This window comes from Sciurus vulgaris (assembly GCF_902686455.1).
Source record: "Sciurus vulgaris genome assembly, chromosome: 4".
In the NCBI taxonomy this organism is placed as follows: domain Eukaryota; kingdom Metazoa; phylum Chordata; class Mammalia; order Rodentia; family Sciuridae; genus Sciurus; species Sciurus vulgaris.
Genome location: NC_136464.1, coordinates 68,858,679 through 69,002,857, shown reverse-complemented (window position 1 = coordinate 69,002,857; position 144,179 = coordinate 68,858,679). Strand labels below are relative to the sequence as shown.

Sequence of the window (144,179 nt, the reverse complement as noted above, 5' to 3'; positions counted from 1 at the left end):
GCTGGGTATAAGATTCTTGGTTGGCATCCATTTTCTTTCAGGGCTTGAAAAATGTTGTTCCAGGCACTTCTAGCTTTTAGGGTCTGGATTGAAAAATCTGCTGATATCCGTATTGGTTTCCCCCTGAATGTAATTTGGTTGTTTTCTCTCACAGCCTTTAAAATTCTGTCTTTATTTTGTATGTTAGGTATTTTCATTATAATGTGCCTTGGTGTGGGTCTGTTGTAATTTTGTGTATTTGGAGTCCTATAAGCCTCTTGAACTTGATTTTCCATTTCATTCTTCAGATTTGGGAAATTTTCTGATATTATTTCATTGAATAGATTGTTCATTCCTTTGGTTTGTTTCTCTAAGCCTTCCTCAATCCTAATAATTCTTAAATTTGGCGTTTTCATGATATCCCATAGTTCTTGTAGATTCTGTTCATGATTTCTTACCATCTTCTCTGTTTGTTCAATTTTGTTTTCAAGGTTAAATATTTTGTCTTCAATGTCTGAGGTTCTGTCTTCCAGGTGTTCTATCCTACTGGATATGCTTTTTATGGAGTTCTTAAATTGGTTTATTGTTTCCTTCATGTCGAGGATTTCTGTTTGGTTTTTTTTTCAATATCTCTAACTCTTTATTGAAATGATCTTTTGCTTCCTGTATTTGCTCTTTTAACTGTCGATTGGTGCGATCATTCAATGCCTGCATTTGCTCTTTCATCTCATCGTTTGCTTCCCTGATCATTTTAATTATGTACAATCTGAACTCCTTTTCTGTCATTTCTTCTACCATGCAGTCATTGGGTTTTATTGATATAACATCTAGAGTTGTATGCAGCATTTTCTTTCCTTGTTTTCTCATATTGTTCAGGTATCAGTGGACCGCTGAGATATTGCAGATTTCCTTTATTGACTTACAATGTCCCTGAAGATTTCTATATATATCCCCTCTTAGCCTTCAGTAGGCTGAAGTCTTGGAGGAAGTTGATAATGCGGTGCTCCACAAGGAATCTGCCTCTCTAGGAGTGGTGGCCTTCAGGTGGGGTATAATCCCTGCTAGTGGGCAGAGGTGTCTCCACTTGTTGACCAATGGCCATCCAAAGGGGAACTAGGCTGTGGGCTGAGGCAAGGCCTGTTTGGGCCTGAGTCTCTGGTTTTACCGTCCTTGTGGGGAAACCTCACCTGGCAGGGAAGACTCACCCGGCGGGGAGATCTCGCTGGTCAGTTCCCTCCTAGAGGTTCCCCTCAATTTACAGCTACCGCCTGGGCTGGGCTGCCTTCCTCTCCAAAGTTCCCAGGGGCCCGGTCCTACCTCCTGAGCCTGGGAGCCTCACCTTTCACAGATGAATCTCCTTAGGCTGCCCCTCCTCAGAGAATCTGCCCACAGGCCTGGAACCGTCGCTCCGCCCCTAAGCCTGTCTCTGTGCGGCTCTTCCACCAAGAAGCCTCCTAGATCCTGGGACCCTGCTCTGCCCCTAATCGCCTGGCTATGCGGCCCCTCCTCTGAGCAGCCACCTGGGGCCCTGTACAATCGCTCTGATTCCCAGAGACCCGCCACACACCTCTTCCTCCAGACAGCCGCCCAGTATTCCGGTGCAGTCACTAGGAGTCCAAGCAACTCACTGCGTGCCTCCTCCTCCCACCGACCACCCGTAGCCCAGGGCAATCAATCACTCCGAGTCAAAATGACCCTCCCTGTTCCTCCTCCTCCTCCAGGTAACCCCCCGGGTGTTCAGGAGCAGTCACTCTGAGTGGCTCTGAATCCACGTGACCCGTTGCACGCGTCCTCTGGGCAGCCGCCCAGAGCTCTGGTGCGGCCACTGGAGACCAAGCGACCCACCACGCTTCTCCTCCAGGCAGCCCCCCTGTGTTCAGGAGTGGTCACTTTAAGTCCAAACAACTCACCACTCGCCTTCTCCTCTGAGCAGCCGCCTGGAGCTCCAATGCAGTCACTGCGAGTCCAAACGCCCTGCCACGCTCCTCCTCCTCCTCCTCCTACTCCTCCGGGCAGGCCCCGCATTTCAGAAGTGATCTGAGTCCAAACAGCTCGCCACGCAGCTTCTCCTCTGGCAACCGCCTGTAGCTCTGGTGCAGTCACTCCGAATCCAAGCGGCCACGTTCCTCCTCCTCCTCAGGGCAGGCCCCGGTGTCCTGAGTCCACACAGCTCTCCTCGCCGCTCCTCCCCTAGGCAGCCTCCGGAGCCCCAGTGATGGCTCCGAGTACCAGCGCTGTGCTGAGCGGCCTCCTCTCCGATGCTCCCAGTTGTCCGAGTTCTGTAAATGAACTTTCTCTTTGTAGAGTTGTAAAGTGACTAGTCCACAAAATATGGCGATAATCCCAATTAGATTGAAGAATTAGGACAACCAGTAACTTACAATTATTCCTTATGTAAACAATGTGAAGGCTGATGATGGCCTGAACTGAGATGGTGTCAGGATGCAGCACAATGTGCTTTGTTCCTGCACTAAGATAGACATTAAGGAGATTGGTATAGAAAGGGTAAGATGAACTGTATCCTAAGATAGAGTAATAAGGTTTCTGTGACTTTGAATCTAGGCTCGCTCTCCTTTTTTTCTGTGTATAGTATGATGTATCTTTTCTGTGATTCGAAATAAAATATTTTAGAATTCAGAATTCTTGTATCTCACTTACTGTTGAGCACTAGACATTTATTCCTTAGAACTCTGCCTCCTGTAGATTAAGGGTTTGGGAGACATTAAAATGCTATGGTACAGAAACAAAGTCTTGATGAGATCGAAACTTCTCAAATCAAGATCTATACAAGTTTCAGGGGAAGTAAATGAACAGGAACACAAATGAAAACATAAAACGTACATTAAAAATAGATGTTTACCCCAGAAGCTTGTGAGGCTAAGGCGGGAGGATCATGAGTTCAAAGCCAGCATCAACAACTTAGCAAGGCTCTAAGCAACTCAGTGAGACCCTGACTCTCAACAAAATAACTGTGGCTCAGTGGTTAAGCACCTCTGGTACAAATGTGTGTGTGTGTGTGTGTGTGTGTGTGTGTGTGTGTGTGTGTGTGTGTTTGGGGAGCAGCAGAATAAATAGAAAACGTTTAAGGACATTTCAGTAAAAGTACTTTTAGATACAGGAAGACAGAAATTTCACACGGAAGTAGAATGTGGTGAGAATAATTGTCAGCCCCACATCACCAATTTGGGTAATGAAAACAGAATGCTTCTGCTTTAATCTTCAACTGAAGCTATGATTTTATAGGCTCACACTAATTATATTTATGTAAAAGTAGTTATGGTGATATTCCTAGTAAGTAGGTTGATAGAAACTTTATCTATGGATGTGTTTCTCCTGAGATTTATAAAACCATTTGATGCCGTAGTTTAAATTTAAAATTGTACTCACAGTTTATCACTTTGTTGAGAATCAAACTTCATGGAAAGCCTGTAAAGGAAAATAGGACCTCTGTAACCAGTCAGGAGTAAGGACCCAGTATTCTTTATTAGTTCTTTACTTGTATCATTTAATGAGATTTACAGAACTCTCATGTATTACAAAATACACTTAGGAAGGCAATTTTAAAGAAGAATAGTTTGGTTTTTGAATCTTACTGATATTTAAAATCATGCAATAAAATGCAGAGAAGGGACTAAAATATGTGTTTATTAAGATGATTGGAGTTTTTAAGGTTTTATTTCTCTGTAATTTTATTTCTACCATTACTGCATGGCATCATCAATGAACTGAGCAAAGGGTATCATAGTGCTACCACAGAGGAATAATTCCCCTAGGGAATTTATGCCATCTTAAACCTAATTCAATAGGACATTAGCTCTTTGCTGAATCCCTAGAGTGGATCTGTTTCATGGAAAATGACAGGGCTATTGGTCTTCATAGTGATTTTTAGGATTTTCATTCAGTAGGGGTCCAGTACCAAAAGCCTTGTGCTTTACATAGGCTTCCTGAATTTACACTTTCAATTCCATTTTTACTATTAGCCTTTTAGTCCAAACTATCATCATCTCCCTCTTAGATTAGCCTAACTGGCACTTTAGCTACACTGCCTCTATGTGTGCCTCTCTGCAAACCACTAGTTACACAGTACCTGGAATGTCTCTTTCTTGCTTTAAACCACCAGTTGCTTCTTTCCATTGCATTTAGAAACAAATCCAGACTCCTTGTCCTTTTTTCCATTTTGCTCTACTATGTTTCAGTCATGTATTCCTTATTTTGGCCACATGGGCATGCGAGTCCTCTACCTTAGGAATTTTCCACTGGAATATTCTTCCTCTTATCTTCAGATGCCTGATTTTTTGTCATTTCTCAATTTAAAATGCAGATTCTCCTTAGAGATGGGTTCCCTAACTAACCTGCCTAAGGTGACTTTTATCATAGCTCACTCAGCACTTACATTTTCTGATAACTCTTTTTGTTGTGAATTTTAAATTTGCTTGTATAATTTTCAAATATAGTATCTGTATCTATCTATCTAGTTAGCTATAGTTTTTCTCCCCCTTGTCTGACTTCTACCTGTTCTCCCCAAAATATGAGCTCCATGGGACCAAGGATCTTGTCTGTCTTGTTCACTACTGTATCTGCAGCACCCAGAAAAAGCCGAGGAACAGAGTTGATGCTTCATAAATATTGAGTTTATGGATGGCTCAAACCATCAAATTTGACTTCCAGTGGGCTTGGAATACATTGTCAGCTCTCCTTTGTACTTCCTGTCTGATATTGGGCAAATTGCACAGCCTTACTAAGAACTATTTTGATGTTACTAAATGAAGACAATAATGATGCCTTTCTTTATGTTCATTATGAAAACAAAATCTCACAAAGTATCAAACCCACTACCTCTTTCTAACAAAAATTTTTAAAAACAATTTAAAAAATCATGGTGGTGGTTTTGGCTATTATTGATATCATATTCATCTCTGTTTTAGAAGCCAGAACATTCTAAAGACATCTGGATTAGTTTTATCCAGTAAAGATGCATGTGGCCTTAGAATACCAGGGATTTTTTTTTAATAAATTCTTTCTTCACAGAAAAAGTGAGAGGAAGTACAGATTTTTCATACAACTAATCTCCCCATACATCCACAACTTCCCTCCTATCAACATCCCCCAGAAGACTGGTGAATTTGTTACAATTGATAACCCTGCATTTGGCACATCATTATCAGCTGAAGTCCACAGTTTACAGTATGGTTCACTTTAGATTTCCATTAGGGTTCACCCATTTTATGGGTTTTGGCAAGTGTTTGATAGCATGCATCCACCATTGTAGTATCATATAGAATACTTTAATGCCACACAAATCCTTTGAGCATTGCCTACCAGGGATTTTTAAGTTAGAAACTGTGTTTCTTCATCATGGAGGCTAGACAGCATCTTAGTATAAATTTTATTCCGACATAGAAAACTTCAATAAGTAATTGAATTTGTTAATTAAAATAAGTGGGTAAGTAATGGAGTGAAGGAATGCATTAAAACATTCAGCTAACTCATGAATAAGGAGGTTTTTTCCAGACTAGGCTTAATCTGAATATATGGAGATCTAGAGACATTTTTTTAGAAACTGTTTTTTTAATAAATGTGTGGTTAGAAAGTTGCCATAGGTAGGAAGACATTCTACTATGTGAGTAGATATTTTCTCCATCATTCAGTGTAGTTTCAAAATGATTCTCACTCGGTTCAAGGGTGTGGAGCTATCTTTCTTTGCAAGACCACATAAAAGGCTATATGCTCCAGCTACACGATAGTGTGTCTAGAAGGGGGATAGGTTAGTGCATTGTGCAGTATGCATGCAAAAACATGGAACAAATAGATTTTATTCTAATGCAAAACATCTCTCTGACAATTATCAAGGGGGAAAAATTACCCTCTCATAATCAAATCTTTTGGTTGAATAATACAAATATAGTAAAATTGATATGCTTTGTAGGCTGCAATCACTTTTGCTTTAATTTGTCCATTACATTCAAAAGTTCTAAGATTTATATATTTAAAATACCACTAACAAGCTATGGATACAAATTTTGATTCAATATATATTGATACATATTTTCAGGAATCAGTATTTAGTCAAAGTAACATCAGTTTCTCTTAAGAGTTTGCTCATTTGGTGATTTGATCATGAAGCTATTTATTAAAAATAAATGGATAAAATTTACTAGGTCATATAGAACATCGTGTTATTTTAGGTGCCACTAAACATTTGTCAAAGTCCATAACATGAGCTAACTGTAATGTAAACCAAGAGTGAACCCTAACATATTTTAAGTGTGCCAGTATGTTGAAGTGTTAGGACTACCTTTTCTTCTACACATTACAAAACTTCTGGTCTCATTCCTAGGTCTTTGATCCATTTTGAGTAGATTTTCGTGCAGTGAGAGATAGGGACCTAATTTCTTTCTTCTACATATAAATATCCAATTCTCCTAGCACTATATATTAAAAAGGTTGTCATTTCTCCAACATATGTTTTTGGCATCTTTGTCTAGAATCAGATGACTATATCTATGAGGATTTGTTTTTATGTTTTCTCTTCTATTTTATTGGCCCTCATGTCTCTCACCCTGCACACACACACACACACACACACACACACACACACACACACACAAATCAACTCAAAATAGATCAAAAACCTAGGAATAGGTCAATACTCCAACCAAGAGGCACAGATAACAACTTCTCTCTGGGACTCCTAAAGCTCAGGAACTAATGCCAAGAGTTAATATATGGGACAGCATCAAATTAAGAAGCTTCTGTACAGCAAAGTAAACAATTAAGAATGTGAAGAGAAAACCTACAGAATGGGAGAAAATCTTTGCTAGCTACTCTTCTGACAGAGGATTGATATCCAGAATATGCAAAGCACTCAAAAAAATTATGCCAAAAAATAACCAGTTAATAAATGAACAAATCAACTAAACAGACACTTCTCAAAAGAAGAAATATAAATGGCCAACAAGTATATAAAAAATGTTCAACATCATTAGCACTTAGGGAAATGCAAATCAAAACTACAGTAGATTTTATCCTATTTCAGACCGAATGATAGACATCAAGAATGCAAACTGTCATAAATGCTGGAGAAGATGTAGAAAGAAAGAAACACTTTTACACTCTTGGTAGTTTTGCAAATTAGTACAACCACTATGGAAATCAGCATGGAAGCTCCTAAAAAGACTAGGAATGGAACCACCATAAGATCTAGTTATAGCATTCCTCAGTATTTATCCTAAAGAATTAAAGTCAGCATACTATAGCAATGTATGCACACCCATGCATGCCCATCAATAAATGAATGGATAAAGAAAATGTGTATATAGATACAATGGAGTTTTATTCAGCCATAAGGAAATATGAAACTGTGTCATTTGCAGGAACATGGATGGAATTTAAGACCATTATGTTAAGCAAAATAAGCCAAACTTAGAAGGTCAAGGGTCATTTATTTTCTCTCATATGTCAAAGCTAGAAAGGAAAAAGGTGGGGGGAGTCTCATGAAAATCAAAGGAATATCAGTAGAATAGAGGAAAGGGACCAGCCAAAGGAAGATGGAAAGGAAAGGAAAAATACTGGGGAGTGATACTGGCCAAATTATATTGTTACATTGTGTGCATGTACGAATATGCAACAATAAATCCCACCTTATGTACAGCTGTAATGCAACAATAAAACAATATGGAAAAAATTATATTTTATCACTTCAACATATGAATAATTTAGCATAGTTTTCCATAATGCTTGCAATAAGGTAATAATTTAACATAATTATCTATAATTATCTCAATTGTTACAAATTATTTCAAAACTTACAGGTAACATAATTCATAAGTTTCTTAACCACAAGAGACAATACATAGCATATAGAGAAAAGCTCTTTAAGTGAGGCAGATCTGTATTTTAGTTTTTATTCAACCAATAATAAGCTGAGTAATGCTCAGGAAGATTTCTTTGCCTCTAGGAGCTTTGCTCTTAACTTGTAAAAGTATGGTAATCAAATCTACCTTGAAAGGGCATTATGAGAATTATCCATGATATATTGGATAGACATATCTGACACAGTGTTTCCCAGCAAATTCATAGCTCTTATTATTATTACCCTGAGATATGACTTTTTCTGGATCTGTTAACACAAATTTGTCTAAGTTAGCAATATACTTTTCTATAATCCTTTTACTTTTAAAAGAATCTTCCAATTACTTCTTTGTCCCTCTCCTATTTAAATGTCATTTCCCCCCTAGCCAAGTAACATTTGGTTCCTGCTCCTCCCATATTTCTCATATCTAATTAACCAATCAGACCTATTCAATCAGTCAAAATGATGCTTCTTGCCACATTTACTTCTCTCCTTTTCCAATTGCACCATTCTTATTCAAGTACTCACTTCCTCTCATCTAGACTAATGTCATGCATACCATCCAAACTGCTGTTCTTCCACCCAGTGAATTCCAGACACCAATGTCAAATTAATCTTCTACAGTTCAGAGCAAGTTACTCTTCTGCTAAGAACCCTCAAAGGCTCCCCACTGCCAACAGAATGAATTCTTCCATTTATTTTCCTACCCTTCATGAAATGTCCTGAACTTTCTATTCCAATTTAGTTTCTCACAGCCTCCTGGAAGAATACCTCCAGGGCAAGTGGGTAAAAGATACTTTAGGAAATAATGACTAATGATTTCTGATCTGAATAATACCAGTTACTGACCATAAAAAGGAAGAAAGGTAGTCCAAAAGAATTTGTTAAATAATAAATTAATTCAATAAAAATATCACTTTATCAAATTACTCAATTGATTTTTTTTTTCTGGTTGATAAAGTACTAAATATGTTCATGGGAACCTGGACTACTTTAGCCAGTGTTAAATTTTCTTTTCAGTGTTGAGGATATTTACCTGCCTTGCTAAATACTATACGAGAGCATTTTCTTTGTTTGCTTACCTAGCACCTGAAATGATCACAGGGAACATATATTGAAAGTGCAGAGTTAAAAGGATCATTAAAACACATTGTTCCTATTTCACAAATGAGAAAGTTAAAGTTCACAGAGCAGCCATTAGAATTGCTCTAGACCACATTCACATGTAAGGGCACACAAAGTTGTGTTTAGTGTGTATACTAAACATAAAAGTTTATGTGCTATTTTTTTTTCTTGCTTTTTTGTGAAGATGTTTGGAATATTTGTTTGGAACTATTTCATATGTTTGTGAATCATTCTTGCTTTTCTTTAAAAATCAAATATACTTAAATAAGGTATAATAAAAATATTCACTATCTCAGGTAATCAAATTCAGACAAAGTATTGTTATAATAAATAAATGCTAACCAATATACCTCTCTTCCCAATAAAGAATGGTCTCCAAAATTCTTCAGTATCAAGGCTGTTCATAAAATATTTGCTGATTTTCTCTGTTTTAAGCCCAACTATACCCTATCTTTTCCCCAAAATTATAATCATTGATAGAACAGGGCATACATCCTGAAACCATTTTTTTAGCCAATGTAATTTGCAACATAGGGCTATACACTCAATAAATATGTTGTGAAAATAGTTCTTCTTATAATTCTCTTGGAATCTCAAGCATTTATATAATTATTCATATGCTAGAAATTGTCATTTCTTGAAAACTTGGAAATAAAAATGTAAGCAAAGTGTATAACTTACATTCATTTACACAAGATAGAAAATGAGGCAATTAAGAGCTCTCCTTCGGCTCTTAATTTCATGGTACATTTGATAAAAAATAGTAGCTTGTTTTGAGGTACCACTAGGACAGATAGGTTCTTTGCTGGGTCATGAAAATGATCAGGGAGCCCTAACATAGGGGAAAGAGATGTGAGCATGGTGGCCACTCTGCCTGGGCCTCGCTCTTACAACTAATGCATTACCTCACCAATGGGAAGGCAACCATGACCTTGTTAGGTTTTATAATAGAAAAGAGATGACTTAGTAAACATGTATTATTTTAGAAAGATAGAATATTTTGTCTGGTTCTCCACTAGGCAAACTCACTTTTGAAAATCTACAGGCATTAATCTGCCTAAAGAACTGTTCAAATGGATGAGTAGGTCCAATTGATCAAACAACTGCAAACCACTGTTCAGTCATCTTTTATTTTTAATTTAACTCATCCTAACATAAAATATAATTAAACAGGTATACCAAGTCTAGTGAATGATTCTACCAAAGGGTTATATGATAAGAATTTTTTGAGAACTGAAGGATTTTGTTAAAGGACTTAAGGATATCCTCAAAGGCTAAATCACTAGTATCTCATCTTACCACTACACTAAAGGATCACAAGTCTACTCTTGGTCATGACTTCATGCTGATTTGGGTCCAATCAATTTTTCCCTGGAAATTTACAACAGGCACCTAAGTCCCCCCATTCCCAACCCCCCATGCCAACCCCCACTTTTCTCTTATTTCCTTTCTGCATACTGCAGCTAGGATGATGTTTCTAAAGTGTTCCTCCCCTGCTTAAACTTTGCCATGATTTCCAATTGCCCCTGACTGAAAGTTCGTGGTTTAAAATCACTGCCAAACTTCTGTTCTTATCATTAATTAGTGGGATGGTCACACCTAGTTCTATGAAGCAATGATACATAGATACTTAAGTTTCTCAAGTTCCTATGGAAATGTTGGATAAACTGAATAAAAAATTTGCTTCAAAATATAAAACAATCAATATCACATTTACCAAATGTTTACTGACATTTCCACAAAATATGACAATTTGTATTATTCAATTGCTACTCAATACAATTCTCATGAACTGACCTATTAGATATTTAAAAGGGAATATAATTGCTGAATGCAAAGTAAAACTACCTAAGGATCTGAATACCTTAAAATAATCCTGATATCTTGCCACTCTCCCACTCACCCTCCATACTACCCCAACTCATCCTGACTCTTAATTCTAACCAAACCAAACTTCTTTTGGTACCTTCACATGTTGCACTATTTTTCCCTCTAGAGGTCTCATCTATGACATTTCTTCTCCCTGAATGACTCCTTTACATATTCCTCACCTATTAAGCTGGCCAATTCTTATTCTCAGTTCATTGTTTAGATGCCATTTCTCCAAGGAAGTCTTTTCCAACCGGTCCCATCTTAGCTCAGGTCTTCTACCCCACAGTACACAAAACTCTTCTGTATTGCTGAGTCTACATGATTGCACCTGGCCATGACACTTCTGGTCTTCCCCTCTGGAGCATAATTTCTGGATGAGCATAGACCATGTCACTCTTCTCCTGTTAACCACCAAGTCTCAGAGCCTGACACAAAGGCTGGCATTTAGTAATGAACATTTCTTAAGTGAATAGGTTTAATCCTCTACTCATTCAATCATAATTTCACTATTTGGGTACATCCACTTGCTACTCAATGCAGTTCTAATGAACTGACCTGTTAGATATTTTATATGGAAAATGGAGGCTAGGTACAATGTGAAATGAGACCTTCAAAGTAAAAGTACTTAGGGATCTAAATGTCTTAAAATAGCTCCAAAATTAAACTTCTTGTCAATACTTTTTTTTTTTAAACTGATAGTTTGGTTGATCTCTCTGGCCTCATCTCTATAGGAACATAGGCTGCTAAGTATAAGAATCTAATCCATTTCTCTTGCATTCAGTCTGTTTTCATTTGTCTTTAAAATATGCCCTAACTTACAGAAAATACTAATATTTAGGGTCTAAAACTTCCTTTATTTTGCATTTTTATATTAAATTGTTATCAGTACTGAGTACTTTTATGTCTATAAATCTTATTTTGCAAAGTCTTTGCAACTCATTCTACCATATTTCACAATAAAATATTTGATTACCATGAAAATACCAGTGACATTCTTCACAGAACTAGAAAAAATAGTCCTACAATTCAGATGGAAAAATAAAAGACCCAGAATATCCAAAGCAATCCTGAGCAATAAAAGCAAGCCTGAAAGTAAATACCAAACTTCAAATTACACTACAGAACTATCCTTATAAAAACAGCATGGTATTATCATTAAAACATAAATGAAAACCAATGGAATAGAGTAGAAGATACAGAGACAAATCCACACAGATAAAATCATCTGATCCTTGACAAAGGTGCCAAAAACATGCTGGAGAAAAGTCTTTTTAACAAATGGTGCTGGGAAAACTGGATATCCATATATAGAAGAATGAAACTAGATCCTTCTCTCTCACTCTGCACAAAAATCAACTCAAAGTATATTAAAGACCAAAGAACTAGAGCAGAAACACTGCAATTGCTAAGGAAAAAATTTGTAGGGCCAATACTGTCGCATACTGACACAGGCACTAACTTCCTTAAAAAGCCTCCTAAAATTCAAGAAATAAAGCGAAGAATCAACAAGTAAAATGGCATCAAATTATAAAGTTTCTATATAACAAAGGAGATAAGAACATGAAGAAACAGCTTGTGTTATGGGAGAAAATCTTTACTAACTACTCTTTGAACAGGGAATTAATATCCAGATTGTATAAAGAACTCAAAAAAACTAATATCCCAATCAATAAAAAGATCAAACATCTAAACAAATATTTTTCAAAAGAAGAAACATGAATAGCCAACAAATATATATAAAAAAATGTTCAATATCCTTAGCAATCTGGGAGCTGCAAACCAAAACTATACTGAGATTTCATCTTACTTCAGTTAAAAAGGCAATCGTCAAGAATACAAATCACAATAATTTCTGACCACACAGGGGAAAAGGCACACTTATACCTTGTTGGTGGGAATGTAAATTAGTACAACCACTTTGGTAAGGCGTATGGAGATTCCTCAGAAGACTAGGAATAGAATCACTATATGATCCAGCTATCCCACACTGAAGTATTTAACCACATAGTAATGCATTCATACCAATGCTTATAGCAGCACATTTCACAATAACCAAGTTATGGAACCAGCCTAGTGCCTGTCAACAGATGAATGGATAAAGAAAATGTGGTATATATACACAATGGAGTTTTACTCATTCACAAAGAAGAATGAAATTACATCATTTGCAAATAAATGGCGGAACTGGAGAACATCATGCTAAGTGAAATAAGACAGACTCAGAAAGTCAAGGGTTGCATGTTTTCTCTTATATGTGGAAACTAGACAGAGACAGGAAAAAGAAATATAAAAAGGCAGGTGGACGTAAAAGCTCACAAAAATAAAAGGAATACCAATAAAGTAGAGGAAAGAATCAAAAGGGACAGAGCAGGGGAGAACATGGGGAAGTACTGGGGAATAAAATCTACCAAATTATGCTTCATCTAGGTACAACTATACTACAATTGTAATGCACTAACTAAAATAATAACAATAATAGAAGAGAGATCAGTAGAATGAGTGGATGGTGTAGGGAGGAGAGAAGGGAAAGGGAAGTTACTGGGAAATGAGATTGATCAAATTATATTTGTGTATATATGAATATTACATAATGACATTCTATTATGAATAATTATAATGCACCAGTTTTAAAAAGAGTGGAAAAATTGGGAGGCTATGTAAATTAAATCATCTAAATCTTTAACAGAAAGGAATAACAGAATTATATCTCAAAGAGTTCTACCAGTAATCAGCTATGGGACCTGGGCGTGGTACATTACCTCACTGAGGCTCTTTGTCTTAGCCTAGGTTCTCTCAGAATCATACCCTGAGAAGTATTTATTTGGAAGACTATTTCAACAAACGCTGGAGGATGAGTGGAAAAGTAACAAAGGAATTTACCTAGGTAGAATTTGTAGTATAGGGGCACTCAAAAAACCTGGGGACAAGACCTGGCGGATAGGAGAGCCAGGGTATTTATACACTAACTTCCATCAGTTCTTGGCAGAAGGCTGTTTAAGGAGAACATAATCCTCACACACTTCTAACTGCTATCACATAGAGGCAGAGTAGCCTCCAATTGCTAGGAAAGGTTTTCAAGCAAGCAAATGCAGATGGTTCTGGTAAGTGGAAGTCCAATCTGCCTATAATTGTGACAGCCAATGGGCTATGTGCAGGTATAAACAGCATTTCTACACTCGGTTTCAAGACTCAGTCATAAAATGTGGGAAAAAACTATGCCTCAGGGTTGCTGTAAAAGATGTCACTGGAAATGAGATGGCCTCTAGGACCCATAAGTCAATGCCCTGTAACAGCTATTATCTTTCAGTTCCTGTCTGTGTAAATAGGTAAGCAAATACACATAGATCACATACATAATGTAACAGTAAAGTGTTGAACACATGAAGAAGTTTGGATATCTAAGAAAGAATAGTGTTATTCAAATTTGAGTTATTCTATTTTCATTTTATTTTTCTATTGTTAAGGGAAACCCAAGGAAATACGTAGAAAAATACACATCCCTGCTCATGGGTAAGTGCTACTTCAGCATAGACTTCAAAACAGTGAACACAGCTCAACAGAATATAGCCAACATAGCACAGAAACCATCTGGTCATTCATATTGAATTTAAAGAGAAGAGGAGAGAGCCTCCATATGATACAAGGACTTGTTTAAGGTCACACTGGAATTTTCTCTCATGGTACAGACTGGTTCCTGGTCCACTGTCCATCCCCCTATATAATTCAGCCTTCTCTCTTTTTTTTTTTTTTTTTCCCCCCAGGATTACAGAAGCAAAGCCTATGATTTCCTGTAATGAATATTTGCTTTAGCACTAACAGTCATTTCATATTTGCAGAATTGTGTTCCTAATTAACTTCTTATTTCCATCCAAGCTACAATTGAAGTTAACACTGATTTTCAGTCTGCTCATTTCACAAAGGACCAGGAAAATATCCTCACCAATGCCTACTGACAAAAATTGCATCCTGAAAGTAACACATACTCCCAAATTAAAATATATACTGAAATATGTATTAACCCAACAAACCAGGGTGCATTATCACTCAAATGAAGTATCACATGCACAGCTTTCTAATACTGTGTGTTTCTTAAATGGGACTTGAGCAAACAGCAGGTATTAAATAACCTTCTAAAACACTCTATCCATTCAGCATTTCCTGCAAATTTGCTTTAACAGTAGTGAGTAAAAGGAAAGGTAATCCAATTAAAACTCCTTTGTGATGTCTTTGAAGCTGCCTTCATCTAAGGAAAACATTTTTAGAGTGTGCACTGTGATATCCTTCTTTCAATGAGGGGTTAGCTCAGAAGAAATACTTATATTCACTCATTTTCTTAATAGGTAGTTAAACCTTGAAATAATAACAGAAGTATAAAACTTTTATCTGGACCTGACTTGAAGGAGGAATAATAGCAAAAAGAGCAAAATGCTTTTTGGGTTTGTTCAAAAACAAACTGATAATTACAACCTCTGTCTTATGTAAGTTATTTGGCTTATCTATGCTTTAGTTATTTTCATCTATAAAAATGAAGATAAAAGACCTACTTGTTGAGATGATGCCTCATTCACAGTAAGAATTAAATGAGATACTATTTGCATCACAGTGCATAGCATTGAGCAGGCATTGTCAATAAAAGTCATTTTTAAAACATCTTATCATTCTACTGTCATGTTAGGGATATTGTTAAACAATTCAGTCCTCAAGTCCTCTAGCTCTCTAGGAGAATGTAAATATATTTGCATAACTGATTAGGATACAAGCATTTTACAACTCTGAAAATTATTCAGGGGTCTTTGTTAGAGTCAATATTGACCCCCACCCCAAAGTCACATTCACCTGGAATCTCAGAACCTTATTTGGAAAAAGTGTTCTTGTTGATGTAATTAGGAACTTTGAGATGACGTCATCCTGGCCCTAAATTCAAAGACTGGTGTCCTTTTTAAGAAGAACAGAAGACAACACGGAGACAGAGAGAACAATGCTATGTGAAAACAGAGACAGATGTTAGAGCATCACATGAACCACCAAGGAATACTGAGGATTGCTGTCAGTCATAAGACAGCAGCAAGAGGCATGAAAGGATTCTTCCCAGAGCTTTCAAAGGGAGCTTGACCCTGTCAACACCTTGATATCCAACATCTAGTCTCAAGAACTGTGAGAGAATAAGTTTACATTGCTTTAAGCCACCAAGTTTATGGGAATTTGTTTTAACAGCCCTAGGAAACTAACACAGTATGATTATTTTCTACCTAATAGAGAAGAAAGCTCCAACAATTATGGTTTTGTTCCCCTATGAGACATAAACCAGTTTTGTCTGTATTTCAGCAATCTCATATCAGCATTCTTTTTTATTTCTACTGACTAACAACAGCAAGAAAGAAGATTTCTCCTATTCTTTTTTGAAACCCTTCTATCAGGGTATTGGTTCCCTTGTTGATGGATTAAATAAAAACTGGCATGTGCTTACATTCTGCAGGAAAATAATGATTTTACCTTTGTAAGAATTATGCTTTGTCAAAGCACTTATTGACGATAATAGATCATGATGGCGATGTTGTAGAAGGTGATGAGGGTGGAGAAGATTCATTGTTTTCTCATTGTGACAAGCCTTTGCAAGGGACTGGAGCAGTGACATTGCTCTGAGATTCTGGAGCCAACCAGTGCCTCAGCACAAAAGCCAGGCAAGGATGGGAACTCCTCCCCCTACCAGGAGTGCTGTGTAGAGTCAAGACAGAGTTGTGCAATGACCTAGAGTCTACCTCCAATTTTAGGAAAAGAATAACATAAAATGCTACTGGCAGCCTTTGCAAGAAACGTCTCTTAGAGTGGTAACTTCCCCACCGGCCTGTGCTCTCCACCTAATCAACATTACAGCCAACTGCTTACCCCTAAATCTGGAACAATCCAAGGAGCCTTCATGGAAGTCCAGCTGATTCTCCAGTGGGTTTTGTGTAAGATCATTTAATGTGAACAGTTTCTATCTATAGAGACACAGTGCTCTTTTAGGCAAATATTGATAGTCATAGATATAAATTTTAATACAGCTGGAGCTGCATTTTCTCCCTCTCAGAATATAGAATTTCAAAAACCATGATTTTATCATCCTAATCAATTGGGGAAATGACTCAATACCCAAAATCTCTAACAAAGAAATAAATTTTTCACTAAGGGAGAGTTGATATAGTTTTGTGAGACTCTTTATATTAGTTTTTTTTCCTAAAAGAAGACAAAAACAAATGAATAGAAATGGAAAATAATAAGCCAATCACTTTAACCTGTGTTCTTTCTGCCTCCAGAGCCACATCTTGCCAGGTAGTGATCAGTTTGGAAGGAGGTAGAGATGCAGCATGATAACCTGGAAGGAAAGGGATGAAGTCATTAGGGCTCTAATCAGCCACAGTGCTGGTCAGGGGGTGTCTCCCAGTCCATTCTACTGCCAGTGGTTTCCTTAACCCCCTTAAAAGCAATCTGTGCTGATTACCTAAGAAATGGGGATGTCCATCTTCCTCAGTTTCATTTATAACTAAATGGATGGTTTTCAGTGTTGATCACCCTGTGAAAAAGCCTGCAAAAAGCATTTTGTCCATTTCACAGCAATTAAGACTGGTAATTGCTCCAGGGCCATTTCCTCCCTCTTCATTTCTCACTAAGAGGCCAACAGCATAACCTCCCTGCCTGTGCCCTCTACCAACTCTCTGAGGGCTCAAAGCAGAGAAAGCAACACTCCAGGGACACGCTCCATTTTGACAGCAATTTTCTCACTTATGCTTCCCTAGCTGCAGACTAAATTACCCGTCAGATCAATAGACCCCAAATGACAGGCTCTATAGAAATCCTCCTTGGAGGTCTGGGATAGGGTGCAAGCAGCAGGGGGTGGGGGATTGTGCACTGAACAGAGCATCAGACACTCAGCTCCAAGTTTGCAAGGAACCTAAGCTTGGCATTTGCTGTACATCAGTGTGTTCTTGTCTAATCTATTTCAATATTATTTCTGCTTAGTCCTTGGGACAGAGAAGATGAGTAAATTCGTGCCAAAAGCACATGCATGTGTTTTGTTTGTTTGTTTGTTTTTTGTTGTTGATGTTCGTTTGTTTGTTTTTTGCAGTGCTGGGGATTGAACCCGGGGCCTTGTGCTTGCAAAGCAAGCATTCTACCAACTGAGCTATCTCTCCAGTCCCACACATGCATGTTTTAATTTAATAAAATTAAAGACAGTTTGAAAAATTACTGTAGATGTGAAAGGTAGACTATCAGATAGCCAAATAAAATGTTTATGAAGGATTTTTATTGGCAGAGAAATGCTCACAACATAATATTAAATGGACAAAATACAAAATGGACAGAATTCATTTTACATTGTGCTCAATATATATTGATAAGGAAATGTATCATGGTGTTAATAAAGGATCACATCTGGTCGATTTTATTTTCTTCTTTATATTTTTCTGAATTTTCCATAAAGAAAAAAACTATTCTATTATTATCCAGATAATTATCATAACATATATATGTATAATAGTTACAATAAAACTGTCTTAAGAGCTACATTCTTATGAAATGCCAAAGCACACAGTATATCTTTGTCCTCACTCTCTACCCAAACTAACAAGTTCAAACTAGTTCCCCAAAGACATTCTTTCCTTGAATGTTACCTATATAGAAAACTAGGTCACTTACAGAAGTACTGAAGAGAAAGAAGATAGGTTCTCTATCCTCAAAGAACCAAAAGAAAGCCTTTGACCATCAAGATGGGTACTTGAGAAATGATCATATCTCCTGCTGGATTTACAGCTTGCCTTGGACTTTATATCCAACCCTGGTGATTTAAAATCCTCCTTCAAAAGAGATTTTTCTCTCTGTGTAACTTCAGCTTTTAAAAGCATCATAAATGACAGGGAATCTCTCATCCCACTCCTACCTTTATTCCCAGGCTGTCCACAACTGCACATCAGTGACAGCTAAAATATTAGTCAATTAATATGCAAACACCATTCCTTGGTACCTCCTCAAGTGTGATCCACCAATCTTTTACAAGATATGTGCCTCAGATCCAGGACTAAGATTCCTGGATAAACTTTCCAGATTAATGTTTTTTGGGAACAACACAATTAAATAGTTTCCTTATTACAAGCCTTCTGAAATTTTTTAATATGCTAATATGCATTCCTAATATAGAGAATTGATATTTTCGACATTTCCACCAAAATATTTAACCACAGAAACTTATTCTCTTGAGACTTTAACGTTCCAAGGGACCAATTTTTGGGTACTCCTCTAAAGAGTTGAGTCAGTTTGTGAGGTGTCAAATGTTCTACCCTACTTGAACATTTAATTCAACATGTAGTCGTACTGATTCAGAATAAATCAAGCATCCTGGCCAACAGCATTTTGTTGAGTGGTTAGTTGTGGATATGGAAATGTCAGACAACAGACCAAGAAGAAGAAAATAAAAGCCTCTGCCTCTCTCATTGTTTTGTGTATACACAAGACACTCTTAGCGGTTGAAGTAAGACTGATCTTTCCGAGAAGGACCTTAGAGACCCCCACCTTGCATGAGCTTTTGAGTATCCCAGCATCTCTCCTCCCGCTCCACAAGAATCATGGCTAAATTGCTTTGAACTGAAAATTACTGATCACTCAAGAGAATCCCAGACTCAGGACTTTTGTTGGGCAAGTAGCATGTTTGGACCAAGTGAAGGAACTCAGTGCATTTAAAGCAGCTGCTTGACTTTCACTGATGGATGCACGTGGGAAGGTGGTCCAGTATTTCCAGAGAGTTTGGATGTTCAAAGACACTGTAAATATAGGTTGCATTAGTTTTATTGAGTATAATTCAATATACCATGCAATTCACCCCCTTAAAGTACATTCCTACAACATATTCACATAGATGTGCCATCACCACAATCAAATTTTATTGAAATTTTCCATTTTTTAAGTGTTAGTTCAAATGTATTTGAGATGAAGTGCAAGCCAAAAGTACATCAACTATCCATATTTAGCATGTGGCTATTAATTGATGACCCCTGGCATAAAGGAAAAATAAAAGAATCACCACCTGCTTTTAGCTCTTTCTGAAATTCTAACCAGTAGAGCTGAGCTGGGAAGCAAGAAAAGATAACTAATATTCTAATGAGAAATTTACTGTTTACCTAATTTAGGGCAATTTTATATATATAAAGGAGGAAACATGGGAATCTTCCAATTGTAAGGATTATCTATGAGGAATTTTAAAGTTGTAAAATACAACAACAAAAACTCATCTTTGTAGATGGGAACCAAGTGTGATTCATCTAGTATCTAGATAAGCCAGTTGTGAATTCTTATATAATTACTTAATATTTTGTGTCCAAAAGGTGGGATTATTTTCCTTTCACTAATGACCACCAACTATCTCTCAATAGAAATGGAAGACTATCTGGGACCAGATGAAAAGTTATACCTGAAAACTCTTATATGCCACAACCAGTTCCCTATAAATATTTTCAAATTAATGTATTCTAGGGTTGATTTCAAATTTATGAAAATGTTCCTTCTTCCCAATTTTTTATTAAACAGCACCTCAAAACTCTAAATGTTGCTAGGTCATTCCATCAACAAATACTTATTATATAAACATAGAATGCAAAAGAATGGTAAAGGTCTAGGAGATAGGCAGCAACACAAGTAGGGATAGGAACTGAATTAATCTCTTCTCATTGAACAGGCCAACAAATTGACTCACTGCAGTACAGGGAACTCTAAGATGAGGATCTTCCAGCTTAGCAGAGTCCTAAGAATATAGCCAAGTCAGAGGTCAGAACCAACTCAAAGTAACTACAGAAGCAGAGTTGATAACCTCTCTAGTCATGGCCAGGGTGACCATTAGCCTCCTAAGCGGTAGGACTATGATAGGGACTTTCTCAGACCAGTGGAAAGATAAGATGGCACCATCAGTATTAATGTGCACATTCCACAACTCTGTTTAACATTGTTGCTACTCTATACTATATATGATTACACAAATGGTAGGAATCTACTTCATGTACAACCATAGAAACAAAATGATGTACCCCATTTGTGTACAATGAATCAAAATGCAGTCTGTAAAAAATAAAAAATAAATAAATAGTTAAAAAAAGAAATAGAATGTCCAAAGTATATATTACCACATATGGGAAACAAAGAGTTGGCAAGTAAAAGAGGAACTAACAAAAGGTATATAAGGCAATGCCTCCTGCATTCAGTGCTCAGCTTTTGGATACAAATCCACTGGACTAGTGCTGACACTAGTAAATTCTGCTTTCTGCAGAATGCCCCAGTGCCCTATCTCTCTGTGTGAGAATCCCATAACAGGATTCTTTGACTTAACCTCCAACAGACATACACCTCCAAGATTCAAATCATTTTGACCCATTTCAGATTGGAAAAAATTAAAATTCAAATTTATCAATCCTGGCCTGATGGCATTCCAAGGCAAAATTAAAACCAAAACTGTGTGATAAGCTTGGGGTATTGGAAAGTGCAATGAACTGAATGCTTCTGTGCTTAAGTGATTAGAAAACCCTGGTAACTGGTGGGGCTGCAAATTAGTGCAGCCACTCTGGAAAGCAGTGTGGAGATTCCTTAGAAAACTTGGAATGGAACCACCATTTGACCCAGCTATCTCACTCCTTGGCATTTACCCAAAGAACTTAAAATCAGCATACTACAGAGATACAGCACATCAATGTTCATAGCTGCTCAATTCACAATAGCCAGACTGTGGAACCAACCTAGATGCCCTTCAATTGATGAGTGGATAAAGAAACTGTGGTATATATATACAATGGAATATTACTCAGCCATAAAGAATGATAAAATTATGGCATTTGCAGGCAAATGGATGAAATTGGAGAATATCATGCTAAGTGAGATAAGCCAATCTCAAAAAGCCAAAGGACGAATGATATCGCTAATAAGTGGAGGATGACACATAATGGGGGGGAGGGACGGGTTAGTGTTAGGGTTAGAGTTAGGGTTAGGGAGGGGGGCAAGTATGGAGGAAGGAAGTACTGTATAGAGGGTAAAGATGGGTGGGAGGGGTGGGGGGAAGGGAAAAAATAACAATGAATCAAACAACATTACTCTATGTAAATTTATGATTACACAAATGGTATGCCTTTATGCCATGTACAAACAGAGAAACAACATGTATCCCATTTGTTTACAATAAAAAAAAAAAAAAAGAAAAAGAAAATCCTGGTAAGAAAGAAAAGAGAAGAAAAAAAAAGGTGTTTTCATCTTAAGATATTTAACCATTAAGTCCAACAATAAGATAGTATCAAAAACATTGTGAAAGCAGAAACATCTGAATTCTATAATCTATTAATTTTAACATTAAAGTCAAGCTGATATCCTTTGCAAAATATGAGATTGGATTCCCAAATTGTACCTTACTCACATCATTGTCCACAAGGCAACAGAAGTAATCAATTTCCAAATGTCAAATACATTATTTCCTCCAATTAGGGAAAGAAAGTATTAAAAGAGCCAATCTCAATGGTCAAGTAAATATTTGTGCCATAAAAGAATTCTTAGTCATATCAGAGGATTTGTAAGAATTTGCCTTTTAAAATAAAGTTTTACGTACAAAAGAATCTTCTTAAATTTAAAGATTTCATTATCCTATAAAGATTGTATAATATACAAAGCGTATAATATATACATATATAAATATTCTACAAATTTATTTCTATAGTCATATATTTTTGCATCCTCTAGTTCTCTTTTTCCAGATATTTCCCACACATATTCCATGGCTAATGACATTGGAATTAAAAAGAGCAAAATTTCTCACTCATTTTTACTATTTAACTTTTCCTTTGAAAATTCCATATGCCTAACACAGGTACCCCAGTTGGTTTCTCAACCGGTACACTATCAGCTACCAGGAAATATGAACATGTGAGCCTGCATCTTTCTCCCCAGTGGAATTTACTTTCTTGCCCTCTCTCTTCATGACTTCCAAGTCCAAGCAACAGGAAGAAAACCAAGACTGAGGATTTGCCACACATGCAAGCAACACATGCTTCCAGTCATCAACATGCATCCTCCAGCCCCCATCATCAAAGTTGTTAACAACTCAGAGAAATCGAAGGGAAACTCCTAACCTGAAATAAGTGGAGACCCTTCTTTCTCCATGGCTTGGTATTTTGTGAGATGTCTCCTTTCTGACCATCTCACACTGGTCAGTCTCAAACTTAAGAGACAGAGTAACTAAAATTTTAATTTCATTTTATCCCCTAAGCCCTTTTCTTCTCCATGACACTCACTCTGACAGTTTAAAGAAAATAGGTTCTGTGCAAAATTCTTTCTAGGGTAAAATTATCCACAGTTCTTAACTAAAAAGTGAATTTTATGACAATGTCTGATCATAAAACTTCACCAAGTTTAAAACTGGCAGCAAAAAATACTTCTTGTGAGAAATACATCAGACAGCTCAATTGCTTCTGCCCTACAAATTTTTTGGTGTTCATTTATATTCAGGATGATTTCACTTGTCCGTTACACAGATATTTTGATCCTTAAGACCCAAAGCAGAGAAAAAGGAGACCTAGACTCATACATGTGCCTGACAAGTTCTGACATTTGTCCTTCAAGTGTCAATATCTGGCAAGTGTCTTTTCAAGAGCTACAGTTTTACTTTTGAATTGGTGTGATGAATTCATGATGTATTTCTCACGTTTTGAATTATTTCAATTATTTCCCTTTATTTTCTTTTAAACTTTTCTGAACAAATACATATGAATAGGAAAGCATTCATATTCATACAGCAAAATCTTTTTTTAATTTTATATATTTAAAGTGAACAACATCAAGCTTCCATACGTAGTGAAATGATTTCTACAGGCAAATTAACACATCCACTACATCACATCTACGTTTCTGTGTGTGTGTGCGTGTGTGTGTGTGTGTGAAAAGCATCTAACATCTATTCTTTTAGCAAATTTCCAGACGACACAGTTAACTCTCACATTCATGCTGTACATTAGGTCTCCAGATATATTAATCCTCTGTAACTATAACTTTGTGCTCTTTGACCTTCATTTCCTCCATTTTCCCACCCCAACCCTTACTTTCATTCCCAACCTGATAATGGCTATTCTACCCTGTTTCTCTGCATTGGTAGCTTGTTCTTATTCCACATGTAAGCAAGATCATGCAGTATTTGTCTTTGTCTGGCTTATTTCACTTAGCATAATGTCCTGTAGGTTCAGCCATGTTTTCTCATATTTTTTTTCTTTCTTAAGGTTGAATAATACTCCATTGTGTATAAACACACACACACACACACACACACACACTCACACACACCACATCACATTTTCTTTATCCATTCATCCATTGAAGGGCTTTTAGTTTGTTTCCATGTCTTGGCTATGGTAAATAATGCTGCATTCAACATGGGAATGCAGACACCTTTGCAATATGGTGATTTCATTGGTTATAAAAGCAGAAAAAGAATTCCTGGGTTATATGGAGTTACTGAAAGTCAGCAGAGAAACCAAGAGAGAAGACTTGAGGTATTTATTCTTTCACATGCGATCTGGGAGCATGCTAGAAATGCAGAATCACAGGTCCCATCCAACCTAGGCCTCCTGAATCAGAATCTGCACAGGGACAATTCCAATTGTGCTGATTCAAATGCACATTAAAGTATGAGAAGCACTGCTCTAAGCCATTTAATCCATATGTGCTCTTGGATCACAATGTGTAATTTTCATAATAATCAGTAAGGACCATGCATTAAGGTGTTTTTTACAATCATGATGCTGGATTACATAAAATCAGTTTTACAGTTGAAAGAAATTAGAAAATTTTAAGTCTTGATCTCTATTCATTTATGAAAAACAAAACTAAATCTTGATCCACAGAGGGCAAGTGATTTGCTGAGAGCCACTCAGCATTTTAGTTGTAAAGGAAAATAGGACACCAAGTCAGCTGATTCAATCTGGTACTACTTTTACCACAACACTGCTTCTCAACAAGCTTACCAAAGTGGGCACTTATAATAATTTTTAAAAGGCTAATATTGATCAGGCACTTACTATATCTCAATTTATTGCTTGTTCTATATGTATTTTCTCATTTAATCTTGACAATAAAAGCACAATACAAGTAAAACTAAGTCTTATTTTACAAATGGAAATACTGAAACCGAAACAGATTAAGGAGTCTAAGATCATATGTCTAGGAATGGTAGGTTCACTGTTTTAAGAGACAGTTTATTCCTCTGGCTACCATGTCATTAATCCCACAAGTATCCATTCTGCATTTGTCTTTAATCCACAACACCCAACATATTCACTAATAAAATTTATAATAATTTATTCTTAAGAAGTATGCTGTTTTACCAACAGGTAACACAGCCTCACTGCCTTCCACCCCCTTGTGACTCTTTCCAAGCATAAGCAACAGATCGTTTAAATTCAGGTAACTCAGTCCCGTGCAGAAATGCCTTTTGCATGAATCCATTACTTCACATTTCCAGGCAAAGGAGTCACTGCAGAATCACACAAGAGGTTCAGAGATTCAGCACAGAGTCATGACCTGTTTCACAAAGCAATGACTCTCATTTTCTTCACTTGTCATATGAATGAAAATGAACAATGTCTAGTTATATCAAATTCATTTTCTTGCAAATTCCACTTCATATTTATTTTAAGAATCAAATGAAACAGGCCAAAAAAAGTTCACATGAGGGAGGATAAGATAACTCCTGGGTCAGGGAGAGGGGACAAGGAGGATGTTCTCCTAAATCAGGTGGGTCAGAAGAACTCATTCCCATGAAGATGAAGATACGTGATCTCGTGGACTGTACCTAAAGGCAAAGAGTTGGCATCTGAACTAGATTGGCACCAACTCCCACCCCTTCATGAAGATTTGTCATACTCCCTGGTATTTTGATGAATGGCTCTGTTATCTACAAACTTCACATATCCCAAGTTTTGAGTATATTTATATAGGTTTTCATATATATTTTCACATATATATTCATATATATACATATATATTGATATATTTGTTCATACCTTTACCGTAACCCTGAACTTCCCCCAAATCTATTCCTAACTTTAACACTATGCCTAAACCTAAACCTACTAATAGAGAAAAACATATATTTATGTGAATATTCATATATATTTTGACATGTATATCTATATATTTACATATAAATACAAATTTATTCATGTATATTCATTAACACAATCATACCCCATCCTAAACCAAACCATAACCATTCACCTAACCCTAAACCCATCCATAAATGTAATCATATAGATTTGTATAGGTTTTCATATATGTGTTCACATACGTAACCATATATAGACATAAATATTCATACTTTAACCCCAACCCTAACCCTACTCCTAAATTTATACCTAAACTTAACATTAGCCATAAACTTAAAAATACTTACATATAATGCCAGATATATTTATAAAAATATTCATATATATTTTGACATCTATATTCATATATTTACATATATATTCATATAAATTCATATATATTCATTAATATATTCATACTATCTCTTTAAAACAAACTGTAACCATACTCCTAATCCTAAACCTATCCATATATGAAACCAAATATACTTGTATGGGTTGGCATATGTATTTTTATATATGTATTCATATATATTGATGTATGTGTTCATAAACTAACCCAAACCCTACCCTTCAGTAAACTTAGGGCTCAAAGTAACACTAAACCAAAACTAAATTATGTATAATACCATAAATATTAATATATATTTATATATTTTGACATATATTCATATATTCACATATATTTATATGTATATATGCACATACATATTTATTTTTATGTTCATACCCTATTTTAAAGCAACCCATAACTATACACCTAACCCTATAGGAACATCTATCCATATAGGTAGCCTTATATATTTATATAGATTTTCATATATAAAAATACATATATATTGTTATATATATTCATATCCTAGCCCTAACTCTAAGCTTAGTCCAAAACATAGTCCTAATCCTAAAAATAACCCTAACCATAAAAAATCATACATAAAATCATGTAATTCATATAATTCCATATATAATTTGATATAGATATATATATTAGGTATATAATATATAATTTGATGTATATAAAAATTTATGATTTCATATATACATATATGAATATTTATATAGTTTTAATATATACTTTCACATATATATTTATATATAGAGAGAGATATATATGTAATTACACTAACCCTGACCCTATTCCTAAATTTATGCCTAAACCTAACACTATACATAACCTAAACCTACTTATATACAACACCATATATAGTTATATGAATATTCATATGTATTTTGACATATTTTCGTACATGGGCATATATATTTATATTTATATATATTCCTACATTCTTATAGGAATATATATATGAATATATATGTCTAAAAATCAAACCATAACTGTACACCTAACCATAATCTATTCACATGTGAAACATCACAGATTTATGTTTTCATATTGATTTTCACATATATTCATACATATTCATATACTTATATGAATATATATGTTCATACCCTAACCCTAACCTAAACCCAACCCCTAAACCTCATCTTAAACCTAATGCTACCCATTAAACCTAATACATAAAATCAAATGTTTATATGAATATTAATATGTATTTGACATGTCTATTTATATATGTACATATAAATTCTTAGATATTCACATATATTCCTTAATACATTCACACCCTGTCTTCACACCACAACCATAAGCCTAATTCTAAACCTATTTATATGTGAAACCATATACATTTATATAGGTTTTCACATATAATTTTTTCATACATATTGTCATATATTTTGGAATACATGCTCATCCCCTAACCCTAACCCTACACTTAAAATTAAATCTGAATATAACACTACCCCAATAAACCTACTTTTATATAATTCCATATATATTTATTAATATGCATATTTATTTTGATATATATTCATATGTTCAAATATATATTTATACATATTTATAATAATTCATAATAATTCATTTGCATACTCAACCCTATCTTTAAACCAAAATGTCACTATACTTTTAACCCTAAACATATCTATAAGTGAAACCATATTATATATATATATGTGTGTGTGTGTGTGTGTGTGTGTGTATAGGTTTTCATATGCAGTTTACAAATATATTCATATATATTTATTTATATTAATATATATTAGTATACAAACCATAAAACTGTACCAACCCCTAAACTTTGTCCTAATCCTAACACTACCCATAAACTTGATCCAACTTATATAGAAACCCAGAAATACTTATATGAATATTCATATATTTTTACATGTATATTTACATATTCATATGTAAATTCATATATATTCATATATATTCATTAATGCATGATAACCTATGTGTAAACCAACCATAACCATACATCTACCCTTACACTTATCCATATGTGAAACCATAAAAAATTTATATAGTTTTTATATATATATTCACATATATATTCAAATATATGCATATATATTGACATATATGTTCATACCCAAACTCCAAAACTAACCCTACCCCTAAAAATAGTCCTAAACCTAACACTACTTGTAAACCTAATCTAACTCATATAGAAAACCATATATATTTATTTAAATGTTCATATATTTTTTGAGATGTATATTTATATACTCACATATAAATTCATATATTCATGTATATTAATTAATAGATTCATACCCAATTTTTAAACCAAATTATAACAGATAATTCTAAAACCATATATATTTATATAGGTTTTCATGTATTTTTAGGTATATTCATATACATTGAAATATGTGATCATTTATAAACTTAGCCCTAAACTTAACACTAAACCCTAAAATCTACTTATATGTAATACTATATATATTTTAGAAAATATTCATATATATTTTGACATATATATTTATATTCACATATATTTTATATATTCATATAAATTGTTATTTATTCATCTATATTTTCATACTCTATCTTTAAACCAAATTATAATTATACACCTAACAAAAACATAAATGAAGCCATTTATATTTGTTTTCATATATTTTTTCCATAGTGTGTGTGTGTGTATATATATATATATATATATATATATATAAAACCATAACCCTAACACTTCCCCTTAACCTGGTAATAATACTGACAAAACCCCAAAACCCATAAACTTGATCCCACTTATATAGAAAACCAGACATTTTTATGAATATTCATATGTATTTTGGCATGTTATATTTATATATTCCCAAATAAGTTCATATATACTAATATGTATTCATTAATACATTTATACCCTATTGGTAAACCAAACATAAACATACACTATCCTTAAGCCTATCCATACAGGTAGTCATATATATTTATATAGGTTTTCATATATATTTTCACATATGTATCCACATATATGCATATATATGAATATACATGTTTACATCCTACATAAACCTAACCCTACCACTAAACCTAGACCTAAACCTAACACTACCCATAACCTAAACCTACTTATATAGGATATATATATTTATGTGAATATTCATACCTATTTTGACATGTATATATATATATTCACAAATAAATTCACATATATTCATTTATATATTCATAACCTATATTTAAACCCAATGTAACCATTCACTGAACACTAATCTTATTCATATAAGAAACCATTTATATTTATGAGGTTTTCATACATATATATTTTGACATATATATTCATATGTATATTCTATATATTGATATATATACTCATATCTTAACCCTAATCCTACTCCTAAACTTAGGCCTGAACCTAACACTACTCCTAAAACTAAACCTTTGTAATACCGTATATATATTTACAAATACATATATTCATAAATATTCATAAGTATTTTGACATATATATTCATATATTCAATTTATATTTTATGTATTCATATATATTGATATTTATTAATTTTATGTTCATTTTCTTTAAACCAAATCATCTATTACAACCAGTCATAAACATAATCATAATAGAGGATTTACATAATTATATAGGCTTTCCTATATAATTTACATATATATTTTATATATATTCATACATATAGTTATATATGCTCATACCTTCATCCTAACACTAACCCTAACCCTTCTCCTAAACTTAGGCTTAAACCTAGTAATACCCCTAAACCTAAACCTAGTTATATATAATACTATTGTGACATATACAATTATACAATTACATATATATTCATATATATTCATTTATGTATTCATAGTCCACTGTTAAACCATTTTAACCATATACCTAACACTAAACCTATCTATGAAGCCATATATATTTATATAGCTTTTCATGTATATTTTTGCATATATATGTATTCTTTTATATTGATAGATATTTTCAGACCCTAAGCCTAAACGTAGCCCAACTCCTAAACCTAGTCCTAATCCTTGCACTACCAGTAAACCTAATTCTACTTAGATAGAAAACCTGATATATTTGTATGAATTTTGACATGTATACTCATATATGAACATAAATTCACATATATTCATGTATATTCATTAATACATTCATACCCTCTCTTTAAACAAAACCATATCCATACATCTAACCCTAACATATTCATATAGGAAGCCATATATATTTCTATAGGTTTTCCTACAGTTTTTCACATATATATTCATACATTTATGCTATATATATTGATACACATACTATACCCTAAGCCTAATCCTAACCTACTCCTAAACCTAATCCAATATATATAATACCATATATATTTATATGAATATTCATATGTATTTTGACATGTATTCTTATGTTTGCAATCTTATATGTTTATTTGTTCCTTATATACATGACAATAGAGTATGTTCTGACATATTATACATACATGGGGTATAACTTCCCATTTTTGTGATTGGCATGATGTGGCATTACACTGGGTGTGTATTCATATATGTATATAGGAATGATATGTCCAATTCATTCTACTGTTTTTCTATTCCCATTCCCCCATCCCTGGAGGAGGGTATTTATATGTACATATTATTTACATATATTTATTTATATATTCATGCCCTATATTTAAACCAAACCATAATCATACATCTAACAACAAACATCAATATATAAAGCCATATGTATTCTTATGTTTTCATATATATTTTCACAAGTATATTCATATATATTCATGCATATTGATATATATGTTCATACCTTTACTCTACCACTGAATCTAGTTTTAACCCTAATGCTACCTATTAAACCTAACTAATGTATACAATCAAATATGTTAACATGAATATCCATAAATATTTGACATATTTATATATACACATAAATTCTTATATATTCATATATATTCATTAATACATCAAGCTCTATCTTAAACCAAAATTGTAACCATACACCTAACCCTAAACCTATCCATATATGAAGCATAGTTTTTCATGTATATTCTCATTTATATATGCATGTATATATTCATCTATATTGATATATATTCTCATCCCCTAACTCAATCCCTAGCCCTACTCCTAAACTTAGGTCTAAACCTAACTCTACCACCAAACCTAAACCTAGTTATATACAAAAACATATAGATTTATATGAACACTCTTGTATTTTGACATGTATCTTTTAAATTCATATATATACATTAATATCATATCCATAACCATACACCTAATCCTAAACTTATCCTTATATAAAGCCATACATATTTATAAAGGTTTTCATACATATTTCTATATATATATTCATATGTATTGATGTATATGTTCATTCCCTAACCCAAACCCAACCCCTATTCCTAAGCTTACACCTAAACCCTAACATTATACTTATACCTAAACACATTTATATATAATACCATATACATTTATGTAAATATATACATATTTTAACATATATATTCACATATGTATTCATATATATATTCATTTACATATTCATACCCTGTCTTTAAACCAAATCATAGCAATACATCTAACCCTAAACCTATCCATATATGTAAATTTATATATTTCTAATGGTTTTCCTGTACATTTTCATATGTACATATTCATATACATCAATATATATCATTCATATCCAAACTCTAACCCTAAGCCTACCCCTAAATTTATTCCTAAAATTTTAACACTACCACTATACCTAAACCTTCTTATATAGAAAACCATATATATTTATAGGAATATTCATACATATTTTGATATGTATATTTTCACATATAAATTTATATATATTCATATACTATTTTTAAACCAAACTGTAAATATACACCTAAACCTATCCTTACATAAAACATAGATTTTTTTATTTTTTCTAATTATTTACACATGACAACAGAATGCATTTTGACACATCATACATAAATGGAGTATAACTTCTCATTATTCTGGTGGTACATGATGTAGAATCACACATCTAACAATAAACCAGTCATGTAATCATATATGTATATAAGATAATAATGTCCAATTCATTCTATTAACCTTCCTACCCCCATACCTCCTCCCCTCCCTCGCTCCACTCTGGCTAACCCAGAGTACCTCTAAAATCATATACATTTTCATAGATTTTCATATATTTTTTCACATATACTCATATATATATATTCATATATATGGATCTATATGTTCATATGCTAACCCTAACACTAAGCCTACTCCTAAACTTAGTCCTAAACCTAAAACTATTTCTAGTCGTAAAACAATTTTTGTATAGTCATCTATATTTATGAGTATTCATATATATTTTGACATTTACATTTATATATTCATTTATATATTATATATTCATATATATACACATACCCTATCTTTAAACCAAACCATAAATATATACCAACACTAAATGTATCCTTATGTGCAACCATATATATTTATACAGATTTTCAGATTTTCACATATATATTTTTTATGTTGATATATAAGCCATTTCCTAAACCTAACCCTAAGCCTACCCCTAAACTTAGTCCTAATCTTATTGCTATCCAAAAACTTAAACCTACTTAGTTAGAAAACCAGATATATGTATGTGAATATTCATATATATTTTGACATGCATATTTATATAGTCACATATAAATTCATATGTATTCACTTAAACATTTATAGCCTATGTTTAAACCCAACTGTAGCCATATACCTAACCCTAAACTTATATCTGAAACAAATTTATATAGATTTTCATACATTTTTTCACATATATTTTCAAATATATATTCATATATATTGATATATGTTTTCATATATTGATATATATGTCCATATCCTAATCCTAACCCTCCTCCTAAACTTAGTTTTAACCCTTAAAATTCCCTAATCTTAAAGCAATTCATATATAAACCACATGAATTTCCATGAATATTCATATTTATTTTGACATGTATTTATATATTCTTATATATTCATTTATGTATAAATATCCTATCTTTAAAGCAAACCATTTATGCAACCATATATAAAGATACAGTTGCCTTTAAAATTTTGAACAAGAAGGAAAAATACATTGCAGAACAATAATGTCTTGTAAAATGTTCTAGAATTCATCATAAACAATTTTGTGGTGTTTTAGGCAGTGTTTTCACTACTGTGACTAAAATACCTATCCAGGACAACTTTAGAAGAGGAACAGTTTATTTGGGGGCTCACATTTTCAGTACTTTCCATCCACAGAGAGCTGACTCCATTCCTCAGGACTTGAGGTGAGGCTGAATATCATGGCAGAAGAATATAGCAGAAGGAAGCAGGTCATTTAATGATCAGGAAGCAGAAAGACTTCACTCACCAAATACAAATATACAGCCATAGCCATGTCCCCAATGAATCACTACCTCTAGCCACATCCCACCTGCCTCCAGTTACCACTCAGTTAATCCCAGCAGGAATTAATTCACTGATTAGGTTAAGGCTATAACCCAATCATTTCTCCTCCAAACCTTCTTGCATTGCAAGCTTTTGGGGTATATCACATCTAAACCATAACATTCAGTCCCTGGCCCCAAAAACCCACATTCATCTGACAATGCAAAATACATTTAGTCTATTCCCAAGTGTCTCCATAGTCTCAACAGTTCTGAGATTGATCAAAGTTCAAGTCCACCCCTTGTCAACTTGGTATCCAAGTATGACTCTTTATATCACAGTTAAACTCCAAACAAAAACAATAACAAGGTCATCATTCCACCTAATATAACTACCCTTCATACAACTGAAGACACACTAGTTCTTTCCCTAGAATAGAAGGAAAAACAAAATCATTACTTTAAGTACTGATGTTGTCAATCAATACTACATTACATGATAAATAACAGGAGAGTAACAAAAATTTTCTCTTAATACATGTGTAAACATGCACACACATATTATTAATGGAATAGGCAAGAAATATCAATGGCAATTACAATCCTTGTTTCTGTAATGGTCACAAGGCCGTAGTTTGTATTTATGTCTACCTTCTTCTGCTACCAATTCTGTATTCCCTCTACTTCAACAAGCACCTCAGCACATCTTACCTCTTTACCTGGAGGTGTGATACACACCTTCATTTCTGAAGGATCTGAGACATTTGTCATTTTGCCTGGATTGGGTTGTTGTAGTTTACCATTGACCTTAATAAAAGGGCAGGGTACTACCAAGAGATGCCCTAAGGGATCTCCTGCACTCCAGGAGTATACTGACTTACCTGCCTTGTGGAGTAAGAGTTCAATGCCCCTTTGGTAATTTTGATGGATCAATCACTCCCACCAGCTTCCTAACTCCCTTCTTAGCCTGTTGACTCAGAGGCATGAGGAGCCCAAAGTGGCCAGAGGGAAGTCTTAACCTCCAGCTTAATGAAATCATTTTGGTATCTCCCGGCTGAAGCATTCTTCCTCCTGGAACTAAGACCTCCAGGTAGCAGAGCATAAGGTTGCAGGGACAGAAAACAAAAGCTTTCCTAGTGAGTTACTAAGGGTAATGGGGCACTAGATGTGGGGGAAACCACATATAAACCATAACATGTGGTTACATTACACAAAAATGGTGATGACTTTCACAATGATTATTTTTTTCTTATTGTAAACAAATGGGATACATGTTGTTTCTCTGTTTGTACATGGCATAAAGGCATACCATTTGTGCAATCATAAATTTACATAGAGTAATGTTGTTTGATTCATTGTTATTTTTTCCCTTCCCCCCACCCCTCCCACCCATCTTTACCCACTATACAGTACTTCCTTCCTCCATACTTGCCCCCCTCCCTAACCCTAACTCTAACCCTAACACTAACCCGTCCCTCCCCCCCATTATGTGTCATCCTCCACTTATTAGCGATATCATTCGTCCTTTGGCTTTTTGAGATTGGCTTATCTCACTTAGCATGATATTCTCCAATTTCATCCATTTGCCTGCAAATGCCATAATTTTATCATTCTTTATGGCTGAGTAATATTCCATTGTATATATATACCACAGCTTCTTTATCCACTCATCAATTGAAGGGCATCTAGGTTGGTTCCACAGTCTGGCTATTGTGAATTGAGCAGCTATGAACATTGATGTGGCTGTATCTCTGTAGTATGCTGATTTTAAGTCCTTTGAGTATAGGCCAAGGAGTGGGATAGCTGGGTCCAATGGAGGGTCCATTCCAAGTTTTCTAAGGAATCTCCACACTGCTTTCCAGAGTGGCTGCACTAATTTGCAGCCCCACCAGCAATGTATGAGTGTACCTTTCTCCCCACATCCTTGCCAACACCTGTTGTTGCTCGTATTCTTGATAATCGCCATTCTAATTGGGGAGAGATGGAATCTTAGGATGGTTTTGATTTGCATTTCTCTTATTACTAGAGATGTTGAACATTTTTCCATATGTTTGTTGATTGCTTGTAGATCTTCTTCTGTGAAGTGTCTATTCATTTACTTAGCCCATTTGTCCACTGGATTATTTGAATTCTTGAAGTAGAGTTTTTTGAGTTCTTTATAGATTCTGGAGATTAGTGCTCTATCTGAAGTATGATTGGCAAAGATTTTCTCCCACTCTGTAGGATTTTTCTTCGCATTGCTGATAGTTTCCTTTGCTGAGATAAAGATTTTAGTTTGAATCCATCCCAGTGGTTGATTCTAGCTTTTATTTCTTATGCTATGGGAGTCCTGTTAAGGAAGTCTGATCCTAGACCAACAAGGTGAAGATTTGGACCTACTTTTTCTTCTATAATCTGCAGGGTCTCTGGTCTGATTCCAAGATCCTCAATCCATTTTGAGTTTAGTTTCATGCAGGGTGAGAGATATGGGTTTACTTTCATTCTGTTGCATATGGATTTCCAATTCTCCCAGCACCATTTGTTGAAGAGGCTATCTTTTCTCCATTGCATATTTTTGGCCCCTTTGTCTAGTATGAGAAAATTGTATTTATTTGGGTTTGTGTGCATATCCTCTATTCTGTACCATTGATCTACCTTTCTATTTTGGTACCAATACCATGCCGTTTTTGTTACTATTGCTTTGTAGTAGAGTTGAAGATCTGGTATTGCAATACCCCCTGTTTCACTCTTCCTGCTAAGGATTGCTTTAGCTATTCTGGGTTTCTTATTCTTCCAGATGAATTTCATAATTGCTTGCTCTGTAAGGTACATCATTGGGATTTTAATTGGAATTGCATTGAATTTGTATAGCACTTTAGGTAGTATGGCCATTTTGACAATATTAATTCTTCCTATCCAAGAACATGGAAGATCTTTCCATCTTCTAAGGTGTTCTTTAATTTCTTTCTTTAGTGTTGTATAGTTCTCATTGTAGAGGTCTTTCACCTCTTTTGTGAGATTGATTCCCAAGTATTTTATTTTTTTCGAGGCTATTGTGAATGGGGTACTTTTCCTAATTTCTCCTTCTGAAGATTCATCACTTATGTATAAAAATGTGTTGGATTTATGGGCATTGATCTTGGAACCTGCTACTTTACTGAATTCACTTATGAGTTCTAAGAGTTTTCTGGTGGAATTTCCAGGTTCCTCTAAATATATAATCATGTCATCAGCGAACAGGGATAGTTTGAGTTCTTCTTTTCCAATTCGTATCCCTTTAATTTCTTTGGTTTGTCTAATTGCTCTGGCCAGAGTCTCAAGAACGATGTTGAATAGAAGTGGTAAAAGAGGGCATCCCTGCCTTGTTCCAGTTTTTAGGGGGAATGCTTTAAGTTTTTCACCATTTAGAATGATATTAGCCATGGGCTTAGCATAAATGGCCTTTACAATGTTAAGGAATGTTCCCACTATCCCTATTTTTTCTAGTGTTTTGAGCATGAAGGGGTGCTGTATTTTATCAAATGCTTTTTCTGCATCTATTGAAATAATCATGTGATTCTTGACTTTAAGTCTATTAATATGGTGAATTACATTTATTGATTTCCTGATGTTGAACCAACCTTGCATCCCTGAGATGAAAGTCACTTGATCATGGTGCACTATCTTTTTAATATGTTTTTGTATGCGATTTGCTAAAATTTTGTTGAGAATTTTTGCGTCGATGTTCATTAAGTATATTGGTCTGAAATTTTCTTTCCTTGATGAGTCTCTGTCTGGTTTAGGTATCAGTGTGATATTGGCTTCATAGAATGAGTTTGGGAGGGTTCCCTCCTCTTCTATTTTATGGAATACTTTGAGAAGTATTGGAATGAGCTCCTCTTTAAAGGTTTTGTAAAACTCGGCTGAGAACCCATCTGGTCCCGGACTTTTCTTTGTTGGTAGGCTTTTGATGACTTCTTCTATTTCAGTACTTGAAATTGGTCTATTTAAATTGTTTATGTCCTCCTCGTTCAGTTTAGGCAATTCATATGTCTCTAGAAACCTGTTGATGTCTTCGAGGTTTTCTGTTTTGTTGGAGTATAGATTTTCAAAATAGCTTCTAATTATGTTTTGTATTTCAATCCTGTCTGTTGTGAAATTTCCTTGCTCATTCCGAATTTTAGTGATTGGGTTTTCTCTCGTCTTCTCTTTGTTAGTGTGGCTAAAGGTTTATCAATTTTGCTTATTTTTTCGAAGAACCAACTATTTATTTTGTCAATTTTTTCGATTGTTTCTTTTGTTTCAATTTCATTGATTTCAGCTCTGAGTTTAACTATTTCCTGTCTTCTACTACTTTTGGTGCTGTTCTGTTCTTCTTTTTCTAGGACTTTGAGCTGTAGTGTTAGGTCGTTTATTTGCTGAGTTTTACTTCTTTTATTAAATGCGCTCCATGAAATAAATTTCCCTCTAAGTACTGCTTTCATAGTGTCCCAGAGATTTTGATATGATGTTTCTTTGTTCTCATTTACCTCTAAGAATTTTTTAATTTCCTTCCTAATATCTTCTCTTATCCATTCATCATATATTAGTATATTGTTTAATCTCCAGATGTTGGAATAGTTTCTGTGTTTTACTCTTTCATTTATTTCTAACTTCAATCCATTATGATCTGATAGACTACATGGTAGTGTCTCTATCTTCTTGTATTTGCTAACATTAGCTGAGGCATAATATATGGTCTATTTTAGAGAGGGATCCATGTGCTGCTGAGAAGAAAGTGTATTCGCTCTTGGTTGGATGGTATATTCTATAAATGTCCGTTAAGTCTAAATTATTGATTGTGTTATTGAGATCTATGGTTTCTTTGTTCAATTTTTGTCTGGAAGATCTGTCCAGTTGTGAGAGAGGTGTGTTAAAATCACCTAGTATTATTGTGTTATGGTCTATTTGGTTTCTGAAATTGAGAAGGATTTGTTTGACATACATGGATGAGCCACTGTTTGGGGCATAGATGTTTATGATTGTTATATCTTGCTGATTTATGCTTCCCTTAAGCAGTATGAAATGACCTTCTTTATCCCTTCTGACTAACTTAGGCTTGAGGTCCACATTATCTGAAATGAGGATGGATACTCCAGCTTTTTTGCTGAGTCCATGCGCATGGTATGTTTTTCCCCATCCTTTCACCTTTAGCCTATGGGTATCTTTTTCTATGAGGTGAGTCTCTTGCAGGCAACATATTGTTGGATCTTTCTTTTTAATCCAATCTGCCAGTCTATGTCTTTTGATTGATGAATTCAGGCCATTAACATTCAGGGTTATTATAGAGATATGATTTGCTTTCCCGGTCATTTGGTTCATTTTTTAAATTTTATTTATTTGTTTGTTTGACACAACTTGTTTCCTCCTTTATTTGACAATTCCTTTAGGATAATTCCTCCCTTTGCTTATTTGCTTCTTTGTTTTTCATCTCTTCCTCATGGAATATTTTGCTGAGAATGTTCTGTAATGCTGGCTTTCTTTTTGTAAATTCTTTTAGCTTTTGTTTATCATGGAAGGATTTTATTTCATCGTCAAATTTGAAGGTAAGTTTTGCTGGGTATAAGATTCTTGGTTGGCATCCATTTTCTTTCAGGGCTTGAAAAATGCTGTTCCAGGCCCTTCTAGCTTTTAGTGTCTGGATTGAAAAATCTGCTGATATCTGTATTGGTTTCCCCCTGAATGTAATTTGGTTCTTTTCTCTCACAGCCTTTAAAATTCTGTCTTTATTTTGTATGTTAGGTATTTTCATTATAATGTGCCTTGGTGTGGGTCTGTTGTAATTTTGTGTATTTGGAGTCCTATAAGCCTCTTGAACTTGATTTTCCATTTCATTCTTCAGATTTGGGAAATTTTCTGATATTATTTCATTGAATAAATTGTTCATTCCTTTGGCTTGTTTCTCTAAGCCTTCCTCAATCCCAATAATTCTTAAATTTGGCCTTTTCATGATATCCCATAGTTCTTGTAGATTCTGTTCATGATTTCTTACCATCTTCTCTGTTTGTTTAACTTTGTTTTCAAGGTTAAATATTTTGTCTTCAATATCTGACGTTCTGTCTTCCAGGTGTTCTATCCTATTGGATATGCTTTCTATGGAGTTCTTAATTTGGTTTATTGTTTCCTTCATGTCAATGATTTCTGTTTGGTTTTTTTTCAATATCTCTAACTCTTTATTGAAATGATCTTTTGCTTCCTGTATTTGCTCTTTTAATTGTCGGTTGGTGCGATCATTCAATGCCTGCATTTGCTCTTTCATCTCATCATTCAGTGCATGCATTTGCTCTTTCATCTCATCGTTTGCTTCTCTGATCATTTTAATTATGTACATTCTGAACTCCTTTTCTGTCATTTCTTCTGCCATGCTGTCATTGGGTTTTATTGATGTAACATCTAGATTTGTTTGCAGCATTTTCTTTCTTTGTTTTCTCATATTGTTCAGGTATCAGTGGACCGCTGAGATATTGCAGATTTCCTCTATTGACTTACAATGTCCCTGAAGATTTCTATATATATCCCCCCTTAGCCTTCAGTAGGCTGACGTCTTGGAGGAAGTTGATAATGCAGTGCTCCACAAGGAAGCTGCCTCTCTAGGAGTGGTGGCCTTCAGGTGGGGTATAATCCCTGTTAGTGGGCAGAGGTGCCTCCACTTGTTGACCAATGGTCATCCAAAGGGGAACTAGGCTGCGGGCTGAGGCAAGGCCTGTTTGGGCCTGAGTCTCTGGTTTTACCGTCCTTGTGGGGAAACCTCACCCGGCAGGGAAGACTCACCCGGTAGGGAGGTCTCGCTGGTCAGTTCCCTCCTAGAGGTTCCTCTCAATTTACAGCTACCGCCTGGGCTGGGCTGCCTTCCTCTCCAAAGTTCCCAGGGGCCCGGCCCTACCTCCTGGGCCTGGGAGCCTCACCCTTCGCAGATGAATCTCCTTAGGCTGCCCCTCCTCAGAGAATCTGCCCACAGGCCTGGAACCTTCGCTCCACCCTAAGCCTGTCTCTGTGCGGCTCTTCCACCAAGAAGCCTCCTAGATCCTGGGACCCTGCTCTGCACCTAATCGCCTGGCTATAGCGGCCCCTCCTCTGAGCAGCCACCTGGGGCCCCATACAATCGCTCTGAGTCCCAGAGACCCGCCACACGCCTCTTCCTCCAGACAGCCACCCAGTATTCCGGTGCGGTCACTCAGAGTCCAAGAAACTCACTGCGTGCCTCCACCTCCCACCGACCACCCGTAGCCCTGTGCAATCAATCACTCCGAGTCGAAGTGACCCTCCCCATTCCTCCTCCTTCTGCAGATAACCCCCCGGGTGTTCAGGAGCGGTCGCTCTGAGTGGCTCTGAATCCACGTGACCCGCTGCACGGGTCCTCTGGGCAACCGCCCGGAGCTCTGGTGCGGCCACTGGAGACCAAGCGACCCACCACACTTCTCCTCCAGGCAGCCCCCCTGTGTTTAGGAACTGTCACTTTAAGTCCAAACAACTCACCACTCGCCTTCTCCTCTGAGCAGCCGCCTGGAGCGCTAATGCAGTCACTGCGAGTCCAAACGACCCGCCGCGCTCCTCCTCCTCCTCCTCCTACTCCTCCGGGTTGGTCCCGGTGTTCAGAAGTGGTCTGAGTCCAAACAGCTCACCGCGCAGCTTCTCCTCTGGCAATCGCCTGTAGCTCTGGTGCAGTCACTCCGAATCCAAGCGGCCACGTTCCTCCTCCTCCTCCTCAGGGCAGGCCCCGGTGTTCTGAGTCCACACAGCTCTCCTCGCCACTCCTCCCCTGGGCAGCCGCCGGAGCCCCAGTGGTTGCTCAGAGTCCCAGCACTGTGCTGAGCGGCCTCCTCTCCGATGCTCCCAGTTGTCCGAGTTCACTGCTCCAGCGGGGGGAGGGGTGTCTCGCCAGCAGCTCTACTTCACAAAGTTCCCTGCGTTCCGGGACCACTGTCCCATCCAGGACGCCTTCCCAACGGGTGAGAGTCACCCGGCTGCTTTGAATTGGTCCCAAGTGTCTCAATATCTCATCTTTTGAATCCTGAGTCCTGGAGCAACATGAAATGCAGCCACCCTCTAGGCCGCCATCTTGAAACCTCTCTGATTATTTTTTAAATGCCTAAAAAAATAAAAGAACTAGAGAAATTCAGGAGAAAACAATCAGACTCATTGCATGAGATTGGACCTTTATGGCCCTATCTTTTTTCCCCAAAATTTCCTTCACTCAAAATGTGTTTTTAATATTAATATTTTAATCATAGCTTTAATATCAAATATGAATTCAGGCAAGTGGCTTAATGGGACTCATTTTATTCACCAATAAAGAAATGATTGGACCAGAAATCTCAGAGTCTCTTAAAATTGTAGATATGTAAGATTCTCTAAACTTTTTAGACAATTTTCTTATAGAGAGTGAAAAACTTCCCATATAAAAGATTTCCCAGTTGTTATCCTATGATGATAAACACATTGAAGCATGAAGAGATGACAGGGTCTCCCAAATTGTGTGCATTGTCCACTGTAGAATCAGGAATTTAACCCTACCACATATAAGTTCCCTCTAGAAAAATAGCACTTGCTCCCCTTGCTAGATATTAAAATGCCCCACGTGCCACCAAATGGTACTATTTGACCTTGGCTAATGCCACCTATTAATTCATGTTGCATTGGCCTGTTGGCTTCAAAAAACTGCACAAGGTTAATTGTGCAATGAATTGGTGACATTTACCTAAGAATCAAAATATGATGAGGCTACAGTTCAGGAAATAATACAGATGTCATAATTATAGCTATTCAGAAAAAAATTAAAAATTTTACAGCTGCGTTGCTTTGTCTACCCTATATGAAATCTTTATCCTAGACAACTGATGTCCTCAGATTAATGTCATTCAATCTTATTTCAATGGGTTGATGGTAGTTTACCTTCTTCAATAAAGTCCTGCCTAATCACACCTGTTGCCAGAAGGGCTAACTATGGGAAGTCACCAGAAGCCCTTTTACAGGTGGCAGGAAGCTACCTTGCTTTCAAAATGACAGAGAGGGTATCAGTTTTACTATGCATATACTTTGAAGTTCAGATAAGTAGACAGCTTAAATGCATTTCATAATGAATCTCTTACAAGAAACTATTTTAAAAATCTATAAATGAACTCTATGCTTAAGGTGCCAGACAAGCTACTGATGCCCCAAGAAAAACAAGACTTATTTTTAGGAAAAAAATTGATCATTATTTTTCTACCTTCTTGCCTCTGCACAAATAGTCCCTTATTAAGTAATCTTTCTCTCAGGGAGCTCTGAAAAGATCTGAAAAAATCCAATACTTGTCTTTTACTTCACTCCAAGAATAAACAAGCCTGTTGCTGGTCTAGTCTTAAGAACCATGTTCTTCTCCATCTTCAGGGCCCTGAGGCGACTCTAAGCTGAGTAGTCTTTGAAAGGCTTTCTTCAGGTCCTTCAAGGGTGAAAACATGAGTCACAAAAAGCAAGTCAATCTTTACAGGGGCTTCTATGAACCAATCACCTAATAAGCAAAATCACCTACCTCTTTCTGGCAGAATGTACAAATGCAATTTGCTAACCTGGACAGAAATAAAGTCCTTAACTTTATTTTTACCATTTGATAGAACAATAACAGCTCACATATTATGCATTCTCAATAAATAGTTGTAGGTGTATTGACTGGAGAATGTTTATTTACTCAATACCTACTATTTTTCTGGGACCAGAGAAAATAATTTTAAAAGATAAAACAGTCTAGGGCTTCAAGAAATTTACCATACTCCTGGAAAGAGCAGTGACATATTTACTATAATTGAAAATCAATATTAGAAAAACTATACTTTACAAGACTTGTATGATACACTTTAAATTCTTTGTGGAATTTAGAAAAGAAAAAAATAGGATAGGGTGGATATAGAAGGGTTTGTGGAAGAAGTTGATACTGATATATTATTTGTTTACGCAGGTAAGCAACATCCTTTCCATCAGGGTTTTCACAACTATGACCAAAAGAATTGACAAGAACAATTTTAGAGGAGGAAAAGTTTATTTGGGCTCACAGTTTCAGCAGTCTCAGTTCAAAGACATTCAACTCCATTAGCTCTGGGCCCAAGGTGAGAATGAACATCATGGCAGAAAGATATGGAGGAGGGAGGAGGAAAACAGCTTAGGACATGACACCAGGAAGCAGAGAGAAAAAGAGCGCTGGTCACCAGGGACAAAATACACACCCCAAAGGCACACCTCTAGTGACCTACCTTCTCCAGCCATACCCAACCTGCCTATTGTTACCACCCAGTTAACCCATTCAAGTGGATTAATGCACCAGTTAGGTTAAGGATCTCATAACTCAATCATTTTACCTCTAATCTTTCTTGCATTGTCTTACACTTGAGCTTTTGGGGGACACTTCATATCTAAACCATAACAAACTAATGCTAACAGATCTCCAAAAATCTTAGTGGTTTAGCAAACCCTCATCTCTTATTCACAGAAGTAATATCTGAGAGTGGCTTCAGTTCTGCTCAATGTGTTCTCTATCCAAGAACCCAGGCTAAGAGAAGCAGCCTTGTTTTAACCTGCTGTCAAAGGGAACCAAGGGAACAGTGAAACCACACAGTGCTCAGGAAGCTTCTGCTTGACCCTGGCACATGTTACTTTCACATCCCCTTGTCCAAGGGAAGTCATATGACTGAGCCAGCCATCTATGGAATAACAAGTATACTTCTAGTGGAAGGAGCACAGCAAATCATTTAGCAATCAGTGAGAAGATATAATCTTTTCAGAGGGAAAACAGCAAATAACAGAACAATATATTAGTGTACTATAGTGACACAATAATACAATCTACTAAGAGTTGTACCAAAAAGTATGTCTGGAACATGGTTTAGCAGAAAGAAGAATGGAGGATCACTCTACACATGGAAATGGCAGAAATATCTGAACCAAAGGATATATTCATATTTATTTTATTTGAGTCTTCTAAAAGCCCTCTAAAAATGTTCTAATAATTTACATTCCCACCAATAGTATATACAAAGATTTTTCCAAACCTATATGGTATCAACTGCTCAATGTTATATTTGTAGGGAGAAAAAAATGTGAACTTATGTCCTTCTTTACATTTTTCTGATTAAGAATTTTTTTCAAGTTTAATGGCTATATTTTCTATTCATATTCTTTAAAAACAAAAAAATTTTATTACAGGAAGATAATTTATATAACCAGTTAAAATTCATTATAATCTGCTCAGAGTCAGATTTAGGCATTGGCTACAGTGGTCAAGGCCATGCACTAAGTGAAATAACCCAACTTTAATTTTAAGAATAGCGGTGTGTGTGGTACATATCAAAATTCATTCTGTTTTCTTATTTGAAATAGTTTTAAATGTTATCCACATACTTGTTAGATGTGGGAAAACATCATCTTGGAGAAAGATCACAGATTTTAAAAATGTTGAATACTGACCATAAACATAGTATATTTGATCAGTGAAACGGGGATATATTCCCACCTTTTGGGTTACTAAAATAATGTGCTCCTTGATTAAAAATTACAAACCAGCCATATGTGGTGGTGCATGCCTGCAATCCCAGCAACTCAGGAGGCTGAAGCAGTCAGATTACAGGTTCAAGGCCAGCCTCTGAAATTTAGAGCCTGTCTCAAAATTTAAAAAAAAAAAAAAAAAAAAAAAAAAAATGGATGGGAATGTAGCTCAATGGGTTCAGTTCCCATTACCAAAAACAAAGTGCAAACCATTCTGCCTTGCTCCTCTCAACTCTCTTCCACATTCTTCTCTCTAGTCCAACATTTTCAAAACTGTGTCTCTTGGAATATTAAAAGTATGAAAGAAGAGTACAGTGAAATAAGCTTGAGAAGTACTATACACTGATCCTTCTCTTAAATCCACATGCTGGATGACCTTGGGCACATGACTCATGTTCTCTGGCTTTAGCTTCCACATGAATAAAATGGTGTGATAATAATAGTATTTAACATACAAGATTAAGACGATGGAACCTGTGAATACAAGCAAAGCACTTGGAATAATACCTGGCATATAAAGTAATTAATGTGTTTGTTATTATTATCATTTCATAAGTATTATCTACAAGGTTCTAAAAAATCTTGCAGCAAATAAACCTATTTAATATTATTTAACTCAGATTCTATCTCATTAATTTTTTCACTTACTCCATCTTGCCTTTGGGAAATGACATTCTTCCATTTTTATCTGAATCTTCACATAGAAAATGAGTATTAGTGGAGAACAAAGAGATCATGTCCAAGGTCAATACAAGAACCCATCTTATAATGTATGTGTAACCTGAAGTTTTCTCTCAAGTGTCAGTCCAAAAAAACAGCTCCTGCCTCTTCTGTACTGAATTTCACCAAAAACACTTGTCACATTCTGTCAAGTATTAGTTATCTCTGCTACCACGAAATAGAAAGGGAAAAAAAAAAAAACCACATGAGCTCCTATCTTCTCATTACCTGAAAAGATAACCTTTTCTTTCTTTTTTTTTTTTTTTTTTTTTTGATTAAAATATATTTTATTTCTGTGCACATTTGTGAATAGTTAATAACTCTTGCTGAAAGATTTCAAGTGGACCATTCTTCCCAGTGCCATTCTCTCAGTAGTAAATAGGACACAGATTTCTATGCTCCAAGGGCAAGATATGACTTCTTTTATTTAGAATCCAGGGCAGCATTAAGTCCAACATTTACTTTCTTAATATTAATAACTGTGAAATTTCTTTTATAGGACTTGGACTTGCCCCCTCTCCTGTTCTTGTGGTGCCTGTTTCATAAAAAGTAAGTATGCTCTGTCTTTAACCCAAAAAAAAAAAAAAAAAGAGAGAGAGAGAGAGAGAGAGAGAGAGAGTGTGTCCCAGGTACACCCCCAGAAGATGCATGAGACTGGTTCAGGTGCTTCTGTGAACCAAGAGGCCAGCCACTGCTTACCAGTGTGGGGCAACTAGACATCTACCTATTGGCAACTGTCCTATTACTTGGAGGTGATTGAGAACACTGAATATATTTTTCTTTTATCAGAAAACACTTGAAATATCCATTAAGAAATTTGAATTTATTAAAATTACTAAAGTCACTTTGGATAAGTGCATTTTAATCTAAATTTTATAGTAAATAAACAAGCAAGGAATATTAAATATTACAAATCAATCCAGAAAATATCTGCTTAATAACTATCAATATTCTTCAAAAGTAAACATGCCCTAAACTTGATGTTTGTCCAGGTTTAAAATCAAGGCTAGAACTAATGTATTGCTTTTCTATTGAAGCTGTAATAAATTTCCAAGAACTTGACAGCTTAAAACAATTGTACCTACTTATCTTTCATTCTGTAAGTTAGAAGCCCAACACACATCTTGCTGGGCAAAACCTGAGGTGTCAGCAGGATGCATCTCTTACTAGAGGCTCAAGGGAAGTTCCTGGCTCATTCAAATGGTTAACTGAATTGAGTTTCTTTCAGTAGTAGAACCTAGGACACAATTTTTTACTCACTCACTGGGAGCCCTCTTTCCAGTCCTTTCACGTGACCCTCTACATCTCAAAATTAGCAATAGAACATCTAAACCTTTCCATGCTAGAATCTGACCTCCTTTGCCTCTCATTTTTTCTTTCAAGGAAAAAAGGAGAATCATTTTTTCTTTCAAGGACTCATAATTATATTAGACCAACACAGATAATCCAGGATAATCTTCCTTTTTTAACAGATATTGCCTTAATTACATCTATAAAGTAACCTGTTCACAGGTTATAGAGATTGGGACACGGACATCTTAGGCAGAACAGGGCAAGTATTATTCATTCCACAGAAAATATTGTCACTTTCAAGGTGGATTGCTTTGCTCTTCACACACACACACATACACACACACACACACACACACAATTATGTCACCCTAGAAGCAAACCATAAAGTTTTGCTGATTTAGAAATCAATTTTCTTTATTTGCTTAGACTCAGTATCAATGAAAAAGGTGAGACCTTAACTGTTAGCCTCCCTTAATTAGCAGTTTTCTAATCACCCAGGCTGCCCCTACTCACGATAGCTTTAGTAGATGTGTATTATAGGTGGGTAGACTTTAGCCCACTGCAGAAGGTAATCTCCATTTCCCTCTTCATTAACTCTACTGGGAATCCTCCAATTCCATGTTGCTGAACTCCACCAAAATGCAGGTTCTTTTTCAAAGTCAGTAACATTCATATTCCTCCCATGCCTTCCTTCACTACTAGATAGAAGTAAGTAAGTATGATGATAACTTTTGTGTCTATCTTGTTCACCATGTCACCAGTGCCAGGCAGAGTGTCTGGTTCAAATTGGTATCCAGTGAATTTTCTAGGTGTTTTTTGTTGTTGTTGTTCTAATTAGTTCTACATGACAGTAGAATGCATTTTGATACATCATACATAAATGGAGTATAATTCTCATTCATCTGGTTGTACATGACATAGAGCTACACAGATCATGTAATCATATATGTAGGGTAATAATGTCTGATTCATTCTACTAGCATTCCTATCCCTTCCCCCCTCCCCTCCCTTCACTCCCCTCTGCCTAATCCAAAGTACCTCTATTTTCCCTAGCCACCCACCCCCATTGTGAATTATCATCCACATATCAGAGAAAACATTCAGCCTTTGGTTCTTTGGGATTGGCTTATTTTGTTTAGCATAATACTCTCCAGTTTCATTCATTTACTGGCAAATGCCATAATTTCATTTTTCCTTAAAACGGAGTAATATTCCATTGTGTACATATACCACAGTTTCTTTATCCATTCATCTGTTGAAGGGCACCTAGGTTAGTTCCATCATTTAACTATTGTGATTTTAGCTGCTATGCACATTGATGTGTCTGTGTCTGTCCAGCAAATTTTTATTGAGAAAAATAATAATTGAATGAACACAACAGTTTGAAGAAGAATTTGGATAGAACCAGTAAAAGTAAAGTGCAAATAAATTTCAAATTGGGACTCATTTCATACAGTAAATGAGCACCAAAAGATTTCAGTCAGAATCGTAACTCAATTAAAGATAAGAGTATAAACTTGTTTGGATAAAATATGCATTGCTGACATTTTAAACTTTTATTTCTACATCAACTCTGAGGTCATACCTATTCCAAAATATCCAAGTGCAAATCAGAGATTAAGTTTAATCAACTTAAACCTAAATGTTTAGGTTTAAACTAAAATACGCTATTATCTGAGTAGTCAGCAAATATTCCATTTTTGTCATACTATTGAGACATAATATGAAAAGGTTAGATTCAATTCCACTAAAAAATGTATTTTTTTGTGTATCACAGGTCCCAAAAGACCATCCCTGGGTTGGATAATTCCTTAGGAGAAGCCACAGGACTCAGCATAGAGTTGTACTCACGATTATGATCTATTACAGTCAAGATGCAAAGCAAAAGCAGGGGAAATATATGTAGGACTAAGTCCAGAGGAAACAAGTTTCCAAGCATCCTTTCCCAATAGAGCCACATGGATGTGCCAAACTCCCCTCAATTACTTGTGACAACACCAGGAAAACATTGTCTACCAAGAAAGCTCATTAGACACAGTGCCCAGGGTTTTGACTGGAGCTAGTTATCTAGCCACCCACCACTTACCATATAGCAAAGTTCCAGACTCCCAGAGGAAAGCAGGTGTTCAACATTAACCATGTTGTACAGTTTGGTCAGAGTCACCGAGCAGTTAGGGTGACAGGAAGCCTCCCAAAGTCTAGGTTCCCAAATGACAACCCAGGGTCAATGGGGACTGACCCAGACCTGTCAAAAAGGATAGTAGTCAGTCCTGCTGCATTAACTCTTTTCTACAGAACACTGAACTTTCCATAAATGTTTAGGATTGTCTGCCCTCACATACTGGACAATGCATGTTTTATTTTCCCATTGTTCCTCAAGATTTGAGAATACATATATTTTGAGAATGATAGCTGATGCTGCAAAATAAGCAGGAAAGCACCAAACAGAAATCTTTATGACAAAATTGGTTAGCATTATAACACTGATAAACTTTACATTGACTTATGAAAATAAATTTGTGTTACATCAAGAAAGATGAATATTATCATGACATTAATAGGTAATTCTGAAATATGTAGCCAATTTAATGTGAAAATGTTTTGTTTCAAGTTATATATTTGATGCTAGATGTTTGAGGAAACATTTAAGAAAATAAATACATTTTTAATATAAATGTATGAATAAGAGACTTCATGTAGAAAAAGCAGTCTAATTTTAGATTATGAAAGTTAAAATATTGAACAGATAACAAACCTTAAATACATTTAATTACACTGATATGATTTACTTTTTGCATATACTTTGTATGTAATGTTAGCATACAATCTACATATTTCATTACTGTTCTTCTTCCCTATACCTTCTTTTACACTACCTGTTTATTTGTATCACAAAATTAGAATTTATCACTCATAAAATCCTGGGCAGCATTTACCATTGTACTAGTTATGAAAAATGAAAAAATAAGTATATTGATGTTATTAGCAAGAGTAAAGGTGAGCATTTGATTATTTAAGAGAGCATTTTTAATTAATTTATTTAGCAAACACTAAGTGAATACTGTAAGTCAGAAGCTGTGTTAGGAACTAGAGAAAAATACTGAAAAAAGTACAGACCCTTCTTTGAAAGAACTAACCACCAATAAAGAGAATGGGCTTCTGAATAAATAAGTTCAGTAATTACGACGGTGCTTGAACAGCTTGTGTGCCATTGCCATAGCTCGGAGGGAAGAGAGGGACATCGCAACCAAGCAAGACCAGGCTTGGTAAAAGAGTCTCTGATGAGAAGCTTGCTGAGGAGACAGAGGAAGAAACAGTGGGCCACGAACATCCTCACGCTTTACCAACTTCCAGAAGGCAGGGCTGCCGTCCTGCTCTTCCACCCACCCCAGTGACAAGAGCCAGGATGTTTCCACTCCTTCCCAGCCTCACTGCTGGTACAGAGACCCGCTTGTCCCTGCTTCTAGCAGACCTTTCCACTTCCTCTTGAGTTCTCAAGCTTTTCTCCTTTGGTTATGCTCTCTACTGCACCATGAATTTCCCTCTCCACTGAATTGCTTCCTAGGAACTCAGAGAGGCTTCCATGTCTCCTATCTTTAAAAAGCTTACTTGGGGCTACCCTTCTTTCCCCTTCAACTACTAGTTTATTTCTAACTTACCTTTGTAGGAAAATCTCACAAGGGCCGGGGTAGAGTCAGTGTCTTCACTTCCACATCTCTTGTTGGCTGTTTTTCATTTTAATAAGATATTTCGAGGTTGGATTGTCTAGAGGGAAATGGGGGGGGGGGGGGAGATGGTGGCATGAGACAAACATCATTACCCTATGTACACGTATGATTACATGAATGGTGTGACTATATCGTGTACAACCAGAGAAATGAAAAGTCGTACCCCATTTGTGTACATGAGTCAAAATGCATTCTGTATAAATAAAAATTTTAAAAAATGAAAACTCTAGAAACTACTGCTTCGGCAACTACATGGCCCTACTTCCCAGACTTAAAATTATTTCAATCTTTTTCAAAATTTTTCAGCAACACTATATTAAAAAAAGAAAAAGATAGCCCCCATCAATTTCCTCACTTTTCTCCCCAAAGTAACCAATACTCCAAAGGAGGTGCAGACCTTCCACATGTATATCTTCATAAATTTACCTCATCTACAGTTCTTCTAGATGGACTGTTGTCCTTTGCTCATTAGTATGCAGTGTAGACTGTGTGAATGTTATTCAAAGAATAATATAATGTCCTTGATAGAGTGCTTTTCTCACTATGAATTGTTTACAAGATTTAGCATGTTAAGTACCATTTAGCTTGTTTTATCAGAGTAATAATTAATCTGCTATCTATTTCTAGACCAGAAACACATATGTATTACATATTTTGATGACCTATTTCTGGTTAACATATCAATTTGAAAGCTATAAATCTATACTTCTCTTAAAATCTATCATGAGTTAATCTTTCAATTAAGTTATCGCAGTATTCCCCCATTAATTAATTCCTGTTAAATAGCGGAATCTTCCATGAACATTACTCTTACTCACAGAGGCTGCTGTGTTAGCCAATAGTGGAGATACATTATAATAATAATATAACTACCATTTATCAAGTTCTATTAAATATTTTGCCTGAAACTATATACTTTACATATATTATTTCACTCAATCTTCATAATAATTATCTTGGATCCTTTAAAGTCTCATTTTCCAGAGACCTAACAGTTAAAATTACTTGCCTACTGTCACAACAGGTGAATGTCAGAATTGGAATTCCAGTGCAAATCTGTTTGACTCCTAATCCCAGAGATTAAACATTGTATTTCATGGTATTTTAATATGCATGCAAAGAATTGGGGGGAGTGGGAATGGAGGTTGAGTTGGTGGTGCTTTAACACTGAGCTATACTCCCAACACTTTTTTTTTAAAACTGTCTTGCTAGGTTGCTGAGAGCATCACTAAATTGCTGAGGCTGACCTTGTATTTGAGATCCTTCTGCCTCAGCCTCCCGAGTCACTGCAATTATAGGTGTGCACCATCACACATAGCAGAACACACACACACACACACAAAAAAAAAAAGTTTTAATCTGTAAATATATATCAATCCCTCCATACTGTAACATTATTTGTGTTAACACATTGCTGGCAAGTACAGATGACCAGTAAATATGAGATGGATAAATAAACTTTTAATATTTTTGTCCCTTGTGGTCTTATTCAGATTAATTCATTCATTAAATCATACATAGTCATGTTGAATGGCAAAGGGCTTAAAATTCCAGTCTGTTGAATTTGTTTCATATTCCTTTCAAGAGGTGAGAAAAGTGGAGGGAAAGAGGTAAATGGTAACATTGCATCCATTTTGCCACATTCATGGCAGTACATTATTTAGTTTTCTTCCCAGAAGCAGGATCAGTCACCATTATTTCAAAGAAAGAAACTTAAATGGGAAATCAGAGATGAGACTATTCCCATCTGATGTGACTGCTTCACTCCTTAAATTGAACCGAGATCCTTTTATACAGATAGTCCCAAAGCTCTTCTTATGAAAAGAAGGATGTGTATCTCCGTTAGAAAAGTCATCCCTATTCCTTCCTCTATGGCAAAAGTGAATTTTCTGGATATTTCATTTCAAAACCTGCAATCAATTTTGTTTAAACTTGCTTCCCGCAAATATGCCCAAATGCATTGCATTTACTGCTCTGAGACAAGAATATTGTTGTTACAGAAATGTTGTCTCTAACAAAATCGACATTTTCCCCCTGATAATTAATAGCTTTAGGCACAAGAAACAATAAAGAGTAATGTAATTCCTGAACCTTGGCAAGCAGTTGTTTCACTGGAGCATGATGAAGGAAAAACTAAGAGCTAGACTTATTCAGAGGGGACCCCTAACAATGAGCTACTACACCCCGGAGGAGAGTCCAAAGGCAAAAAGGGCACCACCAACCAACTCTCCCCTTACTGGGCAAAGTAAGAAAATGTGAGTGGTATACTGTTCTAGCAATAAAGAATGAGAATTGAAAAATGAGAACTGCCTTGGTGTATTTTGGTTGACTTGTAAACAACAAAAATATATTTCTCATAGTTCTTGAGACTGGAAAGTGAAAAACCAAGATGCAGCTGATTTGGTGTCTGGTGAGGGCCCACGTCCCATTGCAAAGGCGCAATCTTCACTATAACCTCACAGAAGGATCGAGGGGAGGGGTCTCTCTCTGGCCTCCTACATAAGCACACTCTCACGGGTTGTGAAAGTACCCAGAAACCACTTCAGACATGGGAACTCACACAAGAAACTTTAGCAGAAACAAAGCATCTGCTCTTAAGGGCAAAAGAGAGAGAGAAAGAGCAAGAGTGTAAGAGAGTAAGAGTGAAAGTGAGAAAGAAAAGAACAAATAGCAGGGGAATTACTCTTAAATAGTGAAAGCCCGTGGGCTAATTGGACCAATGTCTGACTAGAAAGTTAACTCTCTAGATTACAAAATGGTGTGTGGAGAGGGGGCAGAATCAGAGGAGAAATAGCTGCAGCCTTGTTCCTTACAGGTTGAATGTCCTCCTCAAAACCCATATTGAAATTTAATTGCCATCATAACAATATTAACAAGAACCTTTAAGAGGTGATTAGGCCATAAGGGTAGCAGTCTCATTAATGCCATTACAAAAAGGCAAGTTTGCATCCTCACCTCTCTCTGACCTTCTGCCTCTCTCCCTGTGAAGACTAAGCTTTTCTCTCCTATGGAGAACATAACATTCAAGGTACCATTTTGAAATCAGAATCACCAGACTTACTGGTATCATGATATCAAGTTTACCAGCCTCCAAATTATAAACCAATAAATCTGTGTTTTATAAATTATCCAGTCTGTGAGATTCTGTTATGGCAGCACAAATTGGAGTAAGCCACATTCTAAATCCCATGCATGAGGCCTGCACCTCATGGCTAAATCCCCTTCCAAGCCCTCACTGAATACCATCACCTTGGGAATTAGGATATTAAAATGTGAATTTCAGGAGGAAACAAAAATTCAAGACCATCAAAGACTATTTCCTTCAAGTCAATACTCTTTTTAAAGTGGATTCGGGGTTAGTAGTTAAAATCAGAAATAAACTAAAGATCTTATTTTCTTAAGATGCACAATTAGAAGTACAATTAAAGACAATTAGTGTTGATTCATGACACATGAAAAATCATGCCTAAAAATCATGTTCTTTTATTAAATAATAAACAATTGAAGAAATCACTGCCAAACTATCACAGGGTTATGATTAAATCCCTGGTGAGAAGAATGCAAAGATTAACCCAAAGAACCATTTTAAATCTTCCTACCTCTTCATCCTTCCTCTGGAAGCCATCTTACACAGACCTAGGTTTCTCTATCCCTCATCTTCTCACTTGACCTTTTTCCTCAGAAGACCGAGTGTACCTCATTCATCTACTTAGAATGGTGGTTTAGAAGACAGGTGCAAAAGCCAAGGCTTCCTGACTTGAATTCCACCTTAGTTTTGTGACTTGAAGGATTTACAACACTATGTTAGGATTGTTGCAAGGACTGAATGAGTTTCTTATGGAGACGAGTTTAGACTACTGTTTGGTACATTTGGACCCTACAAAAACAGGGGAGATCAGTGGAATAGAGGAAGTGATTTGAGGGGGAGTGGGAACGGTTGAGAAAGGGAATAAATACAGAATGAAATGGACAAAATTATGCTATGTACATAATATGAATATACCACAGTGAATCCACCATTATGTTTATCTATACAGCACCAATTAAAATAAATAAATAAATAGAGAACAGGAAAGGGAATAGGGAAGGCAACCAGGGAAGAAAAGAAGAAGCACTGGGAACTGAAATGGAGCAAATTGTAGTCCCCGTATGCATGCTTTATGTCAAAACAAACCCCAATATTATGTACAACTATAAGGCACTAATAAAAAAAAAATTTTTAAAGAAATAAATGACCAATGTCCAAGTTGAACATACATGAGACAGTAATCAACAGTGTCCACTGGAGATTATAAAACAAACTTTAACCTACAGAAGAAAATGTGAAACTAGGGGAATTTGAGCAAATCCTCAGAAGATTAAGGTCAAAGTTAATCTAATTTGGGATGGACATTCTGATATGCCAGGAGGTTTTGAGCAGTTCTGCCTCAGCAAACAGGAACTTTTCATTTCTTATATGACCCTTCTTCCTTCATCTGAAAAAAAGAGATGTACATAATAAACTGTCACCAAGAATACAGAGCTCCATGAAGTTTAGGCTGGTCTTTCCTTAGAGATGACTAATGTAAGTTAAAAGGATAGGTTTTTAAAATATTTACTTTTTGCACTGTTTCATGAGAATTTTTTTTCTTTTTTACTTCTTTGCAATATTCTGTTAAGCAAAAGAGGAAGGCTACTTTTTAGAGCATCGAATGAAGAATGGAGAGTTGTAACTCAATACCACAGTCATCTTGGATATAAAACAGGGAGTGAGGTCATCTCTAACCCCCAGGGAAGTAGTGACCAGGTTATGCAAAACTGAGACTAGAAGTAAAGGGGAAAAGGACAATGATAAGTTTGGCATTTTGAAAGAGTTTGGCATTTTGAAAGGCAAGAAAGATTATAATTCAAGAACTACCAGAGACCAAGGGTGGACACCATAGTGCGGGGCAAGCCAACCCACCCAACCCCCACACCGAGGTCGGACGCCATTGCTGAGCCTGCCTGCTTAACCCCTACTGCTGAGGGACACTGCACTTGCCTCTGTGCTGACTCAGCACACCCTCGCTGGTTCTGCCCAGCTTCTTTGGAGGCTGGTGCAGGCATTTTGAATTATTCCTGAGAGCGTGGCCATCATCATTGGAAGGGTGGCTCCCTTCCTGAGACACCTACAGGAGACTGGAGGCCCTTTGATGGGACTCAGGATTCAAGAAGAGGAGGTATTGAGAGACTCAGGACCAATTCAGAGCGGCCTGGTGAGTCTCTGCCACTGGGCAAGGCTCTTTGGACAGGGCAGTAGTCCCAGAATGCAGGGAACTTCGTGAAGTAGAGTTGCCCAGTGAGACTCCCCCGCTGGAGCCGTGAACCCAGTCAACCAAGATCATTGCAGAGGAGGACCGCCCAGCAAGAGGCTTCAGTGCAGAGCGAGGGTCCCAGGCCCTGGCGGCAGGACCAGACCACTGGCAGCTTCTTGGAGGAGAGCTGCCCAGCAAGACTTCCCCACTGGGTGAGTCTTCCCTGCTGGATGAGGCTTTCCAACCAGGAAAGTAGAACCAGAGACACAGGCCCAGACCAGCCATGACCCAGCCCACAGTCTAGTCCCCCTGTGGCACCATCAGTCAACAATTGGAGGCGCCTCTACCCACTAGCAGGGAATATACCCCACCTGAAGGCCACCACCCCTGGAGGGGCAGCTTCCTTTTGAAGCACTGCATTATCAAGTTCCTCCAAGACTTCAGGCTACTGAAGGCTAGAAGGTGGGTTATTGGAAATCTACAGGGACACTATAAGTCAATAGAGGAAATCTGAAATATCTCAGAATTTCACTACTAGAGGGGTAGATACATGAGCAATATAAGAAAACAAGGGAAGAAAAAGTCCCAAACAAACCTAATGCTACATCAATAATATCCAATGACAACATGGCAGAAGAAATGTCAGAAAGGGAGTTCAGAACGTACATAATTAAAATAATCAGAGAAGCAAATCAAAAGATGAAAGAGCAAATGCAGGCTTTGAATGAATGCACCAATCAACAGTTAAAAGAGCAAATATGGGAAGCAAAAGATCATTTTGATAGAGTTAGAGATACCAAAAAAAAAAAAAAAAAATCCTTGAAATGAAAGAAACAATAAACCAAATTAAAAACTCCATAGAAAGCATAACCAATAGGATAGAAAGAACACCTGGAAGACAGAACCTCAGACATTGAAGACAAAATATTTGATCTTGAAAACAAAGTTGAACAAACAGAGAAGATGGTAAGAAATCATGAACAGAATCTACAAGAATTAAGGGATATCATGAAAAGGCCAAATTTAAGAATTATTGGGATTGAGGAAGGCACAGAGAAACAAACCAAAGGAATGAACAATCTATTCAATGAAATAATATCAGAAAATTTCCCAAATCTAAAGAATGAAATGGAAAATCAAGTACAAGAGGCTTATAGGACTCCAAATACACAAAATTACAACAGACCCACACCAAGGCACAGAATTTTAAAGGCTGCTAGATAAAAAACTCAAATTACATTCAGGGGGAAGCCAATACAGATATCAGGAGATTTCTCAACCCAGACCCTAAAAGCTAGAAGGTCCTGGAACAACATTTTTCAACCTCTGAAAGAAAACAGATGCCAACCAAGAATCTTATACATAGCAAAACTTACCTTCAGATTTAACAACAAAATAAAATTCTTCCATGATAAATAAAAGCTAAAAATATTTACAAAAAGAAAACCGGCACTATAGAACATTCTCAGCAAAATATTCCATGAGGAAGAGATGAAAAACAATGATGCAAATCAGCAAAGGGAGGAACTACCCTAAAGGAATAGCCAAATAAAGGACAAATCAAGTCATGTCAAAAAAACAAAAATGAGCCAAAAGACTGGTAAAAATACAAATCATATCTCAATATGATACAAATCATATCTCAATAATAACCTTAAATGTAAATGGCCTGAACTTATCAATCAAACAACATAGACTGGAGGATTGGATTAAAAAGAAAGATCCTCGGGGAGATTCAAGATGGCGGACTAGAGGGTAGCTGCATTTCGTGTTGCTACAGGACTCAGGACTCAAGAAGAGGAGATATAGAGAGCCTTGGGACCAACTCAAAGCAGCCGGGCAAGAATCTCCCACTGGGCAGGCGCCCCGGACGGGGCAGGAGTCCTGGACGGGGCGGTAGCCCCAAAAGCAGGGATCTTTGCAAAGTAGAAGGCCGGCGAGGCACCCCTCCCCCCGCCGGAGCAGTGATCGCAGACAGCTGGGAGCATTGAAGAGGGGGCTGCCCAGAGGAGAAGGAGAAATACGGGCTCGGCACGTCGCTTGGAATTGGATCAGCTGCGCCAGGGCTCCGGGCGTTATCCGGAGGAGCAGCGTGGACCCAGGACTCAAGAAAAGGAGATATTGAGAGACTTGGGACCAACTCAAAGCACCCGGGTGAGTGTTTCCCACTGGGCAGGCGGATGGGGCGGTAGCCCCCGGACAGGGCGGTAACCCCGAAAGCAGGGATCTTTGCAAAGTAGAACTGCCGGCGAGGCGCCCCTCCCCCCGCCGGAGCAGTGACCGCAGACAGCTGGGAGCATTGGAGAGGTGGCTGTTCACCACAGCGCTTGGACTCGGCGCAACCCACCCGCCCCCCTGGGAGGCTGCCCAAACGAGAAGGTGCTTGGTGAGCTGTTTGGACTGAACGTGACCACCCCTGAACACAGGGGGCTGCCCAGAGGACAAGGAGAAATACGGGCTCGGCACGTCGCTTGGAATTGGAACAGCTGCGCCAGGGCTCTGGGCGGCTATCCGGTGGAACAGCGTGGTTACTGAAGACTAAGAGGGGCTATAATAGAAATCTTCAGGGATATTATAAGACAATAGAGGAAATCTGCAATATCACAGCGGTCAACTGATACCTGAACAATATGAGAAAACAAGGAAAGAAAATGCTGCAAACAAATCTAGAAGTTACATCAATGAAACCCAACGACAGCATGGCAGAAGAAATAACAGAAAGGGAGTTCAGAATGTACATAATTAAAATGCTCAGGGAAGCAAATGACGAGATGCAAGAGCAAATGCAGGCACTGAATGATCGCACCAATCGACAGTTAAAAGAGCAAATACAGGAAGCAAAAGATCACTTCAATAAAGAGTTAGAGATATTGAAAAAAAACCAAACAGAAATCCTTGAAATGAAGGAAACAATAAACCAAATTAAGAACTCCATAGAAAGCATAACCAATAGAATAGAACACCTGGAAGACAGAACATCAGACATTGAAGATAAAATATTTAACCTTGAAAACAAAGTTGAACAAACAGAGAAGATGGTAAGAAATCATGAACAGAATCTACAAGAACTATGGGATATCATGAAGAGGCGAAATTTGAGAATTATTGGAATTGAGGAAGGCTTAGAGAAACAGACCAAAGGAATGAACAATCTATTCAATGAAATACTATCAGAAAATTTCCCAAATCTGAAGAATGAAATGGAAGATCAAGTACAAGAGGCTTATAGGACTCCAAATATACAAAATTACAACAGACCCACACCAAGGCACATTATAATGAAAATGCCCAACATACAAAATAAAGACAGAATTTTAAAGGCCGCAAGACAGAGGAATCAAATTACATTCAGGGGGAAACCAATACGCATATCAGCAGATTTTTCAATCCAGACCCTAAAAGCTAGAAGGGCCTGGAACAACATTTTTCAAGCCCTGAAAGAAAATGGATGCCAACCAAGAATCTTATACCCAGCAAAACTTACCTTCAAATTTGACGATGAAATAAAATCCTTCCATGATAAACAAAAGCTAAAAGAATTTACAAAAAGAAAGCCAGCATTACAGAACATTCTCAGCAAAATATTCCATGGGGAACAGATGAAAAACAAAGAAACAAATCAGCAATGGGAGGAACCATCCTAAAGGAATTGTCAAATAAAGGAAGAACCAAGTTGTCTCAAAATAAATAAATAAATAAATAAATAAATAAATAAATAAATAAAATGAACCAAATGACCGGGAATACTAATCATATCTCAATAATAACCCTGAATATTAATGGCCTGAACTCATCAATCAAAAGACATAGACTGGCAGATTGGATCAAAAAGAAAGATCCAACAATATGTTGCCTGCAAGAGACTCACCTCGTAGAAAGAGATACACATAGACTAAAGGTGAAAGGATGGGGGAAAACATATCATGCACATGGACTCAGCAAAAAAGCTGGGGTATCCATCCTCATTTCAGATAAGGTGGACTTCAAGTCAAAACTAGTCAAAAGGGATAAAGAAGGACATTACATACTGCTTAAGGGAAGCATAAATCAGCAAGACATAACAATCATAAACATCTATGCCCCAAACAGTGGCTCATCCATGTATGTCAAACAAATGCTTCTCAATTTCAGAAACCAAATAGACCATAACACAATAATACTAGGTGATTTTAACACGCCGCTCTCACCACTGGACAGATCTTCCAGACAAAAATTGAACAAAGAAACCATAGATCTCAATAACACAATCAATAATTTAGACTTAACAGACATTTATAGAATATACCATCCAACCAAGAGCGAATACACTTTCTTCTCAGCAGCACATGGATCCTTCTCTAAAATAGACCATATATTATGCCACAAAGCTACTGTTAGCAAATACAAGAAGATAGAGACACTACCTTGTATTCTATCAGATCATAATGGTTTGAAGTTAGAAATAAATGAAAGAGTAAAAAACAGAAGCTACTCCAACACCTGGAGATTAAACAATATGCTATTACATGATGAATGGATAACAGAAGATATTAGGAAGGAAATTAAAAAATTCCTAGAGGTAAATAAGAACAAAGAAACATCATATCAAAATCTTTGAGACACTATGAAAGCAGTACTTAGAGGAAAATTTATTTCATGGAGCGCATTCAATAAAAGAAGTAAAAATCAACAAATAAACAACCTAACACTTCAGCTCAAAGCCCTAGAAAAAGAAGAACAGACCAACACCAAAAGTAGTAGAAGACAGGAAATAGTTAAACTCAGAGCTGAAATCAACGAAATTGAAACAAAAGAAACAATACAAAAAATTGACAAAATAAATAGTTGGTTCTTTGAAAAAATAAACAAAATTGATAAACCCTTAGCCACTCTAACAAAGAGAAGACGAGAGAAAACCCAAATCACCAAAATTCGGAATGAACAAGGAAATATCACAACAGACACGATTGAAATACAAAACATAATTAGAAGGTATTTTGAAAATCTATATTCTAACCAAATAGAAAATTTCGAAGACATCAACAGGTTTCTAGAGACATATGAATTGCCTAAATTGAACGAGGAGGACATACAAAATTTAAATAGATCAATTTCAAGTAATGAAGTAGAAGAGGTCATCAAAAGCCTACCAACAAAGAAAAGTCCAGGACCAGATGGGTTCTCAGCCGAGTTCTACAAAATCTTTAAAGAAGAGCTCATTCCAATACTTCTCAAAGTATTCCATGAAATAGAAGAGGAGGGTACCCTCCCAAACTCATTCTATGAAACCAAACCAATATTACCCTGATACCCAAGCCAGACAGAGATAAATCGAGGAAAGAAAATTTCAGACCGATATCATTAATGAACATTGACGCAAAAATTCTCAATAAAATTTTAGCAAATAGCATACAAAAATATATTAAAAAGATAGTGCACCACGATCAAGTGGGTTTTATCCCAGGGATGCAAGGTTGGTTCAACATCAGGAAATCAATAAATGTAATTCACCATATCAATAGACTTAAAGTCAAGAACCACATGATTATTTCAATAGATGCAGAAAAAGCATTTGATAAAATACAACACCCCTTCATGCTCAAAACACTAGAAAAAATAGGGATAGTGGGAACATTCCTTAACATTGTAAAGGCCATCTATGCTAAGCCCATGGCTAATATCATTCTAAACGGTGAAAAACTGAAAGCATTCCCCCTAAAAACTGGAACAAGACAGGGATGCCCTCTTTCACCACTCCTATTCAATATCGTTCTTGAGACTCTAGCCAGAGCAATTAGACAGACCAAGGAAATTAAAGGAATACGAATAGGAAAAGAAGAACTCAAACTATCCCTATTTGCGGATGATATGATTATATACTTAGAGGAACCAGGAAATTCCACCAGAAAACTGTTAGAACTCATAAGTGAATTCAGTAAAGTGGCAGGTTACAAGATCAATGCCCAAAAATCCAATGCATTTTTATACATAAGTGAGGAATCCTCAGAAAGAGAAATTATGAAAACTACCCCATTCACCATAGCATCGAAAAAAATAAAATACTTGGGAATCAATCTCACAAAAGAGGTAAAAGACCTCTACAATGAGAACTACAGAACACTAAAGAAAGAAATCGAAGAAAACCTTAGAAGATGGAAAGATCTCCCATGTTCTTGGATAGGCCGAATTAATATTGTCAAAATGGCCATACTACCAAAAGTGCTATACAGATTCAATGCAATCCCAATTAAAATCCCAATGACGTACCTTACAGAAATAGAGCAAGCAATCATGAAATTCATCTGGAAGAATAAGAAACCCAGAATAGCTAAAGCAATCCTTCGCAGGAAAAATGAAGTAGGGGGTATCGCAATACCCGAACTTCAACTTTATTACAAAGCAATAGTAACAAAGACGGCATGGTACTGGTACCAAAATAGACAGGTAGATCAATGGTACAGAATAGAGGACACAGACACAAACCCAAATAAATACAACTTTCTAATACTAGACAAAGGCGCCAAAAATATGCAATGGAGAAAAGATAGCCTCTTCAACAAATGGTGCTGGGAGAATTGGAAATCCATATGCAACAGAATGAAACTAAACCCATATCTCTCACCCTGCACAAAACTCAACTCAAAATGGATTAAGGACCTTGGAATCAGACCAGAGACTCTGCAGATTATAGAAGAAAAAGTAGGTCCCGATCTTCAACATGTCGGCCTAGGATCAGACTTCCTCAACAGGACTCCCATAGCACAAGAAATAAAAGCAAGAATCAATAACTGGGATAGATTCAAACTAAAAAGCTTTCTCTCAGCAAAGGAAACTATCAGTAATGTGAAGAAAGAGCCTACAGAGTGGGAGAATATCTTTGCCAATCATACTTCAGATAGAGCACTAATCTCCAGAATCTATAAAGAACTCAAAAAACTCTACACCAAGAATACAAATAATCCAATCGACAAATGGGCTAAGGAAATGAACAGACACTTCACAGAAGAAGATGTACAAGCAATCAATAAACATATGAAAAAATGTTCAACATCTCTAGTAATAAGAGAAATGCAAATCAAAACCACCCTAAGATTCCATCTCACCCCAATTAGAATGGCGATTATTAAAAATACAAGCAACAGGTGTTGGCGAGGATGTGGGGAGAAAGGTACACTCATACATTGCTGGTGGGGCTGCAAATTAGTGCAGCCACTCTGGAAAGCAGTGTGGAGATTCCTTAGAAAACTTGGAATGGACCCTCCATTGGACCCAGCTATCCCACTCCTTGGCCTATACCCAAAGGATCTAAAATCAGCATACTACAGAGATACAGCCACATCAATGTTCATAGCTGCTCAATTCACAATAGCCAGACTATGGAACCAACCTAGATGCCCTTCAATGGACGAGTGGATAAAGAAACTGTGGTATATATACACAATGGAATATTACTCAGCCATAAAGAATGACAAAATTATGGCATTTGCAGGCAAATGGATGAAATTGGAGAATATCATGCTAAGTGAGATAAGCCAATCTCAAAAAGACAAGGGACGAATGATATCGCTAATAAGTGGAGGATGACACATAATGGGGGGGAGGGAAGGGTTAGTGTTAGGGTTAGAGTTAGGGTTAGGGAGGGGGGCAAGTATGGAGGAAGAAAGTACTGTATAGAGGGTAAAGAGGGATGGGAGGGGTGGGGGGAAGGGGAAAAAATAACAGAATGAATCAAACAACATTATTGTATGTGGATTTATGATTACACAAATGGTATGCCTTTGCGCCATGTACAAACAGAGAAACAACATGTATCCCATTTATTTACAATAAAAAAAAAAAGAAAAAGAAAGATCCAACAATATGCTGCCTGCAAGAAACTCATCTCATAGAAAGAGATACCCACATACTAAAGGTGAAAGGATGGGGAAAAACATACCATGCACATGGACTCAGCAAAAAAGCTGGAGAATCCATCCTCATATCAGATAATGTAGACTTCAAACCAAAGTTAGTCAGAAGGGATAAAGAAGGACATTTCACACTGCTGAGGGGAAGCATAAATCAGCAAGACATAACAATCATAAATATCTATGCCCCAAACAGTGGCCCATCCATGTACGTCAAACAAATCCTTCTCAATTCCAGAAATAGAATAGAACACAACACAATAATACTAGATGGTTTTAACACACCTCTCTCACCACTGGAAAGATCTTCCAAACAAAAATTGAACAAAGAAACCATAGATCTCAATAACACAATCAATAATTTAGACTTAACGGAAATAAATAGAATATACCATCCAACCAAGAGTGAATACACTTTCTTCTCAGCAGCACATGGATCCATCTCTAAAATAGACCATATATTATGCCACAAAGCTAAAGTTAGCAAATACAAGAAGAGATACTACCTTGTATTCTATCAGATCATAATGGATTGAAATTAGAAATAAATGACAGAGTAAAAAAAGGAAAATACTCCAGCACCTGGAGATTAAATAATATGCTATTTAATGATGAATGGATAACATAACACATCAGAGGAGAAATTAAAAAATTCTGAGAGGAAAAGGAGAACAAAGGTACATCATATCAAAATCTCTGGGACACTATGAAAGCAGTACTTAGAGGAAAATTTATTTCATGGACCGCATTCAAAAAAAGAAGAAAAAAAATCAACAAATAAATGACCTAACACTACAGCTCAAAGCCCTAGAAAAAGAAGAACAGAGCAACACTAAAAGTAGTAGAAGACAGGACATAGTTAAAATCAGAGCTGAAATCAATGAAATTGAAACAAAAGAAACAATTCAAAAAATTGACAAAATAAATAGCTGGTTCTTTGAAAAAATAAACAAAATTGATAAACCCTTAGCCACACTAACAAAGAGGAGAAAGAAAACTCAAATTACTAAAATTCGGAATGAACAAGGAAATATCACAACAGACACAATTAAAATACAAAACATAATTAGAAGCTATTTTGAAAATCTATACTCCAACAAAATAGAAAATCTCGAAGACATCAACAGGTTACTAGAGACATATGAATTACCTAAACTGAACCAGGAGGACATACACAATTTAAATAGATCAATTTCAAGAAATGAAATAGAAGAAGACATCAAAAGCCTAAAACAAAGAAAAGTCCAGGACCAGATGAGTTCTCAGCCGAGTTCTATAAACCTTTAAAGAAGAGCTCATTCCAATACTCCTCAAAGTATTCCATGAAACAGAAGAGGAGGAAACCCTTCCAAACTCATTCTATGAAGCCAATATCACTCTGATACCTAAACCAGAAGAGACACATGGAGGAAAGAAAATTTCAGACCAGTATCCTTAATGAACATCGATGCAAAAATTCTCAACAAAATTTTAGAAAATCACATACAAAAATTTTAAGAAGATAGTGCACCAGGATCAACTGGGTTTTATCCCAGGGATGCAAGGTTGGTTCAACATCTGGAAATCAATAAATGTCATTCACCATATCAACAGACTTAAAGTCAAGAATCACATGATTATTTCAATAGATGCAGAAAAAGCATTTGATAAAATACATCACCCCTTCATGCTCAAAACACTAGAAAAAATAGGGATAGTGGGAATATTCCTTAACATTGTAAAAGCTAGCCCATGGCCAATATCATTCTAAATGGTGAAAAACTGAAAGCATTCCCCTAAAAACAGGAACAAGGCAGGGATGCCTTCTTTCACCACTTCTATTCAACATTGTCCTTGAAACTTTAGCCAGAGCAGTTAGACAGAACAAAGAAATTAAAGGGATACGAATAGGAAAAGAAGAACTCAAACTATTCCTATTTGCTGATGACATCATCATATATTTAGAGGAACCTGGAAATTCCACCAGAAAACTTTTAGAACTTATAAGTGAATCCAGTAAAGTAGCAGGATATAAGATCAATGCTCATAAATCTAATGCATTTTTATTCTTAAGTGATGAATCCTCAGAAAGAGAAGTTAGGAAAACTCCCCCATTCACAATAGCCTCCAAAAAACTAAAACTTGGGAATCGATCCAACAAAAGAGGTGAAAGACCTCTACAAAGAGAACTACGAACACTAAAGAAAGAAATTAAAGAAAACCTTAGAAGATGGAAAGATCTCCCATGTTCTTGGATAGGCAGAATTAATATTGTCAAAATGGCCATACTACCAAAAATGCTATACAGATTCAATGCAATTCCAATTAAAAGCCCAATGGCTCACCTCACAGAAATACAGCAAGCAATTATGAAATTCATCTGGAAGAATAAGAAACCCAGAATAGCTAAAGCAATCCTTAGCAGGAAGAATGAAACAGGGGGTTTCGCAATACCAGAACTTCAAATATACTACAAAGCAATAGTAACAAAAACAGCATGGTATTGGCACAAAAATACACAGGTAGATCAATGGTACAGAATAGAGGACACGGACACAATCCCTAATAAATAAAGTTTTATCATACTAGACAAAGGTGCCAAAAATATGCAATGGAGAAAAGATAGCCTCTTCAACAAATGGTGCTGGGAAAACTGGAAATCCATATGCAGCAGAATGAAAATAAACCCCTATCTCTTACCCTGCACAAAACTCAACTCAAAATGGATCAAGGACTTGGAATCAAACCAGAGACCCTGCATCTTATAGAAGAAAAAGTAGGTCCAAATATTCAACATGTCGGCTTAGTATCAGATTTTCTTGACATGACTCCCATAGCACAAGAAATAAAAGCAAAAATCAATAACTGGGATAGATTCAAACTAAAAAGCTTTCTCTCAGCAAAGGAAACTATCAGCAATGTGAAGAGAGAGCCTACAGAGTTGTGGAAAAATCTTTGCCACTCATACTTCAGATAGAGCGCTAATTTCCAGAATATATAAATAACTCAAAAAACTCTACACCAAGAATATAAATAATCCAATCAACAAAAGGGCTAAGGAAATGAATAGACACTTCACAGAAGAAGAGCTACAAGCAATCAACAGACATATGAAAAAATGTTCTACATCTCTAGTAATAAGAGAAATGCCAATCAAAACTACCCTAAGATTCCATCTCACCCCAATTAGAATGGCGATTATCAAGAACACAAGCAACAATAGCTGTTGGCGAGGATATGGGGGGAAAGGTACACTCATACATTGCTTGTGGGGTTACAGATTAGTGCAGTCACTCTGGAAAGCAGTGTGGAGATTCCTTAGAAAAGTAGGAATGGAACCAACATTTGACTCAGCTATCCCACTCCTTGTCCTATACCCAAAGGACATAAAATCAGCATACTACAGAGATACAGCCACATCAATGTTCATAGCTGCTCAATTCACAATGGCCAGATTGTGGAACCAACCTAGATGCCCCTCAATTGATGAATGGATAAAGAAACTGGGAGATATATATATATATATATATATATATATATATATATATGAATATTACTCAGCCGTAAAGAATAATAAAATTATGGCATTTACAGGCAAATGGTGAAATTGGAGAATATCATGCTAAGTGAGATAAACCAATCTCAAAAAACCAAAGGAGGAATGATCTCGCTGATAAGCGGATGATGACACATAATGGGGGGTGGGACGGAGGCAAGAATGGAGGAATGAGGGACTGAGTAGAGGGAAAAGAGGGGTTGGAGGGTTGGGGGAAGGAAAAAAATAACAGAATGAATCAAACACCATTACCCTATGTAAATGTATGATTACACAAATGGTAGGCCTTTACTTCATGTACAACCAGAGAAACAGGTTATACCCCATTTGTTTACAATAAAAATAAATAAAAAACAAAACAACAACAAAAAAAGAATAGAATGTACTCTGGAAACAAAATAAAATAAAATTGAAGTCATGTCAAAAAAAAAAACAAAACAAAAAAAGAACTACCAGAGCAGTGGAGTTCATAAACGATCACTAATAATATTAAAAAAAAAAAAAAAAAAAAAAACTCTTTTGACTAATGCCTCCTTTAGACTGCTAATTTACATGGAGAAAAATCTATTATTTAATTTAGGACCTGAAAAAAAGGAAGGGCTTTTCTGATATTTAATGAGAAATTTTACTAAAACATTTGTATTTTCTTTGTATTCCCAAGAAGAGAATGATGATAATGAAAACTAACATTAGTTATAACTTAATATCATATAATTCTCATAACATTTCCATGAGGTGATACTTATCCAAGTTTACCTGTGCTTCCAGTCAATCCAATCTACTACAATTTCTCTGTATGAATAAAAGAGAAATGCTTTTAAGAAACTGCTAAACTGGGTGTGGTGACACACACCTTCAATCCCAGCGGCTGGGAGGTTGAGGCAGGAGGATTGCACGTTTGTAGTTGGCCTCAGCAACTTAGCCAGACCGTAAGCAACTTAGTGAGACCCTTGGTCAAAATAAAAAGTATTTTTAAAAGGGCTGGGGGTGTAACTCAGTGGTTAAGCACTCTTGGATTACTCTGCTACCAAATCTCTGCTATCAAAAAGAAAAAAAAAAAAAAGAAAGAAAGAAAGAAAGAGAAAAGACTGCTAAGACTGTCAATACCCTGCTGCTCAACAGCATGAATACAGCAGTGGTGATGTCAACTTGCAACTCCACTTATTTCACAGAGAAATTCACCTTTCTACATTTGCTTTTCAATATTGTTAAGTACTGAATTGAGACCTTGATTACAAGAAGAACACGCACCATTAAAGGAAAGCATACTTTCCTCAATTCTGCCTTGTTGTAATCTCCCTGAGCATTGTAGGAAACTGGCTGTGAATATCAGGACTTCTATTTGTTTTCTATTGCTGTGTTTAAAAAGTACTACAAAAGTAACAGTTTAAAGCAAGAAAAAGTATTAGGTCCCATTTCCATATGTCAGAAATCCAGCACAATATGGCTGAATTCTCTGTTCAGGGTCTCACTTAGGGCTGCATTCCTTTCTGGAGATTCAAGATGAATTCACTTCCAAGCTTGTTCAAGTTGTTGATAGAAGTCAGTCCTTTGCAGTTCTAGAACTGATGTTCCTGTTTCCTTGCTGGTATGTGTGGGTCACTTCCAACTTCCAGAGGCTATCCACATTCCTCTTCTGTAGCCCTTTCCATCTTCAAAGCTAGCACCAGGGTGTCAAACCCTTCTTGGATTTCAAATCTCCCTGACTTCTTTAAAAGGACTGCATGACTAGATCAGGTTCACCTGGATGATATCCCTGCTTTGCAGTCAAATAAATTGGGGTTATAATTTCATCTGTAAAATTTATCCGCTGCAACCCCTAGAATAGCGTTTGATGGAATAGCCAGGGGATGGAAATCGGAGAAGGAGGAAGATTCAGGGAGACAGAAAGGAGCAGCTTTAGAATTTCATTTACCAAAGACCCTTTTGTAATTTTCCAAAGCTAAACTTCTTAGCAGCAAAATGCTGCTCTGTAGAATCTGGCCATTGTGTTAACAAGACTTTTACTAGAATATGTTTTCGGATTTCTTACCAAGGAGAGTTGTGGGCAAGGTCAGCAACTGTCCCACCCCATTCTTCAATGCATTCCTGCTCTTTCCCTATCTCTAAGCCACACACCTATGGCCTAGAAAGGAGGTTCTGCCTGGTGTGCATGTATTTTCTGAGAATCAAACAGGTATCCTAGGGAGTGGGCAGTAGGGAGCAGCAGTGGGCTGCAGCAGACACCTCATTGCAAAGCCCATCTCTACCTCAGCATTCCCTGCATATCAGAATCTCTTTTCCTTTAGTGTAATTTGGTGCCTCTTGTAGGATTTCTGCCTTCCCATCGCCTCACTTCCCGTTTTCCCCCAATATATATATATATATATATATATATTTATATTTATATATATTTATATATATATATATATATATTTTTTTTTTTTTTTTTTTTTTTTTTTTTTGCTCCTGAGTTAAGCATCAAGCTTTTTTGTTAACTATACAATTGCAAACTAATATCTGGGAAGAAAAACATCTTCCTGAGGACCCTCTTGCACTCTTCCTCCTTTCAGATTCTGTGCACACTGGCAATGACAGTGGATCTGTAGGTGGTTGAGAAGTGAAGGTTAGTTTACACATCAAAGGAAAATAAGATTCCAGGTGTCCTAGTACTTCTTGGACCTCATTGTTAAAACAGAACCTAAAAGAAGCAGGAATCTAAGCCTGCAGAAAGGATGGGGAAATAAATGAAAGAGGTGCTGAGAAAGCTAGCACTAGAAGTGGGAAATTCACAAGTGATGAGTCAAAGAGGAAGCAGTGATTTCCTTCCTTCTCCATCATTACTTTTCCATCCATACAGGGCCCAGCCCTGCACCAAGAAATGGGAACTAGGAAGGCAGACGGGAGTTCGTTTTTGGCCACATGAGATGAAAACCCCCATAGGAAGTGGGTGAGTGTTAGCACATCCTTTGCCCCGAGGTTCTTAGCATCCTGTTCGTAGCTAAAAGACACGTCCAGATCTGGAGTTACTGCCTGAGTCTGACCTTATTTAATCCAAGAGCAACTCAAAGCGTGCAAAGCAGGATCTGATAATAAGTTCCCAGTGTGGAGAACAAGTATTTTCTGAAGATTTATTTGTTATTTTTATTTTTAATTGATATATATTCACAGATGGACTCCTAATGCTTGGGTACTCATTTAAACATTCCCACTACAAATACAATAGGAGGAAAAGATTGGAAATCCGAACTCAGTCATATCCTGAGAAGAAAAATAAACCTACCGTTCAGTCAGGAAGGTATTCTACCTGTCGTTTCTAAGATTAATCCTGATGCACTAACACTAGAGCTCTAGAAGTCTTCGATCATCCCTTAAATTTAAAGGATCAAAAAATGGCAGGAGCCTTAGGCTTCCTGTAGCATCTTACCACATGATGAAATTCCATACTAGGTTTCAGCTGCCCAGAAAGACTTAACTCTTCCATAGAAGAAATTTTCACTGGGTATGGTGGCACATATCTGTGATCTCAGCAGCTCAGGAGTCTGAGACAGGAGGATCACAAATTCAAAGCCATCTTCAGCAACTTAGTGAGGCCCTGTCTCAAAAGTAAAATTAAACAGAAGGACTGGGAAAGTGCCTCAGTGGTTAGGCACCCCTGGGCTCAATCCCTGGTACTGGAACAAAAAAGAAAATTTCATTTGTTCCCTCTCTCTAACTTACATATAAGAAGCCAAAGATGTAAGCATTCTATCAACACCCAGCTCAGAAAGAAGAAAGTAACTTAATTATTTGTTATGTATAGAAGGCACTGCCTTGAAAATTTCCAAATTCTCTACATTATTTGATAAGGAATTTTAACACAATGGGTAAGGTCTTATTTTCCAAAAATAGTTCCATTAACATTTCCCATCTTACATGCTCCTCTGCAGTATTCCCTGGCCATGAGGTGAAGTCTAATTCCTTGTTCTCTGAATTTAGACTGGCCTTTCTGACTCTCTAATAGTCAATACAAGGCAATGAAGGCAATGCTGTGTGATTTTAAGGTTGTATCTAAAAAGTTTATAGAGCTTTCATCCACCCAATTTCTCCTGTAACACTAACTCTCTGGATGATCCTTCCCTTGAAGTATTCTCATAATACAACCACCATGCTGTGAAAATCCCAAGTCATATAAAGAGTCAATGTCAGGTATCCAGCTAGTAGACTCGCTGAGCTCAGCCTTCAAGTCTATCCAAGTGCCAAAACATATGAACACGGAAGCCTCCAAAACTAAACCAGTCCTCAGCCATTCAAATCTGCCTGGCAAAAACCCCAGACATTGTGGAGTAAAGGTAAATCAGGCCCACAGTGCCTTATATAAATTCCTGACCTTTCAAATTTTATATGGACTTTTTAAAAAATATTTTTATTAGTTGTTGATGGACCTTTATTTTATTTATTTATTTATATGTGGTGCTGAGAATCAAACCCAGTTCCTCACACATGCTAGGCAAATGCTCTACCACTGAGCCACTACCCCAGCCCTGGACTTTTTTTTTTTTTTTAATGATTGTTGTTTGGTAGCACTAAAACATGTTGTCATTCACTAGTTGGTAACCAGACAGGGAATAGATGCTTGATAGGCCTCAAGGAGGCTCCCCATAAAAACTGAGAAGAAGATGTTTTTGAAGCTGGAAAAGAGGGGCCTCATGTTATGAAGTGGTAGAAATTTAAGAAAACTGTCACCTGTAGTACTACAGAAAATACTTAATGAATTGATAGATCTGGCTAAGAAGATTTCCAGGCAAAATATCAAAAGGGTCTACTGATTTTTTTGAGCTACACATAAAAGAGGGATGCTAAAAATATTTTCTCTATTTTTGAGAAGAATTTAGAAATACTATAAAAAGGGGGCAGGTTGTTATGGGTTCAACTTAAGAACAGACCGATCACCACTGAGAAGTCCAAATTTGAGAGTCTTTATTAAGCCGGCCAGCTGACTATCTCACACAATGCCCCAAAAAGTGGCTATTGAGAGAACAGTGCCGACCACAAGGTAGTAGGAGTTCTTATACCAAAAATCACATTAATCATAAGTGTCTGTTGCTATGATTTGAAATTACACATTAACATCATGAGATCATTGACAGAGGGGGAAGTGGGTCAAAATGACCCTTACCTAGGTACAAACTAAAGAATGGTTGCTAACATCCACATAATCACTGTTTACATGGTACATTGTTTAGGAGCAATAGGGATCAAAAGAGAGCAATTTTTCTTTACATAGGAATTATCACTCTGCATTGTTAAACATCTCACACTAAGTAACTGATGATGGGCACAGAGGCAGGGTGTTCCCATGGGAGAAGCTTATTTCCTACATAACATGGAGTCTCAGAGCAAAATGGAGTCTGTTTAGTCATTTCCCTTAGAGTCTGGCCTATAACATTCTCATGGAGCCAGATCTGTCAGCCCATCACAAGGTCTTGCTGGATTCATCAATAAAACTGTTGCTTAATCCCAGTCTGTAGAATGCAAATGACTCAAGTCATTTGTGCAAAGGTTGGGCTGTATGATTCTTGCTAAGACCTCAGGAAGTGATGTCTGGAGTATCTCTTGATACAGCTGGAATAAAGACCTTCTAAGGAGTGTAAGGATGTTCCTGGGAAACAATAGGGGATTTAGAAACCTAAAGCTTGTCCCTTAACAGCCTCATAAGGATCACAAAATAGAGAAGGACATGACTTGAAGAAATTTGTGGTTTTGTTTTTTACCTGATGAAGTCAATTCCCATTAAGTCATAGAACCTACAAAAATTTTAAGAGATGTGTATCGATATAAGCACCACCCACTCAAACTTAAAGGGGCAAGGAAGAGATGTCTTTGTACCCTCAAACAATGGTGATTAGGAACCAGACTGAGAGAACTACTCAACTGCAAAGACAGCATAATTTTTACAGAAACTACAGAACAACTCAAAGGGTACAGTTAAGAGTCCAGGGATAGAAGCAAAGCCCACAGAGAATCAATACTGGAAAGCAAGATTAAGTCTGAATCAAGTAACTGGAGACACCTGGCTAGCTGAATTTCAGAATTGCTATAAATCAGTGATGTATATATGCTTCCAAGCCATTCCATCTTTTTATTTTTTTTTTATGTTTATAGACTGCATTTTGATTCATTGCACACAAATAGGGTACATCATTTCATTTCTATGGTTGTGCACGATGTAGATTCATACCATTCGTGTAATCATACATGTACATAGAGTAATGATGTCTGTCTCATTCCACCATTTTTCATACCCCCCTCCCTCTCATTTCCCTTTACGTGATCTAAAGTTCCTCCATTCTTCTCTCATCCCCCATACCCTCCCACCTGCATTATATATCATTATTCACTTACAGGGAAAACATTCAACCTTTGGACTTGAGGGATTGACTTATTTCACTTAGCACGCTATTCTCCAATTCAATTCATTTATCTGCAAATTCCTCATTATTCTTCTTTATGACTGAATAATATTCCACTGTGTATATATACCACAGATTTTTTATCCATTCATCTGTTGAAGGGCAACTAAGTTGGTTCCATAATCTAGCTATTGTGAATCGAGTTGCTATAAACATTGATGTGGCTGCATTACTGTAGTATGCTGTTCCATTTTCTCATAACTTTTTTGTTTGGTTTTGTTTTCTTTTGGTAGTCTTACCAAAACTGATACATAAAAAATAAAAATTATACAAATTAAGGAAGTAGTATCTAAAGTTCAATACATGTATACATTGTAGATTACTTAAATCAAACATATCGTCCTCCTCATACATCTATTAACACATTATGGAGAAAAATTTAAAGACCTTATTTCTCACTTTGGAAATGTACAGTACATTATTGTTATCTTCATCACCATACTGTGCAAGAGCACACCAGAAATTCTTGCTCCTATCTAACTGCAACTTAGTACCCAATGATCAACCTTTCCCCGCCCCCCATCCCCTGCTCTCCCCCTTGCCTAGTAACACCATTCTAGTCTCAACTTTTATGAAATCAACTTTCTTAGGTTCTACATATAAATGAGAACATGCAGTACTTGGTTATCTGTGCCTGTCTTAATTTTACTTAACAGTGATCTAAAGTTCCACCCATTTTGCCACAAATTATAGAATTTTGCTCTTTTTATGAATGAATACTATTCCATTGTGCATGTGATCCACATTTGGCTTACCATTCATGAACTGGTGGACACAGATTGTTTCTGTTTCTTGGCTACAGTGATTAGTGCTGCAGTGCAGATGTCTTTGACGTACAGATTTCCCTTCCTTTGGATATATACACAGTAGTGGAATTGCTGCATGGAATGGCAGTGTTCTTTTCACTTTTTGAGAAACTACCATACTATTTCCCATAAGGGGTGGACTAATTAACATTCTCACAAACCATGTGCAAGGGTTCCTTTTTTTCCATACCCTCACCAGCACTTGTTATCTCTAGTCTTTTGATAATAGCCATTGTTATTAGAGTGAGGCTACACTTCGTTGTGGTTTGGATTTGTGTTTTCCTAATGATTAGTGGTGCTGAGTACTTTTTCATGTACCTGTTGGTCACTTGTATGCCTTATTTTGAGAAATGTCTAATTAGATCTATTGCCCTTTTTTAAAATAGGGTCATTTTGGTTTTTACTATTGAGTTTTTTAAGTTCCTTATATATTCTGGATACCCAACCCCTTGCCAGATTCAAACACTTCACATTTTTCTCCCATTCATCTCTTCACTCTGTGGATGATTTGCTTTTATGTGAAGATGCTTTTTAGTTTGATGTAATTCCATTTGTTGTTGTTTGGCTTTACATTCTATGTCACTGGAGTCTTATAAAAAAAATCCTTGCCCATTCCAACATCTTGAAACATTCCTCTGTTTTCTTCCACTTGTTCCTTAGTTTGGGGTCTTATATTTAAGCCTTTAATCTATTTTGAGCAGATTTTTTACACTGGCAAGAGGTAGGGATCTAGTTTCCAGTTGTGTATGGATATTTAATTTTTCCAGCACCATTTAATGAAAAGACTGTCCTTTCTTCCAGTGTGTTCTTAGCACCTTTGTTGAAAATCAGTTGGCAGCAGATGTGTGGGTTACTTCTAATCTCTCTGTTCCATTGGTTTTTATGTCTGTTTTTATGCGAATACCATGCTGTTTTGACTACTACAGCTTTGTAGAAATCGATACTATAGGTGGGATAATGACTCCTGCTTTGTTCTTTTTGCTCAGGATGGTTTTGGCTCTGCAGGGTTTTTGTGGTACTATATAAATTTTAGAATTGCCTTTACTAGTTCTGTGTAGAAAACCATTGGTATTTTGATAGGGATTGAATTGAATCTGTCAATTGCTTTGGAAAGTGTGGAAATTTTAACAATATTGATTCTTTCAATCCATAAATACAATATGTTTTTCTCCACTTTTCATGTTCTGCTCAACTTCTTTCATCAATGTTTTATGATTTTCACCGTAGAGATCTTTTAACCTCTGATGAAACTTATTGCTAGGTTTTCTTGTTATTTTTGTTGTTTGGGAGCTATTGTAAATGAGATTGCTTTCTTGACTTTTATTTTAGATAATTTGCTATTGGCATACAGCAATACTACTAATTTCATATGTTGATTTTGTATCCTCTAATTTATTGTTTGCTGAATGTATTTATTAGTTTTAATAGTCTTGGGTGCAGTTTTGGGAATTTTCTCTATATAAGATCATGACACCTGCAAACAGTGACAATTTGACTTCTTCTTTTCCATTTAGGATGCCTTTTTCTTTTTTTAACCTGATTACTCTGACTAGAACTCTTAGCACTATGTTGAGTAAAAGTGACAAAAGTTGGCATCTTTGTCTTTTCCCATGTCTTAGAAAGCTTTCATCTTTTCCCCATCAATAAAATGTTAACAGTTGACTTATTATAAATGAGTTGTATTAAACTAAGGTATATTCTTTCTATGCCAAATTTGTTCAGCATTTTTAACACAAAGGAGTGTTAAAAATGTGGGGGAAAGAATAGTGGAAAGGTAAAGGTCTTTGCCCTTCATATTGTTCGTTTGATCTATTACATTACTTATTTGCATATATTGAACAATTTTTTTCATTACTCAGATGAATCCCGCTGACTCATGATGTACTATTCTGTAACTTCTCTTTTGGATTTGTGTGCTAGGTTTTGTTGAGAATTTTTGCATGTATGTTCACCAAAGACATTGGCCTATAGTTCTCTTTTTTTGGTGTATCCTTATCTGGTTTTAGTATTAGAGTCTACTAGAATGTGTTTTTTAATTTCCTTCTTGATTTCTTCATTGATCTATTGGCCTTTCAAAAGTAAATTGTTTAATTTCCATATATTTATTTAGTTTCCAAAGTAATTAGAATAGTTTTATTGAATTGGGGTCAGGAAAGAAACTGAATACAGTTCAATTTTTTTTAAATTTGTTGAGAATTGTTTTGTGGCCTGTAACATGATCTATTCTGGACAGTGTGCCATGTGGTGATAAGAAATATATGTATTTGACAGCTGTTGGATGGAATCTTATAGAGATGTTGTTAGGCCATTTGGTCTAGGGTACAATTTAACTCAGGTGGTTTTAATGATTTTCTGTCTAAATTATTTATCCATTGCTTAAAGTGGGGTGTTAGAACTCCCAACTATTACGGTAATGCTTTACATATCTGGGTGCTCCAATATTGAGTGCATATGTATCTCAAATTTTTCCTCTTAATGATTGACTCTTTAATCATTATATAATGACCTTCTTTGTCTCTTTTTACTATTTTTGATTCCAAGTCTATTTTAACCAAGTATGGCTACTCCTGCTTTCTTTCATATTCCACTTGGACTATCTTATTGTAAGCCTTCACTTTCAACCTACGTGTGTCCTTTGAGATGAAAAGTGTTCTTTGCAAACAACATACAGTTGAGTCTTCATTTTTGTTTTTGTTTTCGTTTTTCCATTCAGTCACTCTAGGACTTTTTATAAGAGAATTTAATCCACTTACATTCCAGGTAATTATTGATAGACAAGGTCTTAACTGCAGTCATTAGGTAATTTATATTCTACTTTTGTTATTGTTCCTTCCTTTCTTTCTTCCTCTTTTACAGTTTTTCTTATGTGTGGGGAGTCCTCTCTCCCACGTCCCACATGGATGGGAAAAGGGTTAACTTCCAGAAGATGGTGTTGGCTGCATATCACCCAATTACTCAAAAACTTATCTACTCAATAAACACACAAGAGTCAATACTCCTTTTAAATGAGAAGGGGCATGACAGGTCTGACCACACCAGCTCTGGCCTCTTACAACCACAACTCGCCCAACTCTCTTTTATTTATAATCTACAAGTAAAGGGGGCAAGGACTGGGAGGAGCTTCTTCTGTGATGGACAGGAGAGGATGGAGTTAGGGGAGCCATTCTCTTAAAGGGGAATATTCCAGGAGGAGACAGGGAACCACTCCCATGCAACACCACATGCTTCCTGGCGGTTCCTAGAAGCCTAACATCTACGTCCCATGGTTCAGCCTAGTCTGATTCTGCTAAATAAGGATCGCTTCCCACACTTCTGGTTGAGTGAAATATTCTACCAGAGTATTTTTGTTATAACTAAATTATTATGGTGTTTTTATTAGTATATTATTCTACTAGAGTAAGTCTATTATCGATTTTTGGGGGTAGTTACCATGAGGCTTACTAAAAAGCTCTCTTGATTATAACAAGCTGTTTTGAAATAATAGTAACTTTACATGATCATAAAGAACAGAAATAAAGGACAGGAGAAAATAATAATTACTTTTGTATTCTATTCTTCCCCCACATTTTAGATTTTTGATATTCCATTTTATATCTTTCTGTATGGTTTCTTCTTGATGCTCGTTATCATGCAACATCACTTGGGCATTGAAGGCCAAGATACTTTATCCACAGTTACTGGCATGTATTAGACACTGTAAGATTCTGCCCAGCTCCAGGCATAGTCACCATGGACGGACCTTATAAGTCCCAGGTCCTTATGTCATACCTGCAGCCACCAATGTCACCAAACTGTGTCACACCATTAATCTATGGCCCACCAAGACTAAACACTGGGGTATGACTGAGATAGCCTATTGCCAAAGTAGCCTCAGACCCAAGGCCACTGGCGATGTTAGCTAGAATAGAAGTCAGATAGACTCGGGCCATGTGTCTTTCCCGGCCCCTGGAACTGTTCCAGAGGTCCCATCCACTGACAGGCCTGGAGTGGGGCTGTTAGCATCTACCCATTAGGCTACAACAGCCCAGCACTAAATCCCAAATTCCTGTTTTTACTACCCTGTCCTGTCCCTGGTGAGTGGAGTCTTATACCACACTATGCTGCCAAGGTTGGGGTAGTATTGGTGAAGGCAGTCCCTTGGTCACCTGGGCTGATGCTCAGTTGATTCATGCCTGAGTCTCAGGTCAAAACTTAAGTCTATTCTAAGAGTCCAGGTCTCTGCCTGATGCTAGGCTGGTTCTAGAGTTCTGTTTGTGAGCACTGACCTGGTGAAAGCTGTGATGCTCAAGGCTGAGGGATGGATGGTGGAGACAGTGCCTTGGCTACCAAGGCGAGTGCTCAGCTGGGTCACACCTGAGTCGCACAGCATAGGGGCCTGCACGGTCTCTGGTAGAGGGCAGATGTGCCCCAGGTTCACTATAAAGCTGGAAATGGTAAAGGTGGAAATTTGATCCTGTCCCAAACAGGTTCCCTCCTGAGACCAAGTTGGTCTAAAGGCTCTGTCTATGAGCTCTGGCCAGCATCAGTATCTTCAGTTTCTACTGGGTGCTATTTTATACCATGTGAGCCTGGTACTATACTCCAAGAAAAAAAAAATCCTCTCCTAACTTTACTGCCCCACTCCCTGGTCGGTGGAGTCTTCTTTCCTGTTACTACCCCAAGATGGAAGAGAGGTTATGGAAGCTGTCAGTAAACTAGTCTAAAGTAGCTTCAGTTTTGAGGTTTGGCCCAGTGACCAATAGCCCTGTACCTAGTAGTGCATTTCACAATGGTGGGCCTGGTACTTGGCTTTGAATCTAAAATCTAGAATTAATTCTCTCTCTGTCCATCAAGCAGGAGGTATTTGTCTTTACCCTGTATTGCCTAGAGTCTGGGGAGGGATGATGCAGACAACAATCCTTCCTACCTTCTTCAATAGACTTTACCACTTCTTATACTAAAAGTGGGCACCAAGGTCTGTCCCCTGATTTCTTGTGATGGTAGTTTGAAGCATGGACAGCTGTTCCACTTGGTATATCTTGGGAAGACCACTGCAGGAGGATCTTGGCTATCATCTTCCTCGGCCTGCCCAGCCCCACCCCCAACGAATGGGAGTATTTACTACAGTTAACCTATGACTGTCTGCCTTGGATCTTAGGTGCATGGGAGGGGAAGGGAAAAAATAACTTGTTTGGGGCGGGGGTCAAAGATCTTAGAATGTGAAGGACTATATTTTTCCACATTTTTATTGGTACATTATAGTTGTACATATTGATAAGATTTTTTGCTACATATTCATACATGCACACAATATAACAATATAATTTGGCCAATATCACTCCCGAGCACTTCCCCTCCCCCACCTTCCACCCCTTGGTTCCTTTCCTCTACTGATTTCCTTTGATTCTTAAGAGATCTAGTCCCACCTTTGATTTCCTTTTTTCCTTTCTAGTTTCTGCATATGAGAGGAAACATACAACCTTTGACCTTCTGAGTTTGATTTATTTTGCTTAACATGATGCATTTTCCTGCAAATGCCATAATTTCATTTTTCTTTATGGCTGAATAAAACTCCATTGTGTACATGTGTATACCACATTTTCTTTATCTATTCATCCATTGATGGACACCTAGGCTGGTTTCCATAGGTATTGTGAATTATGCTGCTATAAACATGGGTATGCATGTATTGCTATAGTTAGATAACTTTAATTCTTCAGTGGTATAACTGAGTCACATGCCTAGTCTTTTGAGGAGCCTCCATACTGATTTCCATAGTTGTTGTACTAATTTACAGTCCCACCAACAGTGTGAAACTGATCCTTTTTCTCCACATCCTCTCCATCACTTATTACTTGTATTTTGATGACTGCTATTCTGTCTGGTGTAAGATGTAATTTCAGTATAATTTTGATTTGCATTTCCCAAATTGCTAATGATATTGAACATTTTTTGGTAATTTATATTTCTTTTTTTTTATTCTTTATAGTTATACATGACAGTAGAGTATATTTTAACATCTTTATACAAATACGGAGTACATCTTATTCTAAGTAGGATTCCAGTCTTGTGGTTATACATGATGTGGAGATTCACTGAGGTATTCATATATGCATACAGGAAAGTTATGTCAGACTTATTTCCATGTCTTTCCTATTCCTGTCCCCTCTTCCTTCCTTTCAAGAAGTGTCTGTTTAATTCATTTGTCCATTTATTAATTGGGTTATTTGATTTTTTGCTTTTTTAGTCCTTTATATATTCTAGATATTAATACTGTATCAGAAGAATAGCTAACAAAGTTTTTTTTTTTTTTTATTCCCATTCTGTGGGTTCTCTCTTCACATTCCTAATTGTTTCCTTTGCTCTGCAAAAGATTTTTAATTTGATGCCAGGAAGGACTATATTCTAAGAGAAACTCCTGCTAACGAGTTACATTGGCAACCTCACTTAGATAATAAGATCCTAATTTTTTTATTTAATTTTTTTTTTATTTTTTACAGACTGCATTTTGATTCATTGTACAAATGGGGTACATCATTTCATTTCTATGGTTGTACACAATGTAGATTCATATCATTCATGTAATCATACATGTACAGTGACTGCCATCACAGACAGAAACATTGGCTTTGGGTAAGGGTGAGTATACCTTTTTTATATGAAAGGAATGTGCCCTGCTATGACAGTAGGACCAACTGGCTGATTTTATTTTCCAGAGACAACTGCAACAGTATCTCCCATCTCTCATAATATTTATTTGTCATGACCTAGTCAATCTTGCATCAAGAGATCGAGTCTAATACTCCTCCCACTAAATCATGACTGGCATTAGTAGCTCTTGAAACTAGGTCAGAAAAAGCCATATAGTTTCCCCATGGTTCTCTTGGAATGATCAAAGCCTGGATGCTCCCTCTCGGAATCCAGGCACCATGGTGTAGCGAGCTCAAACCACAAAGAAAGGCCACATGAAAGCACATTGGTTGATAGTCCCACATGAACTCAATCTGAAAATTATCTCAACCCAGGCATCAGTCACACATGAAGCAATTTCCAGATAATTCTAGTTTGAGCTGTCTGAATCATTCCATCATTTGAAACTTCCCAGGTAAGGCCCCAGCAAGCCATCTGTGCTCTGACCCGTCTAAAATCCTGACCCACTAAATATGTTACAAAATTAGTTTGGGTAGTTGTTTGTGTAAAAATAGATAACTAATCAGACAGCCTATATCCTGCATTATCCAAATATACCAGCCACCTGTGGTGTAGCTACAGGGTAGCCACTAGTCACATGTGGCTATTTCCTCTCCTTTTATGTATAGCTATTTAAATAGAAATTACTTAAAATTTAAACACTAATAATTTAGCCCTCCATCACAGTAGTTATGGCTAGTGGCTACCGTATTAAACAGTAAAAATCTAGATCATCTCCATCATCATAGAAAGTCCCATTAGAGAGTGCTGGTCTAGACGATATACTTTTTTTGGTTTTTTAGTTTTGGTTTTGATTTTTGATACATTGTTAGAGCTAGGCTAAATTCAAGATCCTCCAGTCTCCGTCTCCCAAGTAGCTAACAGGTGTGCACCAGCTCACCCATCTGAAAGATATAGTTTTTGTATGGCTTAACATAAGTTGCAAACTCAAATGTTTTCATGATACTAGACAGGTGTCATGGTTTTTATGAGGTATCCACCAAAAATTCCTGTTAATGTAGGAAAACTCAGAGATGAAACGAATGGATCGTGAGACTTGTGACCTAATCAGTTCATCCTATTTGAATGGACTAATTTTGTATGATTTTAGGCAGGTGGAGTGTGGCTTGAGGGTGAGGGTCAGCAGGGGTATGTCCTGGAAGCGTTCATCTTCCCTGCAGACACTCTATCCCACCCCAGCCCCTGCTTTCCTGCTGCCAAGAATGAAACAGCATCCCTTCACCACACAGTTCCATCATGATGTTCTGCCTCACCTTGGGCCCAGAGAAATACACTTGGCCAATTGTGGATTAAATCTCTGAAACTGTAAGTCAAAAATAAACTTTTCCTCCTCTAAGTTATTTTTGTCTGATATTTTGGTCACAGCCACAAACCCTGACTAATACAGTAGGTAATATAAATTAATAAAACAGTGTTGGCATAAACAATAGAGACAGCCCAGATTGTGGCAAACTGGAGATCATATGCCCCATATCATGACTGAAATATTTTTTAAACACATTATGGAACAAAAAAAAAAAAACAAAAAGAACACACAGTAGCTGAGTATAGCCTGCAGTCTATTAATTTTTCACTCTCAGCTTATATAAGCAATGGTACAATACATTAGAAATCTGAACTGTCCCTGAAAATCAAAGAATAATCATGATTGGTATAAAACTCTGTAGTATGCTGATGAACTATAGGGGTTTTTATTTATTGTTTTTTGTGCATGGTAGGTTTACCATTAAATTCTCCTACTTTGAATTGAATGTTAAATTGCAACTGGTAAGTCATCTCATCTAGGATCAAAGTAAGAAAAAATTAGAAAATTCGATAACACACATTAAATAAAAAACTTAAAATCCAAAATCAATAGAACATTTGAATTGAAAGGATCCCAAGGAACTTTAAACCTAATCCATTTATTTTATTTGCAGAAAGAATGAAAGCCAGAGAGGTTAAGTGGCTGGTCTAATATCAAACAGGTAGCTATTAAAAGAAGCACTAGGGGCCTTCTATCTGCAAACATCTGTAAGCAATGTAAAGTCACTCATTTGATAATTGAGGACTGAGTGTTAAAATAGCAAGTCATTGTTCATCTCTATTCCAGTCCTTACACAGCACATTTGTAATGAACTGGTATTGCAATAGGAAATGTCTTCTTAATTAAAAAAAAAGGTGTCTGTAATCTAAGACCAAAATGCCTTAAATTAGAGAGATTTTAGGACCCCTAGAATAACTCAAAATCATCCTTGAACATGCATGAACTCGTTTTTAAAAAATCAAATAGAATACACCATATTATTACAACAGGTTTTCAAAATAAAAAACTCTGAAAACAGCCCTGAAAGTTTCAAGTAATTCCTATAGTCCCCAGTACGTTTGTTGTAGTTTTGTGATCCAAAACCTACACGCACCTATACATGTACATATTTTCCTTATGCTTCCCAAAAATAATTACTGCACATATCTGCTTCAAGAAACATTAGCTGCTTCTGAAATTGGCTTCACCTTCTGTTTTATTTCTCTTGCCACCATTCCCTTCAAGATACAATTCTGAATTCAGAGAAACTGTGAGCACAGAAAATCTCTCAAAATTATAGGAAACAAATGTATGCTGCCATGGTATAATAAAAATATATTTGATCTTTATTCCTGTCTCCTGGCACTGAGCTCCTGAACCCTCATTATATCCTGAGTAAAAGGAATGTCTTTTCTTATTTATAAAGAGCCTCTTTTGATCACATCTGAGTTTATGGTAATGAAGTGATAGAGTCCCTAGAAAGCCTCAGGATGTTACCGGACTGTAGAAAAACCAAGTGGTAAGAGCGTTGGAATTTCAAGCCCAGCCACCAACTCCAGGAAAAGGAGGAGAAAAGGACTGGAGATAAAGTTCTACAAAAACCCTTGAACAAAGAGATCTGATGAACTTCCAGGTTGGTGAATACATTCACAGGCCAGGACGATCCCAACTCCACAAAGACAGAAGTTCCACCATTCAGTATCCTTTCAGACCTACCTATGTTCCTCTTCATCTGGTTGTTCATCTGCATCCTTTCTGTAATATCCTTGATAATGAACCTTAAAACAACTATGGAAATTGTCTCCCTGAGATTCATAAGCCATCCTAACAAATTACCAAACCTAGGGAGGGTAGTATGGGAACCCTTGATTTATAGCAGTGGTTGAGAAATACAGGTGACAACCGGGAACTTGTGATTGGCATCTAAAATGGGGACAGTTTTGTGAGACTGAATCCATAATCTATGGAATCTCCATGAATTCCCAATAATAAGTGTCAGAGTTAAATTTTAGGATACCCAGTTGGTATCCAGAGAACTGTAGAATTGGTTGGTGTAGAGAAAAAAAAAAGAAAGAAAAGAAACACACATTTGACTTTGGCATCAAAAGTGTTATTGGTAGAGAAAATAAATGTTTTATTTTTTTATTTGTCATTCTTTTTTTAATTTTTTATTTGTTCTAATTCATACATGACAGTAGAATACATTCATACATTTTGATAGATCATACATACATGGAGTATAATTTCTCATTTTTCTGATTATACATATTGTAGGATCACATTGTATGCTTGAGCTACAAAATATTTAACTCTTTTGACCATATGAGCAACTGGCACAAAAAAAAAAAAAAAAAAAGTGTTCCCTTGATATAGTCTTTCCAAATGGTAAAGTGTTCCACATGCTAATTAAGGCTCTGTTAGGGCTCTGACCTTCAATGATGAGTTGCTTTTTAAACTCCTGTGGTTTCAGCCTCTGACTGTGATAGAACTAGATAAAAATCTTACTTAAATGCTAATAAGAAACCATTATGGTTAAGAACTTTGATGTTACATGTGCACTGTGGATTGGAGATTTTTAATACATAATTAACAGATTGGGTTTATTTTTTTCACATGCTCCCCACTCTCCACAAACTACATTGAAACTTTTTGCTTTCTTTAATATCACTTCCTACTACATTTTAAACACATCTGCCTAATTTCATTATATCTAGCAAGTGTGCTTTGTTTTGTTTGAGTTTTTAAATTATCATTTACACAGATGCGAGCATAACTTGAGAATTTTAGAATCTAAGCAGAGTGATCAAAAATTGATTTCTTTAAAAAAATCTATCACTGAGAAAAAGATCAGGATCAGATGGCCAGATAATAAATGCGTGAGTCATCTTTGCTTTGCTGTGATAGAATGTCTGAGAAAATTAATGTAAAAGAGGAAAGATTTATTTTGGCTCACTGTTTCACAGCTTTCAACCCATAGTCAGCTGGCTCCATTGCTGTGCACCTGCAGTGAGGCAGAGAATCGTTGAAGAAGGGCATGGTGGGATAAAGTTGCTCACTTCATTGGCAGCTGGGACCCAGAGGGGGTAAGGAAGACAAGATAGAGTCCCCAAGGTCTGCCCCAAAGGACCCATTCCCTTCATCTAGGTTCCACCTCTTAGAGTTTCCATCATCTCCCAGGAGTTCCTTCAGCTATGAATCCATCAATGGATTAATCTCCTGATGAGGTTAAAGCCTTCATGACCCAATCACTTCTCAAAAACCCTACTTCTGAACATGGCTGCTCTGAGGACCAATCCTTCAACATATGAGCTTTTGAGGACTTTTCAGATCAAAACCATGAAAATAAATAATACTAAAATTTGTCAAGACAACAAGAAAAGTTTCATGATGGTAACAGTTTTCTTAAAATCCTAAAGTTTTACAAGTTATGTACTTTTGTTGTTAGTTCTGAAGACTACCTACGTCAGACACACCACAGGTTCTTCCTTTTTTTTTTTTTTTAATTTTTTTTAGGTTCATCTGTCAATGCATATTCAATGTATAAAGACTTCAAAGTAATTAAGTTATTTGAAATAATGCATAGTTGGAACAATATGCAAAACAAGTATTTAAACTAAACAAATATAAGTTACTAGGCAAAATATTTTTAAAAAATAGATAAGTGGGCCCCATCTTAGATCTACTGGTTTCCTTTCCTTGGAATCCACATTTTAGTAAGTTATATTACAGGCATAATATTTTTGAAAACTACCATTTTGATGGTGCATAGGAAACTATTTTCTTTAAGTAAACTTAATCTAACTTTATTGTAAGCACTTACCCTTCGGGTATAAAATGTATTTTACTGCAATAATAATAATCAAGAACAGTTCTGCCAAATTCCAGGCACAAAAATTTCAATAGGTGTTATTAGTAAATGCAAAGCTATTAAACTCTTCAGCCATCTAATGCACCAATTTGTCCATTTTTTTTCTTTGGCAATGAAAGAGAAGGAGGAAAAATAATAAGAAATTACTTTTTTCATATATTAACAAAAACAAATTTGAAGACCTCCTAAAACATTTTCTAAAGATAACTTTGGAAGAATAAGCTCTACAATGCAGAAGTTAATTAAGAGGGGTGAGGCAATTGTACGAGATATTTGTCCTGAATGATTTTTGAAGATAAAGGCCTATTAGTGGAGAATGAGGATGTCATTGGCAAAAGAGAAGGGAGAGGCAGCAATGGTCTGAACAGCTACCTCTCTTCTGGAAGCCTGCAGAGCTCAATTAAAATTCAGCTGCTATTGTGAATGACATGCTTTATTAAGGCACTTCCAGTAAATGTTTTTTTCTTGACAATCCTAATGCAATTTCCTGAAAGGGAAGTCCTTACATGAAAAAATGGTGTGTTTCAGAAAGGACTGATTTTGGCTCTCAACAAAACATTACTGCTACCTCCCCTGTCCTGGAAAAGCATGCTCACCATTACCTATAAAAATGAGTAAATAAATTGCTATAAAACAATTGTAGCAAATGAATCATTAGGAACTTCACATGTATAAGCATAGGATTTTTTATGAGATAGTTAACAAAATTAACTTTATATTTATGCCAAGAATTAATGAAACAAACAAGTTATGTTAACGTTATAATGTGATTTTAATAGTCATGAAGAACTTAGCAAATATCTGCCTCATCAACTTCCACCTCCAAACAACAAGTCATTGCTTATGGTCATTAAAAGTACATAAGTACATCATCCAAAATTAGATTAATTTATTAACTGAGATTAAATTGTAATCATTCATTTTGTTGATTTTTTTCAATAAATTAAATATTGAAAACCCTAGTCCTATTAGATCAGATGTAATTTTAATTAGAAAGGGACACATGACTGAGAAGTAGTTGATCTAAATTAATAATTCTTCATTTAACATGGCTGAATTATTGTGATTCATCACCCTATGAAGACTTGTAATGATAAGAAAGTCTTTACATTAGAAAATTTGCTTCTCCTGTGAACTCATTTTTTTTTCCCCCTGGAGTGAGTTGCAAGTGAAGAAAGAAAAGCAGATATTCTATCATTATCTTTTTGCCTGCCGAGTTTTTCCAGTGCTGAGAAAATTAATCCTGTGAGATTTCTGGCAGCCAGTTCTAACAGCAAGGACCATGGACTCCAAATCTGCCAACTGGTGTCAGTAGATGGACAGAGCTGCCAGTTAGATGACTCTTCCCAAGTGATGAAGCACAATTGGGTTCCACTGAGTTGGTCAGTGACATCCCAGCACAGTTCTGCTAGCAACAAGTCCTCATTTCTATTTTAAACCCTCACCTGGGACAACAAATTCTACCCATTATATACAACTATATACAATTATATATAATGTGCAAAAAAAAAAAAAATGTGGAAAAATAAATAAATAAGAAGAATCCTAAACTGTGAAAAAATAAAATAAAACCCCATGTGGGTATGATTCTTCATTTTGGGGGGAGGTCGGATTATCTCGAGTTAATCTCTTAATCCCAGAGTCAGTCTCTCAGTCATGGAGGAATCAGACATCAGTATATAGTTATGATTGGTTTTCAGGAGACTCCACCTGCATAGACCAAAATCTGTGGATTCTTCAGTCCAGAATATAAAATGGCACAGTATTTGTGTATATCCTAAGTATCTCTCCTCTATATTTTTTTTAAGACAGCAACTTTATATAATGTCCAGACTGGCCCCAAACTCCTGGGCTCAAGTCATCTTCCTTCCTCAGTCATGAGCCTCCTATATGCTTTAAATCATCTCTAGATGACTTATAATACCTCATACAATGTAAATTTACATAAATAGGTTATACTACTTTATTAAAAAAAATAATGACATGGAGAAACTATGTACATGTTCAGTAGAGATGAAAAACATTTTCTGATATTCTTGATCCATGGTTAGTTTCAGATAGGGAGACTGCAGATACAGTGGGCCATCTGGAACAAGGGAAATAAAGACACCATGTACAGGCCGGTCACACCACGCAGGATAAGCAGAGCACCGTCTGTCACATCTATTCCTGTTGCTTCTGTAGGACTTGACTTCCTCATCCAGAAACAATTTCTTAGTACTGAAAGGAAACAGACCTTTAAGCCACATGTTGCTTATTAGAAAACAATCCTAGAGGATGAAATGGTTCCATTTCTAAAATACAGAGAAGCATGAAGATGTTCAGAAATCCATGACTCTAATTGTGCTCAACCATTTCATATTCTGTACATTTTCATAGCAAATATGAACTGGCTTAACCTTGATACCATGATATGTACTATTCTATTAGGTTTTCCTATATATCTAACTCATGAAGATAAACCAAAATTATGTTGCCAGTAAATCATTGCAATCACTTTATAAAACTTGGCATTCAAAAGCCCTATTCTCAATAGCCAAAAGATGGTAACAACCCAATGAATGCATCAATACACAAAATACTATACCATACAAAGGGATATTATTTGGCCATGAAGTACCAATACATGTTACAACATGAACCTAGAAAATACTATGGTCAGTGAAAAAAGCCAAACACAAAAGATCATGTATTGTATTATTCTATTTATGTGAAATATCCTAAAGAGTAAATTCACACAAAGTATTTCAGTGCTTCCAAGGTACAGGATAGGGTATGAAAGGAATGACTGCAAAACAGGTTATGTCTCCTTTGCAGACGATGAAAACGCTGTGCAAGTACAGGTGATTCTTACACCGCATTATAAATATACCAAATGCCATGAACTGACTCTTTAAAAATCACTAATTGTATGTTATACCAAATTTTATCTCAACAACAAAATAGCATAAATTAGAAGTTACTTGACTAAAATTTGATCAAACCTGAAATAATATTTGAGAAATTTTTCAAAAACAAAGGGAGGGAAATAGTACTTTGACATCTGATTTATTTAGGACTCTAAGTGACCAACATTAAATAATCATATGTATAAATATGTTTAATTTTTAAAAATTACACTAAGACTCTTTCTATTATGGTATGATTATTTCTCTACATACATTTAACAAGTAATATACTTTCATTTTAAGCATGCAGTACATGACTACTACTATTTCTTTTAAATTATATGTTCTTCACTATTGAGAGGATGCTTATAGTCAAAATGACATATTAACAACTAGTTTCATTCTTTTTCTATCTACTGGTTTGTTGGTTAACAATCCAGTGTTGGATTTTTTTCATAACATTTATATATGCAACATAGAAATTTCCAGTCATGGTGGGAAATCTCAATCATCACATCCTACTCCTTTACTCAAAATAAGAAATGTTCTCAGAAATTATTAATTTAATATAAAAATATTTAAATACTCAAAGGTAAGAAAGAAAACTCTCAAAATGACAGAAATTAAAATGGAACAAAAATTCAGATCAACAAATGGCAATTGAAGCCAATATACTCTTTAGGGTCTTAAGCTTTAGCACCCAACTAAGGTCTGATTTTAAAACTATATATGGGCCCATCCTTGGTTTGGAGCTAGATTTGCTTCCTGTATATACCCAGGAGTCAAAAAGGAATTATTCCTCCCCAAACCAGAAACTAAAATAATCTGACCACCAACTCAGAATCTGAACTTTGAAACAACAGTTCCTCATTTTTTGGATGAAAAGTCAATCTTGAGAATTCAAAGCACTGTATTTGCTCCAAATTCTCACCATCTTTTCATTATCCACTAAGTATGAAAACACAAATGGAGAAGCTAATGTAAAAGTTATCTGCAGGACTAGGGGTGTGGCTTAGTGGTAGAGTCGTAGATTGCATGCTTGAGGCCCTGGCTTTAATCAAAACCTATCTCCATAGTCCCAACCATCTATTAGACTTCCAAAGAAGAAAATTCCCCTGAAGATGAACTCACAGACAAAACTAAAGAGAACAAGAAAAAATCCACCAGCACAAAAGACAGTCAAACAATGCAACAAATTAGAGAATTCACACATAAAAGTGGTAATTACAAAACAATGTGAAAGGATCTTTTAAATAAATGTCTTTAGGCTGGGGTTGCGACTCAGTGGTAGAGTGCTTGCCTATCATGTGTGAGGCACTGGGTTCAATTCTCAGCACCACTTATAAGTAAATGAATAAAATAAAGGTCCATCAACAACTAAAATATATATGTGTGTGTGTGTGTGTGTGTGTGTGTGTGTGTGTGTGTGTGTTGCGTATATAGGGACACTGCTGGTCCCTATAAATATATAGTTTTTTTTTTTTTTCAAAAAAAGAACAAATGTCTTTAAAATGTTCAAAGAAGTAAAAGAACAAATCCAAAACGTAAGAATTGACATTATGAAAAAACTAAGAAGAAGATTTGGGGGAAAAAGAGTGAGAAATGAATTCTGAAAATTACAGAGAGTCATTGAATGTATTTTAAAGTTAATATAATGACTCAGTTGTGAGTTAGATGATTCCTAACCAATTATTAATGTTTAGAAAATAGATACAAAGTAATTATCCAGAAGACAATTTAGAGAAATGAAACAGCAGTATCAGGACAGAATGGAGATGCTTTTAAGTCTAAATATTGTTGGTAATAGAAACCTTAAAGAATACTGTGAAGCTGCACAAGGTAGTGCACACCTGTAATCCCAGCAACTCAGGAAGATGAAGAAGGAGGACCACTATTCGAGGCCAAACAGGACAATTTAGTGAGACCCTGTCTCAAAATAAAATTTTACAAACGTGTAGCTCCGTGGGAGAGTGTCCTGGGTTAAATCCCCAGTACCTCAAAGAGGGAAAGAGAGAGAAAAGGAAGGAAAAAAAAAAAAAAAAAAAAAGACTACTAAGATGCCAGAAGATAGGATGGCTGCTGAGTGATGACCTATTTATCCAAGTAGCCAGAGGAGAGAGCACTGCTAGGCCCTGAGAGAGAGTTCCATTTCAAGTCGAACTTGGAGATCTCCCAAACTGCTTCATTGTTCAGGTTCTGGAAAAGTCTCCACACTACTTTCCTTGCCTCTTCTCAACTCTCTTATCAGTTCCTATCTTGCTGCCCCTGTCTAATAGACTATGCAGTTGTTAAGCCACATAGCAGTCACTTAACACCTGCCCTTAAATTCACCTAGAATTCAAACTTACCCTAAATGTGCTCATAAATCCTTGTTGGGGCTAGATTCAATGGACCATGGCTTTGGCCCATTGTAGTTCTCAGTTTCATCGAACATGACTTTTAGCTTCTCACTTGTAACTGAACCACCTCCCATAGTGTCTATCTCACATTTATCCTCTCTTCATTGAGATTCAAATTTTTCTACGTAAATTTACTAATTGCTGAAAGAAAATTTAGGTCCAAGACCCCTATTTAAGAAGTCTGGCTTTTACAAGACTAACACAATATAACATAGAATCAGACAGTCACACAAGGGAAGACCAGGCCACAATATTAGAAGGGAAAAATCAAAGGAAGCCAAGAGGCATCATCTGGTATCTGTCAGGCTACTTGCCAAGAGAAGGTGAGGAGCCTGTGAGGATGCTGAGAGGCAGCATTATCAGCATTAGGACCAAGAGTACTGAATTGTTCTGCTTTGAGACATACAAAAGATGTGAGGATGACACCAGGGTAACAGAGCCAACAACACTCAGCACCTTAGGACAGGTAACTAAGACTTAAACAAAAGGGAACAGATACCCAGCAGACATACCAATGAATTGCTCTTCCTAGGCATTCAAAGATACAATTAACGAGTCTCAACAATATCATATAATCTCAAAATATATGATTCAAGGACGATGAGGAGTAGCAGGGAAGCCACGTGTATCAGGGTATTGCCACAATGAGCTTTTTTGTGGAAGAACTCAGTTTCACTTCCTAGGTAGCCACTGTCAATCATGCAATACAATTGTGCTAAATGATACAAGGTTGTCAACCAGGACTTTGCTTCCAATCTGAGAAAGTAGAAAAATACAACTAGTAAGTGAACGTAACTTCAGATACAGCACTGCTGCAAAATTCAAAGGAAAGAAAATGTATGGTTAATTGGAAAGGGGAATTATAAAAAGTGAAAATTGTATTTTAAAGTTTTCCAAATGATAACTCATTTGGTCAACCCAACAACTTTAAGAGGAAGTACAAAATATCATTTCATTTTATTGATAAGCAAACTAAAGGCCAGAAAGTTTCAATCTTGAAGCAAAACTTGGTGAATTTAGTAATTGGCTAGAAAGAAAAATTATACTTTAAGAACAATGTTCTGCCCAACTTATTAGAAAAAAGAGAGGAGAAGGGAGAAACACAACTGAAATGTATTCTTCCCTCTTCAATTGAATCTCTGCATAAATGTTGCCTCATAAGAGATGCTATGGCTTAAAATAGCTGACACTTTCACCCTCTGTCACTTTCCCCTGCCTTCCTTTGCTGCTGGCATCTACAACCAGTTGACATAGTATTGCTAACTTAAAATATTTCAACAAATATAAAAATTGATCATATTGGAATCATTAATAGGATTCCTCAGTGGAATTTAAGCTCCCTGAGGTTCAAGATTTTTTCTACTTTGTTCAGTGATGTATCCCTGATACTACAAATAATGCTTTAGGAGATGGATAAACGTGTTAAATGTATGAATGAGGGGCTTCTATGTGCCAGTTTTTCAGGCAATTTATGGATCATCCCTTCCAACAGAACCAGATCTCTGACCTAAAGACAGGATGTGCCAAATCTCCACAGGTTAATTCCAAATGGTTAAAACAATTCTATCCTTGCTTAAGTAGAAAGTATCTGTGAGCTGTTTCATGGGTTATGGGGTAGGGGAGAGATGAAAATGTAACAGCTTATTTGTGGTGGGAAATTGTTCTGAAAATGAGTTTTAAAGTCACTCCATTCCCTTCACTGGGCACAGTGACTCATGCTGGTAATAATCCCATCTACTCCAGAGACTGAGGCAGGAGGATCAAAGTTCAGGGACAGCCTCAGTAACTTAACAAGGCCCCTGTCTCAAAATAAAAATTTTAAAAGGGCTGGAGAAGGAAGGAGTAACTCAGTGGTAGAACTCATCCAGGCTCAATCCCCAGTATTAAATAAATAAGTAAATGTTATTTGTATGAAATGTGAGATTATCTCTAGCTATTAAAAGTAGGATCACTACAGAAAATAATGGTTGAAGTTTTGTTCCATAAACTAGAAATTTAAAAGGCGCCATGGTATAATAGAGCAGGCATGAGTTTGAACTCAGTAGACCTATGTGGTTCTAAAATCCACTTACTAATAAAATGTGTGACCTGTAAAATGGCAATAAGGAGGTGTTGTTAAAGCTAAATGAGCTATTTCCTGTGAAAATATTTTGAAAACCAAAAGGGATTACAACAATAAAATGTGTGTTTATTCATTTGGAAGAAAAGCAGACTAAGTACATTTTATCAATTATTTGGATTTATGATAGAAAGTAGTATGAATTTAATTCAAGGGAAAGAAACAATAAATTGGAAGAATTTAAACTTAAACATTTTTAAACTGGACACCTTTTTTTCCATTAAAAACAAAACAAAACAAAAAGAGTAAAACCCCTACATGCAGGAATCAAAAACAAGACCACCTTCAGGAAAATTCAGAGCTGCTCTCTCTTGGTGCCTGAGTTCAACTATTACTCTTAGCAGTTCTTCCATCCAGGATTCTCCTGACTCAAAAGCATGTTTCAGAAAACCCAGAAAGTGTTCCTCAGTTTCTAAAACACTCATTCCAAGACAGTCCCTTTGAAAGATATCAAGGCAGATATTAATCATCCTGGTCTCTCTTAAGTAGTGGAAAAGAAGCTTGCAAACATGTTACATACTCAGCAACTTTTGTCAAACACTGTTTGGAAAGAAACCTCTTGTAAGGCCTAATTTTTAAAAAAAGGGGGGAATATATGAACATAGTCAACAGGTGCAGTCTCAAAATCTTGCAGAGCACTGAGTCAAGATACAAACTTCACTTATTTCATGTGTTTTGACCTTCTGGACTAAAAGTAAGCTATTAAAAAATAAGAAGGTATCAGATGCCACTCTCTTCTTACATTAAGGATTGCATTTTAAAATGTTGGCTTTCTTGATCTAAAATGTAAGCAGACAGGACAAGAGTGATTGTTGTTTGTGTTTTGTTTCCAGAACATAATCTCCATTTAGTGTTTTTTCCCTGCCCATAAAAACATATATGATATGTCTTTATAAACACAGTAGTAGCTTTTTAAAGACAAGATTATTTTGTACTTTCTTTTTCAAATTGCATATTAAAAAGGTCTTCAGAGTGGACCTAGTGTAAGCATCGAAATTCTAACAATCACCTCTTAACAGCTGCCATTTGCACTCCAAACAGTGTGTTTGCGCACATCCCGTTTAATTCCTACAAAATTGCAATAAGTTGGTGCTATTTTTATATCCATTATACTGGCCAAGAAGGCCTTAACATTCCCTTCAGAGTGACTAAATGTTAGACAAGTTTCTTCCTGACCTTTCTTTTCTAAAAAGCATTTGCTTTAGAAAACTTGCTGTTGTAGAAACTGAGGCGGGGGGGCGGGGGGGCGGGGAGGTTCCAAGTTTAGTGAGATGCTGTTTCAATATAAAATATAAGGAGGTTGGAGATGTAACTCAGCATTAGAGCGCCCCCTGGGCGTAATCCTCAGTACCACACAGGAAGGAAGGAAGGAAGGAAATTGTAATTGGAAGTTCTTTTTCTCCCCTTTGAGATGTAACTCTTCTCTGCAGGGCCTAAGATCCAACCCTTCGAAATGAAATCATCATTGAGAAAGATAGCACCCCTACCATGTAGCAGGCTCTGTGGAGGGTAGGAGCTTAATGACAAGTGTTAATTAGCAAACACAGACGCCTAATCACATGGACCAACCTGCCCCCTGATGTTCCCCAAAACTCTTCTGGTAACTCGCCCCAGCACTGAAAATCTCTCCAGCCTTTTGTTTCACAGAGTTGAGTTCAAGTTCTCTTCCCTATTGTATTGGTCTTGACCCTACTGCAATAGTCCTGAACTAAGTCTTCCCTGCCTGTTAAACGTGATCTGGTGCAGTTTTCCTTTACAGTTCAGAAGAAGACACTGACGTTTTTAAAAAGGTTCTTTAACTTTGCCTGATATTGTAGAGCCAGTCCCTTGGAACAGAAGCAACCACGGGGGTCCTCAGTAATCAGTCCTTGCAATCCCTCAGGAAGGATTTCAATGAGTTACACAGAACAACTGGCAGGAGTTTATTAGAAAGAGTGAGAATAAGGACTCACTGTGTAGGCACTGAGCAGATGTCTCCAGAGGCAACGGTATGGCTCTTACAGAATCTGAATTTTTAAGGGTTCAGGTGTCTTTGTTCATGCCTTTTTCTCTCATGCCCACCTTTGTGATTGAAAAACCTTTGTTATTTTGTATAGCCTTCTGCAAATTTTCCTTGTGAGGTTGGTGATGACCTGGTTACAAAAGACTCAAGGGATTATAATTAGCCCCAGCATGGGGGAAAAAATTAACTATGGCTGGGGGAGTTTTGACATACCAATTCCCATTTTCTAGATCTGTGTCTGTTTTGATAAAATTTCTTGTGATTCCCAGTGCTGTTACTTATGGATATGTTTGATGTTGCCTGTTAGCTCCCTTTATCAACCTCCCCACAAACCACCTGCTTATGACTGACTGTCTACCTTACAATATCACCAGCTTTGCTGTGGACCAGAACACAAACCCTACTACAACAGGAGCACAGGGGGATGATGCCCAGGGAACTGAGCCCATAGCCTCCCTGAAAGAATGATGAAAACCAAGGAAAACCCGCAAGGGGCAGTGCAGACTGTTTCTGTCCTGATTCCCTTGGAGACAGAACAACCTAATGAATTGTCTTAAAGCTGCTTTGCTGCATGGCAAATCACTGGGCTGTCACCTCTGAGCTCCCATGTGGAGATGCAGAAGGATGTGGGCACAACACCCTCTACTGGCCTCCTTGCCAGGACCTCCCAGAGCTTCCAGAGTGGCTGCCTCCTTCACTGACCCCACTCCTCAGAATGTTGGCCCCTGGAGCAGCGCAGGGGGACCTTTCAGGGACATTTCCTAGCACAGTTCTCAACATGGGAGAAGGGGTAGTCCTTTCCACAGGATGGGCTGTGAGGAGACCTCTCTTTTAATCACCCCCACCATCTCTTTTTCACTTATCTCTCTCCCCCATAATTGTTCTTATTCTTTTTTTTTTTTTTTTTTTTTTTCAGTGCTGAGGATTGAGCACTTTACCACTGAGCTACATCCCAAGTCCTAATTTTCTTTTTTATTTTAAGACAGGGGCTCACTAAGTTGCTTAGGGTCTCACTGAGTTGCTGAGGCTGGCCTCAAATTTGCAATCCTCCAGATTCAACCTCCTAAACTGCTGGGATTACATCATGCGCCACTGAGTCTGGCTCCCTTAATCTTTTTCTATTGTTCATAGCATTTTTATTTATAAAAGCCAAAGAGTAGAAGCCATTAAATGACCAATTAAAAATAAATTAATCCTTTAGCTTGATCTCTGTCCCCTCCCCCTTTCCCTCCTCTCTCAGTCTCCCCTCCCTTTTCTCTTTCTTCGTCCTCTTTCTCCTCCCAGCGCGCGCGCGCACACATAGACTTGAACTTTTCAACGGACTTGAGGGAGAGAGCTGATTCCTTCTACCCTTAATGTCTACCCACAACCACCACTCACACACCCAAAACATCTAGCCATCTCCATTCTCACATAATGAGTTCATGTTCTCAGCCTTGGAAGAAAAAAATGACATTCTGTAGACATGAGTTTGAATCAAACTATTAGGACTGTCTTCCCAAATGCCAAAACCTCTATCCAGACACCCCTCTGCTGTGCACACAGGCACCTACAGAGTCCCAGCAGCCCTGTTATTGCCCAGGTGATTTCATATTCTCAAATAGCAGCAATTTCAGTAGGCTTTTCTTAAAGAATCCAGAACTTTCCAAGGCATTTTTTTTCAAACTATAGTTTTTCCCCTAAATATATATGTGTTTAAATTTTTTAAGATAAAATTTGGTCATCTTAGTTACAGGAAAGTTAAAACCTGAAATGAGTGGAGAAGTCTGTGCCCCATAAAACAAGCCGGGCAAAACCTTGCATGGTCTCAGAGTGCCATCTAGCGTGCAAATTGAAATTACAGATTCCAAATCTACTGACCTTTCCTGGAAAAGCCACGCAGGGTCCCATAGTACATGCAATCATTGTCCGAGGGGACAGATCAGGTGGTCACAGCATTCTTGTACATGGCGAGTTAAGGAGAATGGGAAGCTCTTGGAGAGTTTATGATGGAAGAATGAGCTGTTTTAACTCCTCTTAATAGGATCCCTCTGGATATTGTATGGAAAACAATACTAACAGCATAAGATGGAAGCTGGAAGAGCCACTGAGAAGATACTGGAAAAATTCAAGCAGGAGCTGATATAGGGCACACAAGGGTAGTGGGAGCAAGATTCTGGATGACAGAATTCCCCAAGGGGCTTGAGATAAGGTGAAAGAGTGAAAAAGAGAAAGGAGCCCAAGTCTGCAGTCAGAACAACTAAAAGAATTATATATTATTTACTGAATTGGAACAGACCAAGTGAATCTCAATTTAAAGTAATCTTATAACTCTGAAAATCAAGTCCTGTTTCCATGGGTTAGGACAGCACTGTTAACTCAAGGCACCTCTCATTTAAATGAGGGCAGATGGTTGCGGAGAAGTGACTGAGACTGTGTAGCTAGTCCCTTGGAAACCCCTCATATACAATTAGATGCTTAGAAGAGTTTGTTTTTTTCCTCAGCAACCATAGCATAGTGCTCAGAAAATAAATGTGTGTCCTTTCACAAAAGTGTGCCCAGCAAAATCAGCCTAGACCACTGCCCAGTCTGTCAGCCTCAGTTCCCCAGACTGCAGGGCATTCAAAGAGGAAACAAACATACAAACCTCAATCATCTTGAAATTCCTACAGCCTCTGAAAGCACTGTAGCTTGTCCCCAAGAAACTGGGTAAGTTGTTGTCAGATTCTTGTCCAGAACACGCGGAGCAATTAGGAATCTCCTCCACTCCATCTGCGTGATTATGATCTCCATGAAGCAGAGGTAGTTCTACCAATGGCAGGCCAGATAAAAAGATGCCCTCCTCTAAGAAGTATCAATCTATTTGAAGTTTCACTGGCCCCACTTACACACATGCGCCAGATGTGAGTCAGGATTGTGTCTCTGGGAAGGAGAGAGACCTCAGAGTTCACTCACTTCCGTGTGGTCTCTGGGATGCCAGAACACGAGATTGCCCAAGGGATAACTCAGGTGTTCGTTTGCTGTGCCTGTGCTAAATTTTCAGATTAAATGATAACCAAGATGGTCCCTTCCCCAAGGTACCTGATGAAAGAGAGGACCAAGAGATGAAAACAGATCTTCTGAACTATGTGATATGATTTTATTTGTGAACTGCGGCCGTGGTATGCACCTGTAATCCCAGCTACTCTGGAGACCAAGGCAGAAGGATCACTTGGACACAGGCGTTCAACACCAACCTGGGCAACCTAGGGATACCCTGTCCCATATACATATATATATTTTAAATGAAAGATGTACTTCATACTCTGTTCAGCACACAACTATTTACTATTACTTTTATTTAAAAAAATGGATTCAATATTTTGTTAAAATGTAAAAGGGGAGGAAAAGAGAAGGCCTCCATCCATTTCCATTTCCCCCAGTAGTGACTAATTCTCCCAGTAACCCAGGGGTTTGAATCTTCTTTTCTGAGTCTTCTGCACCTCACTGGCAGCCTGGTCCTCTACTTCTACCACTACAGTGTCTATTGTACCTCTCCCCATTTGTCTTTGCTGATTCCTATCATGTTCAATGGCTCCCCATTACTCTACAAAACAGGTAAAATCCCCACCCTAACATTCTAGGTCACAGTAAATCTGCAGCCTTCCCATTCTCATCCGACTTCCTTACACCCTCCCATCAGTCAGGCTGGATTCTCACAGATCCCAAAGCCTCCTCCTGCTTCCCTCTTACTTTACCCATGGCCAACATTATTACCTGCCGTTTTAACTGTCAGAGATGCAATCCAGTTTTAAACACTATCTCATCCATGAAAACTTTTATTTCCCAAATTAGATGTGGTGTTTTTCTCCTGAGAACCTGCCTAGAATTTTCTTGATCTGCCTATTTTATTTCATGTCTTCCAGTTATCTTATTAGTTTTCATCTTCTCCCCACTAGATCGTAAATTTCTCAAGGGCACATACTCATTTATGAGAGAAGTTAGAACAGTAATTAAGGACAAGAGTTCCAGATCCAAATTGACTGGGTTTCAATTTGGCTCTGCCACTGGCTGAGTGAAATCTGGCAAGTCACTGAACTTCCTGTACTTCTTTTCTTCATCAGTAGATTTTCTATATTTAAAAGGGTTAATGCCTGTAAATCTGAGGTCAGTGTCTGGCACATAGAATAACAGACTATTAAAATGAGCCTTTCCTCTCTGTTTTGATAGATGCTTAAAGATAATAAATGCCATATTTCAAAGTGAAACACAGGACTTACAAAGAGATGGCAGAAAACCAATTTGGCAATGTCTAGCTGACCATCTACTTCTGACTATAAAAGTGATTAGAGAAATTAAAACAACAATGAAGACAGAGTTTTTTTGTGATGGACAACTGATGTGATCAGTGGAGGAAATGGGGATACCAGTCCTTTTTTGCTCAAATCTACATGAAGCACTCCACTGGTAACATTCAGAGAACTCTTATGCACTCCTGTAGTTGGAGAACTTGGTGGACTGGTGTAAGTCACCTATCTGAGGAATCTGATGCCCAGAATTTGAACTTTTTAGGAGCCAGTGGCATGAATCAAAGGATAGGAGGTTGCTCCTGTCAGTCAGTAGTTTCAGAGTTTGTGAAGACATAGAAGGATGCTTCCTTGGAGAAGTGGTTCATGAGAGAAAGTAGAGAAAGAGCAAGAGAAGCAGTGAGCATTAGTTTGGCTTGAATCCAGACTGAAAGAGTCATCTGTAGGTGGTACGTAGAGCTCAATAAAGATAAGATAAAAGTACCACTGGGCCAGGTGTGGTGTAATCTCAGAGAGCTGGGAGACTGAGGCAGGAGGATTGCAATTTCAAAGTCAGTCTCAGCAACTTAGTGAGACCCTGTCTCAAAATAAAAAGTAAAAAATGACTGGGGATATAGCTCAGTGGTTAAGCAACCCCAGTACAATTCCTAGTATCAAAAATAAATAAATAAATAAATAAATAAATAAATAAATAAATAAATAAATAAATACTACTGAATGGTCATGAGCTGAAGAATGCTTGGAATAAGCAAAAAAGAACACATCAAACTATGTGTGGTGGCACACAGCTGTAACTCCAGTGACTCTGGAGGCTGGTGCAGAAAGATCACAAGTTTGAGGCCAGCCTCAACTATGTAGGAAAGCCCTAAGCAACTTAGCAAGACCTTGTCTCAAAATAATAAATAAAAGATTAAAAAGATCTGGGGATATAGCTCAGAGGTAAAATTACCATGGGTTCAATCCCCAGTACCAAAAACAAAACAAAAAACAAAACACCACATCATCCCAAGGGAACTAGAAGTTGGGAAGCCCCCTCACACACCAGTGGACAGGACACCAGGTGGAGACAGTCCATAAACAATCTACAAAAATCAACCAAAACACCTGCCTTGTACAGAAAGTCCTGCTCACAATAATTCTAGCCAGGTAAGAACTACCTTGTTCCCACCTCCTTTCTGGTTATGCCAACCCCGGGGGCTCAGGAACTATGCTTAGCGACATGGCTGAAAGAGAAAGAAAAGGGGGGAACACAACCACATCCCTTTCTCTAACCATGTTTCACCTTCTCAGTCAGACCTAAGCTCAGAGAAGAGGAGAAACCACAATGTTAAATCAAGGTCAACATTTTTACCATTACACAGGCATGGATGTTTTAATTGCTTGTCTTTTCCAAACATAACCACTGACTTAGAGGGAGAGAGAGAAGCAAAAGCCAAGGTGCTTTATAATTGCATCCCATGAGTCATGCTTATTCAAGGTCATAGTTGACCTACAGTTAAATACTCAAGCAGTGTTAGCTGTTTGTATCACTTCTATTCCCCCTTGTATTTTATAATATCCTGAATATAGGAGGTATTCATTTATCTACTTATCCACTCAGTTATTGAGGTATTGCTGTGTGCCAGTATAGTGGCCAGAAACCAAACATTAAGAGAGGACAATGACACAGCCCTTGTCTCCATAAACACAAGAGGCTAATGAATCAATCCATGATGAGTAACTAGAAAAATGAAAATAAAGAGCGTGACAGTGCTCTGTAGAGTTGCAAAAAGAGTGCCACAGGAATAGAAAAAGAAGTGACTAATGCCTGGGGAAGTGAGGAGATGATACAGAGAAAGAAATTGTTGAGCTGCTGAAGATACATTTAAGTGAACTATTTGTCTCTTACTACCTTAAAAATACTTGAATTTAGGGCACAGGAAATTCAGATGATCCCCACAGTAAAGACCAAGGAAATGCTAGTGGGAAAAAAGCTGAGTATCTCTCTTCCAGCATGCTGGGATTGAGGCTGCTGCTCTCAGATGCAGAGTCATGTGCGGGACCAGGACGAGCCACTGGCTTCTACCACAGAAACAGTCTCACCACCAGGAAACCTCCTGGAGGCTGGAGTTTCAATGATGCCTGGGTAGTACCTCCTTTGGGGCACCCCAAAAATACTCCCCCATTCAACTGCTGAAAATATCACACAGCAGTTTATTGCTTTGCCCTATTCTAAAAGGTCTGGCCCCAGTGAAAACGCAAATACCTCTGAAGAGGGACAGATTATTACATTTACGTTTTAGCATGAAAGAATTCCTAGACTATTTCCTGAAGACAAGATCTGATACAGAAAAGAAAGAAAACACATGACATCCCAGAGTACTAAGGTTGTCCTAGGTTCTCCACACAATAGACTCTAAGACTCTGAGGTTTACATACAGGAGGTTTGCAAGTGAACACTTGAGAGAACAAGAAATGTGAGGTGTGAGAGAAACAAGATGGACAGAGGTAGCACTGAACTGAAGTGCAGATGCAACAGAGGCATCAGTGGATTCCACAGGAAGCTCTAGAACCGGAATAGCCCTTCAGAATTGTTTCAGTGATGCAAGGGGTCCAGACTTTTGTGCCCAACCTCAACCAGTGCCTCTGTTGTGAAGGGGTGTCTGGGGGTACACCATAGTGCAGGCACCATTGAAGTTTTTTATGGTTTGAATGTGAAATGTCCCCCAAAAGAATGTTATGGTTGGGATGTGAGGTGTCCCCAAACACTCATGTGTGAGAAAATGCAAGAAGGTTTAGAGAAGAAATGATTGGGTTATAAAAGCCTTAGCCCAATCAGTGGATTAATGAAAGCAGGTTATGGTGTGGCTGGAGGAGGCGGGTCATTGGGGGGCCTGCCTTTGGGGTATATATTTCACATCTGGCAAATGGAGTCTCTCTGCTTTCTGATAATCATATGAGCTGCTTCCCTCTGCCACACCCTTCCATCATGATGTTTTGCTTCACTTTGGATCCTGAGGAATGGAGCCAGCTGTCTATGGACCAAGACCTCTGAAACCATGAGCCCCTGAATAAACTTTTCCTCCTCTAAAATTGTTTTTGTCAGGTCTTTTAGTCACAGCAGAAAAAAAAAATTGACTAAAACAAAGTTAGAACAGAGAAAATACAAAATTGTGTCTGCAGTTGAACACAAACTTACCCCACACTACCATTTAGCCCATCTCTATTTAAAGTCCCCCCAGTATCAACTGTCCATAATTTCTCTTAGCTCCTAAACATCTAAGTCTCTCCTGGAAAAAACAAGTAAGACATGTTATATACATGTCTTAGCAGTTAACATACTGTCTCAGTTTCTCCACTGAGCACAGAGATCCATCTCATCAGGAGATCAAAGAGAAAATGACTCCAAGATTAAAGTAAGCACGAGATTTTATGGCTCTTCTGCTCATAAGTACCCTTGTGAAGACTGACCCATGACATGCCAGGGAACAGCAGGTGCTCAAAGATACCTTCATACACATCACCAGCATGCCTTTGAGTTATTATTTCTAATCCTATAGGCTGCTGGATGTAATTAGGGAGCTTCATGAGCCAGAAATTCCCATTTTGCATTTTACAGTTTTCTAATGCCAGGAAATCCGCCCAGCCCATGTGCCAAGTCTATTGGGCTTGGAAGAAGCTGATATCCCAAGCCTCCTTTACAGGCAATGTCTGCATCCACATTTTTGCCAAACAACATTTCCTCAGTGCCTACTGTGTGCTAGGAAATGTGCTTGGCACTACAAATAAAGAGATAAGCAATACACAGTACCTGCTTTCTAGGTCCTCAAAAGGTTGTCATAAAAAAGGGATGGAAAGGGCTCAGTGATATCGAATAGGACACTATAGACTTGTTGGACAGGAAACCACTCCCTGGGCCAAGGCAATCTGTTCTCCCAACAATTCACTGAACTCTGCCAAATGATGCTAACATCCAGAGCCAAAATCTCAACCAAAAAAAAGAAAAAAATCATCACCAAATATTGCTAGGGTTCCTCTGAAATAGGGCAAAACTTGAACCCCTCCCTATTAGAAGGGAGTATTTTATGAGTCATACAATTGACTCTATGATGGTAGATTTCCGTTCTCCAAATTATAAAGTAAATTATTCCTTCATGCCAGGCCCTTTCTTCTGAGACCAGGCCAATCCATTGGAGTCTGCCCCAGCTTAAGCAAGAGCGCTGAGATTTGGCAGCATCTGACTAGGAATTCTGCCATGTCTCAAACTCTGGCTCCCCAGGAGAAGGAATCAGGATGTATGGCAGCCTGTTCACCTTCTCTAATTTTCCATCAATAATAAATCTGTAGCTCCAAACAGCATAATTAATGTACACCACACAAAAGGTAATTTTGGACTATTCAAATCACCAAAATTAAATGCTGGGATTGTTTTAAAAAATTTAAAAACTCATTTTCCATGAAAATACATTTCCAGATGTATCATTAAAGAAATGACTGAGTAGCTTTTGTCAGTTATGGATATCAGTGACTGAATTTTAAAAGTATTCATCCAGGGCTGCTCTCTGCTATACAATATGTTAGGCTCACAGTAGGAAATGACACCAGCTGGTTCAGATGAAGCTGAAGACAGAAGGCCACAGAAGCCGGGATGAAATATTTGTACTTGATTCTTTAGTAGGTAAGGAGCTAATATGGCTTTCTGAAGCAAGCAAGAGGCTCAATGAAAGTAAAATTTTTGAAAATGCAAATAATAGAGAGGGTACAGGGTAAAGTAAGGTGAAATCTGGTCAGAGTCCTGATCATGATTTATTTCCAAGGAAAAAGACCTTGGCATACAAAGAGGGATAGAAAGCAAAGCAAAAATAAGTGAAGTAAATCAAAGACAGAATTCAATATATCTAATGCTTTTTCCTAAAATTTTCTTAAGTTCCCATCTCTGCTCTTCCACTAGCTGAGTGACCTAAAGGAAGTTAAGTAGCCAGCCTCTTTAGCTCTAGGTGTCTATATCTGTTAAATGAAAATGCTAATAATGCCTACTGCATAGGACTACTATGTATTAAATAAGATTGGGCAAAAACACAGCAGAATGCCTGCTACATCACAAGTACTGAATAAAACAGTTATTGTCATCATCATCATCAGTAACAATACAAATGAGATACTTTATGCCATTTATATACTATTCATCCTTTTGTAGTCACTACATTCTATAAAGTTCTAGATAGATGGAATATTCAAACAAATTTATTTTATTGAAGAATACCTCTGGAAAGTATAGAAGGAAAGGTAATGGTGATTATCTCGTGGCAGGATCAGAGAGACCAGAGGACTGGGAAATAGAGACAGAAAAGAAAACACAGTTTTTATCATATATTCTTTTTTTCAGCTTTATTTTTTTTCTTGCCAAATTTTTATTGGTGCATTAGAGTTGTACATGATGATGGGATTTGTTATATATTCATACATGCATATCTTATGGTATAATCTTTACCATGTGCATATTACCTATTCATGAGAATAATTATTTAAGAAGGAGTAATCTGTGGCCACAAAGGAAAGGATTTATTTTTTGATAGCTAGATGTTTTAATGGGATGAAGTAATAACCATAAATATAATCAGTTAACATGCACTTCTCATGTGCTTGACACTGCTTTAAGCTTTTTCACATGATCAATTCCCACAAAACCGTATGAAGTTAATGTGATTAGTGTCCCCAAGCACAGATGTTATGTTAGTAGTCTTCCCAAGTTACAGAGATAGCACAGCAAAGTTTAATAACTTATTAAATTTACCCAGCTAATTAGTAGCAGAACCATGACTGGAATTCAAACAGTCTGGCTTCACAATGTACAAATTTATAAATAGAAAGATAGATGATAGATGGATGGATAGATAGATAGATAGATAGATAGATAGATAGATAGATATAGATAGATAGATAGATAGATAGATAGATAGATAGATAGATAGATAGATCGATCTGTATAGGTTTAAGAGACATGCTGACCTAATGCATTATGGAATCTTGAATTGGGTCCAGGAACAGAAAAAGGACAGCCTTTGGAAACTGAGGAAATCCAAATAAAGTCTTTACTTATTAAAGTTGTAAATATTATTCCCATATAAATTCCTTAATTTTGACAAATGGTTACATAAGATGTTCACTTTAGGGGAAGTGGACTGAAGGGTATAGGGGACATCTCTAACTATATTTGCAACTCTTCTGTAAATTTTAAATTATTTTGAAATAAAGTTCTGTATGATGGCAACTGTCAGCATGAGTACAATGTAAGAAAGATGCTCCTGTGTGGGGGAAAAGCTCACTGGTTTTCAAATTCTGGTCTTTTCCCATGTTTGATCAGCCCAACTCCATGGATCAGTGACTAGTCACATCTGAACAACCTATTGATATCCATGATATTTCAGAGGAATTTGCAGATCGAAACTTTTGCAGGAGAAATAATGTAAATCTAACTCATCTTTTAAAAAAATAATAAATATCTCTAGTACCAGAATAAGCTGAAACTACTGATCCCCCTCATATCCAAATTAAATGTCAGGGTCCAAGAGAGAGTAAACAGTAAGTATTTTCCTTGCTTTTCCAAGATGTTGCAATTCCTTTTTAGATGTGTCTACTCTGCACCTGCCAAATGAATTATTGAATATATGAGGGTGAAGCTAAGCCAGAGCTACTGATCAGTGAAATTGGGTGCAACTGGGTGGAAGAGCTACACTGCAGAGAACTCCAGCAAACGGCAACATCGCTCAGGCAACATCACTCAATGGGAGCAGGACTCTGCTGTGAAAACATTATATTACTTGGATACCTGAATGCATAAGGCTCAGGGGAAAGGTTATTTTAGGAGCCTCGTGGAGCCTCGTGAAACTTCTATATGGTGTTGGGTCTGTTGCTCTCCAAAGAAATAAGACTAGAATTTGGAAGAAGGGTAGCATAAATGTGGAACGGGACTTTATTTGTCAAGATGTTACATTGAAACCCACTTCCAGAAAATAAAACCTTGAAGTATTTTGTGATTTGCCCTTTGAGAACTCTCTAACTTCACCATCTTATATTTAGCCAGTAGCATAAGTGGACTCTAGAGGCAAAGCAAATGCCATGAATGTGTGCATAACTCTAAGGTGGCAAATGATAACCTTTGTCAGGGGTTGAATGCTAGGGACTCTCCTCAGCTTCCTATAGCCTGTGGGGTGCTATGGAGATCACAAGCCCCTAGGAAATTTTTTGATTTACAATTGCTCATTTTGCTTTCAAATCAAGACAGATTCATGTTCAAAGTCTCAGAATGCCTGTGAGACTTTCAACAGCAAAATACAAGTTTTTATTTTTATGTGAAGCTAAAGGCTACTTGCTTGTAACCTTCCAGGTCAGTTATGAAAAGGTCTTAAATCAGATTCCCTGAGATAAGAACTTGTGTTTAAAAAAATTTATTTAGGAGGTGTTTTCAACAACAACCAATAAGGGTTTAGGAGAAGCAAGATAGGAAAACAAAAATCATTCAAGGATGGGATTTGTAAGTCCCACAGATGGTAGCTTTAGCCCAGTCCTACAGAACTCAGAAGTGTATGCCATACTTCAGAATGTGTCCTGATTCAAAGCATAGTTGCTGGGCTTTTGAATTAACTGGGTTAGTCACTGGCTAAAGCCACTTGGGTGCTTGTCAATTCCCAGGCATTTCTGAGTGAGCAGGCAAAATAGTGGCAAAAAGAGTCACAGGAGTGGGTCAATAGAGAAAAGGCACACAGAAGCCAAAGAAGGGAGGTACAGAAAGGATGTATGAGGCTCTAGCAGAGTGTCACAAAGTCTGTTGCCATTATAAAATTTGGTATTCCTAAGCTATATGTCACAAAAATTTATTGAAAAACAATTCAATTCAGCATAGCAAGGCTCTCGCTAAGCACATGTGTATTGCTCGAATTCCCAAGTTTCTTATCAGAAGCTTATGATGTTGTGTTGTCTTTATCAGTTTTTAGTTGTTGCTACTTTATTTTGAATCATAAAGTACTATAAGTTTTTATCATTATTATTGATTTAGTTTGTAGTGGTTTACTATGGTTTAGATATGAGGTATTTACCAAAAACTCATGTATGAGACAATACAAGAATGTTCAAGATGTGAAATGATTGAGTTATGAAAGGCTTAACCTAATCAGTTCACTGATCCACTGGTATGGATTAACTGGGTGGTAACTGTAGGCAGATAGGGTGTGGCTGGCGGAGATAAGTTAACGGGGGAATGCCTTTGGGGTTTTTATTTTTTCTCTGTTGCGAGAAGTTGTCTCTGCTTCCTTATTGCCATGTGCCAAGCTACTTTCCTTCTCCACACCGTCTGCCATGATGTTCTGCCTCATCTGAGGACTAGAGCAATGGAGTCAACTGTCTATGGACTGAGACCTCTGAAACCATGAGCATCAAATAAACTTTTCCTCCTCTAAAATTGTTTGTGTCGGGTCTTTTGGTCACAGCAACAAAAAGAAGTTGATTAAAACAGATTGTCTGATTAACCTTATAGTGTATACTAACAGATATTTGTATCAATAGTACTCTGAGTCTATAATTTTCTAATATTTACATTTTTATAAATTGTGTATTCCTCAGGAAGAAGTATATAAATCATATACCTATTGCTTAAGCACACGTATAATTTCCCAAAATGTATTTTTTCAGTCGCACATTAATATCATCCTTATTCAGAAAGTGGGGCTGGAGTAAGGGCATGACACTAAAGGGAGCCCAGGGTTTCTTGCCCCTTGAAGTTTTGGAATCTACTCCTGACATAGATTGTTACCCCTGAGCAGCAGGCTACCAGTTGCAACCATCACTGTCTGCATGAGGGAAAAAGAGATCCACTTGGTCAATAAATCCACGGTTTTGAAAGGGAAGAACTGGATTTTGATAGAATACCACAAGGAACATAAACCCAAAGAGGAACCATAGATACTTCTATTTTCTTTTCCAAACTTTTGTCTACTCAGTCTAAATGAAAAACATATTTCTGAAAAATTCATAAACTAGTAGGACTGGGGTTGTGGCTCAGTGGTAGAGTGATTACCTGGCATGTGTGAGGCACTGGGTCCAATTCTCAGCACCAATTATAAATAAATAAATAAATAAATAAATAAATAAATAAATAAATAAATAAATAAAATGGAGTTCCATCGACAACTAAAAATAAATTTTTTTTAAATCATAAACTAATAAAAAACATCACCTCTCACTCCAATTAAAACATTTGAAGCTATTAAGTTCCATACCAATAATTCATAAATGTTAAGCTGGTGGGAATTTTAGGCTTTACTCATTTAACTTCTTCATTGATCAATAGAAAAACTGAGGCTTCAGATAGGTATGACTTGTTCCAAACATAGTTCTATGTATTTCCGAACCAATAATTCCCATATAACTCAACAAAAATCAACTCAAATATCTTGGCTGTATCTCCACAAAATAAGTCTAATACATGAGAGCTGTGGTTTAAGAACACCATTAACAAGTTCTTAGCATTGAAATTCAACTAAATGCTTTAACTCCATAGGAAGTTTCCAGCATAATTTTCCACTTGCATTCTCATCATTAGTCTAAATTTATCAGTTACACCTGCTATCCCATTTGCTGTTGGCACCTTTTTTTAAAAAATTGGAACTATTCCTTGCCTTAATTTATTCTTCGGAATTTTTATGTATCTATTTCATGGTGTTAGGAATCAAACCCAGGGCCTTGCACAAGTCCTCCACCACTTAAGCTACATCCCCAGCCCTCTTTCAGGATTTTTTTTTTAATGGAACTGTGATGGGCTGACAGATCTGACTCCATGAGAATGTTATAGGCTAGACTCTAAGAGAAATGACTAAACAGACTCCATTTTGCTCTGAGACTCCATGTTATGTAGGAAATAAGCTTCTCCCATGAGAACACCCTGCCTCTGTGCCCATCATCAGTTACTTGGTGTGACATGTTTAATAATATACAATGGTAACTCCTATGTAGTAAAGAATTGCTCTCTTTTGATTCCTATTGCTCCTAAACAATGTACCATGTGAACAGTGATGGTGTGGATGTTAGCAACCATTCTTTACTGTGTACCTAGGTAAGGGTCATTTTGACCCATTTCCCCCTCTGTCAATGATCTCATGATGTTAATGTGTAAGTTCGAATCATAGCAACAGACACTTATGATTAATGTAATTTTTGGTATAAGAACCCCTACAACCCTGTGGTCGGGGCTATTCTCTCAATAGCTATTTTTGAGGCATTGTGTGAGACAGTCAGTCGGCTGGCTTAATAAAGACTCTCAAATTTGGACTTCTCAGTGGTGATCGGTCTGTTCTTAAGTTGCACTCCATAAGAGAACAAGAAGTGAAAGGTGCAATGCATTGAAAACAAAAGAACAAATTTATTTTTATTATAAAATATACAAATTTTATTGTACAGTAAATGTACAAAATAATGACTTTCATTGTGAATACATGCACACAATGCACTTTGACCAAAAATTAAATTTAAAAATCAGATGTTTGTGGGGGGTTGCCTAATACATCTTTCCCTGAGCAAAAACATGTTAGGTTGTGAATTTCTGATGTGTTCCAAGCTGTGGTAATTTATTCAAGTAACTTTTGTCAATCTACTACCTACAGAGTTTCTTGACTACCAAGACAACCCTGGAGCCCCAGCATGACCTATTAAGGGGCCACACCTACCATGTTTGTCCCACTTTAAACAATCCACATTCTTTGAAGAGTTGCTTTCAAATTTAAAACCTCTGCTCCTGCAATCCCTAGATATGCCCACTGCTTTGCAGTATGAAGTCAGAGCAGTGCACAAATGGAACCAGCATGAGATGCTGGTGTCTTACAAATAGGCATTTCTTTAATCAAATCTCATTATCTGCCAGTGATTTGACAAATAGTCCCTATCATCATCCATTTCTTCATCCATAAAATGGGATTTAAATTACCTAGTTAACAAGATTGAGGTTAGGATAATAAATAGTGAATGGAAGTTGCCTTTTAAATTTTAAACATGTGGTAGGTGCTCAAGAGAAGGAGGTCCAAAGGATAATTTAAATGGCAGTGAGTTAGAAAAAGGAAGCACAAAGATTATTGAAATTCTTCCTTTAGTGTGTATTATGGGTACTCGTGACCAGAACCCACCATGGTGGATGTGCTAATAATTCCTGGCACACCCATTCCCATTTTGCTTCACTTTATTTGCCACATTTTAATGGGAATTAACTGTCCACAAATAAATCTGCTCTGTGGTCAGGAGCAGCACCCACTTCAGTCCTACAGATAGTTATATTTAGTCCAAAGGAAACAAAGCAAAAGACTGTGGATCCTACTGCTTATATATTATTGTATAAATCAATAACTACCACCTGGCATGGTGGTACACACCTGTAATCCCAGCAACTTGTGAGGCTGAGTCAGAAGGATTATAGATTCAAAGCCCAGCTGCAGCAACTTAGCAAGGCCCTAAGCAAGTTAGTGAGATCCTGTCTCAAAATAAAACAACAAAGTGATGGGGATGTGGCTCAGTGGTTAAACTCTCCTAGAATCACCTGGCATAAATAAATAACTACTACCAGGATCATGGCATGCCCACTTTTCTATTCTATCTTCAACACTTGGAAAAATAGCCCTGTGATGAGTGCTCAGAAATCTTCTTTAAGTGAATAACAGAAGCCCCACACCACACTAGGGTGAAGCAGAGTGCTTCTTGCAAAGATCCTTCCAGCAGAGAAGGATACTGGGCTTTGGAATCAAACAGAATTTGGTTCAACCCTGACCCTTCCACTTAGTAACTTTGGACTTAATCCAGAGTAAGTAACCTATTCTATACCAGTATACCATACTGCCCTGTTACTTAACCCAGTTACTTAGAAGCAGTGCTCCTCTTATTGTACAGTTAATTAACCTCTTTTACCCTCCATTTCCTTATCTAAAAATTAAAGATAGCTGCCCCTCAGTTTTGTTGTAAAAAAATAGGTAAAATTGTGTATATAAAGTAATCAGTATCACATTGCCCTTGGATTGGTGACTATTATTTTCTTTATTCTCTGCTAAAACCCTACCTTCTCACTATTAAGGAGGATTCATTTTTCTCTTTTTTCTAAGTTATTTTCATTAAAAGTGTGAGCACACTACCTCACAAATCTGTGAGGCAGAACCTTTGCAATTGCAGCTCTCCTGGGCAGTCTCAGCATCATAGACTCCCCACAGGGCTGGAAATCAGGGATGCTGACATTACAAGAAACCTCCTATGATATGTCACAGTCAAGAAAAAATGCCTGGAGCATCTACAGGTATGTATTCCACTAGCTCCATTCAACATTCACCATTAAGTCTATTTAATTAAAAACATCAACATAGGAATTAATGTGCACTGTTATCTATAGACATCAGTGATTTATTAAAGCCATGCATTTTCCTTAGCTCCCATATCCAAAGAATATTTTGTTCTGTATCTCAGGATAAGGCTAATTTCTCTAAAATTCAGAAGTACCTTGGTGATGAATATATGTTTTATAGATAGATAGATAGATGATAGATTATAAATTATTTTCCCAAAGTGGTTTTCCACGGTCGAGATGGCCCCTTAAAGGTGACTATGTTTCAGTTATATTACGATTGAAATGTATAACCACAAGAGTGGGATCCTAAATAGAATAAGTTATATTCTATGTATGTATAATCTGCCAAAATATATTCTCCTCTCATGTATAACTAAAAAGAATAAATTTTAAAAATTTAAAAAGATTGAAGACAAATGGAATGTGCTAAATTCACATTGAATAACCTATTAATAACAATATTAATAATGAAAAACATTTATGCAATACTTACAATATAGTATTGTTATGGTTTAGATATAAGGTGTCCCCCAAAAGCTCATGTGTGAGACAATACAAGAATTTTTAGAATGATTAGATTATGAGGTGTGGCCTGTGGATTTATTCATTGATTTGGATTAACTGGGTAGTAACTGTAAGTAGGTAGGGTTGGCTGAGGACATAGGTCACTAGGGGCATGACTTTGGGGTTTATATTTGGTCTCTGGCAGAGACAACAGCGTCTTGTTACCATGTACTGAGCTGCTTACCTCTGCCTTGCCCTTCCTCCATGATGTTCTCCCTCACCTTAGATCCAAAGCTATGGAGCTGGCTGGCTATGAACTGAGATTTCTGAAACTGTTAACAAAAATAAACTTTTTCTCCTCTAATTCTTCCTGTCAGGTCTTTTGGTCACAGCAACAAAAATGCTGACTAAAACAACTATGGTTTACTTTTTTTTTAATTTTTTTTATTTAAGTCCTCACAACAATCATAGGTTGGTGGTACTATCATCTCCATTTTACTGACAAGGATACTGAAGCAAGGACAACTAAGCAACTCACACAAAGACACATGGTTGAGGTTTGAACTGTGTCCTTTATATCATACTACCTCTCAAAGATCACAGGGGGAAAAAATGAAAATAATCCATCCTAGTTGTGCCTACATGACTCTAAAAAGCCAGTTAAAGAGTAATACAATGTCATCAATTTCACTTAACAGTCAGGGAACGCTTAGTGAGCACATCTACTCTGCCAGGTGCTGCTTGTTTACCATTATTTCTGGTTAATTTCACATTAAATCCTGGCCCTGTTCATTCAGTAGACTGAGCTGCTGTGCAGGCTCACAAAATGGAACACCTGTGTCTGTGAAGCTTTCATTGAGTTCCCTTAGCATTAATTCCATGTAATATTGTTTTTATCTAAAATACACTGAGAAACCATCATAGCCCTCGCCAACCTGCCCAGCATTCCTGGGAGTAGATAAGCTCTGGGTCAGGCATGTCTGTCCAATCCTTTGACTTCAAATGTAATAGAATGAACCAGTGAATGACATCAGTAACAGGAAGCTGCACATCCTTATACTATCAAAAGCTAAACAGTCTTTGGATGATGGCCAATCTGTGAACCTACAAGTGTCAGCAGATGATGAGACCTGGAGAAACATTCCTTTCTGACAAAGATTTCTCCTTCATGTGAATAGAAAATTAGATTCACAGACTTCAGTCTCTGTCTCCTCTGAACACGGAATTCAACACTACCACCTTCTGCATTTTTTTAAAATCTCTATTTTTTTTTCAGTATTACAGTGCTTTAAGATAGGCTGAAAGCCAAGAGGACATCCTCTCTGACTTAGCCACATGGATCCCTGTGGTTCTCCCCTTCATTCAGCTTCCAAGACCTGTGCTGATAGTCTCACCTCCAAGGAGCTAATGGTCTAATGGGAGACATAGACATTGAACAATATAAATAGGTATGGAAAGCAGTTATTGCTTTCAGGAATTCCAGGAGCCACAGAAAATTCTATCAGTGCTGTCATTGTCATATCTATTGGCTTTGCAGATTATTTTAAACTCCTCTATCCCACCACCATCTCCTACATTTTCTCATCCTAGAACAGCTACAAATTTCCCATTTGCCCTCAGTCCTGCCATCTCTACCCTTCTCTAAAATGCTGTGACTCATTTTGTATACAGTTTATCAGAAGGCTCCCTCGTTCTCAACTTCCTGTTGCACTCAGCAAAAATCTCTTATCAGTGCTTTATAAAAAGAAAAATAGGGAGAGAAAGAGAGAGAGAGAGAGCGCCTAAATTGGGGGCACTTATTCACCAAATCACTCCCTGTGGCATCTTAGTGTGGCCATTACAACTCTCTACTGAAGACCAAACTCCCATACAGCTCTTTCCCTACCTCCCTTCTTTCTCCCCTCACCCAACCCCCACTATGGTCACGGTACAGACCTCCAGGCATTGATACAGCTATTTTGAATTTCTCCTTCATCATGTCTTTTTCCTGTGCACAGAATTATTTTTGATATTTCAGGAAATACTTTGGCCCAATCAGTTCCATAAACCTTTATCGAGCATCAACCATATGCTTCACAACTTCAAAGTACAAAGGATAGAGAGATGACTAAGACATAGAATTTGCCTGATATAATGGTAGAAACTGGTATAATGGTAGAAAAAGGTACCTAAGTAGAGTGCAAAACTTTATTCTTTTTTATGGGGGATGGGGTACCAGTGATTGAACTCAGGGGCACTCGACCACTGAGCCACATTCACCACCCTTTTTAGTATTTTATTTAGAGACAGGGTCTTACTGGGTTGCTTAGCACCTCACTTTTGCTGAGGCTGGCTTTGAACTCTTGATCTTCCTGCCTCAGTCTCTCAAGCCACTGGTATTACAGGCATGTGCCACCATACTCTGCCAAAACTTCATTCTTTAAACTACAAAATTTCTTTTAGAAGAAAGGGTAGTTATTAATAATTACTCCAGGAAAGTAGGAATAAACTATAACAGTCTCAAGTTCATCCTACACATAAGCAGATCATTGTATTATATCATAATGAACATTTGGATTGTGTGTAAATGGGACAGGTGAGCAAAGGTAAACACCCAGTTTAATATTGCAAAGGGATCAAGAGAAGACTTCTCAAAGGAGTCTCAAGTCAGCTCTACAAAGACCTCACCTCTCTGTAGTACCCCATGGTATCTTATTCTCCTTTACTAGAAACTCATTTTGACTAAAGCTGACAGGTTGAGAATTCAAGGCTTTTTACAGCCTATTTCATCAAAAAGAAAAGATTCATCCTCTGACCTCAGAAACATTTTCTAAGTATATAGGTATATAGGTAAAAATACACATAATGAAGAATTTTTGTGGTTTATATATTCCTCAGTCTGCAAATTGAGCAATGCAAGCACTTACTGCCTCTTAAATTTTCTTAGTTCCACTAAATGGTAGGGATATTCTGTGAATCCATTCAGATTCTACCAAGTTCTTTCTCAGAATTTTATTGTGTATGTGTGTTGGAGTGATGGGCACCTGTTGCTTGATATTTTTTTTATGAGTGTACCTTTTTCCCCACATCCTTGCCAACATTTATTGTTGCTTGTATTCTTTTTTTTTAATTTTATTTTTATTGTAAATAAATGGGATACATCTTGTTTCTTTGTTCGTACATGAAGTAGCGGCATACCATTTGTCTAATCATACATTTACATAGGGTAATGGTGTTTTATTCATTCTGTTATTTTTTTCCTTCCCCCTCCCACCCCTCCCTTGCTTGATGTTTTTATCCATTATTGATGGGATCCCATCAGCCACTCAAAATTACTCCTCATTCCTAACCACAGGTTCTGTTCATGTCCTCTTGCTCAGTCTCTGAACTTTGTCTACTGCTCTCTCTGAAATTCAGTCATCATCTGAGACTGGAAAAGGGGAGTACAGGCAGGGCTCAAGTATCCTTCTCTGGATCTCATTGGTTTTGAAGTGCTGGCAACTCCTATCAAAACGGGGAGAATGTTTATAATGCTTGGAGTATTCTTACTTACTTTGTGTTCTTCCAAATATTGTCTTGTACATATGGGTCTATGGTGTTGAACCTCGAGACTCAAGGTCTTTTCCTTTGTTATTATGATCTGCCTCATCATTTTTACAATGAAAACATTAAGACATCTCAGCAGTCCCAAGGAGGGAAGGGTGGCAATAACAGGTAATGCATGGTAAGGAAAGAAGAGGCATTCAATAACACTTATAACTTTTTCTTACCCCACATTTATTGAGTACAATCTGTGTGCCAACAACTGGAGGTACAAAGATGAAAAAGAGAAGGTGTTTGTCCTCTGGAAGTTCAAAACCTGTTAGGAATTACAGAACCAAATAAATAATTACTGCAAATTACTAAGTATAGCTGTGTAATAACTAGACTTACAGAGACTGGAAAACTATGAAAAAATGTTATTCATGGACATGTGGACATTAATTCTGCCTTCCCCTTGCTGATTCCTCAAAACTCAAGCACATGGATTGCCAGAATAAGTTTTGTCCAATAAACTGTTGTGCCCACCATATGCTTTGCTGTCATAAGGCCTAATTACTAAAGAGGTAATAATTAAGGTTTCCAGATTTGGCAAAACTCTAGAATCACATTATCACCAACAGCTCTCACCTTGCAGGCCTAGAATCATGTCATAAATCAGACCACTGTCTGGGCATCTCTGCTGAGAAGTGAGGATTCTGCTTCAATAATTATTCAGGGCATACACTCGACTCTTTAGAATCTTCAAATTGTGGCTCGCTTACATGAGAATAGAACTGGGAAGACAACCTAAATATCTCTGCTGAGTTAATTAATAATGAAACTATTGTCAACATACTGGAACAATGTTAGTCTATTGGGCTGAGAGATAACTCTCAGCTTGGTCTATTACTCCATTTGTCTTATCAGTTCATTTTGAAACTTGCTACAAGTTGTTAATATGTGGTCATTTTCCCTTCCTTTCCAGAAATCATTAAGGACTAGCATTTTTCTGACATGTCTGGAAGCTTTCAACACACTCCAGGCGGTAGTGATTTGACATGAAATCTCAGCAGTGCACAAGTGGAGATTTGGCTACATTTTCAGATACAGAACTTCTATTACCCAGGCAATCTTTAGGATTAAATGCCCTGAAGTCACCAATTTATATACATAGATAGAATCTTCTCTCAGTCATAAAATGACAGTGGCAGCTTATCTCCCACATAATCCCACCGGATCAGTAAACCAGCCAGGAACTAGAGGTCTATGAAGCTTCTGCCCTTCAGACCAAAATATCTGGACATAAACTCAAAGGAAGCAGTACCTAAGATTTAGAGCTCTGATTTGATTTAACCTCAATTCTTTTTATAAAACAAAATCCATCTTTTTTCCACCAAACAACATCAATAGCTATCTGACTAACTAAGAAATCTTACTGACAGTTATAGAACAACCAAATGTAAGAGCAGCAGTGGAGGAACTGACAAAACAGAATCACTGCAATCTTTGCTGACAAACAAAATTGTAGAAAGGGTGCCCTTGTCTTCGAGAAGTTACAATTAATCTGCAAGCCTTGAGGATGGAGAAGCTGAGGGGTATTTGCAACTATGGCAAAAGAAACAATAATTGGAAAAAGAAAAAGTAATTGCCTGTCTCCTTACTCCCCCTTTGGTTCACTCTGTAAGTTTGTACTACCTAAGCAAAAATGGTATTCTGAATATTGAGTGTTTATCTCCTGCGGATGAGTTAAAACTTTTTAAAAATGTTATAAAAATATCAATTATTGGATTGTCATAAATTTGAAATAAATAGGATCAGCCAAAACTTGTTCTGTTTTCTGAGTTGGTGTCTAGCATTCTTATCAATCAGAAATTAATGGGGGCACTTGGATTTTATCCACACATATAAGCAGATTTTTTTAAATACAAGATGCAAAAGTAAATCAGACTCAGTCTCAAGAAAGGGCTGTGGTCATCTAAGCAATGAAATATCCAAACATTATTAAAAGTACCATATGGGACTGGAAATATTCTCTGGAAAGAAACTCCAGAATAATACAAAGACCAGGTAGGTATAAAAAGAAATGATGAAAAACAAAGCTTTGCAGCAAAAGTAAAACTTACAGAAAGATTCTTTCAAATGAAATCCTGGTGGAATAAATTCAGCACCAATCATTGATAACAGAAGCTTAGCATAGTATGAAGACAAAGGGAATTTCTTTATTAAAAACCTAGAGCAAACTGAATAACCTAGAGGACATACTGTTTCTTTGAGGTCAGTAAGAAGAGGTCTGCTATCAAGCTTTATCAAGTTCAAAAGGGAAGTCCTAGCTAATGCAGGAATGGAAGGGAAAATTATCCCAGAGAAGAAAGAATGGGAGAGAGGAAGAGAAGAAGAAGGGAGAATGAGGAAGAGAGCAAAGAAAGGGTAAAAGAATTGGAGGTGGGGGAAGAAAAGCATCATAGTTTTGTTTCTTTGCTTGTTTGTTTTGCATAGTGTGATTTTTCTACACAGAAAATTAAGAAAACTCCATAGACCAAAAATTAGACACCAAAAGTATTAACTGTTTGCTAACCTAAAATCAATTCCAAAGAACAGTCAATTACATAAACCACAATTAGAAAATGTAATTTTAAGGTGCTATTTAAATTACTTAAAGTAAACTATAAGAATCTTAGAAATTAATCTAGCAAAAGATGTGCCAGAATTTTATGGAAGAAAAATACAAAGCTCTATTGAAGGATTTAAAACATGTATTTATGGATGGTAATATTCAATATCTTAAAGTTGTCACGTATTACCAAATTAATCTATAAATTAAATGTAATTCAAGTCAAAATCTAACGTTTTTCATGTAACTTGACACGCTGCTTTACATGAAATTTATATGGAAGCAGTCAGCCAATTATAATCAAAAAGGCAATTTCAAGGAAAAATGACAATATAGATGAATCACTGTATCATACAGACATTAAACAGGAATAGCAATTAAGACACTAGAGTATTTTCCAAGAATAGACAATTACAACAATGGAACAAAATAACACAGAAACAAATCTTTGATTGTATGAAATTACAGAGATGATGTCATAGATCAAAGGGAATAAGTGACTATTCAATAAATGGTGCTGGAACAGTCAGCTAACCTGGTAGACAACCATAGGGCTCAACCATGTCCAATTTACCCTTCCAAACAGACCAAAGTCCACACTTCTACTCCATCTTGCAGTAGGTCAGGCCATGTGACAGGTTATAGTCAATGACCATGAGCTGAAGCAATAGGAACAGGAGGGGAGAAGTCTCCCTGCCCTGTCCTCTGCAGGGCTAGAAGAGGAAGATATGGACTCTGAAAGGTAAAACTACAAAACTAAAGAGTCAATTTTGCCTGAGTCTTTGAAAGAATTATGAAGCAGAAAACCAAATGTGCTCACGCAACTTACCAATGTTGGACACTTGAAAGTAAGATACAAATCTGTGTTGTGTTCCACCACAGAGATTTAGGGCTTAATCCGTTACTACTTTATGACTAGCTTATTCTGATCATATAATTATCTTACAGGAAAAAAAATAGATCACAATTTGAGACCACAGGTATATTTCAATTTATTTTAGACATAAATATTAAAAAAAGAAAACCTGGGAAAAGTTTTAGAAGAAAATAAACAAAGACATCCTGGTGATCTTGGGGCACAGAAGATTGCTTAAATAAGACACAAAACTCAAGCCATTAAATATCAATACATCTGAGTACATTAAGTTTTCAAATTTCTCTCCAAGACACTAACCAAAGTAAAAAACTTAAGCTACACCTTGAAGAAGGTATTTACAACCCATATAACTGAAAAGTAATTAAGATCTAGAATACCTGGAGATTTTTATAAGCATTGTATAACACCCTGAATAAAAACTATATATAAATTTTTCTATTCTAATAAATACAACTAAAATTATATGTATATATAATAAAGATAATAAAAAAGATGACAATAATAAAATAATGATGACAATAATCTAATTATAAAAGAAGTAGATGCAAATGCTTGTGATCAAACTTGTGGCTTGGGACTTGGCCAATAATCTCCTCTGCCACTACTACTGCTATATATTGGAGCTCTATGAACAACAGGTCTTTTTTAAGTCAGTCTTTCCTTGTTTCTCTTAGGAAGATTTTTCCCCTAATGAGATTATAAACTATCAAGGCAGGGGCTGCAATCTTCAATCCACATGCCTATTCTGCCTGCAGGTGTTTTTGGCTTACCTGGCATGATGTTTTCTCAGAGATTTAATTTAAATATCCCTATGTGAAACTTCTCCATTCACAATTGGCCCCATCATTGTCTATAGTCTTGCTATTAGCCTAAGGCACATGTCTGTGCCCTGTGCAACCTGCATATACTTTCAAGTTATGACTTCTGCCTCTGGGTAATGATTAGCCTTCATGTTTTAAATCAACAAATCTATAAAATCTCTAATAGTCATCAGACAATGCACTGCTTGCTGGAGCACTGCATAAATAAAATGTAGTCCATGCCTTCATTTAAGTTCTCAAAGCCTATTATAGACAGACAAAAATAAATAAACTCTAACACTACAGGTGCGCGCCCTAATCTGAAAATCTGAAACTCAAACTTCTCTAAAATCTGCAAATTTTTGAGCACTTAACATGATGGCACATGTGGAAAATTCCACAGCTGATCACATGTGATGGTTCACAGTCAAAATGCAAGCACACTAAAAAGAGTGCCTAAGTTATCTTCAGTCTGTGTGGATAAGGTATGTGTGAAACAAATAAATTTTGTATTTGCATGGGTCTCTTCCCCAAGCTATCTCATTATATTTAGGCGTATCTCCCAAAATTCAAAAATATCTGAAATTCAAAACAGTTCTGGTCCCAAGGTATTATGGTTTAGATATGAGCTCATGCGTGAGACAATACTAGAACATTCAGAGGTGAAATGATTGAGTTACGATATTCTTAACCTAATCACCTTTTAGGGATTAACTGGGTGGTAACTGTAGGCAGGTAGGGTGTGGCTGGAGGAGGTAGGTCACTGGAGACTTTGGGGTATATATTTTGTCCCTAGTTAGGAACTCTGCTGCTTGATTGTCATGTCTTGAGTTGGTTTCCTCTGCATTCCCTTCCACCATGATGTTCTGCCTCACCTCAGGCACAGAACAATGGAGTTGGCTATCTAAGGACTGAAACCATAAGCCCCAAATAAACTTCTTCCTCTAAAATTGTTCTTGTCAGGTCTTTAGATATGGAAAATGAAAAACCCCAACACAGTGAGGCCTGAGAAAAGGGAGTGAAAAAGAAGCCATACATGGATGGTGTCTCAGTGCATTCCTTCCCAGTGATAGAACAATCCCTAGGAAGGAAGCCAAAGCATTGATCCTCCCCACATACATCCTTTCCCAGAGACGGGACAATGGGACCCTGAAGAGAAAGAGATAAACACTGAATGCTGACCCCATTCTTCTCCAAGGAAAAAAAATCACCCAGTAAGAACAAATTTTTAAATTCTCACAAACTTGTTTCCCGAGTGCCCAAACTGATATGCTCACTAGACCGCCCCTCAAAATAACCAATATAAACCCCGTCCCTGTCTTTGTTCAGGACTCATTTTCCACCAGGAAAGTGGGTTCCACAACACCATTTCATCCCTGCACCCTGTTTCTGTGTGAGACTTCATTCCTGAATGAAAGAGCTGAGCTGAGCTGGTTCATGAAGTTTGCACTTGTGCCGATCTCTCCTTTTTGCACTAACTGAAGAAAATACAAGCATTTTGGAAAATGGATATTCAACTTTAGTAAACATAGTCAGAGCTACATACAAGGTAGTACCAATAGCCAGGATAAAATGAATAAACCCGGGTAGGGGTGGGGAGGTGGAATGGTGGCTGTTTGTGCAGTTTTCTTAAAAGAGGAGCTACCTGAGCTACAATTTGGAAAAATAAATTTTCAGGCTATTCAAAAGGAAATGGAAAAAAAAAAGGAAATGGACATTCCTAGAAGAGAAAACCTTATATCTAAAATCACAGAGGCAACAAACAAGTGAATGCAGTAAGGGGAGTATATTAGATATAAGAGGACATCTCGGTCCATTCAGGTTGATGTGAAAAAATAAATAGAACAGATGGATAATCAACATTTATTTCTCACAGTTCAAGAAGCTAGGAAGCCCAAAATCAAGGAACTAATTTGCAGATCCCATGTCTGGTGAAGGATATTGCTCATAGACAATGCTCTCTGTGTCCTCACATCATAGAAAGGACTAGATAACTCTCTGTGGTTTGTTGTATTCAGATACTAATTCCAGTGATAAGGACACCCCTTCTCGATCTAATCACCTCCCAAAGGCCCACCTCCTAATATCATCACCTTATGGGCAAGGATTTTATCATATGAATTTGGCAGGGACACAATCATTTAGAGCAGAACAGAGGGTAATAGGAGATGAGGCAGCAGGTAAATTACAAAAGACTTTGTATGCTTACAGTTAAAACCAGTTCTATCACTTGTTAAATGGATGATTCTGGACAAATTACTTAACTTTTCTCTGTCTGGGCTTCCTCAAATGTCAAGTGCAGATAATATTTCCTCCCAAGGTTCTAACAAGGATTCAATGTGAAAATATTTTGTTAAATTCGTAGCATAATGCCTAACACATGAGAAATGCTTTCAGGAAATGTTAGTTGGACCTTACCTAAAGAGCAGCTCCTTTTGGTTACTTGGATGGTCTTCCTGTGAAGACCATTTATGGTTGTAATATCCACTTAATGCTTATGTGTATTTTCTAAGTTTTCTATGATGAACATATATGTTTTAGCAACAGAATTAATGCTATTTTTGCAGTGCATGAGCTTTTTGGTATAGATAGACCAGAGTATTCTATAATTTATATGAAAAGGCAAAAAACTTTACTGGAAAAAAAATTGGAAAATATGTTATTGAAAAAGAGAACTCACTCTACTTAATGTTAAATCTTCCCACATAGCTACAGTTATCAAGTAAGTATGTTTTGGTGGAAGAATAGACACATAGATCATTAAAACAGAACAGAAAACCCAGAAATAGAACCACACAAATGTTTTTATGAAGATTCAAGAGAAATTAAATGGAGGAATAATAACCTTTTCAATTAACAATGCTGGAGCAATTGGATATCATAAGGCCAAAAACAAACGAAAAAATGAACCTGGACCTAAACTTCATAACATACACAAAATTAATTTTAAATACATCATGGAATTGAATGTGTGATTCCATGATGTATTTAAAATTATAAAACCTTTTAAAAGATTATAGGCAAAAATGTCAGCACTTCCAGTTTAGGAAAGAGATTTTAGAGTTAATTCGAAAACCACAATTTATGAAAGGAAAAACTGATAAATTTAAACTTACCAACATTTAAAACTTTCATTTGGCAAAAAACCCTATTAAGAGATGAGAGGGGGCTGGGGTTGTGGCTAAGTGGTAGAGCTCTTGCCTACCATGTATGAGGTACTGGGTTCGATTCTCAGCACCACATATAAATAAATTAATAAAATAAAGATCTATCAACATCTAAAAAAATTTTTTAAAGTGATGAGAAAACAAGTTAAAGTCTAGAGAAAATATTTATAAACCACATATCTGACAAAAGCCATGTAACTAGAGCATACAAAGGACTCCCAAAGCATACCAATTTAAAAAGAAGCCAAGCCAATTATAATGGGCTAAAACTATTGTTAGGATTTGGATATGGGGTGTCCCCCAAAATTTCACACGTGAGACAATGCAAGAATGTTCAGAGGTGAAATCATTAGTTTATGAGAGCTTATAACCTAGTCAGTGGAGTAATCCACTGATAACTGGGTAGATAGGGTGTGACTAGAGGAAGGTAGGTCACTGGGGGCATGCCTTTGGGGTTTAAATTTTGTCCCTGGTGAGCAAAGCTTCCTCTCTCCTTCCTGATCTTCATGTTCTGAGTTGCTTTCCTCTGTCACACTCTTCCACCATGATGTTCTGCTCACCTCTAGTCCAGAACTATGGAGTTGGCCAACAACCTCTAAAACTATGAGCCAAAATAAGCTTTTCCTCCTCTACGTTGTTTCTGTCAGGTCTTTTGGTCACAGCAATGAAAAGCTAGCTAGAACAGATTCAAACAGATACTTCATTAAAAAAAAAAAAAAAAAAAAAAAAAAAAAAAAAAACCAGATGGAAAATAAGCACATAAAAGATAGTTGATATCATTTGCCATTGGGGAAACACAAATTAAAAGCACCATGAGAAAAAACCAATCCCAAAATAACAAAGGCTAAATGTCTTCTCTGATATGCAGAAGCTAATTCACAATAAAGCAGGTGGGGCTAGGGAAGAACAGAGGTAGTTTGGATTAGGCAGAGGGATGTGAAGGGAGGGGAGGGCTTATAGGGGTAGGAAGGATAGTAGAATGAATTGGACATTATTACCCTATGTACAATACATGACTACATGACCAGTGAGATTCTACATCATGTACAACCAGAAGAATGATGTTATGCTCCATTTATGTATGATGTGTCAATATGCATTCTATATATATATAACTAATCAGAACAAATTTTAAAAATAAATAAACAAAACACAATGAGATATTGCTATGTACCTGTCAGAATGTCTAATTCCAAATGTGGCGACTGGGTCAGTCTTACATTGCTGGTAGAAGATAAAATGGTTCAGCTACTTTAAATTATACTTAGGCAGGAAATTTTCTAAAGCACTGAACACACACTTACCATATCACCTAACAATTGCACTCCTGGGCATCCATCCCAGAAAAAGGAAAGCTATATTCACACAAAGCATATACATGAAGCTATTTTAGTCCAGGTTCTCCAGAGAACGTGTGTGTGTGTGTGTGTGTGTGTGTGTGTGTGTGTGTGTGTGTATGTGTTTGAGAATTTGTTTTAATGCACTGGCTTGTAAAGTTGTGGGGACTAGCAAATCTAAAATCTGTAGGACAGGCTGGCAGGCTAGAAACCCAGGAAAGAGCTGTTTTCACAGTCTTGATTCTAAGGTAGTTTAAAGGCAGAATTCCTTCTTCCTGAGGAGTTTCATTTTTTTTCTCTTAAACTGGTTGAGGGTCACCCACATTATGGAGAGTAATCTAATCAAAACCTATTGATTTTAGTTTTTATTATACCTTAAAATACCTTCAAAACAATGTTAAGACTAGCCTTTGACCAAATAACTAATTGCCATAGCCTAACACAGATAACATACATAATTAACCACAATAGCAGTTTTTCTTTTTTCTTTTTCTTTTTTCTTTTTTAGCCAAGAAATGGAAATAACTCAAGGGTCCTTTAACAGATTATTGGCTAAACCAACTGTGAAATGTCTATTCAATGGAATACTATTGAGCAATAAAAAGAAACAAGTTGCCAGAAGTAGAGGTACACATCTGTAATCCCAGCTTCTCAAGAGACTAAGGTAGGAGGATTCCAAGTTGGAGGTCAGCCTTGACAATGTAGCAAGACCCTCCCCCAAAGTAAAAAGTAAATAAATAAGTGAGTGAATGAATAAATAAATAAGGCTGGGGAAGTAGCTTAGTGGTATAACACCCCTGCGTTCAATCCCAAGTACCATTAAAATATATGTACATATTGATGTATGCAGCAACTTGATGAATCTCAAAGGCACTCTGCTCACATGTATCATATAGAATTGCTGTTGACAATGTTGTGCTCCATTTCAAGAATGTCTCTGAATGTTTCTAATTTATGGTCAGCCCCATTTGCAGACACCAAAAGAAACTTCTAACCATAAGTTCATATTATACCTGTCTATCCATTACCTAAAATCATCTGGTGTTAACTCTTTAGTAATCGCTGTATAATACGGCAGGACTCTGCTAAATTGCTGGGCTAAGAATAGCCCTTAACAGGGTCTTTTTACAGTCAAGAAATAGACATGTCTACAAAATCCTTGCGTTACATTTTGAAGGCGCTGACCCCGTTTCTCCTGCGTCAAAAGTGAAATTGTTTCAGAGCCAGGCAGAGCCTAGAATGAAATTTGCAGACAACCCTCATTGCCATGAACTGCAGGGCAACCTTTGCCAAGTACAAAACAAAATCATTTGCAGTCTCCGCTGCTGCATTAATACCTCATTCAAACTTACAGTTCCATGGCTGCTGGAGGACAAAAAAGACAGTGAAGCGTGGTAGAGCTCAAATCCAGCCGCATTCACGGCTTTGTAACTGCTGTGTAAGGACAGCCCGTTGTTTCTGGCTCCTGCGAATGCCCAAACCCTTCATCTGTGATGACCTTGCTGAGGCTATTCCTCTGACTGGCCCCAGTGTGGTTCACTTGACCCCGGGCTCCCTGGATGCATCCCATCATTTCCTATTCACATGGGGAGCAAGGCAAGAGATTTTATTCACCAGATTGTTTTTTGGCTTGTTTTGAAAAGGCAGCAGCCAAGGAGTGAAATTGGTCTGCACAAGGCAATTGAGAGATACAAGCCAGCAGATGCAAAGAGAGAGGGACAGGTCTAGACAACAAAGGATCTTGTTCAGATCTATTTCTTACAAAGTAAACTGCAGTAAGGACTATTAACAGTGAAAAAGGGGAGGGGGGTGCGGGGGGGGGGGAGTATAGTTTTTCCATAGGTAAAACAACTGCCAGGAAGGGTCAGCATTCAAGGCAGAGGGATGGTGATAAAAGGAGCTACCATGATTAAATTATGAGTAACTATGGGATCAAGTTATGAAGTTAATATCAAATGGTAATAAATTTTGCAATTAGAATCCTAAGGGAGCATTCTGAAAATGTAAGATATCTGATAGGTATTTACATATCTTATATATGTCTACATGATTCTCAATTAGATTGTAAGTTCCTTAAAAATGGGATCAATTATGGAACAAGCCTAGGGGTCAGTGAACAGACTAACGAATGAAGAAAATGTGGTATTAAGTCTTTATTTTTCTTTCTCCTGTACTAGGAATTGAAAATTCCTCCCATTTGCTAGGTAAGTGCTCTACCACTGAGCTACATCCCTAGCCCTTGATATATTCTTTTTTTTTTTTTTTTTTTTTTTTTAGTTGTAGATGGACAGAATGCCTTTATTTTATTGGCTTATTTTTATGTGGCGCTAAGAATCGAACCCAGTGCCTCACACATGCCAGGCAAGTGCGCTGCCACTGAGCTAAGCCCCAGCCCCCTTGACATATTCTTGATGATAGTTCTAATGATTAAAAAAAAAAAAAAAAAACTCTTAAGTGGTTTCTGAATCAAGTAAAAAGCTGCACTCTATATCATTTTTGCATTAATTGAAAATGGACCATCCAGATAGAGTAACTTTATGGAGAAGATAATTTTCCTATAGTGTTTAAAATAATGATATTGGTAATAGGGAAAAAAAAAAGTTGAGAGAGGGAAAAATTGAGAGGATAAAAGAAAGTTGATTCTGCAGTGGCTTCCAGAAGAAACTTAATCCAGGTTTAGAGCACTTTAATTTTTTTCAATGTCCATATTATAGCAGTTTCCCAATTACAGAAATATTTTGGTGACATCTCATACCTTGTAGGTAGCATTAGGGACTTTGTGTTGAAGGATTCAGATTATCTGTATCAGCAACAGAAGTTACAGGCCTGTCCCCATATGTTAGTCAGTTTTTTGTCACTATCACAAAATACCTGACACAGGCTAATTTAATAAGTAAGGTAAGTAGGTTTATTTAGCTCATAATTATGAAGGTGAAAATCTAAAAGACATAGTACAGGCTCTGACGAGGACCATTGTTTGCTGTGGCATTTCCTGGCAGACAGCATTGGTGGAGCATTTGTGAGAGGAAGGATCACATTTCAAAGAGGAAGCCAGACAGCTGGGTGGGACCAGTCTTGCTTCTTTCATAAAACCCTCTCCCAAGAACTAACCAGGTACCCATGAGAAAATAACACAGTCCCTTACAAAGGAAGTGCTCCAAATGGCCCAAACACTTCCCACTAGACCCCACCTCTTAAAGGTTCCACTGCCTCCCAACACCACCCCACTAAGGACCAAGCATCCAATTCATGAACCTCTAGGTGGACACACAGTATCAAAACCATAGCACCCACGCAAGATTTTTACTTCCACCTACCAAGAAATTCCAGAGGCATTTTTAATGAAGGAAAAATAAGAAAAAAACAATAAATATAAGTATCTAATACATAGCTATATATATAGAGAGAGAGGGCCACAACATTAGAGCCTACAGTTAAGAACTACAAGGGAAAAATAACCCCTGCAGGTTTTTAGTTGGAACGGATCCCTGTTATAAAAGACAGATCAATATACAAAAAAACAAAGTGTATTAACATGCATATTTATATACACATAGGAAACCCCCAGAGAATGCTTATTTTTTCAGGAAATGACTTTGAATTTCAGCTTATAAACAACTTCAAGAGAAAACAGTAAATTTTTAGAGAGGTGACAAGACAAAGGAAAAGGACTGAGCCTCTAGATGTAGCAACTTGAGGAAAGGCAAGCAACCAGCAGATAAAGGCTAGGTAGTCTAGAGAAATCTAACGTAAAATATAGCATAAATTGCTTTTGCTGCTGAAAACATCGAACTTTACCTGAGCCCAGTGGTTCTAGAAAATAGTGATGAAGAAAAACAACCATCACCATCATTTTGTATTTGGGGAAATGGCTTACTGCAAAGACTAGTTGTATATGATTTATGGGAGACCCATAAATACCTTCCAAATTCCCACTGCTGTCTTATAAATGATCAATCTGTTTGCCCCCACTTGACCCATCTAGACAAAATACCCACTAACTTGACTTGACCAAACCTTAGAGGCTTCTCCTTCCCCAGGCCCCTGAACTATGACACACTCTTGTGTTTAGGTCAGCACTGGAAGCTAAAGGAAATATTGGAACACAAAACAAATCTCCCTAAATAGCTACTCCTGAGAATCGGGAGGTCACTAAAAAAGAAATTTTCTGTTCAACTGTCCAGTCACATCACTTGGTTCTCTCATACCTGGTTCTTTTTAGCCATGTTTACTATTTACTATTTACTATTAAAAAAAAAAAAAAAAACAAAAACAAAAAAAAACTCTTTCTGCCTGAGAGATTGGTAGGCTGGCAGATTTTATGATTAGAGCATACTTTTGCAATAGTTCCTTTCCCTTTATTGCAATCAATAAAGGAAAATAAATAAAAATCTTTCTCCCCCAATTGCTAAAGTCTTTTGAAAAAAGTCTCTCCTTACTAAGTCTGAATTTGTTTTTTGACACAGCCTACAGGTAGTTTCTAATACTTTTTTAGAACTATATTCCTTCTCTGTTGTGTTTGCTTTTATTTACGATTTTCCTTTTATGGATTTTAAGTATTCATCCTTAAATCAGAAGCCACATGGACAGAGAGATCAAATCCTTTAAGGGTATTAACAAGTTTCCCACATACATCTTAGATAAAATGGAAATGAACAGGTAGGAGGGCTGCTTGGATATGCAAACACCTCCAGATAATCAATTCTATTCTAATATCATGCTGGCTGCAGAATCACATCTTCAGGGGCCTTTTAATTCACTTCCAGCTAATGCCTGGGGTGCCAGTGCATAACAAAGAAAAAAGAAGAAAGTAGATAAAACTAAAATATTTCATCAGATCACAGCAAGTCAAAAGCCTGGCCAACTCCAAATTTCACAAAGCATCTTTGTCATCTTATCCCTGAACTGGTCCAAATAAAAGGTCTCCCATTGTTTACAAATATCAACTTTGTATTCTTGAAAACATTTATGTTATCCTCTGAAGTTCATAATATTATTTTCAAAAACAAAAGTGAAGATATGTGGACTGGCAGAAGTTTTTCTGACTTGTCAATTCAGTAATAGGCAGAGTTGGAGGTAAGTTAGAAATCATAAATCACATTTAGCTATGCATATTTAATGAACTGCTCACTGAAATCATAACTAACAGTAAACATCCATGGTTCATGGTGTCCAGTCGTAGGGCATATTTGCTGGTTTATTCTCCTGAGGTTTCTGGTGCACAGTCATTACCAGAATCAGCTAACTGAGAAATGTTTTAACAATGGACTCCAGGGGAAGGGAGTAGGGTCTGATGTGTAGCACTTGCTAGTTTCCATAGTGTGAAACTCTCAGAGTAGCTGATTTCAAACTATCAATGTGACTGTACTTGGAGCTGACAAAGAGATGCTAAGTGACACTCCATTACATATAGCATTTCTACCATATGGATACAATAGATGTAAATAAACTCAAAAGCACAGATACTAGTAACATGCAGTGAGATAATAAGGAAGTTTTCATGAGTAAACATTACTTTTGTTTTTAATATAGTTTTTATATTTATAGCAGTTTAATTCATAATCACCAAAAAAAAAAAAAATGGAAACAATTCAAACAACCTTCAATGGTTAAATGTAAAACAAAATGTAATACAGCCATAAAATGGAACAGTAATGGAAAGAAACAACACATATAAATTTCAAAGACATTATGCCTAGGGAAAGAAGCCACTCTCCAGAGGTCACAATACACATTTTGACATATATGTGACAGATTAGAAAAGGCAAATGCACGGGAGTAAAGAAGTGATCAGAGTTTGCCAGGGGTTGGGGTGGGATAGGAGCTTTATTACAAAGGAAAAGCTTGGGGAAGAATTTCAAGGTGATAGAATTGCTCCACACTCTGATTGTGACAGCAGTTACATTGAATTATACATGTGTCAAAACCCATAAGATTGCACATCAAAAAAAGTTAATTTCATGGTATTTTTAAATAACTCCCCAAATATAAATAATACACAAAAATATAATATATACCAAATACATTTCTCTTTAAAAAGTGCCATAAAAATTTTTTTTCTCTCTGAACTTCTGCCAGAAAAGTTGCTTTGAAAGGCTCTGCCACACTACTATTCTCTGGGCCTGTTTTTCCATCTAGTAAACAATGATATCATTCTAGAGCAATGATTTCTCATGCATCTACCTCCCCTCCCCTCCCCAAACTGTGTCCCTGGAAACTCTCTGTGGAAGTGGGTATGTTTGAGACAAAGGCAGGCCTTCAGCCTCCACTGGGCTCTGAATCCACAGTTTTGAGTTGACCAGATTATTTGTGCTTTTGTTGGTCTTGTACATTGTTTTTCTGAAGACCTCCAGACTAGAATAGTTGGTCTCAAACTGTGTCCCCAGGCCCTGGGGGGTTCCAAAAATCTCCAATACCAGAGACTATTGCTGAGGTCAACTTATCTGTCCCTTGGGCAAGGGCCCCTGTGAATCCCAGTGGTTAGACCAGGGTGCTGCCTCTCAAGGTCCATGATTCTAAGAGAGACATTAGAAAGGGAGCTGGCACCGTACTCCTTACTTTACAGCCCTTATGTACACATGGACAAAACACAAGGAGGACTTTGAAAGGCTATGAAGTCTAGCCCTCCTGGAAGTACAGTCTGAAACATCCTTTGTTTCCCACAGGAAGATTTTTTTTAGAAGAGCACTTTGTAAACAAAGAACGGTTGTGCACAGAGTGGGGCAACGATGTTATGAAGATGAGAGTGCAATGTGGGGCTAGAAGAGTGGAAGAGAGCATCATTATTAACAGGAGATGCCCTATAAGCTTGTGCCCTGTGCCAGGCCCATGGCTAGTGCTCACTTAATCCTCCCAACGGCCCTGTGAGTGAAGGAAATGAACCTCTGAGAGGCCCCAGATGACATGGCATAGAGGTGAAAGAGGTGATCGTCCCATGGCCCCAATCTTTCCAATCAAAACCTTAAGAGGAAACCCTGAGGACTGACATCAGGCCTGCTCTCTCAATACACTTCCCAGAGAAGAAAACTAATGCTGCCTTTCCTCAAAGGTGATGGGAGGTCACCAAATGCACCTAGAGACCCTCATACCTGGCATAGAGCTCTAAAAAACATGTTTAATTTTTTTATAGTGAAAGTCTTTCTTCGAAACCTATCTTATGCTTAAAAAAAAAACCTATCTTATGCTCTAAAAATCTAAAGTTGGGTAGCTCTGGTTGAAAATGGAAGCAAAGGTAGCCTGAAGCTCCCGGGGCTCTTGGAGTACCATAGGAAGGCCACTTCTCCATTTATTTAGCACTTAAAATGAGTGATACAGAGTATGCTGTGATGCCTAAGTCTCTAGCTTTGGGTTTCAAAGAATGAAGTGGGATTCTGACTTGCTCCTGGGTAGCCAGCCTCAGGGAGGGCTGTAGGATTCCAGACTGCCACATGCCTCAGGCCCTGCGGGCATGTCCACTTGAATGGATACCACCTGCCTTGCCTCCTCCTTGGACAAGCCCCAGCAGTCATGACCTGGTAGTCCCAAAGTAGAAAATATTTTCACCATCTCATATTAATTAAGTTTTATTCTTCAAAGATATGCGTTATAAAGTTAAAACCTGCAGTAACCTTCTCTTTTCTCTTGCCCTTATAAGACACTGTCTGCTTTTCTGTATCTACAAAAGTAGAGTGTTCAAGTTCAGATCTTGGTGTAAATCGAAGGCAGAACATCCCCTTAGAGACCAGAGGCAGGACTGGCCAGGATGCTTCACAGTTTGGCTTGAATCAATCCTTCTCTTAGACTTCAGGTATCACACCCCTCAGGAAGTTAACCTTGTCCTCTGTGTTCTGGATAGACTGCTAGACCCTGGAGAGAATGAACAGCTTCCAAAAGTTATCCTTGGGCAGGGTGATGGGCACCTAGAAAAGATATGTCCCATACTTCAGAAGATTTGCAAGGTAGCGGACATAGTGGGGCATCCCGTGGCCCTGCTCCGTCTCCACATGCCAATGGGGTCAAACAAGCCATGGCAACGCCAGACAGGTGGTTGGGCCTCAGGCACATGCACACAGAAGGTACTCTCACTTGTGCTGAGATATTGATGACCACGGTACTCTGGCACTGGACAGCCTGAGCTTATAGCTGGAGATCTCCCCATTGCTGATGTACAGACTGCTGGTGATCTCTGAGAGGCCACTGGCAGAGAGACAGTGACCAGCAAGTAACAAAATGAGCATCTATTTGCTTGGTTGAGTCCACAAAACACTTTTGACCATCTGCAGGTGGTTGTTTCTGGAAGTAACCTGCCTGGCCACTAAAATAGAGTGTAAGGAAGAGACAACAGGTCACAGTGTTGGAGCTGCTATTCCAGGCTGCCTGTGCTCCTGTTTCCATACAAGCAGAAATCAGCTCTGCCTGGTCTCAGCAGAAGCCCAACCTGGGCTCCCTGCCTGGCCCCTGGATCACCTGGTCACCTGCCGGTGATTTCAACCCACTCTACTGCAACCCTCATCAAGAAGTCTGCACTGAATTTTTTTTGAGTCATTTTAAATAAAATTTGAATAATTTCCTCCAAATATTTTAAGGAGTCTGACTTGTTTTTCCTGATCTCCTTTAAGCACAAATAGAAGAAAATTCACTCAGTCAACCATATTAGATATTAAATTCAGAAGAAAGACTATTGAAAGTAGAAGTTTTTCACATTGGAGTGGATCCTAAAGGAAATACTCTCTGGAGAACTTTAAGATGGGGTACATCCCAGTTACCTGGGTCATGTGACTAAGGAATACCCAAATAGCTCTATGGGATTTAGGCCCCTAAGGGCAAGTAGAGGACTCCCAAAAACCTATCCAATAGTTAGAGGAGAGTGTTTTTAGCTACCTGGATGGTTGTACAGATTTTTCAAGAGAAAGTTGTCTTCATAAAAGCAAATATTCCCACTGACTGATGGCTCTCAAGAGTATGGACAGTCACTCACTTGTCATTCATGTTATTAATATTTAGGATTCATGATTCACCAAATTCTAGCCTACAAGCTTCAGAAGAAGCATGACCCTGCCAACACTTCAATTTTGGACTTCTAGACACCAGAACTGTTTGAGAATAAAATTCTGTTCTTTTAAGTCTCTCTGTTTGTGGAACTTTGTTACAGCAGCACTAGAAACTAATATACCTCTCAAGCCTAATGCAAATAAATGGAAGGGGACAGTATAATAGAGACAGAATTGAAATCACTCTTAAGAAAAGCAGAATTATTTCCCAAGTGTCATTATTTTAATGGAATTCATTTTAAAAATTGCAACACACTTTCCAACTGGTCACAAAGACCCAAGCAATCTGCCAGAACTAGGAATGGTTAATCCCAACACATTCATTTTACTGAGAAAACGAAGATCCAAGAGGCCAGTGGCTGACCAAAGCTGACATAGTAACTTAACTGATCTTCCTCCTCATGCCTAACCAAGTTCCTTGATCATAGCTTAGAAAAAGACCACCTGAGGACTGTAGAGGACACCTCATCATCACTTAGATCAGTCCTCAAACTATGCTCTCAGACTCTGGTTTAAATAATTTTATGCAGGATGGCTGAAGGCTGAAACCACCATAAGCAATTCTGCTCATAACTCTGACTTTGAAGGCTGATAAAGTGATTCATTTAGGCTACTGTTCAAATGGAATAAGTATTCAGTGTGCGATTGGAATATGACACAATATTTGTGTCTGGGCATAGATCTTTGGCAAGAGAGGAAGAGGATCAGTGCTTTGATATTGCTGTTCAAAGACTCAGATTGATTTTTAAACCCTCCTTGGATAGAAAGATCAGTGGTGGATCATCAAGAAGTTTGACATTTAACTTTGAAGTGAGTAGTTTCCCTGCACCTCAAACAAATGTCTTATCCAGTACTCAAAGATGGTCAAGATAAATTGCCAAAAATTGGAACATGAGAAATTTATAAGTGCAATTAGCTAATATCTTTGGTCTGAACAGATGTCCTCCTGGTTAAGATGTCCTTCCAACATGATGACATTGCTGACCTAGATTTTTCAGCATACTAGTCCCACTTGCTTCATACCTAATGATAATTTTCATTCATGTTCCTAAAAAAAAAAATCTCCTGCATTTCAGACAAAACCAGTACTCTGCCAGTAAAAAGTCCCTATCCATTCTTCTTAGAAAGAAATTAGAGACTCACATAAGTAAACTAAGCTTTGAAAGACCACCTCAAAGGAGGCCCAAATTCTTACCAGGTAATCCAGTGCTGAAGTTTGCATCTAAAAACCTGAATGACAGACCTCCCTGAGACACTAGAAGAGGAAATATTCAGGAAACAGCCCTGGGAGATGCAGAGACAGCAAAGTCAACAGATCAGAATTCTAGCCTAAAGAACTACTGTCATATGTACATGAGAGGAAATGTTAGGGTCATAAGTCATTCAGAAAGAACCCCAGAAACAAAATTGGAAGAAAGCAAAGAGACAATTGCTATTACTAAAACAAAGTATCAGTAAGCTGAACTAGATTAAAGATACGAGCTATTTTTCTTAAGGCACTCAGCTGACTTTCTAGGTAAAACCAGAAGGTTGATTTGAGGATGGTCAAAAATGTCTTCTCAATTTATAAACCACTTACCTCCTTAACCAGTCACAGTTCCTATTACTTGTAGTCTGGAAATATGCCTGTCCTGTCCACAACTCTGTAAGAAGCAGTCTAAGTACACATGCTATTCACTTTATTATGATGACTGATTGGATCAATAGTGAAATGCTTGACCCAAGAGGAGGCCATCCATGGTCTAGGCAACACCCAATTAAAATGCTTCCTTGAAAATTTAAATTAAGTGATATCCCAGCTGTACTCAGTGGGTAGAATGTAATTGAATTAAAGGAACCAGTGTCTGCACCATTTTATTACAGACAAATGTGTAAATGGAGGATCCAATCTGCAGAAAAAGAGAATGGAGTGGCATAAAGAGATAGATACTTGAGACAGTCTAGTAAAGAGTAAGAGTGATGTGGGGGAATAGTTGCCATAGGCAACTGAAGGTGCAGGACTTGTGTGTAATACCCATGGGTACTTTGTTACTATGAGGTTTCTGTACTATTTCATCAAATATCCTTTTGTCTAATTTTGGCCAGAGCAGCATGATTGGTTATTCCCCTAAATTTTTCCTACTATTTTCGAAAGTGCCCTAGGTGGGCAGAGCTGTCTCCTAGAGAAAAATACAACTCTGGGGAAAGAGAGAACGTTAAGAAAAAAATTATTAGAATTGCATTCAGATAAAATGCATGTGCATGTCTTCACACATCTGCATATGAAAATACATACAAAAAATACAAAATATTATAGATTTATTGACATTAAAAGGGACAAGCTTAACTATTGCCTGTGGAAAGGCTGCAGTTAGCTTTACCTTCAGATAACAATCACTCATAATGATCCCAAATGCCACTGATACACATATCCCTTTGCATTTCATTCCATATCCATCAAAATAATGAGGACTATACTGAATTTTACCTAAGGTAAGAGTGGTGATATCTCTTTACTTCTACAAGATGAATTCTAGGTAAGAAAAGTTTAAAAAAAAAAAAAAAAGAAAGAAAATTTCATCATTTTCACAAAATTCAAAGAAAAGTAGATCATTTTTCCCTGAACTTTCAGTGGAAGGCAAGATTCAAAAAGGAGAAATACACTGAAAAAGGATATTTTTGATGCTTTTGGTTTCAATATGCAGAATTACAAATTTTTTTAAAAGGAAGCATAACCAGAGACCTTGATTACCAGACAGACATCTCTCTAGGTTTGACATAAAGACCCAAAGAAAATTGCTCCAGTAAAATCATATTTAAATGACATTTTTAAAACCATACTCAAAATAAAACCTTGCCAACAAAATAAACAGTAAGAATTGGCCTTTTTTTTATTCAGGAGAGGAAAAATCTCTGGAAGAAAATGAAGGTTGAACAGCCAGCAACAGTCTGCACAGAAGAGAGCAGTCTAGCAGGCTGTCAGTGCTGACACAGCACAGACCCTGCTGTCAGGATGGGTTAACACAAGACAGATCTTCCAGGAGAAATGAGAACACCCTAATGACAATTCAAACCAACCAACAAAAAAGCAAACCAGAAAGAGAAAGTGATGAAGATTTTCAGTGTATTCTCACTTATCAAAACACTTCTATTGCTCCAATAGAAGAGATGTCTTTGTGGTTGATTTTATAGGCTTGCCTTTATTCCAATGTATGGAAAGGGCTTAAAATTACTACAATAAAGACTATCGTAACAGCATGACCAGAAAGAATTAAGTCTTGTAAACAGATTTTTTTCTGTAAAAGAAGCTGCTTGTATCAACTCTGGTTACCAGAATTTTGAGTGCAGTTGGCAGGAAGGTCTATTCATTATGGCTATATAAATACATCTTGGGGGGGCATACTTAACTCTGCAACAAAAGATGACAAAAAGATTTCTTGGGAAGGAAAAATCCAAATGCTGAGGAGGAAACTGTATATCTAGTGTTTAGTGGTTAAGCCCAAGAAGTGTGGTAATTAAAATATTAAAACAAATCGTTCTAGCTGTGTGATGCCTCCGTCTCCACACCAGATGTGTAATCTTAGGCAAAGTAGTTATCCTCTCCAGGTCTCTTATCTATAAAATAAGCCTAAGATGACTGACCTCCTAGATCTTATGGAGTTGTTGGAAAATTAAGTAAACTCAAGTGCATAAATCACTTATCACAAAGGCAGTAAGTCCTGAATAAATCAATGTGGTCATGGTGGTGATAATGACAATGACATCAGTTTCAAGTGCCTCCTTATTGCAAATCTAATAATGATCTGTGCAGTTTTTGCCTCTGTTCAAGACTGTTCCCAGCATTTGTTGTCACCCCATTGTCATTATACTTACCACTCCTGTGTTTCTCAAATCTCTTCCAATGGTGTTTGGTATGGGGAGACTACTTTCTTCTATCAATTTCCATGTATTTTTTTTTAAACTTTATTTGTTTATTTGTTTTTTTTGTGGGGTGCTGAGGATCAAACTCAGTGTCTCACACATACTAGGCAATTACTCTACCTCTGAGCCAGCCCCCACACGATACTTTGCATGCTGTTTTTATTTTTTGAACCTGAAAATACATAAAATTTTCTTTAAAGAGGTCTTAAGAATATTTTTCTTCCCCTATTATGCCTTGTAAATGTGACCTGCTCATTTCACTTCCTAGTACAAGAGTGATCTGGTTTATCTGTCTGAAGTTTGCAGTTCTTCAAACTCAACACCATTCTGCATTTTTTGGCATGTTAGTCCTTTAGTGAGCAGTCACCTCCCAACAGGGGTCTAGCTGAAGCAAAATCCCTAATAGTGTCAAAACCATGGTACTTCTGATGTAATACCATTAAACATTACTCCTGATCATTAAGTTATAGCATGGTTACCATTCTTCATCCTTTACTAGCCAAGTATTAGGCTCAAACTGTGGAGAAGAAGTTCTTCTTAAACTGAATTATAAAAGACAGCATGGAACAGTGATGTTTCAGGAAGGTTTCCCACAATATATTCCAGCTTCCTAGGACCATGGCAGCTGCTGCATCATGCAGCTTCCCTCATCTGAAAGCACCTAGATGTGAAAAATACTCAGTAGAAGACCATGATACCCTGTGGTGTAGCTGGTCTTTCCCCCCAAGTTGTGGAAAATGGGAGAACAAAAGCAAGAAAAGTTCTTCTGCCTTCCATCTTACTCTAACATCACATGAATTCTTTATGTATTCACTGCTCTGGAATTAGTCTATTCATGAAAAATTAAACCCATGTCTCTATTCAAATAAGAAAGTAAATGTTTTCATGTAATGTCTTCATTTTACATTCCCCTGGTCTCTTAGATATGGTCCCCACTGCTCGCATGTATGAATTATTCAAGGGAAGGGACCGCACCAGCTGATGCCTGGCAGCTTAAGTAAAATCCAGTTATTCCTTAAGATTACCCTAGACAGGAAATAAAGCAGAATTTATTGGAAGAGGAAAAATTTACCTATTTTGTGAAGATTTGTAATTCTTGTTTTATACTTATTTGTCTCCACTCAGAAAGTTTGAGACATATTTTCATTAAAGGGCCTAGAAAAATACAACAACCTTATCTTAGCCAAAAATGGCAGAAAGAGTCCAGGACAGTGAACCCATGTCAGAAGAACAGTTCTCATGACATCTTAACTGACTAATCAAGTAAGGCAGATGCAGTCAGAGCACCCTATATCCCACACTGTGAGCGTACTGAGTACAACCTCAGCTCGTGCAGTTTGCTTAACAACTAAAGAAGACTCTGGAGATGTCCAAGAAAGCAACAGAAGACTAAAATTCAGTGAGCAACAATAAATAAATAAATATTAAAAATCTATGTTCAGAGCTGAAGAAATAGCTCCTTTTGGAGAGCGCTCGCCTAGCATGCACAAGGACCACGGTTCGAATCCCCGGCCGCTCAAATGAGAAGGAAAAAAAAAAAAAACCCACAAAAATCTATGTTCTGTTGTTGCTGTATCCCCAAGGACTAGGGGCAAAGCTAAGATGTACAAATTCAACCACTCACCCAAAAATATTTCCAAATGTATTGGTGATTTGTTGGAATTTCTCTAACCAGCCTTCACAGGTGATTGGAACTCAGTTTCCAATATAGACTCTGTCCAATATAGACTTGGTTTCATTATCTATAAAAGGAAAGAGTTGAATTGAATGAACTATAAAAGTACATAATATAAAATGTGATATATCAAAAATAATATAGGTAATTATATAATGTTATTCAATTCATTAATTACCCTCCTAAGACAAAACTGTGAAGAAGCTAAAATATTCATTTTTAGCTTCCGCTCATCTCTGTGCATTGTGTTCCACTCCTCCTGGCATACCATCTGCCCATGACCCAGCTATCTTTAATCCTTCTTTCAATGGAGTTATCCGATAAACAAATGTTTAATGCTTACTAATGATGGGTTAATATGTTACTCTTTTCATGGAGCATTTGTATTTTAAAAGATGATAGTAGGAAAAGAAGAGGTTAGCCTAAATGATAAAATGTCAAACCCAACAGCAAATCAATATTTAAAAACTGGGGATTAATGTGATGCCTTCTAACTGCATAAATTTGATATTTGTGCACTGCATGTGTCTTGAGAATTATAGCTACTTAGAATTTACCAAAGGACTACTCTTTACTCTCAGGACAGTTCATTTATCAGTTAGCTATTACCACAAAATTGCTGAATAGCAATCAACCACAAAGTCTCCATGACATACAATTAAAAAAGAACATGTATTTTCACACATTGAGAGTTTCTGCTGATCTAAGATAAACGTGGATGGTCTTAACTTGACTTTTCACTCATCTGCCAGTTACCTAGCTCATTCATAAATTTTTAGGATAACTGTTTTGTAAAACTTCATCATTACTGGGACCAGTGAACAACCCGGGCATGACCTTCTCTCGTAGTGGTGGCAAAGATGAAAGAGCATAAGGGCATTATATCAAATCTCTAAAAGGTTAAGGTCAGAAGTGGCACACAATCATTTTAACCACATTTGTTGGTGAAAGAAAGCCATATAACCAAGTCCAGAGTCAGAGTTGGAGAGTGCTGAAAATTTATAGGCAAAGAATGTGGACAGAGGGAATGTTTATATATATGTGTACCCATCTATTTATTTCAAATGTATTTACCCTAACAAAATGATTCTATAAATGGCAATAGACTCTTGTAAGATTCTTACATTGTTCATGAAGTAGGGTATTATATGATGATCGGCTATAACAACTTAGATGTACTCTACTTTTATAACTAAATACAAAATAGAACTCACCTTATCAACATATATCTAACTCTTTTCCACAAAAATAGAATTCCAGTTTTTTTAATTTAATAAATTCCTCTTTAATATATAAATGTTTTGAGAATTTAGCTGCAATAAATAATATTGCAATTAATGTCCTTATCTATAAGTACAGGGAAGAATGACTATTTGAAGATGTAGTTGAAGAGACCATAGCTGAAAAATTCTCCAAAATCAGAATTCAAAGGAATCAGTCCATAGACTACACATCATGATTCCCAAGCAGGATAAACACAAACATTTCACTTATTTGAATACAACATTCAAACAGCTGGGAAAAAAAATAAAAACAAAGTGTAAATTTTAAAAGCAGATTTTCTATTTATAAGCAGAGTTCAAAATATACACAGACCATATACACATTAAAATCCATATAAATAATAATGAGTTGTTTCCTGAAAGAATGAAGGACATAAGAAAATGAAACTGTGTCTTTAAAGTGATAAAAAAAAAAAAAAAAAAAAAAAAACTCAGGCTGGAATTCTATAGCAAGAAAAAATATCCTTTTAAAAAAATAAAGTGAAAAAAAAAGATATTTTCAGAGTGACAACAGCATGAGAATTAGTTTTCAACAGGCCTGCATTGTAAGAATTCTAAAAGTTCTCCAGTCTAAAGAGGAGTGATGTTGGATGTAAGCGATCTGCAAGACTATGTAACCATCCCAGCAAAGTGTGTGTGCTTAATTTTTTTAAAGATTGGTTGTTTTAAAAGATTCAACAGAAGTTGTAAAATGATTGTGTCCTTAAAGTAAAATATAAGAAAACAAGAACAAAAAGAGCAGGGAGGGGAAAGGGGGAAAAGACTTCTACAAAGTTCTTACACTGTTCGTGAGATGGGGTGATGTTATTTGAAGATAAACTGCAATAATTCAGAACACATCATAATCTCTAGGGCAGAACACTCTGAAAAAGGACTAAAAACTATAACAAAAAGTTCAATTCATAAAATAAAGTATAATAGTAAAATGTGAATTTACCCAAAGAAGGTAAGAAAGAAGAAGTAGGGAATAAAGAGCTTCAGAGGTGACCTGTTTCAAACATGAAAAAAGAAATAATGCCAACCTTACATAAACACTTTCAGAAAACAGAGGAAAGAATGCAACTTGGTTATCAAAACCCAAAAAGACAAAAAAGCTAGTGACTTATGAAGTACATCATGAAGATGAAAGACCTTAGCCAAATACTAGCAAATTAAACCCAGAAATACTAAAATAATAATAATAATAACAATAACAATAATAATAATGACATGACCAAGAGGTATTTATCTAAGGAATGCAAAGTTATTTGGCATTCAAATATCAGTGTTCTGGACTTCCAGTTTCAACTCCAGAGTGTAAAGAGCTTGGAAGTCATCTCCAGTTCCCCCAACAAGAAAAGGTTAACGTATTAAAAATCAATAACTCTTCTTATATTCATGACTGAATTGACATCACAGGGGAAATCAGAAAGACATGAACACAAGGAATGCCAATTTACCCACTGATGCCATAAACCAGTAAGGACGCTTAATAATTGAAAATTTTCTGGAGGCTGAGTATGGACCATCTGGAACGTTAAAAGCCCCCCATGACCCAATCTTAGTGGCACCCCCAACCCAAGACTTTTGTGAGTCTTACCTCTAAGAACTCCACTAACTACTTTCAGTGAAGATCAGAGAAAAATAGTTTCCTCCTCTGGATGAGGAGGCACAGAGAAAAAAGTGACCACTTTTGAAATCTTTCCAGGGGAAAGTAATCACTTTGAAGTAAATTCAGAGCAATATATTTTCAATAACAAAGTACTTCCTTTAAGGAAAGCTACTTTGCCAGAGCTTTGTCTGACCTAGGAAAGGGAAATTAGACAACTTCAGTCCCCTCTAGCCTCCTATCTCACATAAGGGTATAAAAAGAAAGACTATGAAACTTCCCTAAAGGTCACAGACCAGAGACCCACTAAAAATGCTGAGATTTAATTTTAGTATTATACAATGATTTCCATTCCCAGTACCTACATACCACATCAAGGGAACCATTATAATAACAGTGGATTACAACTGGGAGAGCTGTCAGGTGCACACTATTTAAACATTGTCCTGATGCACACCCAAGGGCCAGTCTCCTCAGGTCATTTCCCAATCAATCATGCTTACAAGAGGAGGGTTTATTAGAGTCCAGTTGCAGCTATAACAAATTGCCACAAATCTGACATCTTAGGGCAATACAATACTATATTATCTTACAATTCTATATTATCTTTATAATTATTAATACAATACTATATTATCTTACAATTATCTTACAATACTATATTATCTTTACAATTCTAAAACAATTTCAAGCCAGCAAGCCACACTCCCTCCAGAGGTTCTACGTGAGAATCCATTTTCTTTCCTTCTGGGCTTTCATGGCTGTGTTGCTTGGCTGGTGACCACTTTTCCACCTTGAAAGTTTTAAAAACAGCACTTTCCAATTTTCTTTCCGTTCCCATCATTACCTTCTCTTCTGCCATTTGTGTCAAGTCTCTCTCAACTTCATCTTCATATCACCCTCGCCCCCTTCAAACATCCTCCTTCTTCAGATAATCCCCATTTGTATAATCCAGAATAATCTCCTTTTTAACCATGAGGTAATGTTCACATGCTCCAGTAATTAGGACCTAGATAACTTTGGGGGCCATTTTTTAGCCTAGCACAGGAGCCAGGAGAAACAGTAGCACATTTCATCTTAGGATTTGTGTGGAGAAAGTGAGAATAATAAAGTAGATTTACTTTTCTAATCATGGTTAAGATCATGCCATTAGCTAAGGCACTTTATGTAACATTGTAGAGAGTGAAATTTAT

General features: G+C 36.9%; 1 long non-coding RNA gene across 1 annotated transcript; it reads right to left on the bottom strand.

Annotated features, from left to right (window-relative positions):
- Positions 1-50,873: 50,873 nt before the first annotated feature.
- On the bottom strand, positions 50,874-140,183 carry LOC306660078. Its single transcript, XR_013763536.1, has 3 exons — positions 140,065-140,183; positions 116,968-117,056; positions 50,874-50,955 (listed from the first exon to the last, which is right to left on the bottom strand). It is a non-coding gene; the product is annotated as an uncharacterized lncRNA (long non-coding RNA).
- Positions 140,184-144,179: the final 3,996 nt, after the last annotated feature.